The 144,179-nt window shown below is 43.2% G+C and overlaps 1 protein-coding gene across 2 annotated transcripts; it reads left to right on the forward strand.

Annotated features, from left to right (window-relative positions):
• The first annotated feature begins 11,800 nt into the window (after positions 1-11,800).
• On the forward strand, positions 11,801-107,855 carry LOC146060190 (mitogen-activated protein kinase 14). 2 transcript variants are annotated; one of them, XM_083173150.1, is made up of 12 exons: positions 11,801-12,159; positions 20,519-20,648; positions 24,908-24,966; positions 37,325-37,436; positions 39,666-39,695; positions 41,404-41,451; positions 62,543-62,657; positions 76,899-76,970; positions 83,896-83,975; positions 94,620-94,698; positions 101,069-101,242; positions 104,690-107,855. In XM_083173150.1, the coding sequence occupies exons 1-12, from the start codon at positions 12,041-12,043 to the stop codon at positions 104,755-104,757; spliced, it is 1,086 nt and encodes a 361-aa protein (XP_083029276.1). In that variant the 5' UTR covers positions 11,801-12,040; the 3' UTR covers positions 104,758-107,855. The 2 variants fall into 2 exon arrangements, with proteins under 2 accessions (XP_083029276.1, XP_083029277.1); XM_083173151.1 differs by lacking the exon at positions 83,896-83,975 and adding an exon at positions 85,374-85,453.
• Positions 107,856-144,179: the final 36,324 nt, after the last annotated feature.

A 144,179-nucleotide genomic window follows, 5' to 3' on the forward strand; every position in this document is an offset into this window, starting at 1 on the left:
CATCTGGAACAGGTTGAGGTGAATTTGCTGGATGGTATAAAGCAATAGGTCTCACCATCAAGTGTGTCCCCTTCTCCTCACCGATGCGTTTCGGGGTCAAGCTTCAGCCCTTTTTCAAGGTGTGAAGGGTCCATGGTCTGGGGCAGTTTTTATACCTGTCCCCTTAATTACTCTAAAACCTTCAGCAATAAAACCTGGGCCGGAGCAGAGAATAACTGCATCCTATGAAACCCACCTAAATACCTATCTAATACAGCATATCAGTCTAGCTATACTTCTATTTTCACAGTACACCATACGCAAACAATAAGAAAACATATATTCAAAGATAACAGTAGATTAGGGCTAGATCACCAGCAATCCCTTCTGAGGGTCATATCCATATTTTCCATTTCCTCCTCCACGCACCTGTACAGGTCGTTTCTCGTGCGTAACATCACTTCCGGTACACTGGACATGACTTCCGGTGTCCGAACGGAGCGCAATGCCCAGTAACATGGTTCCCACCCGAGTGAGGTATCCGCATCCTGCTTCCTGTGTGCGGACCGTCCACTTTCTCTATGTGAGACGCAAATGCCTGCTCCATTCACAATAGTATATTCCGGTCGCCATCTTGGGTGTTACATTCTCATAGGGATTGATGATATCACTCTATGTCCTTCTTTTATACCACCATGTTGTGGCCACAATCGTAAATTGCTCCATTGATGTTTTGGGACAGACAACATAGAAGAAACATATTAGTATAAGTTGTATCACAAAAAAACACTTCACTTCAAACGCTACATTGAGTCCATTAGGCTCTATTGTTTTGTGCGAATAGATTTTCTTCATTTCAGTGCATGCAAGTCGTTTCTCCCTGTCATTTACCCTCCAATTCTCTTTTATCACATTTATCCCACAAAATGACAACAAATGCTTTGTATCACTATTATGTGTTTTTTTAAAGTGCATGGAGACATTGTGAGTCTCTGTGCCTTTTTTTATATTTCTCACATGCTCGGCCATGCGAGTCTTAAGCATTCTTATGGTCTTCCCAATATACTGCTTATGGCATGTGCACTCAATAATGTATATACAAAATTTAGTGTTGCAGGTGATAAAATCTTCGATAGTATGCCATTCCTTTGTTTGTACCGATTTGTACTGATTTATCACTCTGCTATCACTTTTACATGTTCTGCACATTGAACAGGCGCCGCACCGATAAAAACCCTTTGATTTTATTGGGTTTGGGGGGGACGGTGTATTGATGGCACTTGTTAATATGAGATTTTTCAAATTGTTTGCCCTCCTATAAATAAAGTGGGGATTCTCATCAATAAATTGTTCTAAAATGGGGTCACTTTTTAGAAGGCCCCAGTGTTTCCTGATAATTTTCTCAATCTGTTTTGATTGACTAGTATATTGGGTGATGAAGTTTACTCCCCTATTATTATTATTTTTCTCACGTTGGGGGGCTGCTGGTGCCTCCCTAACAACACTTTGCACTGATTCTCGGCCTTTTTCTCTTGCCCTTGTGATGCTTCTCCATTTTATCCGCATGAACTTCGTATATTTCCAGTTCTGTGCAGTTCCTACCTATTCTTTGGAACGGCCCATTGGGTATGCTGCGCAACCAATTGATATGGTGGTTGCTGTTGTAATTAATAAATGAGTTGCAATCTAGTTTTTTCATAATTTCAGGTTTTAACATTGTCCCCTCCACATAAATGTAGAGGTCCAAGAAATTAACATTGGTATGACTTTTGTCAAAGGTCAATTTTATGTTAATGTCATTTCTATTAAGTTCATCACAAAAATTGCTTAAAGAAACATCATCACCATTCCAAATAAACAAAATATCATTAATGTACCGCTTCCAGGACACTAGGCTGGCACCGAGCTGCAAGTTGTTAAAAATGCACTCCTCCTCCCACTTTGCCATAAATAAATTGGCATAGCTCGGTGCCAGCCTAGTGCCCATCGCGGTACCCGTTAACTGTAAATAAAAATCCCCATCAAACCAAAAATAATTGTTGTTAAGAATCAGTGCTATGCCCTCCAGTATGAAATTTCTTTCATCTACTGGGGTACCTTCTTTGTTCAAAAAATGTTCGACAGCCCTTAGACCCACTGTGTGGTCGATTATAGTGTACAGTGAGGTCACATCCAACGTCACCAAGGTGTATCCTGTTTCCCACTGCACACTATTTAATACATCCAAAGTGGCCGGGGTATCTTTAAGATAAGATGCTTTTTTTTGAACCAATGGTTGTAACAGCGTGTCTAAATAATGTGACAAATTTGAGAGTACTGAATTTGTTCCTGCTACAATAGGACGTCCAGGTCCTACTTTTATGTATTTTCGGCAGAATATACACTACAGGTATAGATGGCGTTTCAATAATAATGTATTCTTTAGTTTTCTCTTCGAGTACTCCTTTTAGTGTATATAAATACAGAAAGACTTCCAATTTTTTGCTAATTGCCTCCGTTGGGTTACCTCTAAGCTTTTTATAAGTTTTATTATCCAGTAGCTGCCTGTATATTTCCTTATTATAGTCTTCTGTGTTTAAGATGACTATACTGCCCCCTTTATCCGCCGGCTTCACTATTATATTATCATTGTCTTTTAGGGTTTTAATTGCGTTCCTTTCTCCTTTTGTTAAATTCAAGTTTTTTGGGGGGTTTGATCTGCATTTTGTCCAGGTCATCTCTAACTAATTTTTCAAACGTCTCCACCAGTCACCCCTTTTTGTGGGCAGGATAGAATGTGGACTTTTTCCTAAAGACGGACACCGTTTCAGTGGGAATTTCTACAATCGTGCCCTCAGTTTTTCCTACTTGCTTTTTTTCATCGAAGAAATGTTTGAGCGATAACTTCCTCACGAACTTTTGGAGGTCAACGTATACCTCAAATTTGTCAATTTTATTCGACGGGGCAAACTTTAGATGCTTTTCTAACAGGGAACTCTCATCTTTTGTCAGCTGATAACTACTGAGATTGACAATTTTTGTTTTGTTATCCTCTGCTGGGATGGGATTACTTCCCCCATTGTCACAATCCCCCTCTATATTGATCTCTATTGGACTTTTCTTTTTGGGTTTTGTCCTATTGGATCCCTTTACTCCTTTTCCCCTCTTTCTGCTTGTTTTATAGCTACCTATCTGTATCTGGGGGTTGTGGGTCTCTGATCATTGTTTCTAATTTCATCAAACCGATTGGTGGTTTCCCAGGATGGCTTATTGTCCCTCCAATTATTATTTTGTCTATAATTGTTCCTCCTCCATCACTTTTCTTTGGGCCTTTCCCACCTATTTTCCTCCCATCTATCCTGGTTTCCCCCATCCCTACTTCTGGGGGGCAGATTCCCAGTCTGGCTGGGTCGGGGGGTGTTACTATAATCATTAAGAGGTTTTTTCTTTAACCTATAATTAAATGTGTTTCTCTGGATATTTCTTTGGGGTGATTTATTCTCCTCCTCACCTTTCGCTATATCATTTTTGAGCAAATGTTTTTCATTATTAGTTATACAATGTTGATTGCCGTTTTTATAATCGTCCTTATCTCTCCAGTACTTTTCTTTTTTTGGCCATTAAATTCCTCTCATTTAGAGATAGGTAGCTATAAAACAAGCAGAAAGAGGGGAAAAAGAGGAAAGGGATCCAATAAGGGATCCAATAGGACAAAATCCAAAAAGAAAAGTCCAATAGAGATCAATATAGAGGGGGAATGTGACAATGTAATCCCATCCCAGCAGAGGATCACAAAACAAAAATTGTCAATCTCAGTAGTTATCAGCTGACAAAAGATGAGAGTTCCCTGTTAGAAAATGTTCTAAACTTTTCCTCGTCGAATAAAATGTTCAAATTTGAGGTATACGTTGACCTCCAAAAGTTTGTGAGGAAATTATCGCTCAAACGTTTCTTCGATAAAAAGAAGCAAGTAGGAGAAACTGAGGGCACGATTGTAGAAATTCCCACTGAAACTGTGTCCGTCTTTAGGAAAAAGTCCACATTCTATCCTGCCCACAAAAAGGGGTGTCTGGTGGAGACGTTTGAAAAATTCGTTAGAGATGACCTGGACAAAATGCAGATCAAACCCCCCAAAAAATTGAATTTAACAAAAGGAGAAAGGAACGCAATTAAAACCCTAAAAGACAATGATAATATAATAGTGAAGCCGGCGGATAAAGGGGGCAGTATAGTCATCTTAAACACAGAAGACTATAATAAGGAAATATACAGGCAGCTGCTGGATAATAAAACTTATAAAAAGCTAAGAGGTAACCCAACGGGGGCAATTAGCAAAAAATTGGAAGTCTTTCTGAATTTATATACACTAAAAGGAGTACTCGAAGAGAAAACTAAAGAATACATTATTATTGAAACGCCATCTATACCTGTAGTGTATATTCTGCCGAAAATACATAAAAGTATGGTAGACCCCCCTGGACGTCCTATTGTAGCAGGAACAAATTCAGTACTCTCAAATTTGTCACATTATTTAGACACGCTGTTACAACCATTGGTTCAAAAAAAAGCATCTTATCTTAAAGATACCCCGGCCATTTTGGATGTATTAAATAGTGTGCAGTGGAAAACAGGATACACCTTGGTGACGTCGGATGTGACCTCACTGTACACTATAATCGACCACACAGTGGGTCTAAGGGCTGTCGAACATTTTTTGAACAAAGAAGGTACCCCAGTAGATGAAAGAAATTTCATACTGGAGGGCATAGCACTGATTCTTAACAACAATTATTTTTGGTTTGATGGGGATTTTTATTTACAGTTAACGGGTACCGCGATGGGCACTAGGCTGGCACCGAGCTATGCCAATTTATTTATGGCAAAGTGGGAGGAGGAGTGCATTTTTAACAACTTGCAGCTCGGTGCCAGCCTAGTGTCCTGGAAGCGGTACATCAATGATATTTTGTTTATTTGGAATGGTGATGATGTTTCTTTAAGCAATTTTTGTGATGAACTTAATAGAAATGACATTAACATAAAATTGACCTTTGACAAAAGTCATACCAATGTTAATTTCTTGGACCTCTACATTTATGTGGCGGGGGCAATGTTAAAACCTGAAATTATGAAAAAACTACAGATTGCAACTCATTTATTAATTACAACAGCAACCACCATATCAATTGGTTGCGCAGCATACCCAATGGGCAGTTCCAAAGAATAGGTAGGAACTGCACAGAACTGGAAATATACAAAGTTCATGCGGATAAAATGGAGAAGCAGTTATTTATAGGAGGGCAAACAATTTGAAAAATCTCATAGTAACAAGTGCCATCAATACACCGTCCCCCCAAACCCAATAAAATCAAAGGGTTTTTATCGGTGCGGCACCTGTTCAATGTGCAGAACATGTAAAAGTGATAGCAGAGTGATAAATTAGTACAAATCGGTACAAACAAATGAATGGCATACACTGGAAGATTTTATCACCTGCAACACTAAAATTTGTATATACATTATTGAGTGCACATGCCATAAGCAGTATATTGGGAAGACCATAAGAATGCTTTCCAGTGGTACTACCATTAAAGTCCAGTGGTACTACCATTAAAGTCTAGTGATAGTGCAGTTAAAGTCCAGTGATACTGCTGCAGTTTGTCACATATCGGAGGCTTACCTCCGGAGCAAGGAGCATCTGGCAGGGTGCACATGGTGGCGGGGGGCATCCCAGGACGGGGCTGACCAGATAGCTTCTCAGGAGGAGGCGCATACCTCCCAACATGACCCTCTCCAGTAGGGACACATTGCTCTGCTCCTGTACTTCCTTCTTAATATATGATTGCCATCACCTGTGGTGGAACACCTTTCTTATCAATTAACCTGTTTCACACAGAAGAGGGTAATCATACATTAAGAGGAAATTCCAGGAGCAGAGCATTGTGTCCCTCCTGGAGAGGGTCATGCTGGGAGGTATGCAGGCAACAGGCGTCTTACGTGCGCATACCTCCCAACATTACCCTTTCCAGGATGGACACAATGCTCTGTTCCTGAACTTCCTTTTTAAAGTATGATTGCCGCCACCTGTTTTAAACAGGTTCAGGTGTAAGAAAAGTGTTTCCACACAGGTGATGGTAGTCATAAATTAGGAGGAAAGTCCAGAAACAGAGCATTGTGTCCCTCCTGGAGAGGGTCATGTTGTGAGGTATGCGTGCGGCGTCATCCACCATCTTGCCGATGTTTATGGTTAGTGCTGGTGGTTTGTGCAGGATGTGGCTGGCTCTGGTTTCAGCAGGTGTCCTCTGTACAGGAGGGCACCATGTTGGAGACCAGATCAGACCAAGTCTCTTGAGTCTTTGTGCTAATGGTTCAGTCCTCTCTCTTAAAAGGAATCAGGTGCTCAGCCTTATGGCCAGTACTTACCAGTGTAAAGTGCTTCAGTTCTAAAGGTGCCCATAGACAGTCCGTTCCCAGACCGTCCGTTCTGTACTATGCGATGCGCGCATCACATAGTACGGTACAAAAAGTATGTGCTGCACATACTTTTTGTACTTGCTAAACTTTGCATCGGATCGCATTGCATGCACACCGCATGCACTAGGCATGCGATCCGATGCGAAGCGTGCTAATTAAGACCGTTTAACGGACCGTGTATGGGCCCCTTAAGCCTCAGATTTTTCTCGCTACACTAGTCCGGTCGCTGTTATTCTCGTGGTCGTCTATTTATGCTTTTGGAGGTTACCTTGATGCTGGCAGCCTTTAAAGCCACAGCTACTTAAAGTCTTTCTGTGCCCAAAGTTATAAAATCTTCAACATCCACAAAGGGATTGGAGGATAAGGATGACATCTTGCCTCTGTAGAGCCAGTTTGTACATGGAGAGATGAATTGTTTATTTTATGTGGGGGCCCAAACAAAGCAATAATTTCAGCCATAGCCGTGTGGAAGACCCTGTCGGTGAAATTATTGGGTTGTTAAAGACAGAGTGCATGTCTTATTTATGCAACATAAGGGTGGGAGGGCCCACGGACAATTCCATCTTATACCTCTATTTTTTGGGGGCATTATATGCTCTTTGGGGCCTAGTTTTTCAAACTGCCATCCTATCTGCCTCTGCAGTGCCACTCCTAGATGGGCCACGTGTTTGTGCCACCCACTTATACAACATCAGGTTTTCAGAATAGACTGAAAATGAGTGGAAATGAATGTAATTGAGGTTGATAATAGTGTAGGAGCTAACAAAAATCCAGATCCAAAACACGTAAAGGGTGTTGTTTGGGAACAGATCCAGATCCAAAACACGGCTAGAGATACAGACCCAAAACATGAAGAGTGACCGGTGTACACCCCTACTCATAAATACTGTGGGTCTGCAGAATGGGGGAGGGGCTAAAATGACGCACTTTGTGTAGTTTTAGACCTGCCCTCCTCCCGCAGATTCACAAAATTCTGGATTTTATAAAGCAGGGAAGGGGGAGCAGGGGTAATGCAGGAGACTTGCCCACCTTCCCGGGAAGCCAGGAGGGGGACCCGATTAGCCGGACCCTGCCGGGAGGGTAAGCAAGTGTTTGGGGGGGGGGTCTTGATAAATGGAAAGCCTAATCTGTTAGTATGGTGCGCTCTGCTCCTGTCCCCACAGCCCGCAGGCTTTTTGTCCCCTTGCACTCCACGTCCAGCAGTAGGCAGTTCCCCAATATATCCCTGTGCACTGTTACATTTCAGTGACAGTGCGCTCAGCCCGCCTTTACTGTGTAGATGCGTGCTGAGAAGCCCACTGTCAGAGTTGTGTTTGTCCCACGCTGCTGAGGAGAAGCCCACACTGCAGCCTTAGTATAGTGTGTGACTGAGGAGAGAGGTTGGCGTCACCGTCCGCAGCGCATCCTGACCCCAGGCAGCCATCCCTGCCAGGACCATCCTTGTCAATCATCGCCTCAGGATTAATGCAGATAGCGCCTGCAACGCTAGCCCCGCTGACAGCCTTCACAGACCAGCTATTAGTCTGCACGCTGCATACCCAGGATATAATGTAGCACCCGCCTGGGTTCCGGTGTGGGTGCTCAGGTAAGTGTGCAGGGATTTATCAATATAGGTTAACAGTCTTTTGACTCGGACAACAACAAGATTTCAACCAACAAAGGTAAGTTTTATTGGTACTTATGTAATATCTTGACTCCCGTTTTTCTTATGAGACCGCGTCCCCTTGCGGGGCTCGCTGCGCTCACCACGCTTCGGGCACGGTGGCTCGCTGCGCTCGCCACACTATATAAAATCAACTCCATGCGTAGTTAAATAGTAGGGGTATGAAAAAATGGGGTGCATTTAACACGGGAGTCCAGATAATACATAAGTACCGTTTTATTAAACTGGAACTTCTTCTTTTCTTTCTTTCAATTGAAGTAAAAGGATTTAACTATCTTAGGCAATATAATAATAATTTTCGGTACCTGTTATCAAAGGTCATGCAGTGTATACGAAACTATCACCTATTAATTACTAAGTATATTCAATGTAATAATTATTACGGGATTATTGCGCAATAATGTCTTATATATTATACTATCTCTATACTCTAAATGTACAACTTCTTCTATTACAGGTTATATTCGTACAACTTTAAAATCAAATGAACATTTAAACCATTTGATATTTTATCAAAGAAACAGGACTGACGGTAAGTTTCATAGATTAAGGTAGTTCTCACGCGAGTTCCTTAGACCTTATTAAGTCTCCTATGTAACACTTCCTTGCTTTTAAAAGACAAGTTGTAACGTTGTGTTTCTCCAGCTACACTCTCACTTTCCCTGTATCTGTCAGATAGTATATGAGCTATGGGTAGAAGTACTTAAGTGATTTTCACTGTGCACAGTCTAGATTTGAGGTTAAGCTACAACCTGCTAACAGTAGGGTAAATGTACATAGGCTGATCTCTCCCTTTCCAATCCTCTCTTTCTCGCACCAGGCTGTCTGTCCCTCTTCACAAGCTCAGGCTAGGTATTCCTTTATATGGGCGTCCCCTCACCCCCCTGGAGGTCGGGCTTAGCCCTCCTGACTTGACTCTAATTGGTTCTCGTGCTGATAGAGGTGGGCGTATCCTTAGATGCAGGAGTGTAGATTTTACAGAGTTTTGTGGGCGTCCCCTGACCCTCCTGAGGTCGGGTTTAGCCCTCTGATTTGAGGATCCCTAATAGATGCTATTTTGGGCGTTTTTATGTGGGGATGCTATGCTGGACTGGCAGAGAATAGGGAATCGCACTCACCATCTCTCTACAGCGAGCTCCGGCAGCTTTCTACTCCAGCTACGCCCCCTCCAACGACGGGCACCACACTCTTTTGACGCTCGGCAGGGTCCTGTATTAATCCTACCCGACTGAGCTCTCGTCCGAACCCCCAGGCAGCTGCCCGCTCCACCGCTGAGAACACTACCACCGGAGGGTTTCCCCAGCGTCCTGAGTGAGTTTCCTCCTTCTTTCCTGACACCGGACTCTGCCACCGGCAGCAGCGCAGGTCTGACACCTTCCTTAGCTTTCTGGGAACTGCGCCACCGCTCTCAACAGCCGCGGGTAACGTTTTTCTGCATTTCCCTGCTACCGCAAACCATCCAACTTTATTTTAGAGACATTCAGCAACACCCGCTGTGTCTCCCGGACAGCATGTTAACAACGGCAGCACATTAAATAAAATACAATTCGCAACCCTATAATGGTCCCCTATGGGGAAATATCGGTTCTCTCTAGGTTATCAGTGCATAACTTATGTAACAATATTCATTCAACAGACTATACACATACATGTGGGGTTCTACAATAATAAGTAGAGTATCTGCATCATACACTGTGTACATCTGCCAATGACATTATACATGCTATATCAGGGTTGCCGACTTTTAGAAACTCCTCTCCGGGAGAATCCCAGAGCGGAAACTTTCAGCAGCTGTTTGGGGGGCTGGGCTTGAGCGTGACATCATTAAGCCCCGCCCCCAGGATGGAAAATAGCCCAATTTACGCATCTCTGTGGAGGGGCAGGGCTAAAATGAAGCGATTGCACCATTTTAGCCCCGCCCCCTCCTCTGAGACCTGCAAATTGCGGCATTTAAATGCCGTGATCGGGGGGGTGCAGTGGGGGGCCGGGAGAGGGACCCGATTTTCGGGAGACTTCCGGCCATTCTCAGAGGGTAGGCAGCCCTGTGCTATATACTGCATACCTGTAAGTTAACCCTTTGATTACTTAACTCTATGCTCACTCAAATAAACCACACTCCTGGTTAAGCTTCCAAAACGTGTGTCATCTAACACTATAAGCACCACTATATACTCTGCCAACATAATCAAGCCATACGGGAGATAAAAAAAGGTAGGGAACCACTGTATGTTGAACAGGTAAATTGGTAAGAAAGGTGTTTCATCAAAGGTTAAAGCAATCATACATTAAGAGGGAAGTCCAGGAACAAAACATCTTGTCCATCCTGGAATGGGTCATGTTGGGAAGTATGCTTTAGTGATCCAGCTTGATGCAATTGTTTAACTATAATATGGGTCCTCAAACTGCGGCCCTCCAGATGTTGTGAAACTACAAATCCCAGCATGCCTTGCCACAGTTTTGCTATAAGGGAGTGTTAAAACTGTGGCAAGGCATGCTGGGATTTGTAGTTTCACAACATCTGGAGGGCCACAGTTTGAGGACCCATGAACTATAACATGGGGTATGGGTATGGGTAAAAACCAGACCCTGACAACACCCCGGAATGGGGGGTGTGCTGCCTGTGACAGCCATAGGCGTGCGCAGCACATTTTTTTAGGGGGTGCACCATCAAAGGAGTGTGCATAGCTCCACCTATTGGGCGCGTCTAACACCGCCAATCAGGCGTGTCTTCCATCATCTATTGGCACTCGCTACAATATAAAAAGTCTCTCAGCCGCACCATAATCTCCGGCCTATTTCAGTTTTAATGTTCTAATTACTCTGCGTAACAGTACATGCAAATACAGTCACAAACATGTATAGATGATGCAGGTATTTAGTAATACGACAATGGTCTAGTTCAATTAACAATGCAAACACACATATAATTGATTGATCGGCGCTTCTTTAGGAATGGAATACAGTTCTAAAAAGCAAAAGTCTTTGGTTAAGTGTATTGCTGGTATTGTTAGTGGCAGAGGTGTTCATAAGGGTGGGGCACAGCATTAGGGGGTGCCTGTGCACCCCTAACACTCAGTTAATGTGCGCGCACCTATGGTGACAGCTGTCACCAGGCAGAGGAGTGGGGAGAATAAAGCCTCATGGCCTGTATGGTTCAGCATGTTGCAAAAACCAGATCAGTCTGGACCACAAGGGGAGGCTGTAATCTCCCCTTCCCCATGTCCCTGGTGAAGGCTACCACAAGCATCCTCTCCAGGAGGGACACATTGCTCTGCTCCTGCACTTCCCTCTTAATTTTGATTGCCATCACCTGTCGAGAAACACCTTTCTTATTAGTTAACCTGTTCAAAAACAGGTGATGGCAATCATACATTAAGAGGAAAGTCCAGTAACAGAGTAGTTTGTCCCTCCTGGCATGGGTCATGTTGGGAGGTATGCCGGAATGCAGAGTATGATGTCCGGTCTAGCGTTCCGCAGTCTTGTCCGGGTCCGGTTTTTACTTAGTCCCTATACCTATAACATGTCCTAAAAGTGAAGCAGAACAAATAAGAAGCTGATTTAATCTTGGGTATTTTAATACACTATAATCAATGTCCACGAACATGCATAGGGCGGCTTCCTGATCAGATTTGCAGTCTCAGTCCGGTTCCCACCTGTACACACGCCTGTTGATTTTCAATCAATGAAATGTGCCATAGCATAGCCCCGGATAACGCTAAACGACCCCGCCGTGCCCTGCCTGGTCCAACTCGACTCAACAGAGCTTCAATCCCTCTCCCTGCCCCGCACCGGGCATGCGCCTTGTAACATGGAAGTTGCACAAGGCGTGGGGAAATCTCGCGGGAAGTGGTGGAGTTCTGTGTTGGTTGGGTTATCTGGGGGGGCTGTGAGTGAGGGCGCGGAGTCGGGTGGGTTTCTTGTGCGAGGTGTGGGGTACTGCTGCAAGCAATGTCCTCCAATTCCCCTTCTGGGTTTTACCGGCAGGAGCTGAACAAGACGCTGTGGGAGGTGCCTGAGCGTTACCAGAATCTGAGTCCCGTGGGCTCTGGGGCTTACGGCTCGGTGTGGTAAGTCATTGGCGAGCTGTCTGCTACCTGTGCCTGTCACTTTGCTCTGCTAAGTGCAGGGGCCCTGTGCATGATTTGCTGGTGCTCTGCCCTTCAGGCCACATCTGAGTGAGCCAGCCTCCCATGCTCTATTCCCGGCTGCACACTCAGGCCTACAGCATTGGGAGAGATTAGGACAGAGATGGGACTTTTTGTTCCGTATTCTTTCGTTTAACTGTGCAGTTCTGGTACACTTTAGGAGCTAAGCCACAGTTTGCACGAAGGGCTTCATAAATGAAGCATAGCTATGCAACTATAAAAGAGATTGAAATTGCACGCAGCAGCTAAATCTGAAGGTATATATTGTGTAGGGAGAGTTGCACTTTTGTTTACATTTCATGCGTTCACGGTGCACATTAAAGTGCCTACAACCGTCAGAGTTGTTGTATGCATTTCATTTTGTTATAGTAGTCTCGGCTTTTTTCATTATGTTAACGCAGGGCTGCAAACCTATGCAAGGGTCATAATGGGAAATTACTGCATGCGAAAAGGCTGTAAGCTATTCTGGGATCCAGGAAGCTGTTCACTGTATGTGACTGCCAAAAATGCTTTTGTGTTGCATATAGAAGATTGCATGTAGTTACAAAATGTACTGCGCATAGACCACTTGCACCAACCATGGATTTACCATATATTTTATACAGGTATCCCTTTTCCTCACCTCAACATGGAAACCTTCCTGCATTCATAATTACATGGCACATGTTGCATAAAATCCACCCTCTTAATTAATGGGCACATATTGCACGCAACTCATGGACTGCCACTATGCAGGGAAAAAAAAAGAAAAACTTCCTGGACTTAAGCTGCACACACCATTTGCTTCCAGAATTATTCTGCATAAATACAACGCAGACAGAGAGGCTGCACCCTTGAAAGTACTGCCTATACAGTAGCCACTCATCTCTACAAGATGAATGATGCTCTAATAGGCAGCAGCAAGTCATCATTTTGCTCTTTAAAATTTGCTTGTTTGACCTTGCCCTACCTTTGTACAATGTGTGTTAACATGAACAAGTGACCAGATATGCCTATAGTAGTCTACAATTGTAAAGCACAATGGAATCAGCTGCGCTAAATAAGAAACTGTAAATGTGTGGTATATTCAATTACAGTGCTTCTAAATTAATATGCCTGGGTAAAGTTTGTTTTACCAATATTCCTTCATAATCTTTCAGTAGCACAACAATACTTTAATCTGCAATCTGTACATATTTAACTTATTTAATGAGGCTGAAGTTGGCTTCTTAATCATGATCCAGCTTCTTACTTAAAAAAATGTTAGTATTAAAACAATTAAATTAAGCAGGATCATTAAATTATTATTGTAAAAACAAAAAACTATCCACGATCCACTTCTCAATTGTATTTTGTCTGTGCTAATGTGATTTTAGTCTAAAAAATAGGCTGGCAAAGGTGCCAGATTTCATCATTTTGAATAAGTAGCTGGTGTCCTGCAAGGGATAAACAGTGTTGGTCAAACAATATGACCCTTGAAACCCACACTTAAGCTGCCCATACACGGAGCCGTTCGCCGGCATCCGTTCTGTACTATGCGATGCACGGTCCCGCGCATCACATAGTACAGTACAAAAAGTATGTGCTGCACATACTTTTTGAACTAGGTACACATCGTATCGCAGTGCATGCACTAGGGATGCGATCCGATGTGTGCTGTTTAAGTACCAAACGGATCCGTAAAACGGACTGTGTATGGGCAGCTTTATACCGGTTTCAGACTGCAAATGCCGGCTCGCACCCAGGATTAGGACACAGGTCCCATCCCCAGTGTGGCACGGTATATGCGGTCTGAATTCTCTGTCACAGACCCGGCTTATTGCCGTGTCGGTGACATCACACGGGGTGGAGCTGAGTGGCGGCATGTCACCGGGGGCTTGGGAGGAGTCAGCACTTTGAGCTGACAGTGCTGCCTCCTCCATACTGTGAACGGGACCCGGATCGCTCGACCCAGGCACCTGTTCACACTGCTCTTGACACGAGTCAGAGCCGTATTCAACCCCCATCATTACCAGGGTTGAACTCCCATGTTGCTGGACCCGAGGTGGCCCTTTCAAACCGCACTTCGCCCCGTGTTGGGGCCGCAAGGACACGGCAATAACCCGGCCTAATGTAATAGGCAAAATGTGAACAAACAGATGTGAATCATGGGTGTGTAAACACATAAAGGTATCTTTAGGTATAAGTGTATCTTTAAAGATACCAAAGTAAGGAGGGTAGGTTCGTACCGTACTCACATGTACGATCACTATTCAAATCGTATCAAGGTATCTTTTTGGATCCCACAGGTTTTGCTAGAAGGTGATAGCGGAATTCCTCCAACCATTCCCAGAGTATCCAAAAAAGAAAAGAGAACGTTCTCTCTGAATTGGCAGAGTATGGCCATTCACTGCCAGTCAGGTGCTTCCAGGGTTTACAGGTATGGTTACTGCACAGCTCCTCTCCACCGACGCGTTTCGACAGATAAACTGTCTTTTTCAAGGCTGGAGAGCAGTTGTGCCTAGTGCAGGTATTCATTTGGGCCAAAACCCATCTCTGTTTGCCTTTGAATTCATACACATACATCTCTAATTTATGTATGTCTATGTTTCTATTTTTTTCTCTATGAGCAAACTACTGGAGCAAACAAGAAACCAGCGCCCATCATACATTGTTTCCTTTTCTTCTGCAATTCCGTTGTCAAGAGGTATCTGGTGAACCTCTTCTTTCCAGTGTACGGCTGCAGGATTCTGGCTTTGCGCCTTGGGACGATTTCATTTCTTCCTTGTATAAAGATGTGAATCATGTCATTTATCACATAACTGACATTAGGTATGAGATATAAACACAATTTGCTTAGTGGGCTATTCTGCGTAGTGAGATCGCATTGCATGGCACTTTTTCGTGCCGTGCCATGCGATACAATCTCACTAGTTAATTTATTCACTGCACCCTGGCCACGGATCGCATCGTACGCAAAATCGCATGCGATTTAGCACAACACCACCAGTGTACATGTCTATGCGAAGCAATGGGATTTAGCACACCCCCACTATCCACGTTACCCCGAAGCATAGCAAGTCCTCCCGACCTTTTCATACCCCCACTATCCACGTCGGAGTGGAGATGATTTTATAACGTGTGGCGAGCGCAGTGAGACACCGAGCCCGAAGCGTGGCGAGCAGACACGGAACACATGTAAAGTAATCTGCGTCCCCTCGCAGGGCTCGCCACGCTTTGTGCTCGGTGGTTCGCCACACTTTATAAAATCAACTCCATGCCGACGTCGATAGTGGGGGTATGAAAAGGTCAGGAGGACGCATAACCGCGGCGCTCGCCACGCTTCGGGGTGACGTGGAGAGTGGGGGTGTGCAAAATAGCACACGATAAAATCGCATAAGTGCTTTTAAAATGAAGTACCATCACATCTCATAGCATGGGTGCTTATACAATGAAAAATCGCATCACACCGCAAATAGCATGCCGTGCGATGCGATCCACGGGCAGGGGTGCACTAAAAATTAACTAAGGAAACTAGTTAACTAGGGAAAATTGCATTGCATATGATACGATTTTCTTACGGTGCCGTACGTATGTAAATTTTTGCCCTGCAAATACACAAGTACCATATTTTTTCCCAAGTAAAAATTCTGATACACGGGCGCCTTGATTCAAAAAAGTTTGGGAACCACTGCCTTAGAGTGTCTTAGTTTTGTGTGTACCCTCCACGTCATTTGATGGTTGGCGACCATCAAATAATGTGGGTGTTTCCCCATAGGCTGCGAATGGAGGTTAATATAAAATAGCCATTCGCGGATGAATTTTGCCTGCTAAGGGGGCTGGCGGGATTTACCTGTGGCGGGCGAAAAATGACATGCAGCTTTGCGAACTTCACAGCAATGCGTATCAACCAGAATAACCTGCTGCTGAAAGTTGCTCAAAACAGCATGTTTGAGCGGCTTTCATCTCAATGCCGCCCAGTGCGTATGCCCCGGCAGTGCGCTCTGCTGCGTGCTACCGCAAAATCGCTGGGAAAGTTGTTCATCTGCTTGTATTACCAGGGGAAAGTCACTCAGTGTGTATGCATTGAGAGGCTTTTCCCATAGCGATGAATGCGATCATCGCTGTCCATACACGCTGGGCATAGTCGCCCAGTGTGTATGGACCTTTTAACAGATCTGGTCAAAATAATGTATACCATACATTCATAATTAATCAATTTAAACTTTATATAATCCTTGGTCAAAGTCATTTGCAGGTTGGTTATATGTAAGTGACTCCTCTGGTCCCGCACCTAACAAGCTGGGACCAGAGTGAAGTGAATATATGAATGAATAATGAGAGGCTTCCGGGTGAATCATATTTTCAGTGAAAAAAATTCAGCGCAAGGAGTGAAAACAGCCTGATTCGCCGAAAAAAAAAAAAAAAAAAAAAAAGGTCAATCGGGAGCGTTGAATACTGGCCAAAGTTTGTGTACTAGCTCAGGCACTGAATTTGAATGCCAAGCAAGCCAGTTACAGTACATTTTATTTCCTCTGTAGTGCCAGTTACAGATGTACCCAGTAGGTTTTTATCAAAAAAACCGCACATATTTTGGAGACTATGGTTTTTATGAATAATTTGGATAAGGGATACTCAACCTGTATTGTTTTACCAACGCTGTTTAACCCTTGCAGGACAACATCTACTTATTCAAAAAGATTAAATCTGGGACCCATGCCCACTTTATCGCCCTATTTCTGCCCAAATCCTTGTTGGTCAAAATAAATTGCAAGGGGTCATATGTAAATGACCCCCTCTGTGTGGCTTTCAAGTTTCATACTGTTTGATCAACGCTGTTTAACCCTTGCAGGACACCAGCTACTTATTTAAATTGATGAAATCTGGGACCTATGAACCTTTGACAGACTATTTAATGACTAAAATCACATTGACACAAGCAAAATACAATTGAGATTTGTGTCATGGATATATTTTTGTATGTACAAAAATAATTGAATGGTCCTGCTTAATTTAATTGTTTTAATATTAACATTTTCTGAATAAGAACAAATAAAAAGTGAAAAAGAAGGGATATGGTCGTATTGTCGACAGCACTGAGGTTGACTGTCATTAGGTTGACAGGGTTCTAGGTCGACATGGGTTTTTTCACTGTTTTTTGAGCCGACATGCAGTATTTCATGCCCTGCCATCAGCTAGGGCATGGTGTGAGAATAAAATAGTGTGCCCGAAGCATAGCGAGCAAAGTGCATGTACCTGTGGTAGGGAATATAGATTGTAAGCTCCACTGGGGCAGGGACTGATGTGAATGTTCAAATATTCTCTGTAAAGCGCTGCGGAATATGTATGTGCTATATTAGATACTTAATTAATAAAAAAATAAACGTCAGCCTTGTACTTGTGTAACAAGTTGTTAATGACAGGCATGTTTTCCTAAAGTTGCTGCATGTTCTAAAGCTTTTTAAGGTCACCTGTTGCCAGCATTTACTGGTTTCTAGGAGAATTATTTGGTTTCCGCGCTTGATATGCTAAGCAGCTCCTATGGGTTTGCAATACTTGGGTTTCTGTTAAGAGCGCTAAAAATGGTGATTTTTGTTTACTGGAGGTATAATGAAAAAGGGAGGAGAGTAGGGCTGTACATAAAAATGTAAATATAAAAATATATATAAATGTTGGGGATGAAATTATTGATAAGTGGTACAGCCTTGTCTCTCTCTAGCAGCAGCTTACTACCTCCAACACCCAGGGAGAGAGATTTTTATGTACAGCCCTACTCTCCTCCCTTTTTCATTATACCTCCAGTAAACAAAAATCACCATTTTTAGCGCTCTTAACAGAAACCCAAGCATTTACTGGTTGCTATTATTGAAGAGCTGATACATGACAATGCACCCTTTCAACTTGTTAAGAATTGGTGACATCACTAAGGAATTTCAAGGGGTTATTCTGTAGCTGTGGTTTTTTGGAGGGGGCTTTCCCAAAATAACACCCATCGGAGCATTTAATTAGTTGCGTTAGCTTATTGCAGTTTTATACATCGCATATATACAATTACAATTTGGAAGAAATGTGTGTAGGTGCCTACCATATTAAAATAATTAAGTTGATGGTAACTTGTGAGTTATATTGACGGGTGTGGTATAATACCCCAACAGTCGGGATTCCGACAGTCAGTACTCCGACGTCGGAATCCCGACTGCACAGCGTGGGGAGCGCAATGAAGCCCCTTGCGGGCTCGCTGCGCTCGCCACGCTGCGGGCACGGTGGAGAGCTGCGCTCGCCACCTATTTTATTCTCCCTCTATGGGGGTCGTGGACCCCCACGAGGGAGCAGTCGGGATTCCGACATCGGAGTACTAACTGTCGGAATCCCGACTGTCGGGGAGCCGCCCGGCACCCATATTGACAAGTGTGTACCCAGTTTTAGAGAAATACCTTCTTTACAACATGGTAACATACTCCAAATAAATTATAATTTCAGTAAGCTTACTGCAACTACAGTAACCAGACTGGGTTTTATAAATGACAATTAGGAGTTCTTTGGCTGATGATAATATACTGTCCACTCTATCACCCCACCAGGCTTAATACACTGGTCCCTTGTAGCAACCTATTTAAAAAAAAAAAAAAAAATTACTTTAGTAACATATACCCCTTTCACACCAGCCTAAATTCCCAGGTTGAGTCCGTGAACAACCCGGTACTAGCGCTGGTGTGAAAGGTTCCCGGGACAAATTACCGGGCTAATTTTCCGGCAATCCAACCCCGCTAGGTAGCAGGGTTGTTCCCGGGGACCTGGCTGGTGTGAATGGGGTAGGGTATATTTACCTGGGTTGCCGGTCCTCTGTGTACTGTCGGGCTGGGAATTGACACAGGTGGCGGGCGCAAATGACGGAACAGGCGCCAGAGTGCAGCGTCATCTTCATCCACTGCCTGTCCCGTCATTTGCGCCACCGCCTGTGTGGATTCTCGGCCCGCACAGAGGACAAGCAACCGGGGTGAGTATTCTCACCGGCGCCATCCCACCGACTGCCCGCCTCCTGCCAGCCTCCTTCACACACCAGAAAATGCAGGGACTTTTCTGGTGTGAATCGGTCCAAACCTGGGAATGTCCCTGCTTGTCCCGGGAATTCCCGGGTTTTTCCCTGCATTTCTGGTGTGAAAGGGGTAATAGAGGCTTTATGTTCTCTCTTATTGTAAGGCAATAAATGAGGATGACAGATTAATTCAGTCACTGTTTCCTGCAATATATCCTAATTTTAATAAATTGGGCAACTGTTTTTTATATACTAGATTTGTATAAATGTTAACTGTTGAAATGGCAGTATCTAATATGCTTTTTAAAACAGTCTATTATTTTCTCATGGTGCATGATTTTCGACCGGCTGTGGGTCTCTGCCATCCAATTGGCAGCAAGAACTTCGGTCACAGTAATATTTAGACCCCCGAGCAGTTGTGAAAAATTGTTGAGGTAAAAATGTTATCACTTGACTCATGATAGGTACACACCTGTAGATATATCTGAAGTTCAGTTGACGTCACAACTTAGCGGGTGCATGTAAATGTGCCCGCTCGATTGTGACCGTCACTGATGACTGGGCAGTGTTGTATGTAAACCACTTTTACACTGAAATATTGCCTACTTGTTCGCCCATATACACAGCTCAACATATCAGTCACCAGCTATGCTACACATCTGACACAGTGGGGGAAATTTACTAAAGAAAATTTGTAAAAAAATAGGTGTATTTGTATCCAGAAATACACTTATTTTTGACATTTACTATCCCGAAAATACGTAAATTTGTATCCGTATTGATGTTCTATCAATACGAATAAGAATTGTCGTATTTTCGGGATAGTAGATGTCAAAAATAAGTGTATTTCTGCATACAAATACACCTATTTTTTACAAATTTCCTTTTGTAAATTTTCCCCCAGTATGTCTGAAAAATGTTGCTGGTACCCTCTGCCTGATGGTCCAGCAATACATCAACCATTCAGTTCAATGGCTGATCTAATTGCCTGTGTGTACCTAGCATCCAAATCCTTTGTGGAAGTTTCCAATTGTCATGCCACCAAAGGGAATGTGGTGCCATCTCATAGAAATTTACAGCACTTATCAAGTGTGTGTGTGTAATGTTTTAATAATCATGGATGTAAAACTGCTTATTAAACATCTATCATGCTCTGTTAGTAATGTGCTTCAATAAGAAATGAGTAATTCTGTACTGCCTCATTTTCTTTCAACAGACTTCACATACTGACTTTTCTTTGTGTAGTAATCTTTTTATTTATTTTATTTTTTTTCCCTGTACACACAGTTCGGCCTTTGATACGAAGACAGAACAGCGTGTGGCAGTAAAAAAGCTTTCCCGTCCCTTTCAGTCCATCATCCATGCCAAGCGTACCTATAGGGAACTTCGTCTTCTAAAGCACATGAAACATGAAAATGTGAGTTGCGTTCATTGCGTAATGTATGCCCCAGCTATTTTGCATAGAAGTAGACAGATGTCATGCTAAAAAATGGTGATCAAATTAATGGAAATTCTACACATTACAGAAAAAGATGAAGTTCTTTATATTTTCAGTTTCACTTGGTACATACTGGCTTTACATAGTTAACAGGTGCTAGGAATAATGGGGACTGGGCTCCCAGTATGGCAAGGCAACATATTTAACCTTTGGTGCAATGCAGCCCTATGGGCACAAAAAATACAAAAATGTTTCAAATCTATTGTTAAAAATATATTGTATAGTAAGTCATGTTGCGCTGCCATGTTGAGTATGTGTAAAAGCCTAGTGTTGGGCCCTAGGCACAGAATGTATTTCAAGTGTATTTTAATTGTAATTTAAAGATAAAGCTGCGCTTACTTGTTTCATGGTTGTCTAAGGAGAACCCCCCCCTCACAGACAAACTAAATGTGTTCTGTTCAAGCCTCCTCCATGAAAGTAGCATGGGAAGGCTACGCAACACTGCCAGCTAAATGTTTTCATTGCACTCCAAACAGCTCCTACTTAGTGGTCCGGGATCTTGCCTGCCCATCTTGAAGTAGACAACCTACTTATTAAGTATCTATCAGCATAGCAGCTTCCATGTATTGTAAAACCAGGTTCTTTTCCAGCATAGCTTTGTCGACATCAAAGTCCAATCTGGTGTCTTCACAGTGCCTCCAGTGCTTGGCCTTTTACTGGACACTTCTGCACAAAGTGTTCCTTCTATGGAAAAGACCCAGGTAATTCGGGATTTGGTCAAGCTGCTTCTCAACCAAAGAAGGTGTCTATTCACCTCTTACATTCCTCTCCTGGATGAGATGGTGACCATTCAATTTGACCAGTTCCATTCTACAACTTTTTTCAGTTGTACCTGCTGTCCCAGTCAAATCTTCAACCACAGACACTTGGTTGACTTTCCACTCGGACTCTCATTCCCCTGCTCTGGTGGCTCCAGACCTCCACTCTCATGCTTTGCTTCAGCATCTGGGGTTTGATTCTTCTGACAATGAATGACTGGGCGGTCGCAACAAGTAGTTGACAGGTGGTTTTTCAATAATACATGACCCAGATGCTGCTACACTGATTGAGCATTGGTAAGTAGAATGTCCAGGTATCATACAGTGGTAATCCTCAAGGACTGTAGATGGGCAACATCCCCTCCATGATCTTCCTGAATACTTGGGGTGCTGATGACAAGCTTTGGTATCTTGGATTCAATTATTCTGACCATGATCAACTCTTTAAGGGGTGGGGATGTGGTTGTGGCAGACAGCAGATTTCATGATCACCTCAGAGCAGTCTATAGTACCCTTCTGGCATCTTCTCTTCTACAACTGCTGCCAGTTTGTGGGCAAAAAACTAAAGTATGCTTAGTCAACACATTTGGGAAGAGTGACATTCTGAACTTCCTTATAATGCAATTGAATTGGCATCTAAATTTAAGTGTGTGCATGTATCAAGTAAACGTCAAGTAAAAGACCACTGTTAAATATTGCTGTTCAGGCATACTCATGTACAGAGCAGTGATAGTTAAATACATTAAATATCCAGGACAAGTGGGTCTTGAAAATAGTCAAGGGGTACAAGTTAGATTTTCTCAGCACATCAAGGATAGGCAAGGTAGTAGTGTCGAGACTTATATATCCAGACTTGGTAGTCTTGATTCTACAAAAGAGTCTTGAGTGATTTTAATCAGTTCTGCAGCAGTAGCGTTCCACAATTAGAAGAGAAGAGGGGGTTTTATTCCCACCTATTCATTGTGCTAAAAAGCTTCAGGAGGGTTCAGAACCATTCTGGATTTGAGAAGCTTAAACAAGAGAATAAGGAAGAGAATGTTTCTGATGGAAACTTCAGTCTGTCTTCATGAGTCTGAGAAGAAAAGATTTCCTGGTGTCCATAGTTTAGCAGGATGCCTATTTTCATATTCCTATAAAGAAAACTGACAGAAAATTTCTAGATTTTGTGTGAATGGAATGCATTATCAGTTCACTAGCCTGCCCTTTTGCCTGAATGCCGCCCAATGCCGTGGGCAAGCGGCGGTAGCGAGCAGGGCTTCCTGCTCGCTGTCACCACCCCCCCCCCTCATATGCCAATTCACCCTCGCTCCATTTTTTGAGCGAGGGGGAATTGGCGTATGCGGCTCCGAGACTCACGGCTAAAAACAGCGAGTTTTTTGCATTAGCCGCGGGTCTCGCTGTTTTGGGCAATTTTTGTCGTCCTGTAACGGCGAGGATTTCCCCAGAACGTTGAATAGGGCGGGCGGCTGGCAAGGGGGTTAATCAGCGAGGATCGCTGGCTTCCTGCAATCCTCGTGGTTTAACCCCCTCGCCAGTCGTATTGAATACCTGCCTTAGCGTTTACCTCTTTGCTCCTGTATTTAAAAAAGAAACTTTCTCTAATTCAATGTTTTTCTACTGCATTATGTTCATTCTATCTTTTTAAGCACTTGTAGTCCAACTGGAGAAAAAGCACTATAAAAATGTATTATTATTTTATAAAATATCACTTATTATCAGATACCGCTAAAAGGGGGGCGCTGTGGTTTGCACTGCAACTTCAGTCAAGTGTTAGAAGTTTGATTCAGGCTAGAACCTTATCTCTGGGTATATTTGAATGATGTTCTTGTGAGTTCTCTGGTTTCTTCCAATATTCCAAAAGTATACTGGTGGTTCAATTGATGGATAAATTGGGGACCCTGTCTAGTAGTCATTTAGTTTGTAAGCTCCAATTGGCCACTGACTGGAATGATTACACATTCTCTTTACACCACAGTGTAATAGGATTGGTGCTGTTTTAAACTGTAACACAGTAAAGGACATATGACACTGCAAGAGCTCTAGATAGGTATACAACTCCTTTTTATATTATATTTGTGTTCATGACCCTCACTTTTGTATATGAACTGCTGCAGAAATACTTAATAGTCCTTAAACTAATCATTTCAGTACTAGCTTTATTTATATTTTTCATCTTGGATCCAATTTCTTTGAAAACCCCCCCAAATGCTGTCATTTAAGTATGTAAATGATGCTTGAATTTGTTTTCCTAATTTGCATTTTTGAAGGCCAAACTATTAAACTTTTTCTTTTACCTTTTGTGGACAGTTTGCCAAGAAGGGTGTCAGCAGTAATCTCCACACTTGGTCTATAAAATCTTGTTAATTTTATTTGCTATTAGTGTCTAATCGCCTTTCTCTTTATAGTGTATAAATATTTTAAGTTGCTTTTTTACTCCTTTTCTTACATTAATTGAATCTTTCTATTCTGATTTTAAATAATGCTTACAGTCACACTTTCAAAAAAGGCTTAGACTTCCAGTAAGGTAAAAATATTCTGTACATCCCTGCCAATCATGAAGATCACCTGATTCAAAAAGTTGAATCGTGGGACATGAATTATTTTTCTGGAATGAGTTTTTAAACTTGCAGATTGCTTTCTCAATGGTTTTTGAAACTTTAACATCTTAAGTGATATGGCCAGAAATTTTCCAGGCTGTGCTGCCGGTGCAGGCCACCCTGAAAATTTTCATGCATGCCACTGACCCCTAGAAAAGCACCAGTGGAGCACCATCTGGCTGCTCCACCCACACAACCGCCGCCACCCCCTGTGTTGCTCGTGCGTCGGGACCCCTCCGCCACCATACGGTTGAAGGCAGGATGGTGGCTGGGCAGCCTCAAGGGACCAGTGTTCTGCCCATCAGTGGTGTGTTTTTAGGAGCAGAATAAACCTGCATTGTGAGGAAAACCCACCACGTAAGAGGTTAAAAACAAATCACATTAAAGAACTTTTTCTACTTAATTTGATGAAAAATACTTAGTATCATTTTTCAACTATTAAATTAGTATTTTACTAGTAGTCTTACTGAGAGATTTTAGGGGTTCAGGTTAATTGCCGTGCCTTTTCTTGCTCTTTCGTAGGTCATCAAAGCATGACACTAGCACAAGTGATGCAAATAGGCTTTTACGACTGAATTGCCCAACTCGCAAAGGCTCACTTGAAAATAACCCATGCTGTATTGCAAGGTGTGTCCTCTGAGGACGGTGTCAATGTCCTAATTATGTGTAAATAACCAGAAATATGGACCACCTGTCCCAGTACCAAAGTTGCTGACTTAGTTTGATTAGCGCCCATGATAATTGATGCACCTTCCGATGTTCTTGAATATTAAAGATTTGATGCTACTATTTGCATATGTGACTTAACTTTTTCTTTTAACAGGTTATTGGGCTCTTAGATGTTTTTACCCCATCAAAGTCCTTTGAGGAATTCAATGATGTGTAAGTAATTTTTTTATTATTATTAATATTTGGAGTCATGCAATTAATTGCTGAATAAGTGACATGCTGCTCATAGGGGTCAGTTCAGTTGTTTTTTTAGGGCACCCCTCAGAGCAATTTAGTTGTTACTTTGATCTCTTTCTTATGACACTCCTAAAGGCACTGGGCTTAGTAGCGAGGAAAAAGTGGGCAATTCTACCAGATTGTGGCTCTTCCAGCTACCCCCACCCCCGGCACTAAGAGCTCATTGCTGACAGCAGCTATCTGCCCCTCACCACACTGCTCAGTTGTCTGGTGAGACATGAGCTGGGAGACATGAGAGCTGGATTTACATTTCCCACGTTAGCAAAACCATCCCTCTCGCTTACATGAAATTATAAAAGGAGATGCTAGGTATTTCCTAGGTTACCTAAGTTATTTTAGTCACTAATGATGGGGATTGGTTCAACTGTCAGATTAACCTGCAATTGTTTGCTGCAAGAATATAGTTATGTCTCTTTTTGTAGTTGTTAAATGCATTCAATGGACTGCTGGTTTGAAGTGGAGATGTCACAAGATGGCGCTATCTAGCATAATTGTGCTGCTTGTAGCTAGGCAATAACCCATTTTAAAAATGGGGCATGGCCTTGTGGGAGCTAGACCACGCCTGTTTCTCTTCCTCACCCTCCATGGCAGCCTTTACATCCCATCCCCCATCTCCAGACAGGTAGATCTTTCTGTAACTCCGCCCACTTGGTTATATACAGCCCCCTCCCCTTCCCAGTCTTTTTCCTGTCTCCAGTTTAGACAGTGTATTGTAGGTTTGTTTATTTCTGCAGGAGTCTTAATTCATTTTTTTTTCCCAGCACATGTGCCTCTGTGTAGCCGCCGCTGGAAGGGGGTTGGCTCCCAGGGAAGAAGAGGAGATGCCTCCTGCTTGAATGTGGGGTGGCATGCCTCTAATCAATCTCCCCAGCCACATAGTACAACAGTCAGCATCCTGCATCGTGCTCCCACCGCACTGACTGCCTTACATTCGGAGAAAAGAGGAAGTTGCAGTGTGCATCGAGGCGGCGACAGAAGGGCAGAAGGTCGGAAGGGGTGGGCAGAGGTAACTTGGCGGCGCCATGCCAAACGATCTGCGCATGCGCCCACTCCTGTGGGTTCAAAGGGTGTTAAATATGGTGCTATACACCACTGCCCACCCTCCGGAGAGTGTGCTGTTTGTAATAGAGAGCCTTTATCTGCTGAAAATGGATCCAGATTGGAATCCTTCTTCTCCAAAGCCGTTAAGTGTCGTGGAGAGGAAAGTCCTCATAGAGGCACTTCTTTCTTTCTTTCTTTCTTTCTTTCTTTCTTTCTTTCTTTCTTTCTTTCTTTCTTTCTTTCTATAGTGTAGTGATCGGTCTTATTCATTTTTATAGCGTGTCAACTTCTGGAAAGAAAGCATTTGAAAGACTAATCACTTCTCTAAGAACTGTGAGAAGATTTTTTTCTATTGATGGATGAAAAGATCATTTGTGTCTAAGGGAGACTATACAAGGGTCTAAGAGGTCAAGATTAGCCTGGCTGTGGAGTATGATTCCGAATTCCTGATATTGTTTGTTGAATATGTAGAGGATTTTGGCTACGTGAAGCTGAACCTTACAGACTAGAGCAGTGGTTCCCAAACTGGGGTACTCTGCAGACCAGTTGGGGGTACTTGAAATTAATGTTGGTAATGGCGGAAGAAGTCTCCAGGATAAGTCTCCCATTGCCATGGAGACGAATCACGTTACATCACTTCCGGTTCTGTCTGCATCTTCATTAGCGTCTTCTCATGTTTTTTCCCGATCAGCAATCCACTGGGAGCTACCTGCGCTGCCACAGGCGGAGGAAGCAGTGGCATTAATCTTACAGGCGTTCGCAGGAACCCCAGAGACAGTACACAGCCAGCGGCCAGACACAGAGGGACTTAATTCCTGACCACACCCTACTCCTCAGCTACTCCTTAATATAAGGACACGCATAAGGACACACATACCGCTTACTTCCACTCCACTTGTAAGTACTGTGGATAGTTCAAATTGAGAGGTGGGGGTACTTATAAATGAAAAGCTTAATCAAGGGGTATGGTAAAGAAAAAAGGTTGGGAACCACTGGACTAGGCAGATTGGCTACGTGAAGCTGAACCTTACAGACTAATGATTGACACATGAATGCACCAATAAACAAGTGAAAATCAAGACCAATCACAGCGCAAAGAGTTGCATTTAAACTAGCAAGGCACCGGACATGTCAACCTCCTTGAAGAATGCTCCTTGAGCTGAAACATGTTGAGGAAGACCTACTGACATTATCTAGGAAGCGGGACCCCCTACCCGCTCCGACCGCGGTGAAATCCCGGAAGACCGCAAGGCAAACGGGAGCCGGCAACCAGAAGACACCGAACAGACAGACCAAGGAGAGGGTAAGTAGGAAAGGGGACAGAAAGAGAGGCAGGAGGGCTCCCAGTCAGATCGGTGGGACGCAGCGCACACGCCGAGGCAGTTCCCATCCCCTGATATAATGCAGTACTGCCAACAAGCCGTGACCGCAGCATGCTGTGTGAACTAAACGCATGCGGCGATCGGACGGCAACAGGCACGCTGCATAACTGGCAACCCTAAACTGCACCATCCACCCCCTCTCCCAAAATCCCGCACATTCACCATGGCAGCATAAAGGGGTACCTGAAGATATTATCTCATATATCTGATTTGCGGGACGCCGCACTCAGATACGGACATTGAACTGTACAATAGACTATACCTTTTTCTGCCAAAGGAAAAGAAGCGGACATTGTTTATCATTTCAGGATAACTAGGGGACCGCTCCCCCCATCATTTGGCAAGAAGGGGTGAGAGAGCGGTGCACAAATATTGGGGACACGGTGTCCATACCTGCATTTAGCCTAGACATTTTATTAATGCAGAATACTGCAGACTGTAACTCAATTAATTCTTCATTTTTATTAAGTAAAGTGTTGTTGCAACCTACAATTCAGACCGCGCCAAGTGCTTTGCAGCTAGTCCAAACAAAACTCACTCACTGCGCAGGTACACCACCAAGCATCTATGTAGAGGATTTGTCCGATGCAGACTCTGGTGAAAATTTGGAAAAGGATGGTGTAATGGTTTTGCATTACTGCCTCACAGCATTGAGGTTTAATTCCCACCATGGTCCTAACTGTGCCGAGTTTTATATTCTCCCTGTACTTGGATTTCCTCCCACAACCCAAAAATATACTGGTAGCTTAATTGGCTCCCAACGAAATAACCCTGGGAATATAGTTTGGATATTGTGGATATCCAATTGAAATATATCTATAAGTCTATGGATAATAAGGAGGCTGAATTGGTGGATAATCAAGATCTGTTATTTGAAGATGGACTAGGTTTTTTCCTGTTCATGAGGCCCTTAATTATCCAATGTCAACATAGTGGCGAAGTGTAGTAACTTCAAGAGGGTCAATCGTATAGTTCAATTTCCTATTAAGGATGAACTGTTTGACCGCTGGTGCGCTATACCAAGGGTTGATGCGGCTGTGTTGGAAGTGGCTTCTAAAACGACAGTGCTTTTCTGTTAGAAGATGGGGCCAGTCTTAAGGACAGAATGGATAGGAGAATTGAGAGCTCTTAAGTGGTATGGCTGAAGCATTTTTAAAGCAGAAGTGGCTATGGCGTCCACGTCTAGAGCATTAAGACCGATATAGATGAGAGAATTAAAATTTTTGCAGAACAATCTTGCCATTATGATGAAAGCAATAGAATTTATTTGTGAGGCATCATTGGATGTGGTAAAATATGCTGCTAAATCTATGGCTGCACAGGTGTATCAGCTAGACTAGCAGTATGGTTACTCATTTGGTTGGTGGATTTATGTTCGAAGATTCATCTTTTCTTGCTTTACGAAGGGTCACTGCTCTTGAGCCCCTACTTGAGAGAATGTCTTGTGACAGGTAAATTAGATTACCCCAGGACAGGAAACAAGATATAGGGGTCAGTCTCCTAAACAACAATCTAGAGAAGCTAGAAGTTATAGGCCTGGAAGACAATGTGGCAGATACTCATCTGGTACTAGGAGTCCTTTTGCCAACCTATCAGAAGAGGATACCGCAAGTTTTGACAACTACAGTCTGTCTGGGACTCTTTCAGTAGGGGGAAAATTACAGAAATTTGTGAACCAATGGCAGGGTTCAGTTCAGGAGAGATGGACTTTAGCAGTTCTGTCAGGAGGTTACCGACTAGAATTCGATAGCATCCTGGTAAGGGAAAGGTTTAGAATATCTAGAGATACATCAATGGAGAGGAAGTCAAAGCTTTACAGCAGATAGTCCAGGCTTTGGAACAGGTTCCCTTTCGGGAAAAAAGAAAGGTATTCTACTCCAGAATATTCCTGGTTCAAAAATAGTTAGGTGGATTCAGAGCAGTTCTGGATCTCCAAAGACTTGAACAAATTCATGAAGGTAAGGAAGTTTCACATGGAAACTTTGAAGACTGTTCTGTCTGGATTAAAGGAACATTTTATGGCCGCAGTAGACTTAAAAGATGCTTATTTTCATGTTTCAATATTCAAGAAAGACAGGGAATCTCTAAAGTTGTGTGTTTTGAAGCAACATCTACAGTTCACGTGCCTCCCGTTTGGGTTATCGGCATCCCCAAGAGTCTTCACAAAGGTTCTGTTAGCTCTTGATGCAATGAGTAACAATATGGCCATACCTGCACTCACACAGGTGGTTAATCAACCGAGAAAGTTGATAGGAGCCATTTCAAAAGCTACTGTTCTTTTGCATTATTGTGGACATTGTACATGATCCAATTACCCTTTCAGAAGACAGATGCAATAGAGTTCAACTTCTGGCGGTGGTGCAAAAGGTAAAACAAGAGTGCTTTGTGTCAAGTACTTTGTTTAGTTGGAATGTTGGTGTCCACAATAGAGGTTGTTCCCCGGGTAAGGTGGAGGATGAGACCTTCAGAGGGATGTTTTGCACTTTGTGAGAAAAGGCACAGCATTAGAATGCAAGATAAACCAAAGTCCGACAGCAAGAAACTCCCTAACTTAATGGCAGAACTAAAATCCAGGAAGATGTTCCTTTCTCAACCTCCGTACACAGTGCTTAAAACAGATGCAAGTGCAATATGCTGGGGTACTCATCTGAGAGGGAGAAATTGTCATGGTGCATGGTCCCAACAGGAGAAGCAAATGTCCTCGATTCAGAGAAAGAGAGATGCAGGCAGTACGGAGAGCGATTATGTACTTCCAAGATCTGATTATGAATACACATCTAAGGATATTATCAGACAACACTGCTATCGTGGCCTACGTAATTCGTCAAGGTGGAACGAAGAGTCAGATTCTGGGGGAAAAAGTTTCAAACCTATTATTGTAGGCAGAAAGGAATCTTTTCTCCCTGTCAACATTGCAGATTTTATCAGCAGGAAAGTAGGAACTAGATCAACAAGTTTTTTTACAGAAGTAGTGGAGAAATTTGGCAGGCCTCACATAGATCTAATGGCAACACCTCAAAACAAGAAATGTCATAGTTTCTATTCAAGATACATCTACCCGGGACAGAAGGGATATACTCTTTCTCCCTAAAATTTAATTTTGCTCTAGAGTACGTGTTTCCACCTTTACTGATCATTTCCCATACTCTGTAGAAAATCTGTGAGGAACAAGCTACTACAATAGCAATTCTCCCTTTCTAGGAAGGGGATGGTTCCCACATTACTGAGTGTGTCAATACAGAAGCCGTGTCAGCTATCAATATCAACCAGGCTAATGCTTTAGGGGCCGCTAAGTCACTCACATGTATGGACACTCCGTTTAATGGCCTGGAAATTGAGCAGTCAATTCTGATCAAGAAAGGGACCATCCATTCCCTCAATTTATGTCCTCCCTAAGGTCCATAAAGACGAGAAAAAAACCCTCCGGGAAGACCTATAATCTCCGGATGGAACAGCCTAACCAGTAACTTGTCTGCATTTTGTAGACTTTTATCTCCAACCCCTTGTATTAAAGACAAACGCCTATTTAAAAGACACTGGTGACTTTTTAAGAAATTTGAACCAATACTGTTGGCAAGAAGGAGACATTTTATGTAGCGCGGATGTCGGCACACTTTTTATACGATTATACAGAAAAAAGTGGGTCTCCGCGCTGTCTCCTTTTTAAAACAATCACTTTTAGAACCCGAGTTGAAGGATTTTATCTTGAAAAGAATCGATTTTATCCTGTTGAACAATTATTTTTATCATAATGGTGTTTTTTTATCTGCAGTGTGTGGGAACTGCCATGGGTACCAGATTCTCCCCCGGGTATGCTAATTTGTTTATGTCCTTTTGGGAGCATACGTAGGTTTGGCGTGATGGAAGACTGGGGGCGGGTCTGGTACTGTGGAAACGTTTTATTGATGATGGAGAGACGGTCATGATGGTCTTTTAAAATTTTGTGATAATCTTAACAAAAATGATCTTTCTATAAATCTGGTTTTTAATTCTAGTGCACAACAAATCTCGTTTTTAGATCTCACTATTTATATCCAAGACAGAAGATTAAACCCTAAAATATTCCTAAACCTACTGACTCCAATGGATATATAGATGTCAATAGCCAACATCATTGTAATTGGTTAAAAGGAATACCCTTTGGACAATTTACCAGAGCAAAAAGGAATTGTTCCAATCCAGAGATTTGTAATCAACAAATAGAAGAAATTTCGGATAGACTATCAGCAAAAGGTTATGATAAAGAAACCCTTGAGTCAGCAAAAAACAAAATTGGACAAATCAGAACTCCTAAAAGTAAAATCGCCCAAAATAGAAAATGACACCCTATATAAATGGGCTTTTATAACACAATTCAATAATTTACATTTTAAGATTGAACGTGTTTTTAAAAATAATTGGCATTTAATTAAACAAGAACCAATCTTAGGAGACCTGGTACCCAATGAGCCTGTTTTTATCTATAGAAAATCTACATCATTAAGGAATCATGTAGTTAAAAGTACCCTGGAAGAAGCACCTAGACACAGCATCCGCACAAAAGGATTTCATAGGTGCAGTGAATGCCTGATGTGCAAGACAGTGAAAGGAACTATTAAAACGATACCAGATTTTAAAGTTAATGGAAGGGTTTTTAAAATAAATTAATTTATAACATGTCAGTCAAAATATGTTGTCTATCTAATGGAATGTTCTTGCCAGTTGTTCTATGTAGGAAGAACCAGTCAACCATTAAAAACTCGCCTTGCGGAACATATTTATAATAATTGCAAAGGTTTAGTGACTAACACACCTTTTCCAATAATTTTAAGGACTGTCACAATTCAAAGGAATGTTTTATCACAAACTTTTGGGGCATCCAATTATATTCACCAAAATGGTGTACAAGGTATTTAGACAAACGCCTAGCATAGAGTGAGATGAGGTGGATACACCGTTTGAACACCATTGTTCCCAAGGGTTTAAACGGTGATTTTGAATTAAAACATTTTTTATCCTGATGTATTTTTATGACCGTCTCTCCATGTAGATGCTATATCTGTTTTTATATATGATTTATGTTATTATTATTGTATATTCTTAATATGTGTGCTTTTTTCTTGTAACTCCACTGTTTTACATAAGAGTTTCCACTTAAATCATTGCCTCTTATTTTATGCGGTGCACCAATACATGTCAGTTATGCAGAATTTTGTGCACTTGAACGCACGTTTCTGCACATTGAATACAGTCCCAACAAGCCGTTGTTATAGTCATAATCCGGCCTGTGGAACGCACAGACATTTTTCTACCCCCATACCTAAGCTGTATGATGATCTGTGGAACGCACACACTGGATATGATCTGTGGAACGCACACGCTTTGACGCGTGGAACGCACAGACTTCTTGCTTCCGGTGGAAAGCGGAAGTAAGACTAGTATGGGATTGACGCCGAATGGTATATATACCTTGCTGTGGCAAGGCAGGACACTCTACTGAGGAAGGATCCTTTGTGATCCGAAACTAGTTTGGCGTGTCTTGCCACTTTCATCTGTACCCGGTTGGACCACAGGGATTTTTTGCACCCCCTTGGACGGCACCCCCAGTTCCGGAGCTGGACTGATTCTGCCATTGGACCTGCATTATCCTGTCATTGCCCCGGGTTGATTATTCTTATGCTTTTACCTTCATCCAAAATTGTGAGTGTACATCTGAAATAAATAGTGTTTTTTTTTTTTAAACGTTATGCACTATCTGTGTACTTCTCTCTTTTACATGTTGGAGGATCCAGTCAACTTCATTAATTCCAATTAGGATTCTGATTTATGGTGACTATAAGGAGGACCTTTTCAGCGCAGTGTGACTTATTAATTCATGTACTCTCATTTGCTCTTTGAGGTGGTGTTATAATAACACCTCTTGATCAGAACCTGCTGCTTTAAAGTATTTATTTGCGCACTTTTTGCACTCAGTCACTTTATTTGCTCAAGAAAGGGGTCTGACAAAGGCGCAGTTTTATATGAAAGCAAGAGCCGTTTCGAATATTTACTATTGAATTTGGAAGGAATTCATATTCTGGTCTGTTTCTTATTCTGAAACTGAAAAACTTAAAATGCCATGTTTTTTGCAGTTCCTGCATTAAGGCTTTGAAAAGGGCTTAGCTGCCTCAACTCTTAAAGTGCAAATTTCCGCATTGATTGTTTTGGTAGACAAATATCTGTCCAAAGATGGTTCAATAAGGAGGTTTTGCCAGGCAATTTAGAGAGCGCATCCGAGAATTAAATCACTGTTTGCTTCATGTAATCTAAATCTAATTCTGAACGCACTTGTGGTTCCGCCCTTTGAATCTCTGAATGAAATACCATTGAAATTTGTTACTTAGAAAGTAGTTTTCTTGACCGCCATACCTCAGCTACGAGGGTTGGTGAATTGCAAGCGTTATGGGCTGAGAAGCCCTATATAAATATATTTCCTAATAAAGCGGTGCTTAGAACCAATCCGAGTGCCATTTGAACCAAGAAGTGGTTACCTTCCTTCCCAGAGCCAAAAGACAAGAATGAAGAGAAATTACATATTCTAGTTGTCCTTAGGGCGTTTTCTATTTATCTGGAAAGCGTATAAGAGATATGGAAAATGAAGCGGCTATTCAGTGTACATTCAGGAGCAAGGAAGTTACCATCTCACGATGGATCAAACAGTTAATTGCCTTTGAACAACGGGTCTTTTTCGGCCTCACAGCGCTCCCTATAATCGCTGCCTGGTTATTCGTTCAAGGAGCACCACTCCCCAATACACGTAGTCACAAATACAAAAGAACAATAACCGGCGCTGATTATAAACAATGACTTGTGTGTAGATTTCCTCTTTAGTCTCCACAAGTCCTACTGGAATCCCAATGGATTTCACTAGTTGGACCACACTGACCTGAGTGTGGGTCCCTATGTACACATAGCGTTTTCTTTGTCCAAAATTCCTTTAGTCACCAATTCACACGTCACAAATAATTCCAACGACTGACCTGGGAAATGGTCCCTATATTCACATAAAGGTATCTTTGGACAAAGTATGTTTCTTCAAAATAGATTCCAGAATCAAACAGCAAGGCACATCAATGGCATAAGGAACCAAACTGACCTGTATATAGGTCCCTATGTTCACGTAGCGTGTTCTTTTAATCGCTCACTCCTTTCTTTGGACCAAATATACACGATAATCGGATTTTCTCCAAAACAGGTTTTAATTTCCAAGTGGATAAAAATACAATAAAATGTAGTAAAAAATGGGAGCTATTCACAGGTATAGACCAATAACACTCTATTGTTCCTCCTCACCCGGAATGAGTCGGAGCAATCTGTGCCTGATGGTAGGGTAGATATCGGCCTCTCCTGTGTCCAGCGTCCCTGTACACCAACGCGTTTCTGACGTCACCATCCTTCCTCAGGGTGTACTGAGCACATGTCCCTTAGGGGTATATATACCCAAAAGGGTTTGTTCAAGAGGAGGGATTAGCCCTCCCCTCACCATGGTTACACATAAAACCCGGAAAACACAACATCTCTATCGCATATTCCTATTTAAAAAATACATTGCACAAGTCCCTGTCATAATACATAATATCCATCAATTACATAATGCAAAAAGAATAAACACTTTAACCATTATTACACATATTCTAAGCTCTATTATATTTCTGACATTCGTGATTTCCTTTTTATAAGATCCCGCTCCCCACTGTCCAATCCATGAGACCTTTCATGTCTGCCCGCGTCACTTCCTCCTGGTGACACGCAAGCCAGATAGTGTATCCGCATTCAGGTCGCTCGTATCAGGGACCTCTGACTTCCGATCCCGGAGTGCTGGCGTTCTGATTCTCACAGTGAGCTGTGGGGAGCGGGATCTTATAAAAAGGAAATCACGAATGTCAGAAATATAATAGAGCTTAGAATATGTGTAATAATGGTTAAAGTGTTTATTCTTTTTGCATTATGTAATTGATGGATATTATGTATTATGACAGGGACTTGTGCAATGTATTTTTTAAATAGGAATATGCGATAGAGATGTTGTGTTTTCCGGGTTTTATGTGTAACCATGGTGAGGGGAGGGCTAATCCCTCCTCTTGAACAAACCCTTTTGGGTATATATACCCCTAAGGGACATGTGCTCAGTACACCCTGAGGAAGGACGGTGACGTCAGAAACGCGTTGGTGTACAGGGACGCTGGACACAGGAGAGGCCGATATCTACCCTACCATCAGGCACAGATTGCTCCGACTCATTCCGGGTGAGGAGGAACAATAGAGTGTTATTGGTCTATACCTGTGAATAGCTCCCATTTTTTACTACATTTTATTGTATTTTTATCCACTTGGAAATTAAAACCTGTTTTGGAGAAAATCCGATTATCGTGTATATTTGGTCCAAAGAAAGGAGTGAGCGATTAAAAGAACACGCTACGTGAACATAGGGACCTATATACAGGTCAGTTTGGTTCCTTATGCCATTGATGTGCCTTGCTGTTTGATTCTGGAATCTATTTTGAAGAAACATACTTTGTCCAAAGATACCTTTATGTGAATATAGGGACCATTTCCCAGGTCAGTCGTTGGAATTATTTGTGACGTGTGAATTGGTGACTAAAGGAATTTTGGACAAAGAAAACGCTATGTGTACATAGGGACCCACACTCAGGTCAGTGTGGTCCAACTAGTGAAATCCATTGGGATTCCAGTAGGACTTGTGGAGACTAAAGAGGAAATCTACACACAAGTCATTGTTTATAATCAGCGCCGGTTATTGTTCTAAGTTAATTGCCTTTGTCTATGAGAAAAGTGGTCTGGAGGTTCCTGAGAAGCTAAAGGCACATTGCTGTTTCTACTTCCTGGGCAAGGAAGGTGCAAGTCTCTGTGAAAGACCTCTGTGCTGCAGCAACATGGTCCTCTATTCATACTTTTTCCAGTTATTATATTGATGTTTCTGTCTCCCACTTTGGGAAAGGTGTGCTTGTACAAGCAGTGTTCTAATCAAATTATTATATTCTTTAAACATGAGTTGGCTATGTGTCTTTTCTTTACCCCTCCACCCCTGAATCCTTTGGTATATCCGAGAGTAAAGGCTGCCATGGAGAGTGAGAAAGAAAAATGCAAATTATACTTACGATAATTTTGTTTCTTCAAAACCACTCCATGGCAGCCTATAGTCGTGCCCCCCTTGGTGATTTCCATTATTGATACAGGGAGACACTCAAAACACTGGGTAGGGGATGGGGAGAGTTACAGAAAGCTCTACCTGTCTGGAGCAGGGGTATAGGATGTAAACCCAGAGTAAAGGATGCCATGAAGTGGTTCTGAAGAAACAATATTATCGTAATCATCACAACACCGGGCGCACTTTACAGTGGGCTGAAGTCACTGAAATGTGCTCGCACCTCCGATAGGGGTGCAAGCAATTTTCAGCGAATTCGGCCCTGCGAAGGGTGCGAGTTAGGGTTAATTCAGGTACCGGTTCAGCATTCAAATGGCACCCGAACAGCAACTTTGTTTTACCATAACACACTTTTTTGTCTCATTTGCCTCTGATTGATTGGCCATTCCTGGGTAACATTTTGCTGTGGCTTTAACTGTGTGTGTGTGTGTGTGTGTGTGTGTGTATATATACACGTGTGGTCGAGATTTGTAAGCTCCACTGAGGCAGGGACTGGTGTAATTGGACAGTTATTCTCTGCAAAGTGTGTGATATAAATAACTGGTGTTAATAAATTTAGAGCAAGTTGCCTGACATCTAGTGTGCTGATGCCACATCTGTACAATAAATATAATGGATCGGAGATTTTATGACCTTTCACAATTTTTTTGTTTCTTTCCCTATTTAGATACCTGGTTACGCATCTCATGGGAGCTGACCTTAACAATATAGTGAAATGTCAGAAGCTGACAGATGATCATGTGCAGTTCTTGATTTATCAAATCTTGCGAGGACTTAAGGTATGCTCCTATTTCCCTCCCCTCCTTTTCTAAGATTATTACTTTTAGTTAAAGGAGAAAAAATCTCTCATTCATTTAAATCGAACCCTGAAGTATACCATGGGTGTAGACTTGTGGGGGGCTGGCACTTTAGAATTGTAGTTGGCCCCTCTTCTCTATACCCCACTAGAAACTTGTTTAGGTCTAGTGTCTGAGATAACCAGGCGCTTACTAGGGCTGTCTACAGCCTTTCTACAATTTTGTTTTTGTCCTTGTCTAGATGGTTATTGGACCCTGTGGCCCCCCTTACACCATTTGGCCTAGGTAGCGGAGGGTATAACCCATAACTGTACAGTAGATTGATTTTATTAGATGTGTATATCTAGATGTGTATGTATACATAGGTATGTTTTACAATTGACTGTGCACAAGGGAGCACTCTCTCATGCTACTGGGCTTTATAGATGGGTCTGACTCCTCATCCGGTTATTCTTTAGCCTGAATTCCATCCACTTACAATTGAATAGATCAGGATCTCTTTATTTCTGTGTGCTGTTCTATGTAAAATAGAATGTGATTAATTAGTGTAACCATGCATGTCTCCAATGACACCTTGTTTTGCAAATCAGTGGGTTCTTCCACTAAAGATGCTCCAGTCTAAAGACCAAGATGTAGAGCATAGGATTTCTGACCTACTATGGGAAGGCTTTTGGTACTTTTACCTGCCTGGTGATACATTTGTTTGAATCTTCAGCTTGGCTCAGTCCATCTACAAGGGGGCTCTCCAGGGGTCTCCTAGTTTATGGCAGGTAAGGGCTTATGCCAGATATTCTCAGCGAAGACAGTTGCCACCGGACCATTTTAGTGCCTTTTGTCAGGTACAGAACATTAGCCAGTTAGATGGACACTAGCATCTTGCCGCGTTTCCCCCTGCAATTCTTCATGTCCTGCTGTCCTCTCAAAGAAAGAGCAACTACCCTGAATGACCCCTCTGACAGAAAACTGGAGGGTATCCTTCAATCGGTTTACACAGCTGCAGGTTTTTCACTTCAACCAACCTTATGCGGTTCCTGTGTGTACAAGGCAGTTGAAACCTGGGCTGTACAATTTTATAAGCCAGTCTTCAAGGTGGTTAGGACAGAAAAGCAGCTCATTATCTCGGGAAGCATTCTGGTATGTGGGGCTGACTGCTTCTAAGATCATTGCCATGGCTGTCTCCGCTTGCTGTGCTCTTTGACTTTGCCAATGGCTGGCAGATACAGAATCTAATCTAGGAGTGGAATATCTGGCTTTTACGGGATGCTCTTTTTGGCTCTGAATTGGATCTCCACAGATCACTGGTGGCTAGACAACGTTGTGCGCTCAGCAGCTCCTCCTCCTCCTCCTCCTCATTGAGGAACTTACACAGGTCTGCCCTTTTCATTTCTTTTGGGCACAGTCCAGATTTTGTGGCCAACCCAGAGGTGCTTTCAACTCAGCAGTTAGAGGTTCCAGAGGTTGTGGATGCTCTTCTGGTCCAGCTTCCCACTCAGATGCTGCCATTGTGCCAAACCGTCCACATGACAGGTTTCCTTCTCACCTGGGGGATCCCAGGGTTGGGAACAAGACTCGCAGAGGGTCTTGATGCTTGGGTCAGGGATGTAATCCTTTACGGTTACAAGCTGAAATTAGCGTTCCAACCTCAAGAACAGTGTTTCACCAAACCGTCAATTGGTCTTACAGGTGGCAATTCAAAAGTTGAGTATTGCGGGGGTCCAGCTCCTCCCACCCAGCAAAACACAGGATTTAAATAAAATATTTGTGGTTCTGAAGCCAGATGGCTCATCTCGTCCCATTCTGAATTTAAAGTCCTTCAATATCTTCCTGGGGCTTTTTAGGTTAAAAATGGAGTCCCTCGATCATTGATTGTGGGCCTAGAGCAGAGGGAGTTCTTGGTATACTTGGATATCAAGGATGCCTACCTGCACATACCTATCTTTAAGCCACACTAGTGTAATGTGTTTCTCCAGCAGACCCTATTGACTCAGAGAAAGGGATTACCATTTAGTACCAAAATCCTGTTTTAATGATGGTTATAAGGTTATCTTAGCTTTATTATTCTGATTAAGTCATACCATTGAGTCACTGAAGTTTTAGTTCCTCAGTATATGTTATTCTACTATAAAATCATGTTTTAGCATTAACAATTTATACATTATAATTGTGTAATCTCTGCTTTGGTTGACCTTTTACATTTTGTCTTTATTGCAGTACATTCACTCAGCTGATATTATCCATCGAGTAAGTATTGGTACTGTGCTATGAATATACAGTATTTATAACTGGGGTCAATGAATACTCAAATGTTTACTAATATATTAATGTATCCGTTAAATGTATTGATACTTATTAAAGCTTCAGTTCCTACAGGAAGTTCCTGTAGAGCTAGGTTTCTCCGCAACCAGAGCAGTCACTCTTTGCCTGACACCACCACCACCACCCCCCACGCACACACCGTTCTTGTTTTCAGTGGAAAGTTCAATGTCCAGTTAAGCATCTGGATCCCTTCTAACATGGTCTGGGCTTGTTTGTATCAGATTCATTGAATAATTTAGTCTACGTTCAACACTACTCAGACCATAGTTCGGTGGAGCATGACCATTTAAAATTATATAAGGCAAATGTGGACAAACAGAAGTGAATCTTGACTATTACAATTGGAAAGTGCATCGGAATCTGCTGCGCTATATAAGAAACTGTAAATACATTACCACATAAGTGACATTCCTAACCCAAATGATGAGAAAGAAACCCAATTAACTTTTTTTTTTCTGCTTTCTCAATAAGAACATTTTTGACCTAGGGGTGCAGTGAAAAAAATTCTGATGGTGCTGTGATTCTAAAAAAGTTTGGTAACCACTGCTCTAATCTCATTACATTTTTAGGAGCTTAATGGTTGCAGACACTTTACACTACTTTATAACACAAACCTGCCCCTATTTGAAACTCCTATCTCACTGTACAATATATCACTCAACACTGGGACTTTAAGCCCCTTTAGTGGTGTTTCTTTTTTAGGGAGCACTCCCCACTGTGTGTTTTTTTTTTTTTTTGGGGGTGCGTTCCCCCCCCCCCCCCAAAAAAAACCCACAGCTGTGTCCCCGCCACTGTGTCAGCGCCACTGAACCGTCAATCAGCCGCTACCCGGCCCTCCTGCGGCAACCCAGCATTTCAGAAACCGGCGCCACAGGCTGTAATACATCAGCCGTGGGGGAGGGGGGGTAGATGCGGCAGAGGAGAGGGAGCCTGGCAGTGCTGAAACAAGCTGAGTTCAGCAGCGCTGCCCTGCGCTAAACCCTGGGAATCCTGAGAATTTTCCGGGCTTGCCAGTCTGGCCATTAAGGCATAGCCCGGAAAATTCTCGGGATTACCAGTGAAGGGGTTAAACCAGTTTTTCTTTAGACCATAAACATTACCATAGTCCTCTATATTGAAGAACCATTTTTTCTGTTAACAGTTTACACGTGCGCTATGTTTCACTCGTACCGCTTTCACATTGCACCTAATTAGAGGATTAATGCTGATTTGTTGCCAGTTTGACCTGGTAATACCGTAGGTGCAATCTGAAAGGGCTTACCAGGTCCAGGAACCTGTCCTTCCGCAACGATAAAAAAAGAAGGGCTCTTCTCCAGGTTGCTGTGGAGTGTGAAGAAGTTTACCGGGTAAAGCGCATGAGGTCAGCGAACCAGCAATATTGCTGGTTCGCTGAAGGTGGCCAGAAAGAAGCAAAATGCAGGGTTGCATTGGGACTGAACAGTTTTAAAGTCCTGATGCGGTCCAGCATTTTGCGATGTGAAAGCGGTATCATTGAGGCATCAGTTCAAGATTGTGTTGGCTTTCATTTGAAGATATAACCCATAGAGATTTTTTTCACTATAATTATCTTGAATATCAATTTACACCAGCGTAAATATTTATCTCATTGAACTTCTGTATTTTTTGTGTGCAGGACTTGAAACCCAGTAACCTTGCTGTGAATGAAGATTGTGAGCTGAAAGTAAGTGATAAGTAGTATATCTATATTATAAAAATAATATAGTAATAACAATATAATAACACTAGTGGCAAAACTGGTGTGTGTCTGTCTGTTGTGAGGACAGCACTCTCCTAATAGTGTAACATCCGCCAAAAAGTCCCAGTGTATTCAAGTACTTCCAAATTTGTGTAGGTATAAAATGGAGGCACTTACCGGACTTGCTTTCAGAGGCAACTTTTATTGGTACATACCACTGAAATCATGCTGTACGTGACAGTGGGCTTAAGGTCAGCATTTTGATCCAGTGACGTACCTTTTACAAGACCCCCTTTCCTGCCTTCTCCAGTGTGAAACTACCCCTGGCTCCATGTGGACCTTTAAATGCCAACCAGTGAACAATGCAGCCACTCCCCCTTCAGTAACAGGAAGTGCTACCTCTGTTTCTCAACTTGCTCATTTACTCTCCCTATGAAGACCAGCTTGTTAACTTTACATATTGCTCAGCATCACCGCACTGTATATTCCTGGTGGCCCGGAGTGAGTTCCACCTGCCGGAAGAGACCTCTCCATCGTCACTTCTACCTCCTGTGGCAACATAAATTGATGAGCGTCATCCCATCATGGAACGCGGAAGACTCACAGCCCACATAGCCTAGTGTTAACGCATACATGCCTGTGATCCATTTATCAAATATATTGTATAACTAGCTATGCAATTTTTTCTCCTATTGGCCATCAAAAATATACACCATCAGTGCCCTTTTGTACTATTATGTAAACTACGTCAGGTACAGAATCCTCCACAAAAACAGTGATTGTAGATTGCCCCCTATGATCAAAATAGACTAAGCAAGTTATAGCTTATCTATAGCTAGAGTAGCAAATACAATATGTTTATCTACTTCACCTGAAGCATTCAAAGTCCACATATTAGAGCCCACCCAAAATTAACTAATAACCAAACACTAAATATAAAAACAGCTAGAACATATGTATTTTTGCGAGGTGCAATGTACACACAAATGTGTATTCTATTACATCCGTAACTGTACTGTATTATCTCTTCAATACACTAGATACCATTTTACAGAAAGACACTTAAATAGTTGAATTCATTGGCAGGTATTCAATGCCGGTGCGAGAGCGTCCGGCGAGGGGGTTAAACAGCAAGGATTGCAGAAAACCAGCGATCCTCGCTGTTTAACCCCCGCGCCGGCCGCTCGCACTATGCAACGCTCTGGGGAAATACTCACCGTCACAGGACGGCGAGAATTCCCCAAAACAGCAAGACCCGCGGCTGCTGCAGAAAACTCGCAGTTTTTAGCCGCGGGTCTCACTGCTTCTGGAGCCGCATCCGCCAATTCCCCCCTCGCTCAAAAAACGGAGCGAGGGGAAATTGGCGGATGAGGGGGCTGCGTTGAATGCGGTCAGGGTGAGTGGTGACAGCGAGCAGGAAGCCCTGCTCGCTGTCACCACTCGCCCAGAGCATTGAATACCTGCCATTAAGTCCCTTCGGGGCAATAGTGTTCAATCTTAGGAACCATCTCGCCTCCTTCCTCAGGAGCAAGAGGCCTCGATCACCTCCTCTCTCCAGGGGTGGCACCTAATCAATGATCATATATGACATGGCATGACATTTTGAGAAAGTGGGCAGCTATAGACTATAAGTGACTGATGTAGCTTAAGCGGGTCTAATCGAGGAGCGATGCTGATTTCATCCTCTCCCTAAAAGTCTATAATTTTTGCCCACGTACATAAGCCCGCATGGGCACTTCAGAATGTACACAACATGATCCATGGTGCAGACTAGATGGTGCTGTATATGTATTTGAAGACCAGAATGTGGATGGCAAAATGTGCTTCCTGTAATCAGAGCCCTGCAGGTCGTGCACTTCAGACATTTAAAACAGCCTATTTTTTTCTTCAGCCACCCTCCACCTCCAGATGTGGGATGCATATTAGGACATAAAAGCATATCTTTAAGATTTTGGCCTCAATTAGTGGAGGAGCATTTGTCACTGTTTTAAAGGCGGAGTCTGTCGCCAATATAGCCCATTGCCTTCTGATCGCACTGGTGACCTTGCCATACCCACTGTTGCACTTCATGACGAGCGTCATACATTCATTGTCAATGCTGGTTTTCCTTGTGGTATCTGGATTTGCAACAATCTTCCTGGCCTTAGTCAAACTTCTATGGATGTCCACTGTTTTATAGCCCCGTACCTTTAAAACGCTCTGTACACTCTTTCAGTTGTACTTCAGCTTGATGTGTCCCCGTTTTGTTGCGCAACTGGGAAACCAGCAGATTGGCATTTAATTTATCTGGATGGTGACTTGTGGCTTGCAAAAGGGCATTTCTGTCAATAGGTTTCCTGTTCCACCACTAACGTGCTCCAAACGGGTTAAAAATCTTTGAGATTTATTAGTCCATTCTGACTAGTGGTTTTAATAATATTCCTAACCTGTCTTTAATGAAGCCTGGGTGCTACAAGTGCCCTAATTGTGTAACTTGTGGATTTTTGATAGCGGGCAACTGCTTCAAACACCCAGAATGCCTTCAAATATAAGATCAGCCATGTTTTGACGTGTGTCTCCCGTTTTTTTGTGGTGTACTCATAATATGCTCTCTATTATGTTGGTAAAACATTTAGGAAATGTAAGGAACACATGGCACTCCACAGATAGGCCATTAATTAGCAAAGAATCCAAATGACCAGCCTGTTGCGGTGCACTTAATGCAGAATAATCACCAGCTATGTACGCTGAGATACCGAATTATAGATCATGTCTGTGGTGGAGATCGTAACAAAAAATTATTGAAGTTGGAGGCTATGTGGATACACAAATTAAATACAGTGTCTCCAAAAGGTTTAAATGAGAGAATAGTGTGGAATATGTTGATGTGATGATTCTTATGTGCAACTACTTACTGCTTTTCAAGCTTCTTGATTTCATGCTCACTTGTTTAGTTTTTATATTGATTTTATAAGTGTCTGTCATTTCAGTTTCATTATGTTATATGTATTAATGTACCTGTGTGCAGACGCCGGTTTGTTTGCTAACGCACGCCCCCTGCCTGTGACACGGAGATGACGCTATGGGTTGCTTGGTAACATCAGCTGTCCCAAGACTGCTGATGTCATCTGGTGGCGCCAGCACAGCTGACGGCAGCTCCGTGATTGCAAGGCGTGGAGGGCGGCGGATGCAGACCGGGGCGTTGGTACATAAGGTGCCTACTTCAGAACTGATGCTGATTTTATTTCTACCAGCTATACCCCTATTTATGCTCTATTTTATCAACACACCCTGTACGTTACCTTGTAATTAGTTTTTTTTGTTTGCTATGTACGGCGCTGCAGACACTTTGTGGCGCATTATAAATAAACTTACTACTACTACTACTAGGTGTCATTGGTATGTATTCAATGCTGTTTGCGAGTGGTGACAGCGAGCAGGGCTTCCTGCTCGCTGTCACCACTCACCCTGACAGCATTCAACACAGCCTCCGCATCCGCAATTCCCCCTCGCTCCGTTTTTTGAGCAAGGGGGAATTGGTGGATGCGGCTCCAGAAGCAGCGAGACCCGCGGCTAAAAACTGCGAGTTTTCTGCAGCAGCCGCGGGTCTCGCTCTTTTGGGGAATTCTCGCCGTCCTGTGACGGTGAGGATTTCCCCAGAGCGTTGCATAGTGCGAGCGGCCGGCTCGGGGGTTAAACAGCGAGGATCGCTGGTTTTGAGCAATCCACGCTGTTTAACCCCCTCACGGCCGCTCGCACCGGCATTGAATACATGCCATTGTTTACCTTTCCCCCTGATGGCGGGGTGTGCTACCCCCGAAACATTGAGGCAAATAAACCTGTTTTGGTACTCTACCTAGAACGGCGGGCATCGCATGTACATTGCATGCCATTTTAATGGCATGCGATGCGACCGATGCGATGCCCGCGATTTCACATAGAAATACATGTTAAAATGTAAAAATCGCATGCGATGCGACCGACGCGATTACCGCGATTTAACATAGGGAACAATGTTCAATGACCCAATTGACCCGATTTTTCATAGGGAACAATGTTAAATGGCCCACAGAGGCCAAATAGCCACCCTCAAGTGTGAAATGGCCTCCCCAATTGTTAATGCAACCTCACGATCAACATCAACCCGAAGCGTGGCGAGCGCAGCGGTACGCGTCCTACGACCTTTTCATACCCCCACTATCCACGTCGGCGTGGAGTTGAGAATAGAAAGTGTGGCGAGCGCAGCGAGCCACCATGCCTGAAGCGTGGCGAGTGGATGTGGATACCTGTGGAGCCCAAGAGGGGACGCGGATACCTGTGAAGGTATCCGCGTCTCCTCGCGGGGCTCGCTGCGCTCGCCACACTTTCTATTCTCAACTCCACGTGGATAGTGGGGGTATGAAAAGGTCGGAGGATGCGTACCGCCGCCGCTCGCCACACTTCGGTTTGACGTTGATCGTGGGGTTGCATTAACAATTGGGGAGGCCATTTCAATTCACTCAATTCACACTTGAGGGTGTCAATTGGGCCATTTAACATTGTTCCCTATGTAAAATCGCGGTAATCGCGTCGGTCGCATCGCATGCAATTTTTTGGTCGCATGCGATGCGACCAACGCGATTTTTTACCTTGCATAGTTTTCCTCCGGGTACTCCGGTTTTATCCCAAATTCAAAAAATATACTGGTAGGCTAATTGGCTCCTATCAAACATTAACCCTAGAATGATGAGTGTGCATGTACATGTGGTAGGGAATATAGCTTGTAAGCTTCACTGGGGCAGGGACTGATGTGAATGTTCAAATATATTCTGTAAAGTGCTGCGGAATATGCGTGCGCTATATAAAAACTGTTAATTTAAGAAAAAATATATATAAAAAGTTTCTCCCATATTCCACAATTTTTACGAGTACGGAGGATCTGCAGCAATGAAGCAGACACTGACAAACATTTAGACCGCATGACAGTGAAATTCCTTGAGGGGTTATACCAGTAGGCATATGAGAGATGCTTGAGTTAAAGCATCTTTAATCCCCAGGGATAAACTGCTGGAGGAATCCAAGGTTGAAAAAACTAGACGGCAATCCCCGATATGGGTTAATACTCGCATACCAGTAAACACCTAGTTGAGGCTGGAAGGAAATATTGGCCACTTATACAAACAGATACCATGATTACTGAACTAAAAGCTAGCACACTCATGCCATGCTAGCAAAGAGGTTGCAATGTTAGGGATTATGTACAGCATGCCAACTTCCTAACAAAAAAACAGGGGTATATAAATGTCTGGGCTGCACTTACCTGGAATCAGGGAGCACTTTCCAACATCTACTTACATGTAGAACCACTCATGTAATTTACTACATATGCTGTCCATGTGGATTGATGTACGTGGGTAAAACCACTCGTCAGTTTAAGGAACACATGGCCCTACACCGTAGCGCAATTAAACAGGCAACGTCATGGAAACCAATGAACAGCCAGTTGCAAAACATTTTTGCCAGGTTAAACATAATTTGTCCTTGAGATATGAAATAATTGACCACGTACCAATGAACAAGAGTGGTGGTGACAGAGGTAAAGAGCTTCGCCGCAAAGAAGCCCAGTGGATTTATTCTTTATTTCCTGAAAACTGTATCACCACTTGGTCTCAATGAATATCTGTCTTTTACCTGCTGCCTCTAGATCGCTGTTAAAAACTAATTTAACATGAATAGCAACTAGTACAATTTCTCACTTGGGATGCAAGTTTGTAACATATTTTGTGAATACTGTTGTAAGGTATGCTGTTCTCCTATTAACCCTGATTACTAATCAAAGATGAGTGTTACTCAGGAACTCCCCTGTTAAACAATGATTGACACTTTACCAATTGTTTAGTCCAGGGGTGTCCAAACTTTTTGCGACGAGGGCCAGATTTGGTGAAGTGTAAATATGTGGGGGCCGACCATTCAGCCTGACATTCTTTGAATCATTAATCACACCAGAATGGTCCCCCACTCTGCCCCCATTCACTCTATGTCCCCCAGCCTGCCCCTTCACTGTATGTCCCCCAGCCTGCCCCATTCACTGTATGTCCCCCAGCCTGCCCCGCCTTCACTGTTTGTCCCCCATTCACTGTATGTTCCCCACTCTGCACCCATTCACTAGGTCCCCCAGCCTGCCTCCCTTCTCTTAATGTCCATCAGTGCCTCCATTCATTGTATGTCCCCAAGCCTGACCATCCTTCACTGTATGACTCCCACTCGCTGTATGACCCTCATTCACTATGTACCCCACTCTGCCTCCATTCACTGTATGTCCCCCAGCCTGACCCTCCTTCACTGTATGTCCCCCACTCTGCCCCCATTGAATGTATGTGCCCTTGCCTGCCCCCTCCCTTCTCTGTATGTTACCAAGCCCCTTGTGTGAGCCAGAGGATGGAGAGGCAAAGCAGGAACTGCAAGGACAGGAGATGGTTGGGCTCCCGCTGCCACCCTCCTCCACTCTGCATGTTACGGGAGCAAGCTTCCCCCTTGCAGCCCACCTCCCGAAAACTGCGGTCACTGTTATTGTGGAGTAGGGTGATATTCGATTGCAGCAGCAGGGGTAGGATGCTAAATACATCTGACTGGTGGCCGGCACCTCCTCACTGCAGCAGACAGCAAGGTAAAGTCGCGCTCGCCGGGGCCCCACCTTCAGTGCTTCCCACATCTGATGCTCTTCCAGCTGGAGGCTGCGGGCCACTTGAAATGACAGCACGGGCCGCATTTGACCCCCGGGCCTGACTTTGGACATGCCTGGTCTAGTCCATTTCCAGCAGAATAGTTGTAGCATGTTGGTAACTCAAAATACTGCATCTAAATCTTATGTCTCTCAAATTTATGGATATACAGTATGTCCCTGTTCCATTCAATTCCATGTTTTATCTTTACTATAGCACCTCAGGTGTTGGTACATCGGTCGGATACTAATTGTCATACAATCACCTGTGCGGGATTGTCTGTCATTTTTCTTGCACATGTCTGTATACTGGTACTTAAGCACACTCTGTAAAGACCCATACACACGAGGCGACTTTGCGCTGAAAGCTGCTCAAAACAGCCTGTTTTAGCGGCTTTCAGCTCAAAGCCGCTCAGTGTGTATGCCCCAGCGACGAGTGCTGCTGCGGGCTCCGGCATCATCGCCGGGAAAGCCGTTCATCTGCTGGTATTACCAGCAGATGAGCTGCATTGAGAACGGCTTTGCATAGCTCTGCGCTATGCAACCCCCCCCCCCCCCCCCTCCGTCGGTGCCGGGCAGGGGGAAAGCCGCTCAGTGTGTATGCACTGAGCGGCTTTCCCTGCAGCGGTGATTGACATGATTACTGTACAAACACGCTGAGTCACCCAGTGTGTATGGACCTTAATATAGGGCAAAGAAAAGAGTGTCTTTTTTGTTGGCGCACAGAGGTAAGTTGAGAAGGTAATAAAATATCAAATCTTTAATGATATTTTTTTTTAAACTGTCTCATTTGTGAAATATGAGAAAATTGTGTACAAATAAACATACAAATGTGTGTCACAATAAAAACGGCAATGTCCTTTTTGTCTTCTCTGGTGTGGTTTGTATGAAGGTTTTTGTCTTGAGATTAGACTAATATTTATTGGGAAATTCTATGTGAGGTATTTATTGTGCATTCATTTAAACTGAAAAATGTGTGCAATGTATTCTGATACATGCAATATCCCTTCAATTTGCTACAGTTTATTTAAACTGTTACTGTTTATATGTGGACTTAATTGCCACTGGGGAGCATGGCATCAGTAAATGTTTTTAAATTGAGTACAGTGTTACCACTTGTAGTGCTTTATTACTTCAATTTTGATTTCCTTGGAGAATGGTACCTGCAGACATGCGGGACGGCGATGGGGACGATATGTGCCCCTAGCCTCGCCAATATTTACATGGCTGAATGGGAAAGTAACGTTTTAAATGATGAACTAAAACGAGACATCGTCTTAATTAAATGTAACATAGATGATGTAATAATCATTTGGAGAGGTGATCAAGACTTTTATAAAATTTATACACACCTTAAATGTGAAATACATATAATCTAAAATTCACATCAAACCTTAAGAAGTCAAAAATAAAATTTTTGGATATTGTTCTTAGCTCCGAAAACTTTCCCAGTGAGTTAAGAATACAAACATCTACGTTTTTTAAACATGTAGACGCAAATAGCTACCTTGACTATACAAGCTGTCATTATGGGGCTTGGAAAAACAATATACCATTCTCTCAGTTTCTTCGGCTAAAGAGGAACCATTCTAGTAATAAAGCCTTTGAGGAACAAGCTAATGTCTACATTAATAGGTTTATGGAGAGGGGCTACCCTCAATGTATTGTCCAGGGGGCTTTAAATGGAGCTATACTCCTTGAGAGAGAACAACTTCTTATAACTAAAAACGAAACCTCTCCAATAATAGATAATGGGCCAGCTCCTACCTGTCATGTCACAGGCCAGGTTTGAAAAATAACAGGTGGTTGCTGATTGTCTGGTTGTTTATCACTTTCCACCTTATCGTTTTGTGAAGCTTGATACATCTGGCCCAATGCCACTAAATCTTCGGAAGTAATGTTCATCACTCAATATAATACCCATGAAAAGGAGATCAGTAAGATCTTTAGAATACACTGGAATGTCCTTAAATTAGACCCAGTCCTGGCCGGCCACATACCAGACTTTCCTAGGATTGTCTACAGAAATGACAATAAAATCATTAGTCTCCAAAAGTCAGCTAGAAAGTATAAAGAATAAACCCTGTAGTTATACTTTTCTTTCAATTATGGGAAGTGTCCCCTGTAATAATTGTAAAGTGTGTCCATATATGAGAGAAGGATCAACAATAGATGGCACAGACTTTAAAGTTATGAATTTTATTAATTGTAATTCCATATATGAAGTTTATCTTATAACTTGCAGGTGTGGTTTAAACTACATAGGTAAGACAAAACGGTGTCTTAAAATTAGAATACCGTAACACCTGAGAAATATTAAACATGGAGTACTTAACCTCAGTGTGTCAAGACATTTTAAGGAATGTCATAATTGTGACCCGCGTTCTCTTACTTTTAAAGGGGTGGAACTGGTATTGAAAGGAAAAAGAGGCGGAGTTCACAACAAATATATTTTAAAACGCGAGAACTTTTGGATTCTAAAAATGAATTCATTAGCACCCTCAGGGTTAAATGAGGGTTATGAAATTACGCCATTCATTAATCCTTTTTAACTTTATTTGTATGTATATGTCATACTAATTCTGGTATATCGGTGTTTTTATATATATCTATATTAGTAACGGGACCCGTTATTTGAGAAGCGCTAAGGGGGCGGTTAGTACATCTGCCCCAATGGGCTTAGTACATCTGCCCCCTTAGCGCTTCTCAAATAACGGGTCCCGCTTCTCATGCATAACGAGGAGAAGCAGGCACCCATTATTTTCTAATGTATTAACGCCCTGCAAGCCGATAAGGAGAGCTGTTATGCCCAGCGTTAACGGCTCTCCTTATCGGCTCCCCCGGCGTCCCGCGCATGCTCAGTGCGCTCCCCCCCCCTGTCCGGCTCTAATGGGCATGCGCGAGATCTCGCAAAAAACGCAAGATCTCCTGCGCAGCCCGAGCCAGAAGCAGGGCTGGCGAATTGGCCGGGGCGAATTAACGCCTGGGCGGCTGTTAATACATCGCCCCAGCCGCTAAACACTAGGGGATTGCAGGGGACAGCCCCGCCGAGCGTAACTTGGTGGGCTGTCACTAGCGCAGGTTAGGTGCGCTAGTAATAAATTAGGAAAATCGTATTCCCCCCCAGTTAACCAGCGTTAAGTGCATTTCTGCACTTAACGCTGGTTCATACATCTGCCCCAATGTCTCTAAATTTCCTCATATAAAGCTTTCTATTGACCTAAACGGCAAACACCTGGTTTCCTTGATTAAGGACATGCCGACAAATTAACCTGCTTCGACTTGGCACTGTTCCCTAAGAGTTTTTAAACATATGTTTTAATTGTTGTAATAGCAATGCAATAAATCGCTGATATGCCCCATAGTTAAAGAAGAGGGAGCGCTATTAGTGTTTTTATGTAATTTGTATTTTATATTATGTATGCAAATGTGCAGAGTTGTCTAGGATAAAAGGGGTAGCACGGCGTCACACAGGCCACCCCACTGACGAAGTCCTGTGATGAAACGCGTAGTGGCGTGGCTTGTGTGACGCTACTCTGCTGCTGGAGACGCTGCTGGTGGTCCGAGCTGTTTGCCGGGTGTGTGCGCCGAGCACTAAGTCGCAGCCAGCCGGGAGAGCATGTGGAGATCTTGAGGATCCGGTGAGTCCATCTATGCGAGCTGTCTTGCCAGTGGTTTATTGTAAAATCTTGTGGTAGCCAGCCCACACCAGAGGGAGACCTTGGTACGGGCACTACTTTCTGCAAAATAGTTTTAACATTGTTGCACACGTTTTTGATTAAAAACGATATTACACTATCAGGCGCCTCCTCTATTTTTGTAGATGTGCGTGTATGTATATGTATGTATATGTATGTTATGTATGTGTGTGTGTGTATGTATGTATATATATATATATATATATATATATATATATATATATATATATATATATATATATATATATATATATATATAACTTGTATGTTTGGCCGGGCACGACCTCCAAATAAACTGCTGGTTGGTTGCCTTCGTCCTTTTAATGTAGACTTCTGTGGGGTAATGACGCGACACTCCAAACTTGTAAATTTCCAATATCTTTATTGAGACAAACAGCAACGTTTCAATGCAGGTGCATTTTCATCAGGCTCAATATACACTTCACATCTACCCCATTAAATACCCCCTGTGTAACTTACGTGGGAGGGCGTTCACATAGACCACTCCCCCCCCATGTAGCAGTGTGATGCTGCCAGTTCACTAATCAGAACCACCTGGAGATCCAGGTGTACTGAGAGTGGACTGGGTTTAACCCTTGGCGTACACTTGTGCTATGTGCAAAAAACATGATAACAGAATACTCAAAAAACACACATAAATATGAAGAAAAAATAACAATAATCAGTATAACATAACATACATGTATGAGTGCAGGCTACCCCATGGCTATGGGTGTCTTCTCTCCTTAGTGATAATATAGTGAATATATATCAGGATAATGCAAATGGACTGATAACCAATATATTTAAAAGGTAATAGCATATATCATTAATCATAACAGAACATTTATCCCCGTATGTTCGTTGAGGCCGTTAGGTGAAACGGTGCCCAACTTGGCAATCCACCGGGCTTCACATTTCAATAACTGTAGACCCCTATTCCCCCCTCGAATGGAGGGGGGAATGTGGTCTATCATCCTATATTTTAAGGAAGCTAAATTGTGTTTAGCCGACACAAAGTGTCTAGACACCGGTTGATCACCCATGCCTTTAAGCAGGGCTTTGCGAATAGCCGACCTGTGGGCTGTCATCCTTTCTTTAAAGGGTCGCCCAGTTTTCCCAATATATGACAGCCCACAGGGGCAAATTATTTGGTAAACAGTGAAGGGGGTATTACATGTTAGTAAATACCTAATTTGTATGGGCCGTCCCATTTGGGGATGATTGAAGGTGGACCCGGGTATCAAAAAACTACATGTTGTGCAGAGACATCTTACACAACCTGTTCTGTTGGAGCTTTTTCTTGGTATATAAGGTGATGCATCAGATTTAACCAAAATATCTCTTATGCTTTTGGACCTTTTATAACATGGCATAATGGTGGTTTGCTTAAGTCCCAATTGTGGGTCTGCCTGTATCAATGGCCAGTGCTGGCGTACTATTTTGGTGGACATGGGGCTATGTTGATTGTATGTCGACACCCAAGGTAGACGGTTTTGCATTTGCTCCTTGCCTGGGTTGGCTAAAAGCAAAGTGTCACGGTCCAGGGCCATCACCTTTTGTTTGGAAGACTCCAATAAATCAGCTGGATACCCCCGCTGCTTAAACTTAGTCGTCATTTCATTCATCTGCCTTTCCGCTAAAACAGTGTCTGATACTATTCTCTTCACCCTCAATAATTGAGAATAGGGGAGGCTGCGTATAGTAGATTTAGGGTGACAACTCTGAAAATTAAGCAAGTTATTTCTATCGGTGGGCTTGGAGTACAAGCAAGTTGAAATGTTGCCCTCTGAAATTTTAATCAGTACATCCAAGTAATGGATTTCCTGATCACTATAGGTGTATGTGAGCTTAATAGGATGATCACTCTGATTTTGTACATTGATTAACTCTATAAGGTCATCAGGTGGCCCCCGCCAGAAAATAAGCACGTCATCAATAAAGCGATTGTAGTGTATTATTCTATCTGCAACTGATGGGGTGTCAAAAAATAGAGACTGTTCTAATTCGAACATAAATATGTTAGCATAGGACGGCGCTACGGCCGCCCCCATCGCCACTCCCATCAGCTGCAGATAGAATTTATCACCGTACACAAAGAAATTCCTGGTAAGAATTAAAGTCATAAACTCCAAAATTAGATCTATCGAGTCCCTGATACAGGGCATCCTGGGTCAAAAATCTCCTAAGTGCTGCCAATCCCATAGGATGGGGAATTGAAGTGTATAACGCACTTACATCAATAGTGAAAAGATACATTTTTTCTGAAGGAATGGTAAAATTTTTCAATTGTCTCAATAAATCCGTTGTATCTAAAAGATATCTGGGATGCGCCTTAATCCCAGGTTGCATCAGACTATCTAAATAGATAGACAAAGGTTGCATGAGTGATCCTCTGGCCGCCACAATTGGACGGCCCGGAGGATCCACAATTGACTTGTGGACCTTCGGTACACAGTAGAACTGTGGGACCAGAGGATATGCAGGTAATAATGCATTTTTTAACGTGTCAGAAATTGTACCATTGTTTACCGCATCAGTTAGTAATGTGCAGAGTTCCTGTTGGAAAACAACAGTGGGATCCTTGTCAAGGTTACGATATACAGTCCCGTCTTCCAGGTGTGTCATAATCTGTTTGTGATACTGGCTGAGGTCCATGATCACTAGTGCCCCGCCCTTGTCTGCCGGGCGGAACACCAGTGACCTGTCCTCAGACAGTGATTTTAATGCCATACGTTCTTTGCGGCTGATGTTGCTACGGGCAACCTCCAGTTCTTTAGCTGCCGCCCGCACCTCAAAGTCTGTGACTTTAGAAAATGTTTTTATAGAGTCATTATAAGACACCGGGTCAAAGGATGATTTACACATAATTTTACGCAATTGTGTAGGCAATACAGTCCTGTTAGGATTAGAATTACTCACAGTCTCTGTGTCTTCTTGCTGTGGTCTGTTATAATATTCTTTAAGACGTAAGGACCTGGACAGTCTATGATGTTCCACTGTCCATTGTAAATCCTGATGATAGGTGGACGGGACAAATGTAAAGCCTTTTGACAAAATGCTTTGTTCAGTGTCTGTCAGTTGATATGAGGACAAATTTAAGATGTTGCTTTCTTTCCTTTCGTTGTTCTTTTGCCTCCTCTCCCGATGCCTCTGGCCGCCCCTCCGGGTGACTCTGCGTGTTCTTCTATATGCTGTCTCGTTGTTACTCCTAAAGGGATAGCTTTTTTGTAGCCTTTCCCTGTTTTGGAGCTGTTGTCACTGCTTGAGGAGTTGAACTCCGTTGAGCTGGGTATATGCTCAGCCCTTTTGCGGTATCTGCGGAAAAATGGCTTAGCACCTTCTTTTTCCCGGTAGGGATTGGTCCACTGGTAAACAGTCTGCAGTTCGTAATCTTTGTCCACTTTGATTTTCTTCTCATTTTTGAATTTGATTAATTCACGTTTGTACTGTTGTATCTGGGTATTAAGTTTCTCATACCAGTCATTGGAAGTGTCTGCAGTTAGATTTGCTTTGTGGGTAGCTTCGAATGCTGCCAGTTTTTCTTTGCACAATTTGACTTCTTTGGACGAGTGCTCGATAAGTAACATCCAGTCCAGTGAGCACTTGTTGGCAATCGCTACCCACTTCCTGCAGAATTCTGCATCATATTTGCCGATGGTGGGGGCATTTTTGATGCGTAAGCCCCGGGGTATTTTGCTGGCCCGGTGGTAATCACTTAACGAGAGGGCATGATAATAATAATCGACCTCCCTTTTCTGTAGTCTCAACAAGTCTCTGAATATCACCTCCAGTGGAGCGGCTTCAGCTTGCTCTGCCAAAAGGCCTTGGAGACGGATGTCATCTGCTTCGTTAGCTGTATAGCTAAAAGTATGTCCAGTAACAAACGCTGTGCGTGTAAAACCGCCGGCATTGCTTGCATTAGATGGTATGTCCATAATGCTGTAATCCTGAACACCCGTGTGTGCAGGTGTGTGGACAGATGGACGGCCCAAACAAGGGGCTGTGCAGGACAAGGGAGACACTGATCGTGGATGGTGATCCGTGGGGGTGCCGCTGGCAGGAATCAACACTTCAGGGTGTCTGGTTCCAATATAGACTTGTATGTTTGGCTGGGCACGACCTCCAAATAAACTGCTGGTTGGTTGCCTTCGTCCTTTTAATGTAGACTTCTGTGGGGTAATGACGCGGCACTCCAAACTTGTAAATTTCCAATATCTTTATTGAGACAAACAGCAACGTTTCAATGCAGGTGCATTTTCATCAGGCTCAATATACACTTCACATCTACCCCATTAAATACCCCCTGTGTAACTTACGTGGGAGGGCGTTCACATAGACCACTCCCCCCATGTAGCAGTGTGATGCTGCCAGTTCACTAATCAGAACCACCTGGAGATCCAGGTGTACTGAGAGTGGACTGGGTTTAACCCTTGGCGTACACTTGTGCTATGTGCAAAAAACATGATAATGAACAGAATACTCAAAAAACACACATAAATATGAAGAAAAAATAACAATAATCAGTATAACATAACATACATGTATGAGTGCAGGCTACCCCATGGCTATGGGTGTCTGCTCTCCTTAGTGATAATATAGTGAACAGTACAAACGTGAATTAATCAAATTCAAAAATGAGAAGAAAATCAAAGTGGACAAAGATTACGAACTGCAGACTGTTTACCAGTGGACCAATCCCTACCGGGAAAAAGAAGGTGCTAAGCCATTTTTCCGCAGATACCGCAAAAGGGCTGAGCATATACCCAGCTCAACGGAGTTCAACTCCTCAAGCAGTGACAACAGCTCCAAAACAGGGAAAGGCTACAAAAAAGCTATCCCTTTTAGGAGTAACAACGAGACAGCATATAGAAGAACACGCAGAGTCACCCGGAGGGGCGGCCAGAGGCATCGGGAGAGGAGGCAAAAGAACAACGAAAGGAAAGAAAGCAACATCTTAAATTTGTCCTCATATCAACTGACAGACACTGAACAAAGCATTTTGTCAAAAGGCTTTACATTTGTCCCGTCCACCTATCATCAGGATTTACAATGGACAGTGGAACATCATAGACTGTCCAGGTCCTTACGTCTTAAAGAATATTATAACAGACCACAGCAAGAAGACACAGAGACTGTGAGTAATTCTAATCCTAACAAGACTGTATTGCCTACACAATTGCGTAAAATTATGTGTAAATCATCCTTTGACCCGGTGTCTTATAATGACTCTATAAAAACATTTTCTAAAGTCACAGACTTTGAGGTGCGGGCGGCAGCTAAAGAACTGGAGGTTGCCCGTAGCAACATCAGCCGCAAAGAACGTATGGCATTAAAATCACTGTCTGAGGACAGGTCACTGGTGTTCCGCCCGGCAGACAAGGGCGGGGCACTAGTGATCATGGACCTCAGCCAGTATCACAAACAGATTATGACACACCTGGAAGACGGGACTGTATATCGTAACCTTGACAAGGATCCCACTGTTGTTTTCCAACAGGAACTCTGCACATTACTAACTGATGCGGTAAACAATGGTACAATTTCTGACACGTTAAAAAATGCATTATTACCTGCATATCCTCTGGTCCCACAGTTCTACTGTGTACCGAAGGTCCACAAGTCAATTGTGGATCCTCCGGGCCGTCCAATTGTGGCGGCCAGAGGATCACTCATGCAACCTTTGTCTATCTATTTAGATAGTCTGATGCAACCTGGGATTAAGGCGCATCCCAGATATCTTTTAGATACAACGGATTTATTGAGACAATTGAAAAATGTTACCATTCCTTCAGAAAAAATGTATCTTTTCACTATTGATGTAAGTGCGTTATACACTTCAATTCCCCATCCTATGGGATTGGCAGCACTTAGGAGATTTTTGACCCAGGATGCCCTGTATCAGGGACCATCGATAGATCTTATTTTGGAGTTTATGACTTTAATTCTTACCAGGAATTTCTTTGTGTACGGTGATAAATTCTATCTGCAGCTGATGGGAGTGGCGATGGGGGCGGCCGTAGCGCCGTCCTATGCTAACATATTTATGTTCGAATTAGAACAGTCTCTATTTTTTGACACCCCATCAGTTGCAGATAGAATAATACACTACAATCGCTTTATTGATGACGTGCTTATTTTCTGGCGGGGGCCACCTGATGACCTTATAGAGTTAATCAATGTACAAAATCAGAGTGATCATCCTATTAAGCTCACATACACCTATAGTGATCAGGAAATCCATTACTTGGATGTACTGATTAAAATTTCAGAGGGCAACATTTCAACTTGCTTGTACTCCAAGCCCACCGATAGAAATAACTTGCTTAATTTTCAGAGTTGTCACCCTAAATCTACTATACGCAGCCTCCCCTATTCTCAATTATTGAGGGTGAAGAGAATAGTATCAGACCCTGTTTTAGCGGAAAGGCAGATGAATGAAATGATGACTAAGTTTAAGCAGCGGGGGTATCCAGCTGATTTATTGGAGTCTTCCAAACAAAAGGTGATGGCCCTGGACCGTGACACTTTGCTTTTAGCCAACCCAGGCAAGGAGCAAATGCAAAACCGTCTACCTTGGGTGTCGACATACAATCAACATAGCCCCATGTCCACCAAAATAGTACGCCAGCACTGGCCATTGATACAGGCAGACCCACAATTGGGACTTAAGCAAACCACCATTATGCCATGTTATAAAAGGTCCAAAAGCATAAGAGATATTTTGGTTAAATCTGATGCATCACCTTATATACCAAGAAAAAGCTCCAACAGAACAGGTTGTGTAAGATGTCTCTGCACAACATGTAGTTTTTTGATACCCGGGTCCACCTTCAATCATCCCCAAACGGGACGGCCCATACAAATTAGGTATTTACTAACATGTAATACCCCCTTCACTGTTTACCAAATAATTTGCCCCTGTGGGCTGTCATATATTGGGAAAACTGAGCGACCCTTTAAAGAAAGGATGACAGCCCACAGGTCGGCTATTCGCAAAGCCCTGCTTAAAGGCATGGGTGATCAACCGGTGTCTAGACACTTTGTGTCGGCTAAACACAATTTAGCTTCCTTAAAATATAGGATGATAGACCACATTCCCCCCTCCATTCGAGGGGGGAATAGGGGTCTACAGTTATTGAAATGTGAAGCCCGGTGGATTGCCAAGTTGGGCACCGTTTCACCTAACGGCCTCAACGAACATACGGGGATAAATGTTCTGTTATGATTAATGATATATGCTATTACCTTTTAAATATATTGGTTATCAGTCCATTTGCATTATCCTGATATATATTCACTATATTATCACTAAGGAGAGAAGACACCCATAGCCATGGGGTAGCCTGCACTCATACATGTATGTTATGTTATACTGATTATTGTTATTATTTTTTCTTCATATTTATGTGTGTTTTTTGAGTATTCTGTTCATTATCATGTTTTTTGCACATAGCACAAGTGTACGCCAAGGGTTAAACCCAGTCCACTCTCAGTACACCTGGATCTCCAGGTGGTTCTGATTAGTGAACTGGCAGCATCACACTGCTACATGGGGGGAGTGGTCTATGTGAACGCCCTCCCACGTAAGTTACACAGGGGGTATTTAATGGGGTAGATATGAAGTGTATATTGAGCCTGATGAAAATGCACCTGCATTGAAACGTTGCTGTTTGTCTCAATAAAGATATTGGAAATTTACAAGTTTGGAGTGCCGCGTCATTACCCCACAGAAGTGTGTATATATATATATATATATATATATATATATATATATATATATATATATATATATATATATATATATATATATATATATATATATATATTCATGTAATCCGCACTCCAATCCAAAAGAAACAGGCAGCAACGAGGTGCTCGCTTTAACGTAACACACTAGGTGTACCATACACAGCAAAGAGGCACAGGCACATTTGTGTCTTTATAAGAGAGCACACCCCAAAACATCCAAGTGAAGTCCACATAAATTTAAAACGTCCCCAAGGGTATTTCATCACCACAGGTAAGTCACTGGTAAGTCGACGTTTCGGACCACAAATCAGGTCCTTTGTTAAGACAGTAGAGGAGACATCCTAACAGCAGAGTAGTAGGCAGCATGACGAAAGTCCAGCGTGACGAAACGTGTGGGGGCGTGGCCTAGCGTCACGGAGATTGTGGAAGTCTGGAGGGAGTGAGTGTAATCTCTCCAACTTGTGCGAGTGCCTTGCATTGTTTTATGCTGTTCAACTTGCGGCAATTGTAAGCCTCCTGTTACGGTACGTGACCCCATCCTTTGTTCTACGTTTTAATAAAGAAACTTGCTTTAAAAAAAAAAAGTGGTAATTGTACTATTGGAGCGCCCGCACATATATTTGCAGATTCATTTGCCTGTGGATTCAGGAGAGCCCGTTTAGGGCTAATGTGTGGAGCAGCCGGCTTTTAAATCAAGCTGTGTGCAAGAGAGACCAACTAATTGGAGACACCGGTCATCCCGAACAAGGACTATATGTGAATCACCAGAGACTGGTATCTTGTTCTATAAGAGACATTTAATGCGCTTCCTTCTGTTTACATTTTCAGATGCACTTTAATCCTGTTTGGATACCAGGGTTCCTCTTTTCAGTTGGAAGCTGCGGTCTGATCTTGAATTGAGATCTGGTGCCAGGAAAGTGTTTACTACTGGTGCCTACGTCGTTTTGGGCTGGGGGCCCGTATTCAGGACATGGACAGTGACAGAATACAAATAATATACATTTATACGTTACCAGTGTCAGGCCTCCTCACCTTCCATCCGCCCACTGATCTGGAACGGAGTGAACTTCCGGGTTTACCGGCCGGAATTGATGCGAAACCAGCCTGTGGACTGCAATGTTGGTTGGACATCTCTGCAATAACAGAACAATAACAATAGTGCACACATTCATAATATATAGCAAGTGACGTGCATTATATTATGTCATGATCTTATTTAAAAATAACAATTATCACGATAATGTTTTATACAATACTCTGGACATACTTATTGTGTTGGGTGCATGCTCAGTGTTACTACCACTAGATGTGCCATTCTATTAAACTGCGCAAAACTTTGTACATAATGCTTAAAGTGTTTTTTTCTTATTGTGCTAGTGAAATATTATCACCCAGTAAGATATTATCTGTTGCTTTTTTAAGTGATTATTTATACAATCTATGTATATAATATGTTGTGCTAAATAAAATCCAGACATTGCTTATCAAGCATCATCTGGAATGTCGCTTTAAAAAAACATGAAAAACTCAAAAAAAATGTGAAAAACATACAAAACCTTATAAGCATTATAGAATTAACTATTGTGTATATATATATTTTTTAAAGAAATAACCCTATATAGGTGTACGGCGCTCAGGTATCCAAAAATGACAATACACGTGTTTACTCACAACGTTTCAGTTGTGTATGTAATGAACATTTTTCAAGTGTACAAAAAAACAAATCAGACAGGACATACCTTTTTATAGTAGAACCATTCCCCAGTGCAGGCTGCCTGCTGCGGCAGGACTGCCCACTCGGGCGGCTGCAGTGCCTAAAAGGGACTCCATCACATCTGGGCGTGATCTCTGTCTGTGAATGCTATCCATCACCATAGTTACCACCTACAACAATGCACATGGAGCTATACATACACAGTAATAATGCATTCAGTTTAGCATGATTTTTCCTGGCAGTTGTGCTGAAATTTTTGTTGGTCTACCTGAACGTGATTTAGTTTCCATAGAGGCCCTTATTTTCCACTTCTTAATTAGAGTTTGAACACTGCTGATTGGCATTCTCAATTGCCAGTTATTTTGCTTTCCCCAACACTCAGAATCCAGACACATCAGTGCAGCAGTGGATGATGCAAGGGTTTTTCAGGAGACCAGAAACTCACTGACCTCTTCCCCCCCCCCTCCACACACACACACACACACACACACACACACACACTGATTACAAGCAAACAGATCACAGGTGAAATGGCTTCACCCAATCACTAACCAGAAGTTAAAGAAAAGTTTGAGTTGTTATTAATATTCTCTGACAAATTACCAGAAAATCACGCATTCTGCTAGGGTATGAAATCTTATGAGCACAACTGTACTTATACTGTTTATGTAATGTATATGTATGTGTCTACATATACACAGCAGCAAAAAAATCAAAATATGACTGAATAGAAGTGGTCTTGCATATAAACCTGCTACAGCATGTTCTACAATGCCGCTGCTTCCTCAGTTAATGAGTTTTAGTTCTAAGTGAGAATGACAATTCAGCTAGGTATTGAAATCTTAATTGGAGATTGCAGAATGGCTAGCGAAGAGTGGAAAATGGATGGACTTAGTGATGGACTGTTGTGATCAGTGAAGTGTGAGAACTGAGAATAATGAAAAAACTATATACATGTATTTGATTGTGATATTGGAAAATAGTGTTGGAAAAAGTCGTACTAAGTGTACAATATATTTACATTATGAATCTTTTTGAAGCTTGTGCTGAGTTTACTGACCATCTTGGATGACACAGCCACACTTACATGACCTGTCAGAAGTGAGGCTGCCTCTGTCTTGCTTCTATTTGACAGGACCCAACTACCCAAGGGCACCGCCTGTTGCATATGTTGTTTTTGTTTCAGTTTAAGATTTCTTAGAATTAATTTGTATTTTTTTTTATTTCTGTTAGATTCTTGACTTTGGGCTGGCACGGCATACAGATGAAGAAATGACTGGATATGTGGCTACAAGGTGGTATCGGGCTCCGGAAATCATGCTAAACTGGATGCATTATAACCAGACAGGTACAGCATTTTTCAAAACACAAAGATTTTCAATTTAACATGTTATCATCTTGTAATTCATTATTAATCTAGAGTTTTAGTGCATGGTTTTTATGTAAATCAATTTTTGGGGTCCATTCAGTTTGTTATAATACTACTGTGCAGTGTGAACTCTGACCTTGTTGAGCTGGACAGCCAGGACGGAAGCAGCCTAATCCCGCAGGGTATGCACAGACTAATCCAGACATCCTGGCATTGGAAACTCCAATCCCAGGATTCAAATCCCGTTAATTTTGGTGCCAAATCCCGGGATCCTGCAATTGACAATCCTAATAGGAATGGCGTCCAGTCATATGGTTAACAGGAACTATGTTGTTGATCAGAACTACCAGGCTAATGTCCACGTAGTTGGCATTGTCAAAATGTCGACACCTGAAATGTTGCAGGTTATTAACGGGGGAGGTTAGGGTTAGCAACAAGTCATAGTTGTCCACAAGTCATACCACATTATGTTTGCCTTTTTAATTTAGTAATTGGTATATTATATTGGTGGCTGCTGTGTCCCATGGGGATGGCCACAGTCCTTAACCCCTTCCTGACACAGCCAGTTTTTGCCTTCCTGACAGAGCCCTTTTTTTCAAATCTGACATGTATCACTTAAGTGGGGATAACTTTTTTTTGCTTTTACTTATCCCAGTGATTTTGAGATTGTTTTCTCGTGACACATTGTACTTCAAATTAGTGGTAAATTTGGGTCGATACAGTCTGTTTTTTTGTGAAAAATACCAAAATGTCGTAAAAAAATGGAAAATTTAGCAATTTGCAAAATGTTAAATTTTCTGCTTGTGAGACAAATAATCATACCACTCAAAATAGTTAATAACTAACATAGACCATATGTCTACTTTATGTTTCCATCATTATTTCAACTTCCTTTTAATTTTTTTGGACACTAGGAGGCTTACAATATGAATAGCAAATTCTCAAATTTTCAAGAAAATTTCAAACACTGATTTTTTTTAGGGACCAGTTAAGTTCTGATGTGACTTTGAGGGACTTGTATGTGAGACACCCCCATAAATGATGCCATTTCAAAAACTGCACCCCTCACAGTATTCAAAACAGCATTTTGGAAGTTTGTTAACCCTTTAGGTGTTTCACAGGAATTAAAACAAAGTGTAGGTGAAATTTCAAAATTTCATTTTTTTTGCAGATTTGCAATTTTAATACATTTTTCTAAGGAACACAGTAGATTTTACTAGAGAAATGTGACTAAAAATTGATTCCCCCAATAATTTTGTTTTCATAAATATCCTATATGTGGCCCTAGTGTGCACGTTGACCAAACCACAGGCTTCATAATAGGAGCACCTACTTGATTTTGGAGCCTCCTTTTTATGAGATTATTTTTTAGGCACCATGTAGGTTTCTAGGCACCATAAGATGCTAAAATTTAGGAACCCCCCCACAAGTGACCCCATTTTGCAAACTACACCCCTCAGGGAATTCATCTAGGGGTATAGTGTACATTTCAAACCCCCAGGGGTTTCACCAATTTTGATACAACTGGGCAGTGAAAATGAAAAATTAAATTTTTTTACACAAAAATGCAGTTCTGACTCAAAATTTTTCATTTTCAGAAGGTATGAAGGAGAAAAAGCACCCCAAAATCTGTGCCCCAATTTCTCCCGAGTACGGCAATGCCTCACATGTGACCAAAAAATACCATTTGGGTGCATGGCAGGACTCAGAAGGGAAGGAGTGATTTTGGGATTTTGCAGCTCAGATTCTGGTGGAATGTTGTGGGTGCTATGTCGCATTAGCAAGACCCCCCAAGCACCAATACAGTGGAACCCCCCCACAAATGACCCCATTTTGCAAACTACACCCCTCAGGGAATTCATCTAGGGGTATAGTGTACATTTCAAACCCCCAGGGGTTTCACCAATTTTGATACAACTGGGCAGTAAGAATGAAAAATTTAATTTTTTTACACAAAAATGCAGTTCTGGCTCAAAATTTTTCATTTTCAGAAGGTATGAAGGAGAAAAAGCACCCCAAAATCTGTGCCCCAATTTCTCCCGAGTACGGCAATGCCTCACATGTGACCAAAAAATACCATTTGGGTGCATGGCAGGACTCAGAAGGGAAGGAGTGATTTTTGGATTTTGCCGCTCAGATTCTGGTGGAATGTTGGTGGGTGCTATGTCGCATTAGCAAGACCCCCCAAGCACCAATACAGTGGAACCCCCCCACAAGTGACCCCATTTTGCAAACTACACCCCTCAGGGAATTCATCTAGGGCAGTGATTTTCAACCTTTTTCAGGTCGCGGCACACCAGACAAGACTTCAAAATTGCCAAGGCACACCAACATTTTTTAATCAGATATTCCAGATATTTTGCATACCATAATGCCAGTTACATGTTATATCACACACATTAATGGCCATTACAAGTTATGCCACACATCGTGATGCCAATTACAAGCTATGCCATATACCGCAATGGCCATTACACATTATGCCAGGACTCAACAAATTTCTTGCAAACGAGGGATAATATGGACAGTGCACGCCGAAGGCGCGCGCCAAATTTTTAACATAATGCCAACACACCGCACACCCGTATACCACATGCCATAATGGCCATTACATGTTATGCCACACACCGTAATGCCCATTGCACATTTTAGTGAACTTTGTAATTCCGATTACACATAAGCCCACACATGATGCCCATGACATACTATGTAACACTCCGCAATGCCCATGACATACTATATAACACTCCGCAATGCCCATGACATACTATATAACACACCGCAATGCCCATGACATACTATATAACACACCATACACATTTGACACATAAGTGCCACTTACCTACATGCTCAATGCCAGGGGCTTCATGCTCGATGCCAAGGTGGACTGAATTTGCTCGTTGCCAAGGGGGACAGAACTGTGCAGTGGCCCACTCCTGGCTCCCGTCCGCTATTTGCAATTCAATGCACCGCCAGTAGTGTGCAGCAGGGAGGGAGGGTGGGAGCAGTAGGGTGAGAGGGTATCTGCAGTGGGGTGGGAGGGTGGCTGGGAGGGTATCTGCAGTGGGGTGGGAGGGTGGCTGGGAGGGTATCTGCAGTGGGGTGGGAGGGTGGCTGGGAGGGTATCTGCAGTAGGGTGGGAGGGTGGCTGGGAGGGTATCTGCAGTGGGGTGGGAGGGTGGCTGGGAGGGTATCTGCAGTGGGGTGGGAGGGTGGCTGGGAGGGTATCTGCAGTGGGGTGGGAGGGTGGCTGGGAGGGTATCTGCAGTGGGGTGGAAGGGTGGCTGGGAGGGTATCTGCAGTGGAGTGGGAGGGTGGCTGGGTGAGTGCAGGAGGGTGGGAGAGTGGGTGGGAGTACACCATACTAAGTTAGCCAGCCGATGGTTAGCCGGCCCGCTCACCTCACTCCCCCCCACCTCCTCCTCCCAGTGTGCGTCTGTGTGCAAACCCCCCTCCTGCCTGTGCTTACACGCCGACGACCCCTCCCTCCTGTCAGTGTGCGTCCAGTGTGCCGCTCACGGCTCCTCCGCTATGTACGGGAGAGAGACGTGCTGTGCTGATATGTAATATTCATATCTCCCGCTGCTGGACCACTAGCCAATGGGCGCTCGCGGTCCAGCAGCCACCAGTTGATTGGCTGCTGGACCGCAAGCGCCCATTGGCTAGTGGTCCAGCGGGATATATGATTATTGCATAGCAGCACAGCATGTCTCTCGAGTCTCGAGTCCCGGACAGTGCACAGCGGGGGAGCCGTAAGCGGGCGGGCAGTGCGCACATGGACGCACACTGACAGGGGGGGCGGATGATGCCGAGCCGCCTGCCCGTCCCCCCTGTCAAAGTGAAACTCCGCTGGTGTGTCGCCGTGACCTGAGGCATGGCGGCACACCTGTCAGCTGGCCGCGGCACACTAGTGTGCCGCGGCACACCGGTTGAAAATCACTGATCTAGGGGTATAGTGTACATTTCAAACCCCCAGGGGTTTCACCAATTTTGATACAACTGGGCTGTGCAAATGAAAAATTACATTTTTTTACACAAAAATGCAGTTCTGGCTCAAAATTTTTCATTTTCAGAAGGTATGAAGGAGAAAAAGCACCCCAAAATCTGTGCCCCAATTTCTCCCGAGTACGGCAATGCCTCATGTGTGACCAAAAAGTGGCAGGACTCAGAAGGGAAGGAGTGATATTTGGATTTTGCAGCACAGATTCTGGTGGAATGTTGGTGGGTGCTATGTCGCATTAGCAAGACCCCCAAAGCACCAATACAGTGGAACCCCCCCACAAATGACCCCATTTTGCAAACTACACCCCTCAGGGAATTCATCTAGGGGTATAGTGTACATTTTAAACCCCCAGGGGTTTCACCAATTTTGATACAACTGGGCAGTGAAAATGAAAAATTACATTTTTTTACACAAAAATGCAGTTCTGGCTCAAAATTTTTCATTTTCAGAAGGTATGAAGGAGAAAAAGCACCCCAAAATCTGTGCCCCAATTTCTCCTGAGTACGGCAATGCCTCACATGTGACCAAAAAATACCAGTTGGGGGCATGGCAGGACTCAGAAGGGAAGGAGTGATTTTTGGATTTTGCGGCTCAGATTCTGGTGGAATGTTGGTGGGTGCTATGTGGCATTAGCAAGACCCCCGAAGCACGGTGAAATTATGAACCTAATAATCCATAGATGTGTGGTATATTTTAAAACACTCCTTTATACATAGGCCGGGTTTATCGGGGCAAGTGTCACACTGGAAAATATTTTGTTTTCTTATTCCCTTTTTATAGCAAACTTTGCACCTTTTTTGTGTCCTGCCCTTTTTTCCAGTGGAGGGGATTTCATCAGGAAAATGCTGCCCTGGTACAATACGGGGGCCAGTACTAGAAGTACTGGGGCCCTCTGCCTGCTGGTTCCCAAATATTAGGCCCTTTATGACTTCCTCTTGAAAGTGCATAAATGTCCCCCTCTGGCTGGTAGAACGGAATAGCACGTATGCGTTATACAGTGCCATCTGGATGATATACATGGCCAGCTTCTTGTACCAGATTTTTGTTTTCCGCAGGGCACTGTACGGCTTCAGTACCTGATCTGAAAGATCCACTCCGCCCATGTACCTATTGTAATCCAGGATACAATTAGGTTTTGAGGTGTGGGTACTGGTACCTCGTACAGGGACGGAGGTGGTACTGTCTCCGTGAATTGTTGTCAGTATAAGGACATCCCTCTTGTCCTTATATTTGACCAACAACATATTTTCGGTGCATATTCCCCTGCTTTCACCCCTTCTCATTACTTGGGCAATGTGCGTTTTTGGGAGGCCTCTTTGGTTCTTGCGCACAGTACCGCAAGCTGCTGTACCTCTTGAACCAAGGGCCTTAAACAGGGGGATGCTGGTGTAAAAGTTATCCACATAGAGGTGATAACCTTTATCCAGGAAGGGGTGCACTAAATCCCAGACAATTTTTCCACTAACACCTACGAGGGAGGGGGGGCATTCTGGCGGTTCAATTCTTGAATCCTTCCCTTCATATACCCTAAACCTGTGAGTGTACCGTGAGGTGCTTTCACACAGCTTATACATTTTTATGCCATACCTTGCCCTCTTACTGGGAAGGTACTGGCGGAATTTAACCCTTCCTTTAAAATGTATAAGGGACTCGTCTATGCAAATGAATTTATCTTGGATGTACATCTCTTCAAATTTGGCACTGAAGTGATCAATGACCGGCCTGACTTTGAATAGCCGGTCAAAGGTGGGATCATCTCTGGGTGGGCACTGTGCATTATCGTTGTAATGCAAAAATGTAAGGATTAACTCAAAACGAGTCCGGGTCATGGCCATACGGTAAAGTGGGGTGCTGTACAGAACATCTGTACTCCAATATTGCCTAATTTCTGGCTTTTTTACTATGCCCATATGAAACACCAGACCCCAAAACGTCATCATCTCTACTGCATCTACAGGGGTCCACCTAGCAAATGATGACGTGGGGTTTTGAGCAATAAACTACCATTAAATTTATAAAATCATCAGAGAAAAATAATTTGAAAGTCAATTTCTCTGAGACCTGTGGAATCAAATTGGATTCCTGGGATGGCCAAAAACTCAGGAACCTGGGGCTCAAAATTGTCTGGTGGTGGGGTCCATACGAGATCAATTATTGGGGGGGGGGTCTCAGCTGCTCTACGGGGGCGTCTTTGAGGGGGTCCCTCATCACTAGAGGAGGAAGAGGAGCTTAAGATGAATCCTTCAAATTCCCCGCTTGCCTCACTGGCTGTGTCAGAGTCAGAGGCAAGCATGGCATATGCCTCCTCCGCTGAATACATTCTTCTGGATGACTGGGATGACATTTGGGATGACATTTGGGATGCCATTTTTATTTTTGTGTTTCTGGTAGTGAAATGTTTCAACACGTGTATAGTGTAGGGGGGGTACAAACTTTATTTCTATGTAGTGTGTAGTGTATATGTAGTGCAGAAAAAAAAAAAAAAAAAAAAGGTCCTGCGCCAAAAATTGAGCACAGATGTTGGTCAGTAACGTCCGTCACTGAACAGCGCTCAAAGGCAACAGGAATTTGATAAAAAAAAAAAAAAAAAGACCCCACAGCACCCTCAAAAAAAAAAAAAAAAAAAGGTGATGCGACACTGATTACCAGTGAGGGGCAGCAGGTGCACAACCTTTGGTGCAACTGCCAGGTATATATAAAAAAAAAAACCTCTGCACCCCCAAAAAGTTGCTGATCACCTCAGATAGTGATCAGCACAAAAGGGGGGGCAGCAGACACAAAATATAGCACTCTGTCACTATCTCTCTCTATCTCTCACTATCTATCACTCTATGACACTGCAGCAGCAGCACTGACAGTTATATATATAAAAAATAACCCCTGCACCCCCAAAAAGTTGCTGGGGGTGCACAAAAGGGGGGCAGCAGACACAAAATATAGCACTCTCTGTCACTCTCTGTCACTATCTCTCTCTATCTCTCTCTATCTCTCACTATCTATCACTCTATGACACTGCAGCAGCAGCACTGACAGTTATATATATAAAAAATAACCCCTGCACCCCCAAAAAGTTGCTGGGGGTGCACAAAAGGGGGGCAGCAGACACAAAATATAGCACTTTCTATCACTATCTCTCTCTATCACTATCTATCACTCTATGACACTGCAGCAGCAGCACTGACAGGTATATATATAAAAAAAAAACCTGCGCCCCCAAAAAGTTGCTGATCAGTTAATTTATACTGATCAGCACAAAAGGGGGGGGGGGGGCAGCAGTCAGTTGCACACGCAGTACAGCTGTGTATATATATAAAAAATATATAGCACAATCTGTCACTATCTCTCTATCTCTCTCTATCTCTCTATCTATAACTCTATCACACTGCAGCAGCACAAAATATAGCACTCTCTGTCACTAGCCCTCTCTATCTCTCTCTCTCTATCTCTCTATCTATAATTTGAACACACTGCAGTAGCACAACACAGCACAGCACAACACAGGAAGTCACAAGAAGTAACAAGATCCAGGAACGCTACAAGCAGTGATCAGGTAAGTGTTTGCAAGGATCAGGTCAGTATATCGCGGCAGATAGGCACGGTGACCGCACTGCACGCAATTCCAGACCGGAATGGCGTCTGCAGTGCAGTCACCGTTAGTTTAAATCACCCTCCATGGCTGTGATTGGTTCGTCGGTCCGACGAACCAATCACGGCCTTTGGGGGCGCGTGGGGTGACACCAGTGTCACCCTTACACCCCGTGGTGATTGGTGCTGTACTTTACAGCACCAATCACCACCGATCCCTGTGTCGCCGGTGACACAGAAAACGCTGTAATTGGCTGTTCACACTGAACAGCCAATCACAGCGATCGCCGACGGGGGGGCGGCATCGCAGCCCCCCCTGGGCATGCAGGACATGTCTGCTGTCAGGGACAGCAGACATGTTTAAACTGTCACCGCGTCTATAGACGCGGTGACAGTTTAAAGCCATGACGTACATTTACGCCATGTGTCGGGAAGTACATCCCGGCCATGACGTAAATGTACGTCAAATGTCGGGAAGGGGTTAAAGCAGTGAGCCAGTTCTTTGAATGTACTTCCCACTAATAATACAAGGCTGGCCATTAAAGGTGGTAGAGGCAGTGACCTCCAGACCACCTTATCTGCTGACTTTCCATTGCTGCAGGAGCCGGTTACATGGCATGACATTAGCAAACTGCTCCTGATCCTCTGAGCAGCAGAGGCATCTCAGGAGCCAGGGACCAGAGAATAGCAAAGCTTGGTGTCCAAAAGAGCTACTGCAGCCACTGAACCACTTAAGGAAAATGAAACTGAGACCCAATGGAACCCTGTTGGTCAGAAAGTGCCACTGTAGGATTTAAGGCGGGACCGATGGGATGATAGATCTCTGGTACATGCCTGTAAAAGTGCTACCAGAGTGTTTAGAAAAATTTATTTATTTAATATTGTGTAACCCTTTACAGGAAAATAAATAGTTGTTTGTTCCCAGAAAACTCAATCAGTTGGTATTGGAAGCTGCACACTTGCATCTGTGTGGTAGCCATTTAGGGGAGGAGAAAACTCTTCAATGCTTCAATGCAAACAATTCTGGTTCTTTTGGCCAGGTATCCATGCATTAGTCAAGAGGTATTGAGAAATGCCCAGTGTGTCCGAAGTCAGTACCTGGGCAAGAGTTTTGGCGTCACCTTGTACCCCTATCATGCATGTGCCTTTTGAGAGAAATAGTATGGATCTGATAGATCAGTAGAAAAATCAGCTTGAAGGCATCAATACATACTTGTGGTAGTATATTATGCCACTAGATACACGGAGGCAATACGGCATAATATGAAATCCAGCACTATTACTAACCCTGTATACCCACTTGGGAATATGGAAAGAGGTCTTAACAGACCAAGGTGCCCTTTTTGTTTAAACGTATGAAAGATCTGTGCAGATTGTTAAAGGTAGACAGGATTACTAACTCCGTTTACCACCCACAAAGAGAGGGCCTGGTAGAAAAATGTAATCCGACTCTTTAACAGATAATAAAGAGATTGGTGTCTCAAGAAAATTGATATTGGGATTTACTAATACCTTATTTTATGCTCGTAGTTAGAGAGGTGCCTCAATCCTCTACAGCAGTGGTTCCCAACCTGGGGTACTCTACAGACCAGCTGGGGGTACTTGAAAATAATATTGGTAATGGCGGAAGATGAAAAAGTATTTTGATGGCAGAAGAAGACCCATTGCTATGGAGAAAAACCATGTTATGTCATTTATGGTTCTGTCTTCAGCATCATCAGCGTCTCATTGTGCTTTTGCCTGACCAGCAATCCAATGGGAGCTACCCATGCTGCCCTCAGACATCAGCGATCATTTGCCCTGCACTGACACGGGTGGAAGAAGCAGCGGCATTAATCCTACAGGTGTTTGTGGGAACCCTGGAGACAATACACAACCAGCGGCCAGACACGGAAGGGCACGATTCCTGTCCGCTACTCCTTAATATAAGGACATTCATAAGGATATGCATACCACTCACTTCCACTCCACTCATAAGTACTGTCTATATTGTATATTTCGAGGAGGGGGTACTGATCAATGAAAAGCCTAATCAAGGGGTGCGGGAGAGAAAAAAGGTTGGGAACCACTGCTCTACAGGGTTCCATCTCTTTAAACTCCTGTATGGGACACCACTATTCTTGATCATAATTGCACTCCTCCTGCAATTATTTTTCTTCTACTGTCTCATGGCAGCCATGACCTTGGGATGTCATCCCTCTGCTCTAATGATGGTTACACACGTAAAGATTTATCTGTCCAATCTGTCTGGTAGGAACAAAAATCTGGCAATATGTGGGAGCAAATGACTGACAAGCATTTGCTCCTAATCCTTGGAGAACAGATAAAATCAATTGTTTGGAGAAATTTGTGTAATCAACTGGCTTTAGCCAATTTGACTGAATGACTATTGTCTGCTTTCCAGCATTTGGGAGTAAATGATTGGCTGATCTTTGCTCCCATAGATTTCCAGTTTTTTGTTCCCACAAGACCGTTTGGACAGATACATATCTGTGTGTGGTTCCAGCTTAAGTTAGACAGGGTATTTTTTCTAGGGACCTCCCACTTCTGTTATATATAACCCTGCTCCGCCCCCTCCTCCTTGTCTTTTCTCCTGTCTCTTAACTTGGTTATATAGGATAGGCAGTGTTTGTTTTTCCTAGGGCTTACCTATGGATGCAACATTTTACTGTGGGGTGGCACCCCTTGGGGGGGAGCAGACATTGGGAGTGTAGCCTGTATGAAATCCTGTCCATTTGTCTAAACACACAGATAGAATATATACATTATATTTGTATGTTCATACCTGAGAGTATGGATTCCATGATTCTTGCTCAGTTGGCCTGAACACAGTGGTGTGGAGCATGATGGAAGTCTCCCATTTTTTCTCCTGTATGCCGACCTGTGGAGGGGCTGGATACTGGCAGTCCCCACAAGTCGCTGCGAATAAGCCATTACTGGGCAGCACAGTATGCAGGGGTATGTGTGCTGCTCTGCCACTACAGAGACTACAGTTCCAACAAGGACTTGGTGTTGGATGATGCCGCAGCCTCTATTTCCTGTCACGTGCCGCGAGGTCTATACTCTGCATAGGGAACTACAGTTCTCAGAGGGCATTGTTTTCGGATATCAAATGTACCATGCATATATGAATATGCATCGCCTAATTGAAGGAATCTTATAGCGGGATATAGTAGAAGGTACTGCGGATTGAAAACATGGATCTGCCTTCTCCCCACAAGTCTGCCAGTGCCCCTATGAGGTAAGCCCTGTTTTTAAGGGCATATACTGTAGATATATTTTAAATTTAGATTATGATAGTGAAAGGCTTGATTATTCCTTCTTAGTGTGCCTGCTAATCCTTCTGCTCCTAAGAAATCTACAAAAAATCATTATAATATGAATTGATTGGCCTTTAATAAGCTTTTCTCTGAAGACAATATTTTCTGTAAAGCATATGAGGAACAACCTGCTGTTGTATCAGATCAGCCTTAAATCCTTCTTCATTTAATGTAATTAATGAAAAAATCAAAAGAGGAGTTTATGGAGTTACAGGGTCATAAGAAATCTAGAGCTCAGGCCGGCTTTAGTTATGAGGACACCACATCCTCAGAGGAGCTATTTGATGATGTGAAAGAGCTTTCTAGTGATAAATCAGGAGATATCTAAAAAATGTGTAGCTTTGATATGGTTGAAAGTATGTTAAACAGCACGGATGGTGTAATGGTTAGCATTACTGCCTCACAGCACTGAGTTCATGGGTTCGATCCCCACCATGGCTCTAACTGTGCGGAGTTTGTATATTCTCCCCGTGCTTGCGTGGGTTTACTCCGGGTACTCCGGTTTCCTCCCACAATCCAAAAATATACAAATAGGCTTCCCAAAAAAAAAAAAAATTAACCCTAGAATGGCTGTGTGTGCTTGTACATGTGGTAGGGAATATAGATTGTAAGCTCCACTGGGGCAGGGACTGATGTGAATGTTCAAATATTCTCTGTAAAGCGCTGCGTAATATGTATGCGCTATATAAGAAACTGTTAATAAATAAATAAGACTATGAATTACAAGGATACAGTAACTCAAGGTCAAGACATCTTATTTGAAGATCCAGAAAAGGGAGATGTTTTCCCATACATGATGTTATTAAAGAACTAATCTCGAAAAAATGGTCTAAACTGAATAAGACCGGGAAAGCTATCCCAAATTAAACGCATGTATCCAATTAAGGATGATCTTTTTCTAAATTGGTGTAGTCTGCCCAGAGTGGATACACTTCACGTATTACTATACCATGGAGTATGGTGCCTCCTTTAAAGATTCAATGGATAGAAGAATGGAAAATTATTTAAAAAATAGCATTGGTCTTCAGCTCTGTGCTTTAAAAGCAGATGTCTCTATAGCTTCTGTATCCAAAGCTCTTAGACTTTGAGGTGCAAATATGCATACTGCTCTTTATGAGAATATTTCTAAACAATATCTATTAAGGAATTTTAGAAATTATTCAAAGAGCGATATATTTCACCTGAGACTTCTATGTGATTTTCTTTTACAGCCAGATCCATGGCAGCTGGGATCACGGCTAGAAGAGCATTGTGGCTAAGAACCTGGCGTGCAAATTCACACTCCAAGAATAGACTAGCCACACTTCCATTTGAGGGATCACTCCTGTTTGGCTCTATGTTCGTTCGGTGCCCTAATAATGTACATAGACTTACAGGAGGTAAATCCATCAGACTTCTTTAATACACAATAAATAAATTCCCTCTGCCTATGTCCTCAAGGCAGCAATTAATATAAGCAAAGAGTTATAGGCCTGGAATACCATATAACCAGAGATGCTATTTTTTATATCTCGACAATCCTTTTTAACAACACAGAATTTATTCAAGTTCAGAAGTCAAACATTTTTATGGGGTCAAAGATCCAAGGCCATCTACAGAAAAAAGAGCGCTTTTGAATATAGTGAATTACTTTTCATCAAAGCTATAGAACCAGTACCAACTTTACAGATGAAGAAAGGCTTTTATTCCAGCCTCTTTCTTGTGAGAAATAACACTGGTGTCAGAACCATTCTAGATCGGAGACCTCTAAACTCCTTTATCAAGATGAGAAAATTTTGTATGGATACATTAAAGACCGTTGTGGCAAGAATCAGAAGAGAAGATTTCATGGCATCAATAGCTCTAAGGCAGTGGTAGCCAACTACGGTCCTCGAGAGCTACCAGCAGTTCACATTTTCCAGACAACCTAGCTGCTGCAAAGGTGTACTCATTACTAGCTGAAACATTTTCAAAGATCCACAGGTGGAGCTAATTACTTCACTTGTGATTCTGTGAGGAGATCTGGAAAACATTAACTGTTGGTAGCTCTCGAGGACTGGAGTTGGCTACCCCAGCTCTAAGGGATACATATTATCACATATCAGTCAGCAATGGAGATCAGTTTCCTGAAGTTTTGTATCTTGGGCAGACCCTTCCAGTTCACCGATCTGCTTAGCCACATCTCCAAGGGTCTTTACAAAAGGTCTTGATTACTCGGATTGCAGTTCTAAGAAGAAGACCTAGAACCTAGAAGAAGAACATCCGGTTCTTAGGAGTAATAATAGACTCCAAAAATGTCAAAGCCCTGCTTTCAAGAGAGATGTGTAAAATTCCAAACACATGTTCTTGTGATGATCCCGTTAAGATTATGCCTTTAAACTTCAAGGCATGATGACTCCTTCTATAGGTATTCTACCTTGGGCACAGTGGAGGATGACTGCTTTCCAGTGTGCTATTCTCCCATATATATAAGAAGGGATTTTATGGGCCATATTCTAGTTCGCTCTTTCTGACAAAATCCTTCTTAGATGGACAAAACCATGTACACTGCAGGGGGCAGATGTAACATGTGCAGAGAGAATTAGATTTGGGTGAGTTATTTTGTTTCTGTGCAGGAAAATACTGGCTGCTTTATTTTTACACTGCAATATAGATCCCCACACTGCAATATAGATAAAACCCCACCCAAATCGAACTCTCTTTGCACAAGTAACATCTGCCCCACCTGCAGTGCACATGGTTTTGTCCAGCTAAGAAGGATTTTGTCAGAAAAAGTGAACTAGAATATGGCCCCATGTGTCCAGTGGGTATCTTTTGCAAGTAGATCCTGATAGACCCTCATATAACAGTGACCAACATAGATCACCATGCAATAAGAGTTCCCAGAAAGGGAAAGGTAGTATCTCAGCTTGTAGCAAAATGGGGTATGTTGCTGCACAACCACATACCAACAGCATTGGTGGTAAAACCAGCAATGCCACACAAAGTAGTGACTGAAGCAAAAAAGTAGTCCCTTTGTGTTCTAATCCAAGCACCAGGTGAACTCTGCCACGTGGTATTGCAGAGTTACTTCTGCCTGTTCAGATCCACAGTTATATAAAGGTACCTGTGAGTATTGTTGATAGCCACTGCCAGCAATGTTGTATCTGTGAGCTTCAAATAAACATGCTGTTGTACTGCTTTGGGGACCCGCTGTTCACTTCTCTCTGCAACTGTTATTTGTTTTGTGCAATGTCCATTTTTTACACTTTACCAGTATCTTTTTATGGCATGACTATTGTATCAGTATAACTTATTACATATGTTCTGAGACCTATTTATTTTTATTTTAAGTGGATATCTGGTCGGTGGGCTGTATAATGGCTGAACTTCTGACGGGTCGAACACTTTTTCCAGGTACAGACCGTATCCTTTCAAGTCTAGAATAAAAATCTATTTTGTCTATGCCTTCCTCAATCTTACTATGATTCTAGCTCAACAGATAGCAGTGCAAGCATCGGATTGCACAAGGTCAACACATGAAAAGGCTGACATGAGTTTCTGGGGGGGGGGCACTAGAGCACATGGATCCCAAGTGTAACGCTTCTTTCCCAATCTTAAGTCCATGTTGATGTGTTGACAAAGTACAAAGATGATACAAATATTGAAAAGCTCATATCGACCGTTTAGACATTTTGCTTGTTGCCCGTTTTCAGTCTCGACCTTGTGCAAATCGCCCATATGGTGTTGACCTATTCACTGTCAACCTACAGTATCATCTGGATTCTGCAATGACAGTATTATGTAATATGAAACTTATGTTACTGAAAACTATCCTTAACAAATAAGTCATGAACATTTTCTCAGACCGGTTAAGGCATTTTTGCCCAGTTTATAGTTCTAATAGATCCTTATAGTACAATGCTGTCTGACAAATACAGCTCTAAAAGTGTAGTTTTTGTTTTCTTAAATGCATAGTCCACAATGCACTTTTCCACTTCTAGACTATCTGCAATCCACTATACAAGCCTTTCGCTACGTTAAATTATATTAAATCTTAATATTCTTATTCTGTCCAGAACATGTGACTTATCTAAGCTGTTCTGTAGGGCCACCATGTTATCTGTTAACCCTTTGAGTTCCAATTGAATTTGAAAATATATGCGAATTATACTCACCGATAATTCCTTTTCTTCCTAGAGATCCCATGGCAGCCATGACAGTGGGAGACGGGACTTTTTTTCAGGGACCGCCCACCTTGGGTGCTCCTCCCTTCTCCCTGTGTCTTTCAAGTGTCTCCGTAATAAGGTCCCTGAAAAACACTGATGCATAACACAAAGGGAGGGAAACAAATGGCTGCCATGGAATCTCTAGGAAGAAAAGGAATTATTGGTGAGTATAATTCGTATATTTCTTCTATGGTCCCCATGGCAGCCATAACAGTGGGACACATACCCAAACTGGACAACAAAAATGTGAGGGAGCCAAAATGAATGCAAAATATATAAATTTATTATTTAGAGGAGATTATTTTATGGATAATGCCTCTTGTAATACATGACTCCCAAAGTAGGCTGTAGACACATTTAAGGCATAATGATTGGTAAAGGTATGGACCGAGGACCACATTGCTGCTTGACAAATTCCGTCACAGATGCTTTAGCCCTTCTAGCCCAAGATGTGGACACTGCCCGGGTTGAATGTGCCTTAATGACTGGAGGTGGAACTTTACCATTGTGCTTATAGGTAAATTCATTCACCTCTCCAATCCATCGTGAAATGGTTTGTTTTGCTGGGGCCAACCCTCTCCTTGGCCCTTCAGGAATAATAAATAGATGATCTGACTTTTTCCATTCCTTTGTTCTACCAATGTATATTGAAACTGCTCGTACCATGTCTAACATGTGGCAAGCTCTTTGTTCCTCATCTATTGGATTAGGGAAGAAGCTTGGTAACGAGATCTCCGGATTTAAGGTGAAACGCAAATATGACTTTTAGGCATAAAGTCTCGATGAGTTCTTAAGATGACTCTATCATGAAAGATTATCAGATAAGGTTCCTTTATCCAGAGCGCTTGTATTTTACTCACCCTCCTGGCTGATGTAATTGCCACTAGAAATAAGACTTTCCATGTGAGAAACTTAAAAGCAATGTCCTCCATTGGCTCAAAGGGTTGTTGCATCAAAACTTTGAGTACTAAATTCAAGTCCCACGGAGCAACCAGAGATTTTATGGATAGATTTTTTGATAGCTCTGCAGAATTTCTTCCCAAGTTTCTCTTCTGCCAGTTGTCTATCTAACAAAACACTAAGGGCCTTATTCTAGTTTACTGTTTCTGCTAAAATCCTTCTTAGATGGACAAAACCATGTGCACTGCAGGGGGGCAGATATAAAATGTGCAGAGAGAATTACATTTGGGTTAGCGAGGTCTAGGAGCACTTCCGCCTATCGCGTCTCAGTCCCCGGCAGCTCCCTGCACCACTCTGACCAGGGACACATGAGAATGCCCCACCGGAGACATGTCACATGCCGCTGACCGCCGGATCCACAGAGAATTCACTGGCACATAGAAAAATGGAGGTAAATTGCGGAAAATACACTCTACAGGATTAATGTTGTTACACATGCTGCTGGGTTACTAACAGGTGATTTACTGGCACTGAGCCCAGCATGCACCATAACATATGTATACATACATACTGCCATTAGTGTAGGAGGCAGGATTCTGCAAGGCCACAGTCCTCCACACTCTTCTTCTTCCCGGGGTGCCACCCCCATCAGCTTCTGCTGAATACTGAGGTAACTCTGCTTTAAAATAAACATAAAGCCCTGCCTGTCCTATCTAGACGGAGACAGGAGAAAGACACAGGTAGAAGGGAGGAGTAAGCCATTATCCCCAAGGTGGGATTAAAGTCCTGTCTAATCTGGTAAAAGGAGGGGAATATCCCACTGTCATGGCTGCCATGACGATCGTAGAAGAAAGCATAGTAACCTAGTAATTAAGGTTGAAAGATGGAGCCCCTCATTCAGGTGTGGATCGTATTGTCAACACTTTTGGGTCGACATGGGTGAAGGTCGACAAATGCGTTAGGTCGACATGGGTTTTTTCACGCTAGCAATTTTAGCGTATATTTTGTGCATCTCTCACATGTTAGCAGTGAAACAGTTAACACATTCATCCTCTTATATAGGTTTCAAGTATGCCTCCAGGGATTAAGTTGCATTTAATTTATTTGAGGCATAATAACATACATAGGGGGGTATGCAATCTGCGCTCACGGGTGTCGATATCCGCCGATAGCCGTTGTCCTGGCCCTTTTGCGGTCATATCGACAGCATAATGACAGACGGAATTCAATATCCCGCCTGCCGATGGGCGCAAAGGGGTCGTGGCCGCGAAAACAGCCTAGGATTGTCGATCTGCGGCCCGGATAACAACAATTCATGGCATTTATCGGCAGAACGAGCCTGACAGCTTCTAAAGTCTGGCCCATTCTGCCGTGATCCCGCATCAATGCTGTCGCTAATGACCGCATTGAATAGGGGGTCGCCGCTATTTCCCACGTCGGAAATAGCGGCGGCACATTGCATACCCCCCATAGCAGTTTAGGTTGAAAGAAGAGTTAGGTCCATCAAGATCAACCTTTTACAGAACTCCTTAGGGCAGCGGTTCTGAACCTCAGTCCTCAGGACCCCCAACAGTGCACATTTTCCAGGTCTACACAGAGAATCACAGGTGAATTCATTAGCTCCACCTGTGGATCTTTTAAAATGTGTCAGCTGTGCACCTGCTGGGTGACCTGGAAAATGTTTAGTGTTGGGGGTCCTGAGGACTGAGGTTGAGAACCACTGCCTTAGAGAGTGTTGTCTAGATGTTAAATCCCCTTTTGATTTTTTTCTTTTTGATACCACTTTGGTCTAATATTTATCGGTTCTACCCCTGGATGTTTTTATCCAATAAATACTTGTCCAACCTTAGTTAAAATGTATTTATTGTGTCTGTCGACACCATTTCTGCAAGAGCGTTCCATACTTTTAATGCCCTGACCTATAAAAAACAGCCTTTCCTTTGGAGGGTACAAAATCTTCTCTCCTACAGCCTGAGTCCATGTCCATGTGTCCTAGTCTCTGACTTTAAAGTTAATAGGGAGTCCATTGGGGGATGCTGGGTACCCTTTAAGGCAGGCATGTCCAAACTGCGGCCCTCCAGCTGTTGTGAAACTACACATCCCAGCATAACTTGTCATAGTTTTAGCATTCCCTAATGGAAAAACTGTGGCAATACATGATGGGACTTGTCGTTTCACAACATCTGGAGGGCCATAGTTTGGACATGCTTTAAGGTCTTCTTAGTTGTTTTCCTAGTTCACCAGGATCAGCAGTACACCACAGTTTTCCCAGTGTCCCACACAGTGCAAAGCATTCAAACAGTATAGACTTCCTTTTTATCTCACTACATCTAATTAATAGAAATAACACCTTTCACATCGCAAATGCCAGGTCGAATCTGGTATTTGCACATCGATCCATCCCGGAGCGACCTGGCATTTGCAAGATATATCTCCCACAGCGATCCGGCAATAAGCAGGGCCGCTGACATCACCGGGGGGGTGAGGGAAGAGGAGGCAGCAGCACTTGGAGTTGACGCTGCCTTTTCCCTATAGTGGGAAGGGGCATCCGTTCAAACTGCCCAACAACCCGGGTCCGACCTGGTAAAACCCTTATTTTAACTCTGGTCGGATTGCCACGTTGCTGGGCGCTGGATTTTTCATAAGGCTCTTTCACACCGCAGAGTGACCTGGGTCAGACTTGAGTTATTTGTGTGGTGTGAAAGGGGTGTTCTCTGTCCTGACACTCACTTGCTTCTGTCTTTCTTTCTCTCCCTCCCTGACATTCCCCTAAACTGGCCATACATCTACAGATGGATTGTCAGATTGGGCTGGTTGAAACAAAAACCTGGTAGTATCTGAATGGCGGTTTGGCCATTTTTCGGCATTGCAAAGCAAATAGTCAACTGTCATTTTCTCTCATCCATTACCAGGATTTTGTTCCATCCAGCCCAATCTGATCCGTAGATGTATGGCTGGCTTTACTCCTGCGTGCCACTCCTTCCTCTTTCGCAATCTGACACCCTCTCTCTCTTGCACCTTTCTCTCATTCCCTCTTTTTCCATGAAGCCAGCCCCCTCCCTGACTACCCCTCTCTTTTTTTTTTTTTTTTTTTGCTGTCTCTTTCCGTGACACCCTCTTTGTCTCACTCCACTCACTTTTGCTTCTGCCCTCCTAAGAGGTATTGCAGTGACAATAGTGGGTGGGCTCAGAAGCATAATATGGGATAGGACCCCTTTTATAAAGTTAGGTGTCACCAGCACCAATAATTAATTTTTCATTAAGCGTGATCACTGGGATTATAGCAAATTGTTATTTCCTATGTTATCATACTCCTCACAGTGACTGAACATTAATTAAAGAAATGCAAATACACTTCAGGTTTTTCTCATATTATGCATTATGCCAAAAACAATATACTCTATGTGGCTATTTCTGGTAAATCAGCATTGATACAAATGCTGCAGGACTTGTATAGCAAATAATTTGCATCAGTAACTGTTTTTATTTAGTGCAAACAAAGGGTTGTCTATGGATTGTAAAATTAATAGGTTAATTAAAAAATGTAATATTGAAAATAAAAAAACTAAATGTACTACCTTTGTCTCAACTGAATAACATTTTTACCCTGTAGTAAATAATTCTGTTCTAAATCAGTTTAATTGGTATGTAACTTGTTAAATCAGCCTGATTTCTGCTTGGTCCATGCATTTTGCCATGTGGCTGATTTTCACCTTTGCAAACCCTTGTTGCACTACAAGTTGTACAGATTTAAATTGTGCAGAGAGATTCAAATTTGAGCATGACAAAACTAAAATGTCAATTGCAATGCAAAAAGCTGTTGAGCATTTTTACGCTACATGCAAAAGTAGTTAGGATTTACCCAACAAGGAAAAAATGACCCAACTGCATTGGGGCATGGTTTGTCTAATTGCTTATGTTCCTTTGGTACAAATCACCCCCATATGTGTGTGAACAACCTAAATTCAGATCCTGGCACTATACCCCTTTCACAACAGAAATGCAGGGACCAACCCGGGAATTACATTTCTGGGACATGAAGGGATATTCCCAGGTTGGCTCCTGTTTACACATGCTTTTAAAGCAGGGACATTCCGGGTTGGCACCTTTCATACTGTTACCTGTCATGACCCTGCATTTCTATGAGAATGTCATTAGAAATTTTCTTTTTTAGGCCCCCAAAGATGGTCATTAGAGAGTGGCAGAGATGGAGGGCAGGCCTTTGCAGACTTTCAGGGGTTAAATAGCACTGCTGGGGTCTGTTGTGCTACAGAGCTTGCACAGTGTCTTCCTGCACGCTGTGTGATACCTCTAAGCATCTCCGGAAATCCACAACATGAAGTTGCCCTCTATAGCCCATCAGCAGAGGCAACACTGGAAGAAGGAGGGACATGTCCCTGCACCTTTCATACCAACCCTGGTAGCAACCATGGTTGAAATCCCCGGGCATCAGTCCCTGGATTTTGGCCCTGGACCCTTTCACACCAGCACTAGTCCAGGGTTGTTCCAGGGACCAACCCAGGAATTTGGGCTGGTGTGAAAGGGGTATTTTTAGGCAATAGTGATCTGCTGTTCATCCCAAATTTTTTCATTGGTGAAGATTTTATGGCTGGTCATTTTCTCAGACCAGCTTAAATATGTGTTTGTAATAAAGGGATGTGTAACCTTAAAGTAGGAAACGCCTCCTGATGCAGTTTATCTGGGAGATGCCTCCAGAAATGAACAGTTTGAGACTGGTGAGTTTTGTAGTACTTTATTTATAAGTCATAGAAAACAACAAACATGATGTCTTAACCAGGTAAGGGCCAGATTTTATGTTGATGTTTTATCCCTTGCCTCATGTGGAACAGAAAGGTCAGTACAATATGTTGTCTATGTGTTTATGGAGACTTGAATCCTTGCCTTACAAACTTTTGCTGCTTATAACCGCAAAAGAATTGTCTGCCACATGCACTGCCTTTACTTTTGGTCTATGAATGAATGATGTGTCCTGGTGTTCCTCTATATTATTTTGTGTGGTGTTATCATTCTTTCTTGTGGTCTTTGGTGTAATCCATCTTTGCTCCATTTTCAACCATCTACTTTTTTTTATTTGACGATAACTGTTCCCATCTTTTGTGTCTACTCTCAATCTGATACAGAGGGCAGCTCATCACTATTCCTGTCTGATTTGTGGCAACTGCCTCAATTGTCACACATTTTCCTTCATAGTCTACATGTAGATATTGATCAATTGAAGCTCATTTTGAGGTTGGTCGGAACCCCTGAGCCTGAGCTCCTGCAGAAAATTTCCTCGGAGGCTGTGAGTCTGTGTTTGGTGTGTCACAAATATTAAAATGTGTCACAATTTTTTTGTAAGCATTCAGTGCACCATTGGCTTCCATGTTGAGTATTTATGAAACATTTGGTGAATTATAATCTTTTGTAGAAATTAAAGGGTTCACTATTATACACTGTATACATTTCACACAAATGAAGGGAAATAAAGGTAGCACTTCAACATTTTAGAATATCAATTAACTCTGTCTGACACACAAAAAATAACCTCACACATTTGCGCTGCCAGTCATTGCTTCTCAAAGGTTCTTGAGAACTTTTCTGTGTATAGTATACATTTGTAACTCTTTCTTAAAAACATTGCAGTGTTAGTTACTGCAAAATGTTTTTTTTCTAGAAGTATGTTGAGAATATGAGCATCCCTCCTAATAAGATTGCATATAACATATCTGCATGCACATCATTCCTCCCTTAATTCATGCCATTATCAAAGTGGGGACAATCATAAACCTTAAATATGTTGTGAACAGTGATACATACAGTATGCATAATTCATGTTTGGTCCAGAAGGCCTGATTCTGAGTTGAGAATATAATCTTTGACTGTAGTCTGTTCACAGGCCTACACAAATAGCACTTGCAATTTTTACACTTGATTATCATACCTCCCAACTGTCCCGCTTTTTGCGGTAACGTCACGTTTTTGGGGATGTTCCCTCGGCGGGGGCAGGGGATCAGTTGGGAGTCCCATCTATTACTATTGTAGCCGCGTCTATTACTGCAACCACAGGGGCTGTGGGCAAGGGTAGCAGCTCACAGAGCCGCTATCCATGCCCCCACAGCAGCGAAAAGGGGACCTGGTCTCATTAGATCATTAGAGTGCCACATGTATAGGCCACACCTCCTTGCTAGACTACGCCCCCAAAATTTTGGGCGTGCACAGTGTCCATCTTTCTGCCTCTCCCAATGTTAGGAGGTATGGAAAATATAATTATTTTTTTTAGAGTAGAGAATTATGCTGATAAAACTGTTAATGGTGACCATAAAGACCATAGAATAAAAAAAACACTTTTCACAACATCTTCAAGTTTCATGATCACACCCCTTTATAATTTTGCTGCATTTGGGAACTGCTTGTGTGTATGACTGTGCTAATTAATGTGTTTTTTTCAGCAGAAAAGCCAGTTTGTGCAGCTGTAGCTATGTTTATGCATGGGGTATTTAGATTAAAGTGCTTTAGCATGCTTCATTAAAATATTGGGTATTTTCATGCAGTACAGTTTTTATTACTTTTAACCTATGCATGTAACCTTTAACACATACTTTGCAAGTTACAATGAGCTATGGAAATTATTAAAATTGGGTTGCACTTTTGCATCAGTGCACAGTATTTTGCATATAAAGCCCTTGACAAGGCTCATTAGATATTAATCAGCTGCAGCAGATTATGCGCCTGACTGGAACGCCTCCATTTTATCTGATTAACAGGATGCCTAGCCATGAGGTGAGAGGCTTCGGGTTATCCTAGTAATTTTAGAGTGTGACCGTTACTAATGATGTGGAATGTTTTTGATGTGATCTCCTTTATAATGAACAGCGTCTATTGCAGCATTTACTTTTGCTATGAATATATATGTTAATAATATGTACAGAATATGAAGTTTGAAGAAATTGAGCTGCAACATGTTCTGGAGTATGTTTAAGATCATCCCAAAATTATTTTAAAGAATTAAACATTAAAGAATTAATTTTTTTGTGGTATCAATAAGTTAAACACGTTTGTAGTGATGTAGTGTAGCATGACCCGAGTTATGTTTCACACTGGAGGCTCCCTGGGTCGAAACTAGGAATAACCCTGGTAGTGTCAAGTGTCCAGGCCTCAGCAATCTGTGAAAGCGGTGTAAGCTTCCAAGAATTATTTTTAATTGTGAGGGAGGACTTGTTCTCTGCTTCCTCTTTGGACCACCAGAGACAATGGGGCAGATGTATTATAGCGGCGCTTAATGGGCCGATATAATACTTCCTGCTTCGCCTCATTAGCGAGGCGAAGCAGGAAGGGACATCGACAAGATGTATTAACATCTTGTCTGCCAAAGCAGGGAAGCGCTAACTCCCCCTCCGGCGATGTCCCCTCCTGGAGATAGCGCATCAGTTTACACTGTCCCGGCTCGACTGGGCATGCACGGGATCTCGCTGCTCACGCGAGATCCCCAGTGCAGCCCACAGCTAACAGCAGGGACAGTGCTGTCCCTGCTGTTTAGATGCTACCCCTTCACCCCCATAAAGACCCTTCATACATCTGCCCCATTGTTTGCAATGGGGATGCTGCTAAACAGGTGGCATGTGGAGGATGGAGCCTTTCCCTGTTTTTTTTCCCCCAATATTTTGAGCCACATTCTTAGGTTGCCCGCCCTCTTCCTATCAAATGCTGGGCAGATATTTAACAGCTTTGTCAAATGGCCTTCCAGAGAGAGACACATTACTCCTGCTTTCCCCTATACCTTACAGCTGGGTTTTGGGATATAGTTGAGACAAATCTTTTTGTGATGGAGTTGGAAGTTACAGATGTAGCCACGCTCATCATTGTCGCGATTCAGCCGCTCATGAGTTTTTTGTTTTTTTTGTGAGTTGCATGCATTTTCCAAACCTAACAGAATTCAAGAGGTAGGGAGCACAGTGTGCAGAATCTTGGAGGCAGTAATGGGAGGAAGTAATCAGTTGGCAAAAGAGGCATTATTTATTTGTGTGGCGAAGAGGGCCGATGAGAGTGTAGAGATAAGATCATAAATGTAAATGGGAGAGGAATCGATATGAGTGTGTGTGAGAAGCTTAAATTGGATTCAAAATGGAAAGGGCAGTTACTGTAGGACTTGTCATGCAGTATGTTTGGAGAGGAAGATGAGCTGGGTAACAGTACTGACGATAGCTTGGAGTGTTTATCAAGAAGGTCAGATAGCTTACAGTAGTCCAGTCTAGAGATGACAAATGTATGACATTTTAGTAGCGTTCAGGGTGATAAATATAAATAATGAAATTGGCAGGTGTGTGGGATACTGAATGTGTGGTTTGGAGGAGGGGCCAGAATCAAGGATAGCTCCAAAATATCATAGGGCTAGAAGAGAAAGTAGTGCACTCAATAGATAGTGAGATTCTGGGAGGGGAGGATATACAGGAGGGTGGGAACGATGATCATATAGGCTTAAGAAAGCTCTAGAACCTTCAAGAAGAGATAGCAATACACAGCTGGAGATAAAAATTAGGAAGAGGGGAAGAAATCAGGGGAGGAGAGGTAGATTTCAGTATCACAAGCATAGAAATGATATTGAAATCCGAAAGAGTGAATTAGCTCATAAAACGTATAGAGAGAATAAAGGGTTTGTCAAAGAACAGAAAGAAATGGGGGAGGGGGGGTATTATTAGAGGAAGTGCAAGGCAGTTGGGGGCATAAAAGGAGACAGAGTGAGCCGTCTAGATGTAGAAGGACAGCCAGGAGGGGGTCAGTGTTACGCAGACCATGTGGAGCAAAGGATTTGCAGGTGGAGAGGGTAGTCCACTGTGTCAAGATCAAAGAGGTCAAGTAGAAAAGACAGTAGTGGCCTTTCAATATAACAGCATGGACATCATAGACTTTTGTGAGGGGTGTTTCAATGGAGTAGAGGGGATGGAAGCCAGACTGAAAATTGGTCATGGAGAGTGTGGGATGAAAGAGTCAGTAAGGCATTTGTTAGTTTCAGACCTGATCGCAAAGCTGCTTTTTTTTTTTTAGCAAATTGTCAAAACCATGTTGCACTGCAGGTGAGGCAAAAGTATCGTGCAGAGAAAGATCAGGTGAGTTATACAGGTTAAAAAACCAGTGGAAACAGCGTATTTTAGCATCTGTGTGATTTTATTATTTTTTTATATAAATTTTATTAATGAGAATTCATGAATACAGAGAAAAAGGGTACTTATGTATTATCTGGGCTCCCATGTTAAATGCACCCCATTTTTTCATACCCCTACTATCCAACTACGCATGGAGTTGATTTTATATAGTGTGGCGAGCGCAGCAAGCCCCGCGAGGGGACGCGGTCTCATAAGAAAAACGGGAGCCCAGATATTACAGAAGTACCAGAAAAAGCATTACAAGAAAACCTGCGAACAGGTTTCATAATAAATAGAAAACTATCTATATATGTGTAAAATCAACAGTGAGATGTCATGAATACAGAGAAAATACAGAGAAAAAGTTCACAAAAAAAGTTGATTCAAAATAAAAAGAAAATTTTCTATATATGTGTACAGTCACCATTTAATATAGACAACTCTTTTATAGAGTAATATTATTTATAGAAGAATTGAGTAGTAGTAAATGAAAAGAAAAATTATAGAAGAAAGGAAGATAAAGGAAAGAGAAAGAATATAAAGAGGGTAAAAGGGAACTAGGTAGGATGGGAATAGGAAAAGGGAACCAACCCGGCTGGAAATGGAAACCATCAGAAGGTAAGCGATATAAATATTGAAAGGAAATCTGTGTGATTATTCAAGCTCGGCAATACATGATTGCAGAAGGCTAAATCCCAAAACACTACTGTGACTTGTCCCCTGGATATAGCACATGTGGTCCTTTTGCATGCGATGCATCACATTATTTATAATGAAAAAGCTGTAGACTAGGAGAAACAGACAGCAAGAATAGAGCAAGCAACGCTGATGTTTAGATTGACATTGGGTTGATTTAATATAAAAAAAAATATATATTTATTTAATGAAAACCTATATTATACACATTGATCTAAAGTGCCAAGTATACAATGAAAATTAAATTGAATACAAAGGTATATGGTAAATAATTGAATATGATCCTTGACAGGGCAATGGTTATTGCAGTGTCTGTTATACAGGTGACACCCAGTCTATTCTTAGCAGCAGCTTAGAGGAACTCTCATATTCAGGTGCCAACCTCACTTGGCCTTTTTTTGGCCATCCTCCCTACAGTAGGAGAAAATAGTCCTATTCATGTTCTTTGAACAGTTTATCATTGCACCAGTCATCTTGGTAAAGATTGATGTCCGGTTCTGTGAGTAATGTAGTCTTTTTTTTTTTTTTTTTTCGGTGAAGAAGTGAAGTTTCTTTGAGTAGTGTTTCGGTAAGTGAGGGGTAGATGTATTTTCCGGTGATATGGAGGAGAACGGCTATCCGCGCACGTTATGTGCACTGATGCCGCTTCTCCCCCATGTAAGAAGCAGCCACTGTTCGGTAAATGACAGGGGCGCTGCTATCTATTGATAGCAGATCAATATGCAGGACAAATGTATGAACGGTCAGCAGCACTGACTGTTCTGCCCCCTGCTGCTATCGACTTCGACAGCTGCAGGTGGGGATGCCCTATCCCCACAGCAGGGAAAGCGCACTACCTGCTGCTGGCTACGGGCTGTGCAGGAGATCTCGTGAGTAGCAAGATCTCATGCATGTCCAGTGAGCCGCCTGGGCAGGCAGAGACGGCACATCAGTCTGAAGTGATGCGCTGTCAGGGGGACATCGCCAGGGAAGGGAGTTTGTGTTCCCCCGCTTCGGCGGGCAAGAAGTTTATACATCTTCTTGGTGTCCCGTCTTGCTTTGTCTCTCTAATGAAGTGTTATAGCGGCATGATAAGCGCTGCTATAATAAATCTACCCCGGTTGGCAGTATTTACAGTTGTGGAGGGAAACAGCTGTGGCTCTGTGATGGGTTTTGGAGACAGTTGGAAGTAGATCAGGTTTGTGATTTGACAGCAAAAAAAATATGGTCTTGTGATCTGGTGTGTCTGGTCATGTCAGTAGTTTGCTACTATTATGTGTAATGAAGTACAGATTATTTTAAGCATGTGCCTATAATTAAGAAAATGAGCACAGAAATCAGACAAAATTGTCACCTGGTGGTTGTCAAAAACTGAATAAATTCGGAAATTTTGCTATTAATCAATCATTATATAATAGAAGTTTGATTCTTAAACAAACTGTTTCATGATTTATTATACAATATAATACAATATTACATTACCTTTTTTCATAATGTTGACATTCCAATATTATACAGATCAGTTTTGTACACTATATGATATGACAGGCCTTAATAAAAAAAACACTAACACTTTAAGGCCGAACCTGTTGTTTAGTTTGGTGGGAAAATGGTCTTGCTTCTTAAAATTTTAATCTGTCTGACAAAAAATGATTTGCTCGCAGAAACATTGGTTAAACCCGTAATATTAAAAAATTTAGACAATCGTTTTTTGACTATTTTCCAGGGTTTGGGAACAAATGGATGATTGTCATGTGCTCCCAAACATTGGGCGATTTTTCCTTTATTCTCACCGGACAGATTGGCCAGATAAATCATATGTGTACCCAGCATAAGTGTACTCTGAGTCCACTAAATGTATACATGTAGGTTGGTGGGTTTGGTCCGATTTTGTGAAAAGTGAAATTTTTCTGCTATGTTAAAGCATTTGCATTCTTAGAAACTCTGATGTTTTATACTCAAAACATGAGCGCCTGGTAAAAAGTAGGATCCAACACTTGTTAGTAATACATAAATAATTGATTATTATGACTGTATACAGTTACTATAAGGAAAATTCTGTATAATCTAATGCAACATTAATTTAAAAAAAAGTAGGATCCAGATGTTTTCCCCATATTAAATATACAACTCGGCCAATAATGGAGACCAAGTTAGAATGTCTCAAAACAAAACCACTTTATACCTATCTTCTGTGTGTAATTGCACCTCTATCTGCATATGCAATGTTATGCTAGTGTTTACCTGCCCAAACACTGTAACATACAGTAATTAGTTTTGCAGATACAGGTTGAGTTTCCCTTATCTGAAATGCTCTGGACCACGAGCATTTTGGATAAGGGATTTTTCCAGATTTTGAAATATTTTTTTTTTATCCATACTTACCTGGTCCCCTGGTGATGCCCTGATGGTCTCCCAACATCCACGGTGTTCCACGGCGCCCTTCAGGATCCTCTTCAGCAGCATCTCGGGTCCCAGCGGTGCATTGCACAGGCCTGCGCTATGCTCCCCTGGGACTGGAAATGCTGCTGTAGAGGATCCTGAAAGGCCGCAGTGGACTTCGAATGATGAAGTAAGTAATAATTTATTTATTTTTTAAAAACTAAATATTCTGAAAAACCAGTTTTTTTGAATATTTCAGTTTTTGAAATACACGAATAAGGGAGACCTGACCTGCACTGCATAATGAAGTGAGGTGGAATAAGGGACACTCGCCAATGAACAATATTCCATTTTAGCACCTGACTTAGAACTGATTGCACAGCTGCAAATTCACACAGTGGTCAATTTATTGATACACTGCATATAGCCTGTAGTACACATGCACAATGCCATCCTGCAATGAAAGCCTGCTTCTTTTTCTGCTTGCTGGCCATATGCAAAGTGATTGGCAGGAAGTAGGCCTCTGGGGATGGTAACCGGCCATTCAGTCTCCTCGACTATTTCGACACCTACTTCTGGACTGATGCTGATTTTAGTTCTACCAGTTATACCCCTATTTATGCTGTATTTTATCAACACACCCTGTACGTTACCTTGTAATTAGTTTTTTGTTTGCTATGTACGGCGCTGCGGACACTTTGTGGCGCCTTATAAATAAACTACTACAGTTACTGGGAGTGCTAAGAAAAACACTGGGAGTGTCTGGGAAACGCTACACGTGCCTGAGCGTTTTAGGGGAGGGTGTATGATGTCGGCTCCAGGCCGGATATGCCTTTTAAGCCTGCGATGACTTGTTCCCAGTGTAAAAACCATTTGATGGTAAGCCTGTTACGATGCGTTTTGGACATTTTTACACGGCTGAGAATGGATTTGTAGCCGTACACATCCATTCGCACAGCGAGCACATTATTTCTCAAGGTGGGATTTTGCTTTAGCGGGGCGGCGTCTTAACTGAGCACTGATCTGCATATTCACAGCCGTGCAATCAGGTCTGAATCTGGCCCTTAATCCGTGGCCCATTCTATGTGTACCTTAACAGCCAAGAGGCAACATGTGGACCTCGTTCAGAGTTGACCTCGACTCAAAGGCACGTTTCTAAAATCTTACAGCAACCCTTATTAACCCACCCGCACTTTTGTGTATCAAACCACGGATGTGGATGATTCAAAATTAATGCAATCTGTAGGAGCCAATATATATATTTTTTTCCAAGATTACATTTTTATTGACGTTTTCAAACAGAAAAAGAAAGGGTGGGGAGGGGAAGGGGTTAACAAGTATACAAGTTATCTCACATAAATTGTACAGGTTGATACATCAGAGTCACAGCTCAATGGGGTAGTTGCTTATACTTATAAACATAAACAAGTGAATTGGAGAACCTCTCAAAGAGATATTGGGGTGACCGAGTATGCATGAAAGTTCAGTTTAATAGGGCACTGGTGCAAGGAGTAGTGCCTAGGACAAGTTTTAATGACATTGTGATTGGGAAGGGTCTGTTAAGACACATTTTGGCCATTCTCCCTACAGTAGGAGAAAATAGTCCTATTCATGTTCTTTGAACAGATCATCATTGCACCAGTCATCTTGGTAAAGTTTGATGTCCGGTTCTGTGAGTAATGTAGTCTTTTTGTTTTCTGTCGGTGAAGTGGGTTTGAACATCCTCCTCTAGTGCTAAAATTGTGGGGATCAATAGCGTGCAGCAATATTTGCTAGGAAGCGTTTGGTGGATACCAGAATATGGCCCAGTTCATACTGAGCATCCAGATGCACGTTATCAAGGAATATATGAAACAAAGCTATTTTAAGGTGCAGTGGTATTGTAGTCCCTGAGATTTCAGAAAGTAGAGAGAATACACGGGACCATAGTCCAGCAACTTTAGGGCATGACCAAAAAATGTGGCATATCGTTCCCACATTATCACATTGTCGCCAACATGTATTAAGTGAAGTTGGCCATATTGTATGTAAAAGAGCCGGGGTGAGATATTGTCGGTGAATGTTCTTATAAAATTGTTCGATGTGGGATTGGCATTTCGAAACATGGAAGCATGTCAATCACACTTTTTTTTAAACTACATCAAACTAAGTATAAAGTAGTGTACACACAGCACAGTGAATACATTCGATATAGACTATATAGTACATATCTGTACCATATAGTCTTGTTTACACAGTCTATTTTTCTATTCAATTTCGATGTTTCGGGTCGGCGCATCAGTATCGAATGTTGCTGAAAATCTTTTGATTCAATTTTGTGATACTTATGTATTATCTGGACTCCCATGTTAAATGCACCCCATTTTTTCATACCCCCTACTATCCAACTATGCATGGAGTTGATTTTATATAGTGTGGCGAGCGCAGCGAGCCACCGTGCCCAAAGCGTGGCAAGTGCAGCGAGCCCTGCGAGGGGACGCGGTCTCATAAGAAAAACGGAAGCCCAGATATTACATAAGTACCAATTTTGCTTCTTTAAACAAAATCGAATAGAAAAATAGTTCAAATTGCACCATGTGTACACCACATAACTGTGAACATGTCTAAATCTTTAGCAATCACATAGAGAAAACCAGTGCAGAGCAGTATTCATCCAGTACAAACCACCAAGGACCCTCAGGTTACACACCAGAGACATGTCATAACAACCAATACAAATACTTTAGTACTCTTGTCATAATGGAATTCTTCTAGATACATTTGTACACTGGTTAGTTCTCCAAGATGTTTATAACAACCTCACTGCCGACTTCCTTCAAAAACACAGATGATATGTGAATATGTCTGTTCAATTATTAAAGCCCCGACACTGCATGATGCAGCGGGGATCGCCCAGTTTGTACTGGCTTTGACATTTCTATTTTTGAAAGCATTCTTAATATGTTGAATTTTTTCCACACCTGCCTAAAATTTTACTCATTACTGTATATACCAAAGTAATAAACCCCTTAAGTGGTATGCCCTGAAATGTTCTGAGCTGCAGGCGTTGGCTATCCCGAAAGATTTCCGTGCTACCACACTTTCTGATCCACTGCATTGATCGCGGCGGCCCAGAAATCTGCATAATGCTTTATACATTTAAGCACACCCCTTGGACTTCTTTTGACCATGGTGGCGGGCATAACTGTGAAATGTATAATGTTGCTTTCTGGGCGCAGTGAGATGACTGGGAATCAGCACTAATGCTGGTATCCCTGCTTGCAAAAGGCTCTTGCAACGAACACCCAGTCAAATTTTAACACACCAATGAATGGTGGGTTTCTATCCACTATTAGAAAAAAGGGGGTTGCTACCCATGGTTAAATATATAATCCTATAAATATCAAATTTGGGGCAACAAGAACAATGCTAGATGACAATGTATCAAAAATATATATACAGTATAATTACTAATTATTATTAATTAAATAATTAATTAATATAAGCACCTATTGGTGAATTTGTAGCAAAATGAACATTATATTATGAGTGTGTGTGTGTGTACATAAAAACATAAATGTTTCAGTTTTTTTAAGTCTAACTTGTCAGTGACATTAGATAAAATGTAGCACCTACTGAATAGGATGTTGATGTTCAGAATTCCACACACCACTGTTTTATTTTTTTCTGATGGACTATTTACTGTCATATGCTGTTACTGTAGTTTGTCAACTGTTTTCTGGTCTCTTTAATTTCTCTGCCCATGTCAGGCTAGGAGTTACATCCAGTCACTGCCATATATGCCCAAGATGAATTTTGAAGATGTTTTCCTGGGCGCCAATCCTCAAGGTTAGTTAACATTATTTTTCCATTAAGTCAAGTCTACTGGTGTAGAATTTTTTTCTGCTGTAGGATGGTGGGAATCCGAAAATGTTTTAAATAGTGAGTTATAAAGGTGCTCTCCAGTTAATGTAGTTCACTACCAAAATATGCCTAGTATTCTTCATGTTGTTCATTTGCTACAGGAGGGGACAGTATTGCAATCTGTTTTACAATTCTTATACAGTATGTAGTGTGACAAGGAATCACATAGACTTGATTGAAACAGTCTGGTTCTTTCATTTGTAGTTGGTAGACAGCATACCAGGATAACAGCTTGGCAGTTTTGAAGCTGGCCATACATCAGAACGATTTCTTTCCCAAACATACAATTTTGACGGGTCATGCAATGCATTTTGTGTATTTTAAGTGCAAATTGTGAGGTTCTTCGGTATGCGAATTGTGGGGTTGATTCTCCAATTGTATGTGCTGCATGATAGCTCTGAAAATGCTGGGAGTTGCAGATCTTACGATAGATCTAATGTGAAATTACATAGCTCACGAGGAAAGTGAGACGACTCTGATCTGATGCTGGTCGTTCTGATGTATGGCCAGCTATGGGGTACAGAAATGCAATTCTCAGGTTACAGCAATGGCAGGTTTGAACAAACACAGGCTTCACAATAAGGGTACTCCAGAGAATTCATAACGTAATCCCCACATTCTCCCAGCCTATGGCCCAGCCACTAAAAGGCATTGGGAATACTGACCCTCTGGACAAACCTAACCAGTAGTAACAGGTGTTGTTAATCAGCAGACAGTGATTTACAATACATCTTAGGAAAACCCAGACTGGATTTCAGTAGCTCTGCTGCTGCTGCTCTACATCCTGAACTGGATCTTTCAGAGTCACATCATTTGGAAGTATGCTGTCTCAGCCACAGTCCTCCCCCCTTAGCTTCGATCACCCTGTTGAAGCTAAGAAATCCTCAAGTGAGCTCTCTGCTTTGCCCACCTCTAATCGTGTTATCTGATACAAAGCCCTCCACCACTTTCCAGAGGTCTGTAGGGATGGGGTCAGTGAAAGAAACACTGGCTCCTGTTATAGGAGGCGCAGCTATGCCCAGTAAACACAATTTTATATAATCATAGTGTTTTTATTAAAACACCCATAATCAATATAAGATCATAAGAACAATCAATTTTTCGAAGTGCACTTCTGACATAATATTATAGACATACAACAGATAACATAAAATCAAAATTGCATTTTTTCATTATGAGGCTAATAGAGGCTTGTGGTTTATAATTTTACGGATTTTTTAAATGTTTGAGGCAATGGATTTCCACAGTTACCGGTCCCGCATCAAAAGGTAGCATCTCCTGCGGCCATGATTATAACATGTATCCACTCCTTTCTTGGTGTATTCGGGCAGTCTCTGTATGGGGTATGGTGTGCCCCCTTTGCGTTTTTAAATGTACTCCAAACACCAATAGGATGATAATAAAAGCCAGTTCCCAATGGGGATAGTGATTTGGTGAATCAATAATACCAGCAGTGTGTCAGTGGCTAATGGCGGCGACTGGACTTTTTGTGAGGCTCACATATATGCGTTTCTCCGCCTGTAATCCAAATCAGCGGCTTCCTCAGATATGTACAGCACTGTACAGGAACACTCAGTTGTTGGGTGGTCAGAGGGCCAGCGACTCACCTCTCTACATTGGGCGAAGCATCCTGGCTGCTGAGGGCGGCAGCTTACTCCAGTCTGGGTGACCCAACTGTGTAGGGATATCTGGGGGCGACCCGGCAGGAGTTGGGATTGCCATGTGTTGCTCTCTCGGGCACCAAACCAAATTTGCCATTTCTCTGTTTTGGGTGGGGGTTGAGAACCAATCAGGAAAGTGCGACTCATCCAATTCAACCAATCAGAGTGAGATAACAAGAAGGCGGGGCGAGGCGGGGTAATGACCTGTGTGCAGTACGAGCGAGAGCAGGAAGGAGTCCCTGGTGCCCAAAAGAGAGTGAAATACTCGGTATAGCATGTATTTGCGAACACTGGTAACTACAGTATGTTTTTAAGACTGCCAAGCCCTTTCCATATGTTCAGGTGTGCCGCAATCTGACTTAGTCTCCTATACAACTGAGACACAAACTGAACAATGGTTGTTGCTCCCACCCTTCCTTGGTTCCAAAATCTCTGTTCTGTCTTTCATAGAGGAGTTCAAAGGGACTAAACCCCTGTACAAGATTGAGGTACCTCTCTAACTGCCAGCATTTAAATACTGAAGGAGTAAGTCCCAATCTTGTTTTTCTCGAGACCCTTCCCTCTTTATCCTCTGTTTAAGGGTCTGATTTAAACTTTCTACTATGCCATCTGTTTAATGGTGGTAGTAATCCTATCTACATTTAATAATTTTGAAACTAATGAAGTACCTTGGTCAGTACCTCCTTCAGTTATCCTTGATGGGTAATATAGTGTTAGCAACTCTTTAGTAATATTGCTAGACTTTATATTATGCAGTGGCACAGCCTACGGATATCAGGTGGCATATTCCTCTACCACAAGGGTCCTCAAAGTATTTTTCTCTGGGACCCCATCTTACACTAAAAATAATTACAGGACCCCAGCAAGCTACTGCAGTAGTCAGCAGACAGCACATGCATGGCAGCATTGTGGAGGCACAAAATGATGGGAGGAGTCTAAAATAACAGACAATTCAACAGATTTTTCAGACTCTTTGAGTCACTGACTTAGATTAGAAATGTCATGAGCCTGATCGTCAGCAATGTGGAGTTGTGACCCCATACTGAGGTCTGCACCCACAGTTTGAGAACCGCTGCACTACCACAAGTTCTATATATATATCAATGTAATTTTTCCTCTGGCTCTATTAAATCCATGTCATTTCTTTCAAAAATGATAGGGAGGGGACCATGGGAGCCCAAATTCTGTCTGGGGTGCTGTCTTGTGGCATACTGGGCATGTGTCTTGACTGCTGTATAGATGCCTGGCCAAAAGAACCTTAATTGTATGCATTGGAGAGTTGTCTCCTCCCTTAAATGGCTCCCCCACAGATGGGAATGTGCAGCTTCCAATACCAATTTAACAAGTTTTTGGGGAACTAATAACTTTTTCAACCCAAAACATGGCACCTTACCATTAACCACTTTCACAGCTTAAAAGGAATGTATCAGATTGCTATCATCCCATTTGTCTTACCCAAAGTCCTGCAGTGATACTTTTTCACCAGTAGGGTTCCCCTTGGCATCCGTCTCTGTTTTCAGGGATGGTTCAGTGGCCACAGTAGCTCTCCCGGATACCATGCTTCGGTATTCTCTGGTCTACTTCTCCCGAGTTGCCTCAGCTGTTCGGAAGTTTAACATCATGCAGGTTTGTTAACCTGCAGCAATAGGAAGTCACAGCCCAGGATTCATGGATACGGTGATCTGGAGGTCACTGCAGCTACAACCTTTAAGAGCCGTCCTTGGACTTTCAGGGGTAAGTACACCCAGGGGCATTCCTCAACATTGCCATGGATACACAACACCCTGACAGGACAGGAGGCAGGACCTGGTAAACTCCTGGAGAAGCCACATTGACGAGACAATGGGGAGCTCACTATTTGTGTCAACTAGGACCTAAATATCCTGGCGTTCCAGCTTTGGGTTGGGATTGTTTAGTCTACAGTATGTTGGTCGACATGGGTCTAGGTCCTAGGTTTAGGTTGACAGGACATTAGGTCGACACAATCATTAGGTCGTAAGTCAAAAGGTCGACATGGGTTTTTTCCACAGTTTTTTTACATGAATGTCGACAAAGTAGACATGGACACAGTTTGAAGTGCATCGCTTCGCTCGCAATGCTTTGGGCATGGTGCCTCGCTGCGCTCGGCACACTATTTTATTCTCCCACCATGCCCTAGTGGATGGTAAGGCATGAAGTGCCGCCTGTCGGTAACAGTGAAAAACCCCATGTTGGATATGTTTCCAGCAGCCATGCTGACCATCTGTCTTGACCACTGGAATATGGGTTCTGGGCTTTGGTATTGCTTAAAAATCCAGGCCTGGCCTTGTTTGATTTCCAGAAGATCAGGTGTCCCTGAAACACCACTGCCAACTCCTCAAAAGTTTTGGGGTCAGCCTGAAGGGCCCATTGTTGCACTGAGCTGTCTATCATCCACATAGCGTGGTCTAGGGCGACTATTTCCACAATTTGTACTGCAGAGATTTTATCGGGGGCCAGGCTCGTTTGGCCATCTTAATCCTCGGAGGCTCAGAGGCATCCAGCTGCCAGTCATGAAATTGTTGGGCTTTGCTGGGGCCCTTCACTCCAACCCTGCTGAGTATAGCCTTTTTAAGGCCAAGGGAGGGAGCATGCTTCAGCCACAGTCATATCCACATAGATTAGCTCCCTGTTTAAACATGGGAGGCGCAGAGAGCCTATCATACCATTGCTCTGCAAGCCATTTTAAACACGTGGCAGTGCCCTCAAATGTGCAAAGCAGTGCCTCAATGTAGTCAGCTGGAATGAACTTCGGTAATCTTTCCCGCTCTTGCCCACATTTTCTCTTCTCCTTCTAAATCTGAGCTTGCTTTCTTTCAGCCTGAGCTTGCTGCCCCTCATGCAGCATCTGAATCTGAGTTTGCTGCCCCTGAATCTGGGCTTACTGTTTAGCAGACAGTTCAGCAAACATTTTCATTAATGGATCCAAAGTAACCTAGGATTCCCCAAACTCTCAAAAAAGACTTTCTTCACTGGACACGTAACACAAAACAGCAACAATCTTTTATAACATGGCCCTTTAAGGCTGGCTGCCATTCATACAACCTCCATCAGTTACAAGTTGTCCTGTTATTTCATTACAGGCGCATGAGGTTTAACAGGCTGACCAGACCACTAGACACACCACAATTAGAACCTTTTCTGCACCACTGGATTGAAATGAAGTCTGTTTCTTTTTATTATTTGTAGCATGTAGACCACATACTGTACCAGGAAAACAGCTTGGCAATTCTTAGGTTCACACAGACTTCAAAATAAGGGTACTCTCATACCTCCCAACATGACCCTCTCCAGGAGGGACGCAATGTTCTATCCCTGGATTTCCCTCTTAATTTAGGATTGCCATCACCTGTGGTGAAACACCTTTCTTATCAATTAACCTGTTCAAAACAGGTGATGGCAATCATATATATATCATATAAGAGGGCAGTCCAGGAACAGAGCATTTTGTCCCTCCTGGAGAGGGTCATGTTGGGAGGTATGTACTCCAGAGAATCCTAAAAGGCATTGTCCAGAGCAGACATCATAATTCTCAATCACATGACCAGAAGTAACAGGTGTTAATCAGCAGACAGCGATTCACAATACACCTTGGGGAAACCTGGACTCACTAGCCCTACTGCTCTAAATCTTGGACTCGATCTTCCACATTCACCTCATGTGGAAGGATCACTGCCACAGTAGCTCTACTTGACAAGTTTATATGGAGAAGCATAGTTAACTGGTTAAGGTGGGTGTGGATCGTATTGTCGACCCGACCTAGGTCAACAGCAGCAAGGTCGACAGGGTTCTAGGTAGACATGGGTGAAGGTAGACCGGTGCCTAGGTCAACATGGGACAAAGTCTACATGGGTTTAGGTCGACAAATGGGTTAGGTCGACAGGTCATGAGGTCAACATGGGGTTTTCACTGGTTTTTTTTAGACATGGACACAGTTGGAAGCTGGAAGTCAACCGCATCGCTCGCTATGCTTCGGACACTATTTTATTCTCCCACAATGCCCTAGTGGATGGTAGGGGAATACCGCATTTCAGCTAAAAAAAACTGTGAAAAAACCCATGTTGACTTAATGCATTTTGGACCTAAAAGCCTGTCGACCTTGTTGCCTGTCGACCCAACTGTGTCTACCTAATGACTGTTGACCTAAGTCGGGTCGACAATACTACCGTATCCCACTAAGGTAACAGGGAGAAGTGGAGTTTGTAGGTCTAGTTGAAGGTTGTCCAAATGTGGATAGTCCCTTATATAAAACATAAGCAATATAGAGGAGATTAAGTTTAGTTAGTCCCTATAGGCTGCAGTTTTGGGGATAATCTTTCACCTGCCAAAGGTAGTAGAAGAGAAACCCACATTAACTGAAGTGTTTTTCATGTAAAAAAAAATGTTTTGGCACACCCTAAAAAAAGGTAATACATTTTTTTTTCCGATTACTGCATGTATTACCGTATTCAGTTGAATTCCCCCCTAACACTTTCTTTTCTCGCACTGTTTCTATTTACTATTTCCTCACTAATTGTATTTGTCAATTTTTGTGTGTACAGCTTTTCAATAATACACAATATTCATCAGCATGATGAAAGTCCAACGCCTTTTTTCATCCCATCATTTTTCCTCAGCTGTAGACCTACTAGAAAAAATGCTTGTTCTGGATACAGATAAGAGGATTACTGCAACAGAGGCTTTGGCTCATCCCTATTTTGCTCAGTATCATGATCCAGATGATGAACCTGTAGCTGAGCCTTATGACCAAAGTTTTGAGAGCCGTGAGCTGGACATTGAAGAGTGGAAAAGTACGTATGTACAAAATAATATATCTTGTGATATATCTTTCTTCTAAGACTGCAATTACTGCTATACTAATTCATAGATATTGGTTACATATATTTGCGCAAATGTATGAATAAGCACCCAAGCTGCAATCAAGGCTTCTCTGTGTATTTGGAGTCCCTAGCACTATATCTAGGTGCAGAGTGCTGGCACCACAAAAAAAAAAAACACAGCATAAGCCAAAAAGCCCAGGATGGCACACCAGTGAAAAAACGAATAGTGTTTTTAAATATTAGTGTTAGGAAGTTTCTTTAATATTTTCTTTTATATATATATATATATATATATATATATATATATATATATATATATATATATATATATAATTATTTTAACATGCACAATCGTACATGTATGTAGACACAGAAAAATGCAAGGTAATGCAAGGAGAATGGTCAAGACATTGCATCTAATAGACAACATTCTTGAAACTGAACTTGGTCAAACCATACGATTCCTTAATTATGGCTTTGTGAGAGTCCATCAGTAATCCAAGAGGATTCATGTATGCATGAGACACACCAAGGTCTCATAAGGTTTAGAAAACAATAAATCTGCTGCACATCTTAGTTGAAATCTGCAAATGACCAGCAATAAACAACAAGTCTACAATACAGAGAAGGCGATAGAATAATGAGCGGAGAGAAGAGGTGGAGGGGAGGGGGAATAAGTCAAAGAAGGAAGTATAAACACGTCATGTAAGCAAACGGTTGTCAAGTAAGGTGAAAAATAAAGCCAAATAAGGTGTACTCAAAACAAATTAAGGGGTCACCGTCATATGAGCTGTAAACTAGTGGTGAATCCAGTAGAATGCTTCAGTAGGGACCAAGAGTGGAATTCCAAAAAGTGATATATTTTGGATTGCATGTCTATAGCCTATGTCCGAATGTATGAAAAGGAAGATATGTTGTGCCAGCGCTGGCTGAAATAAATTTGCAAGACGGTATTATAAAATACAAGTTTAACTACACATAAAAAACATTAATCTAAAAGAGTGCTACAGTGTACATATAATATGCTGACAGATCTTGGTCAGACCTAAAGGAAAGGAATGCATTCAAGTTCCCACTGGGTATAATATATTTCCAATCCATGCTTTGTTGCAGTAGGTGCTGGGTATGTAGAGCCTTGGAGGATTATAGGAGAATGATGTGTAATCTTGCATTCTTTAGAAGCAATATCTCCCTTATATCCCTTATATCCACATAGATGTCTTTTTAGACGAATGCCAGGAAATTCTGGGTATTTATACCAATGGAACTCTGCATCTATTCCTAAACCAGCCTGCAATGTCCCAAAAGAGAATGTCCAGTCGGAGTTCACAGCTCTGGGTCATTCCAAGTGGTAGCTCACAACTGTAGGTGACAATCAAGCAGTGGGTGATAGTGCCGGTTGGGGGTAATTCCAAGTTGTAGCTCACCGCGTTTCCCCGGATGTATTAGATATTTGCTTCTAAAGAAAGCAAGATTGCACATCATTCTCCTATAATCCTCCAAGGCTCTACATACCCAGCACCTACTGCAACAAAGCGTGGATTGGTAATAATTGTCATGGAAAACCAATTCTATGCCAAGCAGTGAGGGAAGGGTGTTGCAGACAAAGTGAGCAAGTGCTCCACCCTTAATGGATTCTGGTAGCCCGACTAAGTGCATGTTATTTTTTAGAGATCTATTTTCCAGGTCCTTCACGTTGTTCCATAATTGGTAATTATCATCAGACAGCCTTTTAACCCCTTACCGCCGCAGCCTGTTTTTGCCTTTTTGACAGAGCCCTTTTTTTCAAATCTGACATGTATCACTTAAGTGGGGATAACTTTTTTTTGCTTTTACTTATCCCAGTGATTTTGAGATTTTGTTTTCTCGTGACACATTGTACTTTAAGTTAGTGGTAAATTTTGGTCGATACAGTTTTTTTTTTTTGTGAAAAATACCAAAATGTCGTAAAAAAATTGAACATTTTGCAATTTGCAAAATGTTAAATTTTCTGCTTGTGAGACAAATAATCATACCACTCAAAATAGTTAATAACTAACATAGACCATATGTATACTTTATTATTACATCATTATTTCAACCTCTTTTAATTTTTTTGGACACTAGGGGGCAGCAGAGTCAACATTTTACACATAACACAGTAAACGCTGCTTTTGGCTGTTCACGTTTGAACAGCCAATCGCAGCGATCGCCGATGGCGGGGGGCATCGCTGCCCCCCCTGGGCAATGAGGGAAGATGTCTGCTGTCAGGGACAGCAGACATCGTCCCTCTGTCACCGCGTCTATAGACGCGGTGACAGTTTAAAAACATGACGTACATTTATGCCATGTGTCGGGAAGTACATCCCGACCATGACGTAAATGTACGTCAAATGTCGGGAAGGGGTTAACAGAATGATGCATCTCAGCAATATCATGGGATCAACTCCAAAGTGCTGTTCTGTAATAGTGTGTCAACTGCTGCAGCTGTGAGGTTATATTTACCAGAACTCTATTAAGTAATGGGCCCTAGTGGCAGTAATCGCCTCCAGTACTACTTTATATGTAACCGAGACATCAAGATCCCTGCCTCATGTTCCCAGAGGGAGATACATCTTCAACAGCAGCTTTTTGGGATGCATGGAGAGAGCTGTCACCCGACACCAAATTGCCAGCTCCCCATCGGGGGGGGGGGGGGGGTGGGAGGTTGAGGGGAGTGTCTCTAGGCGTCTGGAGCAGGTTGGAGGCTTTAGGAGTAGTGTAAAAGTAGCGTGGTGGGAGACGGTCTGGTGTGTTATCTTTATCACTTCACCAGGCTTAATAAATCTGACCTAAGTATTGTATTTTGATATTATTTCTGCATTTATTTATAGTATAGCATTTATCAGGCCAGTATAATACAGATGCTGATAACAATAATTAATTGTGCCCCCTAGGGGCTTGTTTTGTCCAATAAATGTTCTAATAAAGAAAAGGCTTCTGCAAGGTTTTTTGTTTGGAAATTTGTGCTACAGGCCAATAAAAAATAAGCAAACAAAACAAATGAAATTTCATTATGCAAGAAAATTGTGCAAAATACAGGACGTGAATATATTTTTATGTATGGCTAAAAACTATCGTAACGGAGATCCTAAACTTTAATGACTTTAGTCGGGATTCTGACTGTCAAAATGCCAACAGCCGGGTGCCCGACTGCCCCCGCTATTTTCCCTCGTGGGGGTCCACGACCCCCATAGAGGGAGAATAGAATAGGTGGCTCGCGTAGCAAGCCACCGTGCCCGCAGCGTGGCGAGTGCAGCGTGCCCGCAAGGGGCTTTTTTTGCGCTCGTCATGCTGTCTGACTCCGGGCAGTCGGATTTTTGCATGTATTAAACCACTAATATGAAGGGATTTATGATCATGCATGCACTTAGTCTCTTTTTGTTCTTCCATACACAGATCTAACATATGAAGAAGTACTTTGCTTTGAGCCTCCTCCACTAGACTTGGATGAAATGGAATCTTGAGGAAACTAGTCCAAAAGTGTTTTGCCGCTGTGAAGATGATTGTGGAGGTGTCAATTCTCAGCTCCCGTCTATCATACAAGTGCCTATCAGACTGTGCATCTGAGTGACTTGCATATATACATATACATCTCTCTCTTTCTTTTCCTCTCTCATATATATATATATATATATATATATATATATATATATATATATATATATATAAAAATATATATTTCCTTTTACTGAGGAGTTATTTAAATGGACCTGAACAGTGGCTGCATGTGTCCCTCAGTTGCCTCTCACACAAGTACAGTTCTCCATCCTCTCCCTACACAATGGTCTGTGCCACACATTTTGGAAGTAACAGCCAAATAGGTTTTCTTGATGTTCCTTAATGTCTTATATTTGTGGTTATTCAAGGAAAGAAGTAAATACTAAGGCAGATAAGGGAGTATATATTCGGTTGTGAGGGATATGTTAATGCTGGAAACTTTTTTCCCACATTCATGTGGGGGTAGGAGAAGGTGTGTTTTAATTACCAAGTGTCCTATATACAGTAGACAACATTTGACACTAATGACATTTGTGCTACTAGAAGCTCTGTCTGATATGTCTATGAATCAGTGCTCTCCATGAATGTGCAGTGCCCAATAATAGCTGTGTAGCTCAAATGAGCGCTTAAACTTTTAAGATGTACAGTATTTCAGCAATCATGTTAGAACACCTAAATATTTAAAATGCAATATGCTCCAACAGCAAATATGATTTAGACTTTGCAGAACTAAAGAGATTATAAAACAACTTATAGATATATGTATGGTTACTATATACACTTAATTGTTCTGTTTCATATAGATGGTAGTTTTCCTACAATTTTTGCTTTGTTTTTATTTTTAGAATAAATCTTTTTATATAATAGATTTTCACTGTTCTATCACCAGTTCTTTTGAATGTTAATTCAAAGTTGTGAAGTGAGTTGACTAATTGATCGTAATAGGTAAAATGTTTTAGGCAGTTTGAAATTTCCTGCACTCTGCAGTCTACAGTCTGTTTTGTTTGGTCACTTACAGTATGTGGTAGGCATGCTGTCTAGCATGGCTGCTTCCATTGAAACATACATTTAAATGTGCTAAATGGCCAAATTTAAATATTGGGTAGTATTGCCCCTTACAACATTCCTCAGACCTAAATTAAAATGAGTCATGTTGTGTTGCCATTAATACAGTACTTCAAAAACCTTATCTAATCTAATGTTGTATGGATTGTGTGATTGGATGACTATTCCCTTTACTGCAGCATCTGTCTTACTTACAAATAAGTATTGTAGCTCTGTATCAGGCACCTCAACTTGAATCAAAGAGTAAACATTGAGAATACCCTAGCTTTTGTTAAATGAAATGAGTTAAACCGACAGTTAACTCACTATCGTTATGCTGATCTGGCACATCAACAGTCCAGAACATATCAGGAGATCCTCCCTCCTGCTCATGTGATTTTTATTAGGTTTGCCAAGCCCCTCCCCTATTGTTTCATAGTGCATAGTGGAGGAGCGTTGACAACTTTAGTGAAGAGACTCCTGCTCCCACCCTAAAACACAAAGCATCAGTAAGTAAAGCTATGTATTTTTATTTATGATACTTAATTTTACCCAATTTAGTACTTGCCAAATATTTTCACTCTGCATATAATGAGTTAACTTGTCAATACAGGAAAACAACTTGCGTATTTCATTCATATAACAGTATTCTATCAAGGCATCAAAAGTTGTACAGAATCATGAATATAAATAGCTATTAAATACAAATGTACTGTAATATAAAAAAAAAAAATCACTCTTTCTGGAGTGCCTTGCTAGTCGCAGCCCCTGAGAACTGTGTGGCACTGGAGGGAATATTATACCTCTTTCACACTGACCAATATTTCCTGGGTTATTGCACATGAACGTGGAACAACCTGGGAAATTGGTCAGTGTGATTAGGTCCTGAAAGATTTTCTTGTGTCAACCCTGGACACTCGCGGGTCCAGGGGCAGTGTAATCTGGTAACCTGGGTTGACGCGAATACAGTCCTGTTCACTGCACCGTAAAGGCACCGCTGGGAGATGCTGTCATGTTCCAGCACCGCCCTGGCCCCACCTCCTGATGACGTCACATGCCCAGCTTTATGCCGGCAGCTAGTGTGAAAGCGCTTTTAAGCCGGGTCACAAGGTGGGTCCAAAACCCCAGGTGCAACCTGGCTTGCTAGTGTGAAAGGGGAGTTAGGGAAAGGTACAATGAAAAGCCAGAAATTCAAGCTGATAAAATGCAATTTGCTGTGTCTGATTTTGTTTTCTCTCCTGTTCCTCTTTACAGCCACTTATTGATGAACACAAATCCCATAGCTGTCTGGAACTACAGCTTTACATTTCTGTATATATGTAATGTGTATAGAAAACTTTACAAGTATTTGTCAGTGTATTCGTAACCATATTTTACAAGGGGACATCTTGCATTTTAGCTTAAATAAATGAATCTGTAACTTACTGATCCTTTGCCTTTTGAAATCACATTCTATATATTAATAGCAGAAGGACAACTGATTTTGACATATTACAAATTTAGGTCTTGGACCATTGAGTTACAGATAAAGATTGATGTAATTGTTTTTTTATTTTGTTCCGGAGTTATGTGGCAAAATGTCTGCCTGCATCACCATTGTGCTCTGGAAAATGTGACAGTTCATGGACTCTACCTGTCGTCAACCTGCTGGGTGACCTAGAACATGGAAACTGTGACCATTATTTGCATCCACCCACTAAGCATGGATTTTCTAAATTTGAAGTGGTTGAAAAGGGGTAAAATGTTCTGCCCAGTTGAAACTGGGAACATCAGCTATTTGTGTTTATTTGGCATTTTGAACTGAACTATTTTCTTGAGACAACAACATATTATGTCCTCCTTGCCCTAAAATGGTATTGAGATGTTTACATTGAACAGGACTGCTGCACTTAAACATAAGAAAAATTACTTGTATGGAGCTATAAAGAATTTTCATTTACATTTTGCTATTTTCTTGGTCTCCTCTGTGATGGATTTGCCATAAATAAGCACTGGTCAAATAAATCTTATTTTTAAAATGTGTAATTTTCTTTTACATTATTTACGATTTGCTATATTTTAACTGTTGTAGGACAACTGGGAGATTAAAAAAAAGGAAGTATGGCTAGGGCACTATGTAAAGACAAAAATGTAAGGTACTCGACAGATATGTCCATATACATCTTTGCTGCAATTGCACCAAACCATCTTGGCATGCCAGGTCGTGTGAGATCCTTCAAGCATGACAATGCGTCTTAGCTTTTTTCCATTACAAGTACTATTCTGCACTATATAAAGACCTAGCCACACACAATATACAGTTGACATCTATAAAATCAGTACAGTATCCTTGTGCATACTTGTCACATTGTGTTGTGACTAATGGGGCGATTTTTAGCCCATTTTCTAAGCGATCTGACCAGATTGCCTAGAAAATTACCCTATATCGCTCCGTGTGTAGGGGCCATAGTGATGCACTGCCCTGTGCGTCACTATCGCTGGGCAATTCCGATATACGGCATGCAGGATAAATCTAGTCGGATCGCCAGTCGGGGCCTGTTTTCTCACCGAAGAAAATTGACCCCAACAGATCGCTCAGCAGCACATCGCAGTGCATCACTGTGTGCTAAGCGATCTTGCTCAGCGATCTAGCATTGTTCATATCGCTCAGCACAGTACAGTTCTATAATCTCAATTTAAATATTATCAACACCTGTGGATCTTTTAAAATGTCAGCCAGTATTGTGCACCAACTAGGAGACATGCAAAACATGCATTGTTAGAGGTCTGTCTGGAATGCGTTTGGGAAATACTGGAGTAATGTATGCCCAGCTTTACACTTTTTCCATGAGACCAAAGGGTCTCTCTAGCCTCAGGGCCCTAAATAGTTCATGGTTTCCAGGGTCAAAGTCCTGGGAATTGTTACCTGTGTTGATCTTTTCACACAGAAACAGGACCCAGGATGACCCATAAAATTACTTGACCCAGCAATCATCTGTCTAAAATGGGGTACTGGACTGGAAACGGAAATCGACCGGTGATCCAAAAGTTGGAAAGCAGGCACTTGTAGTAGGACTACAAGTACCGGCGGACCCATTAATGCCCCGTATGCTGGGACTTGTGGTTCTCCTAGGGGAGGGTTACTGGGCTAGTTCTACTACAGAACCCAATATCTATTTTTATCAATTTAATTTTTAAACTTTTTTGAACATCAACCTGCCACCCACAGCCCAGTCTCCTATTTTTTTCTTGGACTGAGGAGCTGCCTCCTCTTTTCACACCGACTGTGCTCACAGCTGGTTCATACTAGGGGGAGCTACAGCATACAGATGATCCCAGGCACTTCTGTTTGAGCCTTCTTGGCCGGTCATAGCACTTTCCTGCTCCATCCAGGAGATAGCCACAGGTAGGCACTGGCAACACCTGCATCACGCTGTGCTTTGTGTATGTGGCACATGTTGCGGGTGGCTAATTATTAGTAGCAACGATTTTTTTCGTGTGTACATGTTTTTAAGTGAAAGAAGCATGCGTCTGTGTAAAGGTGGCCATACACAACTGTGATCTATACCATCAGTGGGATGGCCAGCTGATGCCCGGGTGGCAGGATCGTATGTGGTCCTTTCACATACATTGTATCGCATGCAACCCTGTCCCTCGCTGCCAGGAGGGAGACCGAGTCAGAGGTCAGACGGGACCGCACATCAGACCTGAGCGGTGTCAAACTCTGCCGATTTCTTGGCATGATCTGTTGGGATTGGGTCAAATCGGAGTAGTGCCTCAGCACCTTAAGTGAGAGGCGTATGTGCATGCATCCAGGTTGAAAGAGGCGTGTGTGTGTTTATGTAATGTGTGTGTGGGGTGGTCATTTATCATTCCTCTGGGTGACTGGGGCAAACTGTATCAAAGTCTATCCGAACTTTAATTACAAGCACTTTTACGAGAGGTGATGCAGTTCCTAGCAATCCCTCAGTAGGTAATGGCAGATGCAGGAAAAAAAAACATATATATTCCTGAATGTTTGATGAGGAGGTTGCTATTTTGAGAGTGTCCTGACTAACCTAGGTAATTTATCTCAGAAGATTACCCATAACAACCAGAATTATCCCAAACTGGTTGACCAAATCCACAATTTCTTATTGATGTTTATTTAAAATGTGGAACAAAAAATCTTTTCTTCTGCGGCAGACGTCAGGGGCCCCAGGGATAACAGTGGGTAGAGAGTGAGGTCACGACCAATTCAAGCACCAGGAAGGATAAGCTTCTGGCTGCCTAGAGACAGCCCTGGCTCCTCCCCTCCTCTACCCCGCCTCCTAGGCCAGTTACTTTCAGTTTTAGTTGTGCTGGCAGGAGCCAACACGCATTTTAGAAAGGGGCTGCTTTTAAGCAGCCTAAACTTCGTTTTGAATTTTTTTTATTATTCTTATTTTTACACTGACTGGAGTCAGTGACAGAGCAGCAGCACTGGGGTCTATTAGACCTCCAGGCACTGAGGAGACGCAGCCGCAAAGGGACCGGGGCTTCAGCGGTGACAACCGCTTCAGGTAACGTGCTCCCCGCTGGGAGCGCATGTAATAGCGGCTGAGCAACCGGCGAGGGGGATTGCCGGGCTGCACTAGCAAGCGGTCAGACACGTCGCCTTTCAATAGGTTGTGCACTCTGCCCCGCTGGACCACTAGGGAGACTTGAGTGTGGGCAGCGGCATCGGTATGCGGGGCCGCCCGGCAAGCGCCGGATCCCCACCATTTTACCGGCACTGCATGAGTCATTAGTCCCGGCGGCTATTTGCTAGTAGGGGGAGGCTCTCCTCACACAGCCCCTCCCCCGGAGTCAGGAGCATGGATATACCCACGTGCGTTTCCTGCCCTGGTCTCTTCCTGCCTGCTGCATGTGTACGAAGGACACAGAGCTCTCTGCCAGTCTGGAGTTCCATGTCTTCACGGCTGGGCCATCAAGGATACCAGGTTTACAGTAATCAGTTGCCTCTTGTACAATATCAGAGGACAGCGGTGAAGACACATGGGCCCCTATATTGGTGTCCTGCATGCGTTGCAAGGCGGGTGTACCCCAGCTTGTAGAGGGGTTATGCTTACAATGTATAAAGATGACTGCGCAGCCCCCTGTGGCAGCTTCCTCTCAGGAACCTGCCTGGGCCCAGCTTACCCAGGTCATGTCGCAGTTAATAGACAAGCTCTCTACTGCACCGTCCCTGCAGCCGGGACCATCTGGGTCTCGGGTATGTGATTTGTCAGCCCTGTCCAGTCAGTCTCCTCTCCTGGTTTTTCATCCTGATAGGGTGGTTCTTCGAACCATCCCTTCACATCTTCCCAAGGTGGTGTCCAAGTTCTATGTTAACCAGGAGATAGTGGTCCCGGCCTTCCGTAGGCCGGATGCTTCTCCTGAGCAGCGTTTTCTGGATGTTGTACGTGTGTTACGCATCTATGTGTGTTGCACAAAATCCCTTAGGAAATAAACTTTGTCCTCTATGGATTTCAAAAGAGAGGTTGGCCTGCTACAAAGCAGACTATTGCCCGCTGGCTGAGGTCTGTTATCAAGCAGGCTTACTTGGGCGCCTCCCTCCTGGTTCCAATGGGGGTCCGGGCTCATTCCACGAGATCTGTGGGTGCGTCTTGGGCTGTTAGGGGTGGTGCAACAGCAGAGCAACTTTGCAAGGCGGCGACGTGGTGGTCTCCTCATACTTTCTTACGCTTCTACGCGTTTGATATGTTTGCCTCACAGGACTCTACATTTGGCTGGAGTGTACTAGCTGCGGCCCAGGCACGTCCCCACCCGTAGGTGGCTGCTTTAGGATGTCCCACTGTTTTCCCTGGGGCCCCTGATGTCTGCCGCAGAAGAAACCGAGTTTTATGTCTTACCTGTTAAATCTCTCTCTTCGAGGACATCAGGGGCCACAGGGATCCCTCCCTGCCATGCCTGCTTCATTGGTATTGAAGTTCATAGTTCCTCCGTTGAGTGAACTTAGTCAAAACTCCTCTGTTGAGGGTATTTACACATGTTAGTTATGGTTTCTCTGTTGAGCAACCACACACACATATATTTGTTGAATGTGTTTCTGTATGAGTTTCTCTTCCTTCTATCTTGTCTCCTGCCTGGCTTGGGGAAAAAACTGGCCTAGGAGGCGGGGCAGAGGAGGGGAGGATCCAGGGCTGTCTCTAGGCAGCCAGAAGTTTATCCTTTCTGGTGCTGGAATTGGTCGTGACCTCACTCTCTACCCACTGTTATCACTGTGGCCCCTGACGTCATCGAAGAAAGAGATTCAACAGGTAAGACCTAAATCTATTGATCAGCTTGGATACTTGTTAGGATCACTGTTCATATCGGTGATACCACTGATGAACTCGTAGTGACGAAATGCTTTGGGTATTTCGTGCAATAAAAAGTTTATTCATCTTAAAACGGACTGTGCATAATCATTGCGAATACACCCAACATTGGACACATGGAAGTGATCTCCAGAATGTATTTCTGATTTTAATCTAACTGGGAGGTACATTTTATGTATTAGGTTGCGCACCCCAATCACCCTTTCTGTTGTAGTTGTCTGTTGTTCCTCACTAACAGGAGGAATTTTGGTGGTGCTGCATATAACATTTAGCGCAATTCAAGTCAAACCCCCAATTCTATATATATGAGAGAGATCAGGTGCAACTAAAAAATTGAAGAAAATACAGCTAAAAATTAAATAAATATGTTTAGTTTTATTTTTATGCTCAAAGGATTATTAGTGTTAGGCTGCTCCCAAAAATAGATAGCAGCCTACAATTTAGCAAAAACAATGATATAATCATAAATGTATTTACTTTGATTTAAAACCATCTATAAAAAAATAATGGTAATGTTAATAATAATCGCAACACTAATAGTCGCACTTTTGTGACTATTAATTAAAATGAACCTTGGTAGTTTTCTCACATTCTATAGAAACTCTAATAATTGGGGTTAAAATAAACGAAAAATTGTTTAATCATGTATTTTGCGGTATTCAACCTCCCTGGGAAAGTCTGTAATGAAAAAAATATATTCTACTGAAAGTTCGTCAAACAGTAAGCTGAATTAATTGATTGGAAAACATGATGCATAAGAGCATCACTTATTGCTCTTACCCCATGTACATCCACATACGTGTAGCAGAGTTGATAATAATAGGTAGAAAGGGGGAGCCTCTTTATGTGGGTGCTTGAAATAAGTACAGATGGCTGCTCAAAATTGAGGTAGAGCAATTGTAGGTGGTATAACAGAAGCACAGTGTGCATCCGCCGCCGTTATTCGGGACCAGCTGTCACAACGGCTATCGACAATCGGGCATTTGGATGCAGGGAGACCTCCGATTCCAATAAGTGGTACACAACTTGCAGCTGCCAGCCAAAGTTAGCTTTCACACAGGCAGTATTGGGTAGAACGTCTTGTGTAAGTACACAGTGTGTGAGGAAACAGTCAGCCCTGATGATGGAGAAACGTGTCAAGAGCCTGAAACGCTGTAAAGTGAGTGAGTCTGAAGTATTACATAATCCCGAGCCATAACTAGCAATGTAAACATACAGTACTGTACTGTACATGCTGTAAGTCTGCCTTTCACATGGATGCAGGTTGCTTTATTCTGTAAATTCATTAGGAGCCTAATCATGCTTTCGTTTATACTGTTACAATATGCTATATCCCCAAGCTGCAATTTATATTAAATTGCCTGATCGGAAAGTGGTAAATCTTTTTTTTTTTTTCAGAAAATACGTTCGCAAAGGTAGTGCACTCAGTTCAGCTGCAGTCATGTTCAGCTACACTGCTGGACTCTTTCCATACTGTTACTATATGCTTCTGTATGTCCTTGATGCATTGGACGCTAAACTGCCTGATCGGAAAGTGGAAAAGAATTCTCTTTTTCTCCTTCATTCCCAGGGGACACTGAATGCTGCTTACGCTGGGGATAGAGTGGGTGTTAGAAGAGTCGGCACTTTAGATTCTTTTGGAGTGTGACAGGCTCCTCCCCTCTATCCCCCCTCCCAGGCTCCAGTCTTAGAAAAGTGCCGGAGGAGTCGGTTCCCCGGAAAGAGGTCTCCTTAGGAGGCTGGATTCTTTTTAGTTTTTTGACTTTTTACATTCAGGCAGGCAGATGGCCACTGCCTGCCTGCAACGTGGGATCCCCTGAGCGGTCCAGTCGCCACCGCTTGCGGTGTTCCTCTGAGACCACAGTCACCGGTGACACGCACCGGAGGGTCCCCGTCGCAGCTGCACGCAGCTTGCCTCGGGTCCCGCGACTGACAGCCACAACTCTCAGGGAGAGCCAGGCTGAACAGCGCTACAGTGCGCGGTGGCACCGGTCAGTTCAGCGCGCTGACCGGAGGAAAACTACTGCTGTACTCAAAAGTCGCGCGCTGACAGGCGCGCGGGAAGCCAGCCCGGAGTTCTAACCCGGAAGCGGCTACAGCGTCTGACCCGGCGCCATCTTAACCCCACGAGGCAGTACGGAGGCTGGACGGCTCTCAGAGATTCCAGGTCCTGCGCTTATCTCCACACCGCAAAACCGTGAGTGCTGCTGTTTCTGCGGGTGGAGGTGTGTCGGAAGACGGTGGGGTCAGGGCTCATTGTGGGATCGGTGGCTCCTCTCCCCTATCTGTCCTGTTTTCCCTATTCTCACTATTCTATAACTGATAGTGTGTGCAGAATGTCTACCAAGAGTTCCTCCTCTAAGGGCTCACACAAGCTTTTTGTGTGTAAGCGTTGTGAGACCCAGTTCACACAGCATAAGAAAGGGGTTAACTTGTGTGAACCCTGCTATGCTAGGTCACCCAGGGCTGAGCGTTCAGACTCAGTCCCACCACAGCTCTTACAGCTGAGATTGCGGAGGCTCGCAGAGACAGAGAGGTGTTCTATAATCACCTGGCTTCGGTCTCTGCAGCTGAACCCTCATGGGCCAGGGCTCTGGTCCACTCAGTTGACTCCCTAGTTAAGACGATACAGGTACCAAGGGAGCAGATACCCACTTTGCCAAGGGTCTCAAACAAACGCCCAATGCCGGCACTGTTACAGGAACTGCCGGGCTCACTGGACGATGATGACGCAGACCCTGCAGGGGATGAGTTTGTACAGGATCCTGACCCTGACTTACAGTTTGTGGATGATCAGGCTATTGATGATCCAGATGAGTTACAGGGCATTGAAGCCCTCATTTTAGCAGTTAGGATTACCCTTAATGTGGAGGAGGAGGAGCCTCCCTCACAGGTTTCCTTGTTTAGTAGGAAGAAAAAATCTTCCATTACCTTCCCCTTTTCAGAGGAATTGGAGGCCCCTTTATTGAAGGCCTGGAAGACACCTGATAGAAAATTTCAGATGTCAAAACGTTTTAACATCTATTACCCATTTCCTCAGGAATCAAGAATGCGGTGGGAAACCCCCCCACCAGCGGATACGTCTGTATCACGCCTGTCCAAGAAAGCAACTTTACCGGTACCAACAGCTGTGGCGCTGAAGGAACCGTCTGACCGTAGGTTGGAAACAACACTGAAATCAATCTACACCAATGCAGGGGTACTTATTCGCCCGGCCCTGGTAAGTGCTTGGGTTAACAGGGCAGTGGAGGTATGGGCTCAGGAGTTGGCTCAGGGCCTTTTATCTAACCGCCCAAGAGAGGAGTTACTCCCTTTGGCGGAACATATCAAGGAATCTGCGATTTACCTCGGAGAAGCAGCTAGGGACTCGGCAGAGTTGGCTGCAAAAGTCTCCGCCTCCTCCATTTCGGCCAGACGTACCCTGTGGCTCAGGTCTTGGCAGGCTGAGGCCGAAATCAAAAAGGCAGTGGAGGCCTTGCCATTTACAGGTGATTTTTTTGTTCGGCCAGGAGTTGGACAAACTAATTGCCCAGGCTACCGGGGGGAAGTCAACCTTTTTGCCCTCAGCACCTCCTCCACAGAAGAGAGCTTTCGCAGGGCCATCCTTTCGGTCCTTTCGAGGCTCCTCTAGGTTTAGGGGAAAGACCAGAGGCGCCTCGGCGTCTGCCAGAGGCAGAGCCATGTCCTCTTTTACCTTGTCCTCCACCGCAGCCTCGCGGCGTCCCGAGGCTAAGCCAGCTGACAAGCCCTTGGCATGACGGGCTTCCAGCCCACCTGGGGGACCCCAGGGTGGGCGGCCGCTTACAAGCTTTTCAGGTTCAATGGCTTCAGACTTGCAAGGACAATTGGGTAAGGAGCATCGTAATGCGGGGGTACGCTTTGGAGTTTGCCTTTCCACCACCCAGGCGGTTCTTCACTACAGGACTACCGGTGGATCCCTTAAAAAGAGAAGGGATTCAGAAGGCAATCCATACCCTCCTTCAATCCAGAGTAATAATCCCAGTTCCCCGGGAACAACGAGGCCTGGGTTTTTATTCAAACGTGTTCGCGGTCCCAAAACCAGACGGATCCCTACGCCCAATCCTAAATCTAAAACTCCTCAACAATTACATTCTGTATCAAAAATTCAAAATGGAGTCAATTCGGTCTGTAATTGCAAGTCTGGAGCCATTGGAATTCCTGATTTCTCTCGACATAAAGGACGCATACCTCCACGTCCCTATTTGGGAGCAGGATCAGCAATACCTGAGGTTCGCAGTCCAGAACCTGCATTTTCAGTTTCAGGGCCTTCCTTTTGGCCTGTCTTCGGCACCCCGGGTGTTCACGAAGATAATGGCCTGCATGGTGGAGGCTCTCAGACAACAAGGCGTCACAGTGATCCCTTATCTGGACGACCTGTTACTAAAGGCCTCTTCAGTAACACAGCTCCAGAGGGATGCGTCCCACACCTGTCAGTTCCTAGTCCAGCACGGCTGGATTTTAAATTTCGAGAAGTCGCAGTTGATCCCTTCTCAGAGGTCTTCTTGGGTCTCATCCTAGACACAGTCCAAAACAGGGTTTTTCTCCCTTTGGACAAAATACTCTCGTTACAGGATCTGGTCAAGAAGGTGCTTCAAGATCACCAGGTCTCGGTCCACCTGTGTATTCGGCTCCTTGGAAAGAGGGTGGCATCTTTCGAAGCCATACCTTTCGGTCGTTTTCACTCACGATGGTTCCAACTAGATCTGCTCAGCCAATGGTCGGGATCCCATTTACATCTGCGCCAGTTGGTGAGGCTTTCTCCTCATACCCGTCTGTCTCTGCAATGGTGGCTCAACAAGGAAAATTTGTTGGAGGGTCGCAGTTTTGTGGAACAAGATTGGACCATTCTCACCACAGATGCCAGCCTCAGGGGCTGGGGGGCGGTGGTGCTGGGACATCAGTTCCAAGGCAGATGGTCAGCACAGGAATCCAAACTCAGTATCAATGTACTAGAGTTGAGGGCTATTCGGTTAGCATTGGTGCAGGCCACCCCTCTGCTGAAGGGGCGAGCCATACGAATCCAATCGGACAACGCCACGGCGGTGGCTTATATCAGGAACCAAGGGGGCACACGGAGCAGGAGAGCAATGCAGGAGGTGAAGCCGATTCTACAGTGGGCGGAGCGCCACTCCATAGCCTTTTCGGCAATTTTCATCCCCGGAGTGGAGAACTGGGAGGCGGACTACCTCAGTCGCCAGGATCTCCACCCGGGGGAATGGGCTCTAAACCCGTCGGTTTTTCTCCAGTTGGTACAGAGATGGGGTCTTCCCCAGATCGACCTCATGGTCTCCAGACTGAATTGCAAGCTGCAGACTTACTGCTCTCGCACCAGGGATCCAGCGGCGGCGGCAGTAGACGCCCTGTCAGCTCCGTGGCCTTACAGGCTTGCTTACCTCTTCCCGCCTTTTCCTCTCATACCACGGCTACTCAAACGGATCCGGAGGGAATCGACCACGGTCATTCTAGTAGCTCCAGACTGGCCCCGTCGAGCCTGGTACTCGGACCTCCAGCGCCTGTTGGCAGACGAACCCTGGCGGCTTCCTCTACAGGAAGATCTACTGACGCAAGGACCATTCACTTACCCTGATTTACAGCGGCTGCGTTTAACGGCGTGGCTGCTGAAACCATCCTTTTGAAGAAGAGGGGCATTCCGCAGGAGGTAATACCAACTATGTTGAGAGCAAGAAAGGAGGTGACGTCCGTGCACTACCATAGAATTTGGAAGGCTTACGTCCGTTGGTGCGAAAGAAGAAATTTGCCCACTACTGCTTTTGGCCTAGCAAGACTGCTGGTTTTCTTCAATCAGGTTTGACTGCTGGTTTGCGGCTCGGCTCCCTGAAGGTCCAGATCTCGGCTCTGTCCGTCTTTTTTCATAGAAGATTGGCTTTACTCCCGGAGGTTTAGACCTTTCTAAAAGGGGTCCTCCGTATTCAACCTCCGAGGGTAGCCCCGACAGAGCCTTGGGATCTTCCTTTGGTTCTGGCTTTCTTACAATCATCTACTTTTGAACCTTTGGAGTCGGTTAGTTTGCGACTACTAACCTGGAAAACAGTCTTGTTTCTGGCATTAGCGTCAGCCAGGCGGGTATCAGAGCTCAGTGCGCTCTCCTGTAGATCTCCTTATTTGGTCTTTCACGAAGATAGGGCGGAACTCCGGACGCGGTTGGATTTCTTGCCCAAGGTAGTCTCGGCGTACCACATGAATCAACCCATAGTGGTCCCCGCATTGTCAGGGGATTCCAGCTCGTTGGATGTGGTCCGAGCATTACGCATTTATGTGAACAGGACTGCAGAAATTCGTAAATCAGATGCTCTGTTCGTCTTATATGACGCCAAGAAAAAAGGATGGCCGGCTTCAAAGCAGACGCTAGCACGCTGGATTTGCCTCACCATCAAGCAAGCATATCTGTCTTCGGACAGTAGGCCTCCTTCATCAATTTCTGCCCATTCTACACGTTCTGTTGGCCCATCCTGGGCAGCAGCTAGAGGGGTCTCTATGACTCAGTTGTGTAGAGCGGCCACCTGGTCCAGCTCTCAAACCTTCATTCAGTTTTACAGGTTTGATACATTCGCATCCGCAGCGTCCAATTTTGGCAGAGCGGTTTTGCAATGTTCTCAGCGCTCTCCCTCCCATGGGGGTAGCTTTGGGACGTCCCCAGCGTAAGCAGCATTCAGTGTCCCCTGGGAATGAAGGAGAAAACAAGAATTTGGTACCTACCGATAATTCCTTTTCTCCGAGTTCCCAGGGGACACTGAGCGCCCACCCAGCGCAGACACATTGGGTAAGTTACAGTGTGATTGGCAGTTGTGTGGATACTTTCTGTTCTACCTGTTATTACCTCCTCTCTCTGGGAGGCTTTCTGGTCTCTCTCTCTCCTCTCCGGCACAGTTTCTAAGACTGGAGTCTGGGAGGGGGGATAGAGGGGAGGAGCCTGTCACACTCCAAAAGAATCTAAAGTGACGACTCTTCTAACACCCACTCTATCCCCAGCGTAAGCAGCATTCAGTGTCCCCTGGGAACTCGGAGAAAAGGAATTATCGGTAGGTACCAAATTCTTGTTTTTTATGCAAGGGCCGTGTTTTTTGATACAACAGCACACAACCAGAGTAATAATTATTTTTTTCCCCGCTGTAAATATTTTATTTAAAAGGAACACACAAGTAGAGGAATGAGTCATGGTGGGGGGCATGAGTATACATCGCAGCACACAGTGACTATAATTTTTTTTTTTTTTACTTTTTAGAATTTTTTTATTTTACCCTTTTTTCAAGTGTTTATTTTAAGCTTTTTTTCACAATTTTCGTTGTTAATTTTTATTGAAATATATATATATACATATATATATACAGTGTGTGTGTGTGTGTGTGTGTGTGTGTGTATATATATATATATATATATATATATATATATATATATATATATATATATATATATATATATATATATATATATATATATATATATGCAGATGAGGTGGCGGCGGCACTCAAAGACACAGCAGGCAAGTATACCAACGTTTCGAGACCTCTAGGTCTCTTTATCAAGGTGCATGTAAAACAAATATTACATAAAACAACTCGCCTAAATACCTGTGTACCATCCATGTCCGTTGGCGTCCGGCCCGGCAGCGTGATGACATCATAAACCTGAGTCCAGCGCAGAGAGCAACGGAGGGAGTCACATGATCTGCAACAGCAAATAAACATCAATGTGTATGCGTTGCCATAGAGACAGACGCAGCATATACAAATACAAGTGAAAAAGAGCAGCCTAACAGCATCGTGTTAAATACAAAGATACATCAACATGGCACTAAGGCAAATAGTATACTATTGGAACATGTTGAAAATTAGAAATACGTCAAGTTTCTGATCAAAAAAAATTTTGATAGCAAAATTTCACAGCATTTATCACACTAGCTGTACAAAAATATCAGAACATCAAAACAACATTAGAATACACATTAAATGCAACATTTTTTTAAAAGATTGTTGTATTTAGAGAAAGTGGGATAATCCCAGATTCTCATTAAGACCGCGTGGGGACAGGGTATCTAAATAATAGATCCACCTGCTCTCCGCACGCAACAAGGCTGAGGACCTGTCACCCCTCTAGATAGTGGGGGAACATGGTCAATGACTCTATAGCGCAATGATGTAAGTGGATGCCTAGCTTCTATGAAGTGGCGTGCCACAGGGAATTCACTGTGGCCTGCAGCCAGCCCTATCTTGATATTAGAACGATGGGCAGCAGCTCTTTCTTTAAACGCTCGGTCAGTTTTTCAAATGTAATGGCGGCCACAGGGACAGCTGATCATATATACTATGAACTGTGTACTTCAGCTGACCCTGTGCCTGATCTTAAATTTCTTGCCAGAAAAAGGATGGAAAAAAGAGTCTCCTTGTACCATGTTATGCAGCCACTGCAGCGAAAGCAGCCCACCTTTAGGAGTACCTAAAAAAGTGGGAGGTCTTGTTGAAGGATATCTTACATCGTTCTTTACCAAATGGTCTTTTAGATTTTTCCCTCTGGTATAGGCATGCATAACTTTTTTGTTGTGTAAAGAGGGTAGTTGAGGGTCTGTGGTGAGGATAGGCCAGTATTCTTTGGTAATGTTACTGAGATGGGCACTCTTATTGTGAAAATAATTCACCCAGATCAGTCTGTCACTGGTACGATTCACAGAGGTAGGGTTAAGAGCTTCTTCACGGCTCATAGCGAGCACTCTATTTTTAGAATGTAAGAGCTCCTGATGGTTGTAACCTCTAGCCACAAATTTCATGATCATAAGGTCGAGTGATGTCTCCAGATCAGAGGGAGCGCTCGATATACGGGGAACCCTCAGTATCTGGGAAATTGGGAGGCCCTTTTTCAAGGGGACAGGGTGGTGACTGCTGGCATGTAGGATATTATTCCTGTCTGTGGGCTTTACATAGAGCGATGTTGTTATAATCCCATTGCATACTGCAATATCCACATCCAAATACTGTACATTGGAATTGCTGAGATTATATGTGAATTTAACGGGAGAGTTGGTCATGTTGTGCGTGTTAATATGTTCTTCCAACTCATCCTTAGTGCCTGCCCAAATAACCAGGAGGTCATCTATGTACCTAAGGTACAGGAAAACTGACTGGTTGATGGCTTGGTTTGCTGTGAACAGTAATTTGTCAAAAGAATACATAAAAGCGTTTGCAAACGATGGGGCCACAGAGGACCCCATCGCACATCCTTTGCGCTGGAGGTAGAATTTACCATTGAAGGTAAAATAGTTGCGTTTTAATGTGAGGGACAGGAGCTCCATGAAGAATGGAATAGCAGGATCTGTATAAAGAGAATTTTCCGTAATCAATGGGAGGGAGACACCCCACTGCAGCATCCTGCGGAGAGTGCCGTTCCAGGATTGTGTGTATGTATATATATATATATATATATATATATATATATATATAACAGGGTTGGATATTCCAATAAGGGCACTCACCAGTAAATCATGAAAAGTTTATTCAGGGTACATTACCAATCAGGCATAGTAGTCAGTCTACGTTTCGGCCACCAGGTGGCCTTTCTCAAGACAGGTCAGCTTAGACATCCACACAGTACAAGAGTCAGGATACACTGACACACACTCAGCAAGCTCCTTATAAAGCACTCCACTCTAATGACATATAGTACAGCTGTGTATGGCTGTACGGGTGCCCTGTGTGTTCATAGCTCGGCACCCCACATGACCACAGGGAAGCTTCTAATAGGCTGGTCAGCGCTGCTAAAGCAAAATTTAAAATGGCCGTGCGTTTCACACGGCGATGCGGTGCGTTCCACCGTTAAAACTGCACTTAGAACATATGTGGCATCTTTATAATACGGCGATTTATTGACAGAGGTGCTAGTCAGACCCCTTAGGTGGTCTGGCTCACCTTGTGCGCGTCCGCTAAGTGTTTTAAAGTACAAAGTTTTATATGCACACTTTTTCCAAGATGGCCGTGCGTGTCACCTCAAACGAGGTGCGTTCCAGCAGATATTAGCACTGCTTGGTAGGTGGTTTTAAATATAAAGAGCTGCAGCAGTGTGTGTTAGCTTACAGTTAGGTTAGTCCCAGCAATCATAACCCAATAATCCAAGTCATAATTTATATTATATATATAAAAAAAGGAAAAAGCAAGAAGGAAAGAAAAAAGCATATTATCATAATAATAATATGGACATGGATATGTCTATGTAAGGTCTTTGACACTCTAATGTATCAAAAAATGTCTAAACGCAAGATATTATATTTATAGTTATGAACACATGTCATCCATATTTATATCATTAATAATACTTATACTTGTAATCATCTAGCAAAGTTATGACATTTAGTATCAATAAAGAAAAAAATATAATAAGAAAAGAACATCATGAGAACAGCATGTTTCGTTCTCTAATGCACAAATCTAGTGTGCATTGAACCGCGAGATGTACTTAAGGTCAGTGCCATCCTTTTCATCACATCGCCACCGATCATCAAAAACTCAAAAATATTAAAGAAAGCAATTTAATGGATTGTTCTCGTTAAGGCCCCGAGGGGCAACCGTGTCCAGGTCAAAAATCCATTGGGCTTCACGTTGTCTCAGGGTCTTCACTCGATCACCTCCCCTCAGGGGTATGGGAACATGATCTATTACAGTGTTTCCCAAACTGTGTGCCGTGGCACCCTGGTGTGCCTTGGGGTACTTGAAGGGGTGCCTTGGATTGGTGGTCCAGGGCCAATTCAAAATATTTATGTCTAATATAATAGTTAAATTGGGGACAGACAGTAGTGAATCCTGTCCATTCCCACATAACTGATCGGGATGCAGTTAAAATCCCGGCAGTCGGGATCCCGGCGTTCAGAATCCCGACGCCGGAATCCCAACCGCCGAAATACCGACACATTCTCCCTCCTGGGGTGTCGACGACACCCCTGGAGGGAGAATAAATTAGCGTGCCGAGCGTAGCGAGGCACCGGGCCTGCTGCGTGGCGATCCACGTCCCCCCCTTGTCGGCATTTCGGCTGTCGGGATTCCGGCGTCGGGATTCTGAACGCCGGGATCCCGACCGCCGGGATTCAATACTGAATCCAACTGATCCTAAGGATAAGATATAAACACAATTTAAGTAACTTTAATATTTGTTTGTGACTTTCTTAATGATAAACCTTTAGCCTAGGGTTGCCACGGAAAAATTTCTGGTGTTTCGGGGTGCCGTGATTTAAAAAGTTTGGGAACCTCTGATCTATTAGCATAGATTTGATGGAAGCCACTTGGTGTCCAAATTCCATGCAATGCTTGGCTACTGGCTTGTCTGTTTCTCCCGTATCGAGGGCCAATCGGAGGGCCAATCGGATGGTGTAGCGGTGGTTCGCCATCCGCTCTCGAAAGGAGCGTGTCGTCATGCCTACATAATAGGCTCCACATGGGCATATCAAAATATAAATTACAAACGCCGATGTGCAGGTTAAGCGATGCTTGATTTTATACCGCTTCCCACTGTGCGGATGTGCCACTGTATTACCTACAAGCATGGCGTTGCATGTAGTGCGTCCCTTGCAGCGTACACAACCTGGTTTACCAGATCGTAGCCACTGGGTCCCTTTAGGGGTAGGTCTGAGTGTGGGGCGCATCAGTATTTGTTGTATATTCGCATTTTTGCGATAAGCCATCATGGGTGGTGGAATTTTGCGCAACCTTAGTGTGGTATCGCTTTCCAGAATCGGCCAGTGTTTCTTGTATATTGCCTTAGCCCCATGGGCTGTGTGATCAAATGTATTGATGTGCACCAAGCGATTATCCTTATCCTGCAAAGGTTTAGGATTGAGATGGCGAGCTCTTGCTTTCGTGAGACACCTGTCGACTACCTGTGGCAAGTACCCTCTTTGTAGAAAACGCATTCTCATCTCGTCGAGTTGGCTTGTTGCCAATGCCTCTGTGGAATTGGTACGTAGTACCCTGAGGAACTGAGATATCGGTAGGCTTTCTTTGAGGTGGACTGGGTGTTGGCTTCTTGCTTGTAGCAAAGTGTTTCTATCCGTTGTTTTACGGTATAATGTCGAACCAAGTGAATCACCATCCCTAAAGATGGTCACATCTAAAAATGTTATGGTTTGGTGGTCGATGGTGTGCGTGAATCGGATAGGCTCAGGCACTATGTTTAGACCATGTAGCATCTCAAAAAATGTCTCTCTTGTTCCGGACCAAATCAAAAAAATATCGTCTATGAAACGAAAATAACATAACAATTTATCACCAAACGGTGATACAATATATTTCTGTTCGTAGTTAGCCATATACAAATTGGCATACGCCGGTGCCAGGTTTGACCCCATGGCGGTGCCGTTTACCTGCAGGTAATAATCAGCACCGTACATGAAGAAATTTTTTGTTAAAACCAGCTCTGTCAGAGACATGATAAATTCAATGGGTGGTTGTATATGTTTACTCATAATCAGATGTTGTCTCATTGCCTGCATGCCATCACTGGGTGGTATTACCGTGTACAATGATTGTACATCAAGTGTAATCAACCATGTCTCAGATTCGGGAAGTTGTACACTACGAATCTTGTCCAGAAAATCGAACGTGTCTCTGATATAGCTGGGAGTACTTAATACAAGTGGTTGCAGAAACCTATCGACAAATATTGCCAGCGGCTGCAGCAGTGACCCCCGGGCCGATATAATCGGGCGGCCAGGGGGGCTGTCCAGCCGCTTGTGCACCTTGGGTAAGGTATATATGATGGGCGTTATTGGGTGGTCAACCATCAACTGTTTTGCAGTTTTCGCATCGATCCATCCAGCCGATACACCTACGGCGATGGATGTATCAATCTGAACCTTGAGTGCAATTGTCGGGTTCCCCGTCAGTTTACAATAGGTGTCAATATCGCTCAGCTGGCGTTTAATTTCCATGTCGTAATCGGACCAATTTTGGATAACGACCGCCCCGCCCTTATCTGCGGGGCGAATCACTATCTCGGAGTTGGCTTTCAGGGCGGCTAAGGCTTGTCGTTGTTTATAGGTAAGATTTTGGTATTTGGGTTTGGTGGCTGATATTTCTTTCATTTTGTGTTCAGTCATTCTCACGAATGTACTGATACTAGGGTTATTAGAGGGTGGGTCGAATGTGCTAGTTTTTAATGATTTGGATTGTATTCCTTTGCACATAGTTGGTTGTGGATCTGGGAAGAATTCCCGTAGCCTCAATATATATATATATATATATATATATATATATATATATATATACAGTATGTGCTGTGTCCCATCCTTGCTGGCGGGTCGCCAGCACGTCCCCTCTGGCGACCCGCCAGCAGCCTCGCCGGCGAATATACTGAGACGCGCGTGCGTCTCACGCGCACGCGCGTCTCAGTCTCCGTCACCAGCGTGACGGAAACCCTGTCCGTCTCCGCCTCAGGGAGACGGGGGGGGGGTTAGGGGGGGTGCGGGTAGGCGGCGGGGACCCCGGGTTACCGCCGGCAAGCCGGCGGGGACCCGGGGGAACCGATGGAAGCGCAGTCGGAAGGTGACGCGCGCCTCGCGTGCGCGTCCCCTTCTCGCAATCGCCATGGCGCTGGCGGGGGATGGCGGCTGGCGATGCCAGCGCCATCCCCTGCAAAGATGGGACCTGCCATATATATATATATATATATATAGATAGATAGATAGATAGATAGTGATACGAAACAAGTAGAGGCACTCCAGCGGGCTTAGTGATCAAACAAAGTTTACTGGGAAACAGACGTTTCGGGGATACAAACACCCCTTCTTCAAGTGTACAATAACAAATGTAAAAAGATAAATGGCATACCTTTATACCGTGCGCATGAGGAGGTTCGTTCTCCTGTCTGGCCGTCCCTGCGGCGTCTGACTCGGCTTCCGGTTGCGTCACTGGGAGGCTGGACGTCCTGCTGGTTCCTGGCGTCTATTACCTAGCAACCAAGAGACGCATCCGGGCTGTCATGGCTACCGGGGGGCTGGGCAGACTGCGGAGAAAGGAAACCATTAATACATCACACAAACAGTGCACACAAAAATGTATTTTCAATAAAAACAGTTACAGTCTGGAAAAGTGACATATAACACCGTCCCCTAAGTCGTGGCTCTGAGAGCAGGGAGAGGCGGTGCAGTGAGCTGCTCTGAGTCCCGGATGGGTACAGGCTTGTGGATACAGTCTAGTAGAAAATCAGTTCAGCCGCTAGTGGGGGAGTGGGGGGTGTCCCTGCGGGTCCCAGCTCCTTATGTTGTGGGCGCGGGGTGACAGGGTTTAAATAAGTGTGGGAAATACTGATGTACATAATGAAAAGTAGAAGAAAAGAGTGATGACGTCTTGCAGGTGTCGCCATCGTAAGGGTGGTCGACATCCTGCGTCGTCATGTGAGATACGTTGGCTAAAAATGCAGCCTTGGAGTTAATCCCAGTTCATGCTAAGGGGAGTTATTATAAACTGGAGCTTGATCCGCAGTGTACTTGCTGTGTCCATGTCTCATTATACGGGGAAGACAATACGTCCCGTGTTTCTGCAATGTGCAGGGTAGCAGTGGGTGGGGGGGTATCAGATGAAGATATTGAATGACATTCTTTCGTTGAGACCGTTAGGGCTGCTAGTGTTGAGCAGGTAGATCCATTTCGCTTCTTTGCGTAACAGAGCCCCTGCCCTGTCGCCTCCTCTCAGACTCATGGGTACCTGGTCGATGACTATATGTTTCAGCTCGTGAAGCTTGTGGCCCTTCTCTGAGAAATGTCTCGCCACTGGTTGGTCGGATTGTTTGCCCTCAAGGGCTGCTTTTATGGCGGATCTGTGGAGGGCCAATATATATATATATTTATATATTTCTCTATATATATATTTATATATTTCTATATATATATATATATATATATTTCTATATATATATATATATATATATATATATATATATATATATATATTTCTATATTTCTATATTTCTATATATATATATATATATATTTCTATATTTCTATATATATATATATATATATATTTCTATATTTATATATATATATATATATATATATATATATATATATATATATATATATATATTTCTGAGGCAGATGTATACAAGACGTGACCCAAGATGTATGTACAGGGCCACAGCACAGTCCTTCTACAGACACAGACCGCAGTATAAAGATTAAAGTTTTGGGGCAGTAACCTAGCTATAGAGACAGTTGAGCAGAGCCCCTAAACCAGGCATGTCCAACGTTGGCCCTCCAGATGTTGTGAAACTACACATCCCAGCATGCTTTGCCACAGTTTTGCTATTAGAGAATGCTAAAACTATTGCAAAGCATGCTGGGATGTGTAGTTTCAAAACATCTGGAGGGCCAACGTTGGACATGCCTGCCCTAAACCTTAGTCAACACACATAGGGGCCGATTCAGAGCTATTCATCCAGGTCTGAATTCGGACACTGGCTGATGGTCTGGCCATGGTGTATTTTCTGTAATGCGCATGTTCAGGACCTGGCTGCAAGAGCCTTCGAAAATTCTTGTCCTTGCCAAGGCACGTGCTGGAGTGGATGCCTGAAATTTTCAAAGGCTTGCTCACAAAATGGCGGCACGCCCATAGAAACCCGGGAGTGGCTGGGTGCACACACGCAATGCATTGCCTGCTAGGGGCAGGGGCATGACATGGGATCCACCCCGATTTTGCTTAAAACCTAGCTTCGCTTAAAGCTTAGCAGACTCCTTTGTCACGCAGCAGTGCCAGAGACTAGAGGAGAGAGAATTTGCGGGTAAGCAACCATCGAATGATTTCTGTGTGGCCACTTCCGAATGGATGTGTACTCATACAGACACATTTGCAGCCTTGCACAGACGGCGTGGGGCGTGCGGTTAGTGGGGTAGCATAATCTGCTAGCTGGTTTTTGGACACACGCAGCCCAGGTCTGAATCAGCCCCATATAACACACTCTGAGTAAGGCTTTCCGAGCGTTTTCTTTTTTTTTTTGCACAAAAAAATTGCAGAAAAAAATATATACACATTTTATGGCATTAGCAACACAGTAAAATAAGAACTGGATTGTTCATGAGCAGTAACCAAACCCCAATTGCAGCACGTAGTACACCACAGCCTTAGCTGCTACACAATTGTCAACCTATCATAATATCTCTGCCACTCCTAGAAAAAGAAAAGAGGTTTCTTTACCATGCTCCAGTATGTAAAGTGTTGAATTAATCTTTACTGTGTTGGAGCCTTTAATTAACAGTATAAAGTGATTCTGGAACCCAGAATTCTTTTGTAAAGCAAGCAGTAAATGGCTCTCAGGGTTTGTCAAATTTTGCAATGTACACAATATTATTCTGTTAAAAAAACATTTACTCAACACCTACTTTCCTTTTTACACTGCCACAAACAAGAACTAATGGACACCACTACACAAAACCCTCTACTGATGACAGCATGGACTGTATGGCACCAAACACGACACAAATTAAATCTTAACAGCCACCACTCACTATTCCTTCCACTTCTGAACAATCCTGATTTCCAGGATGGTTTGGCAACACAGCCGTTTATTTCGTGGAAGAATAAGGGAATCCTACACGTCCGGGCCCTCGTTGATAACACGGCCACAGCCCCACTGACGGCACAGGCTATGGTAGATAAATATGATGTTCCAGCCACACAAGCCTTGGCGGTATACCAGGCCCAACACTACGCTAGCTCAATCCTCCGACATTTATCACCTACAGACCGCACAAACGAATTTGACACGCTGCTCTCCAAACCCACTTCTGGCAGAAAAGCAATTTCCACTTATTACCAGACCCTTCATACACCCATTGATCACTCTACAAAACACTCTGGCCTTTCCACATGGCTGCGAACATTCCCCCAACTCACACTAAAACATCTACTGCGCTCCTTCTTGTACTCTTGGAAAACATTACCAGCCTCAATGTACAGAGAGATGTTTTACAATATCTACCACAATGGCTACCTCTCCCCACATCGACGACATTTAATGGGCATCTCAGACACAGACAGTTGCCCAAAATGTGATAACCCTGGCGCAACATTCCAACACCTCATGTGGGACTGCCCTATTATTAAACGTTTCTGGAAACAAGTCCAGGGATTTTCCACCACATTCTTACTGAATCGTCTTCCCCTGTCGGCAGAGTGGGCAGTCCTAGGCGTTTTCCCAATGGGAACACCAATCCTACAGGAGAGCAAAAAGATGATGCTTATTATATCTGCGGTAGCCCGCAAATGTATCCTGCATCAATGGATACATAAGGACCCCCCTTCTATACCCCTGTTTCGAGCAAAATTATTCCATATATTCCATATGGATTGGGTGGAATCATCCCTCCAAAAAGAGGAACGTACGGAAACATTTTTCCAGATATGGGAGGGTTTCATCGACTCATTGTCTAATGATCTGAAATTACAAATCCACAAATGTTTCCATTCCACCCAATGGTACGAGACCCGTGTCCTCACCGGGCCCAACCCAATAGACTTTCCAGTAAATACAATCACTGAGTGACGGTATGGTTCAGGTCATGTCCGCCCTCAGATGACATTGTTCTGTTTCTTTACTGTAAAATGTTCTCCCATATGTATGCACAGAGGAAAGAATGCCTGTATACACAGAAGAAAGAAAGTGTCAATGTGATGTAAACATGCTCAATCCTTAATAAAAAGTTTTAATAAAAAAAAAAACATTTACTGTAATGTGCGCTGGCCTGCTTGTAAGTAGTACATTACCTGTACAGTACTATATGTATATACATTGTATTCTGTAGTGCCGTATATATCCAATAGGACAAAGAAAAAAGTTTGTCTTTTTGTGGTGCAGAACACGAGAATAAAATATACCTTTTATTAATTCATACAAAACTGCGTACATCTAAAGACACAAAAAGTGAAAAAAGGACAAACAAATCCAACTTTAGCCCTATATGAACCCTTTGAGTGCCAACAACTCTGAGAGGTATGCATAATATCAGCTACAATTCCCAGTGTTGTTCACAGTTGTTATATAAATTCAAATAAAAAATTATGTCTAAAAAAAAATAGTTTCCATATATGGTCATTTTGATGAATAAAAATGTTTGCTTGGCAATTTTCACACCAATTTTGACAAATTCACTTGGTACTCAAAGAGTTAAAGATTCAGAGGGTTATTCTGGTTGGTTTGCAAGAGCAAATTCCTTCTTTAATGGACAAAACCATGTGCACTGCAGGTGGGGCAGATGTAACATGTGCAGAGAGTTACATTTGGGTGAGCTATTTTGTTTCTGTGCAGAGTGAATACTGGCTGCTTTATTTTTACACTGCAATTTAGATTTCAGTTTGAACACACCCAAAGCAAACATAACGCTCTCTGCACATGTTACATTTACTGCACATGTTTGTCCATTAAAGAAGGAATTTGTTTTTGCAAGCAAACCAGAATATCCCCCTCAATCTCATGACTCTGATTGTATCAAATTTCAGACTAGATCAGTGGTTCCCAAACTGTTTGCTGTGGCTCCCTGGGGTGCCACAGGACACTTGCAGGGGTGCCTCGGGTTGCTGGTCCAAAACCAACTCAAATTATTTATGGTCAATTTTTTATGGACAAAACCAGTACTGGAACCTAAGGTATTTTTGTCTACCTTTTTTTAGTCTTGGGGTGCCATGAAAAAACTCTTGTACTCTAGGGTGCTATTATTTAATAAAGATTGGGAACCCCTGGACTAGATATTTACAAACTGGTTTATGACGCTTCTCTCCTTTATTTGATTAGGCTAATGAGCCATATAAATTATATATGGAGGCAGTCCCTTTTGATGTCAGAATAAATAACCCAATTTGTACATATTAAAAACACCTTATTGAGTAAGACGCTGAATAATATATATATACTGTATAGAGAGAGAGAGAGGAGACAGACTTTAGCATAATGGAATCCCGGCACAGGCTTTTTTAATCTTCACATATACTGTATATCACTGTGTTTGTCATTTTTTTTTCACTTTTTGTATTACTGCAGTATTATGAGAATTATTAAAAGTTATATTTTCTTCTCGTGTTCTATTTTGGTGCACAACAAAAATGCAAACTTTATTCTATTGAATACACCAATATTTGTCTAGTGGTAGCACACCATGGATGATAATTAAGGGCCTTATTCTGGTTCACTCTTATAGGGAAATTCCTTCTCAAGTGGACAAAACCATGTGCACTGCAGGTGGGGCAAATGTAATTTGTGCAGATAGAATAAGATTTGGCTGGGGTTTTATGTCAAATTGAGATCTATATTGCAGTGTAAAAATAAAGCAGTCAGTATTTTCCCTGCACAGAAACAAAATAAGTCACCCAAATCTAATTTTCTCTGCGCATGTTACATCTGCCCCACCTGCAATGCACATGGTTTTGCCCATCTGAGAAAGAATTTGCCTCTGAGAGTGAACCAAAATAAGGCCCTAAAAATCCTAGTGGGTAATTATTCTGACTAGTGGGGGCCTAGATGCAAATGTATCCTTAGATTCATAATAACTAGCTTTGTGTGATTGATTCCTGATTTATGTGCCAAATACTGTTTACTCAGACATTTCCTTAATTCCCTTAAGTATTGTTTATGAAAAGTTTTTCTATACTTCAATGTTCCTGTATTGTATTAAATTCATTCTATTTGTTAAGCAACTTGAGTCCTATTAGATAAAGAGCGCTATATAAATAAAATTATTCTTATTCTATCTGCAGCTATTCAGCACTATACTGTAGTTTTCATTAGTGGAGCAATCGCCACCAAGCAGTAAAGCTGTGTAATTACATGCTTTGGATCCTCATGCCATAGTATAATATTAATGCCATTCTTATGGTGACTACAGCAATGACGAGGAGTCTTATAAAAAGGAGGTATCGGTGCTTGTAGTTTTATTTATTTCCATGAATGATTTTTTTTCCTTGACTGCAATTTATGTTGGAATAAATACTTTTAAGTGCTGCCGGGTGCCATCTTGGCTCCTTCACCTCCGACTGTGCACTTGTCTGGCAGCCGCACAGGTGGGACCCGGGGCTGGACGCGCTGCTTCCGGGGAACTAGCCGCGGCTCTGTGACAGCGACGGAGAGAGTCGGCAGTGGGGGAGTAGCACTGAAACAAGTATTTTGCATCGCTGGTTCCATCTTTGCCACGTGGCTGACCACCTGGGTTTTTTGCACTGGGAGGGTGTATTTAGACCTCTTGGACACTTGAAACATACTGCCAGGTCTCTTAGAGAGTGGAGTGAGGCTACTGGCTGTGAACCTGGTGACCGCGCGGAATCAGACAGTGGCCACATCCCACGGCTGTCCCTCCTGCGCCAGGGACGCAAAGTCTTTGTGGCGATCCTGCAGTGTGGCCTTTGGCAGTGCTGCTCCTCCTACCGTGCCTCCTCACATTGTGGTGGACCTTGTCAGCGTGCTAGCCGCTGATATATTGCTGTTTATTGAACTGTGAGTGGTGGCTTTCGACCTCCTCTTTTTCCTACACTGCGGGTCATTTCTTTTGGGCCATGGAGTGGCAACAAATCCTTTGTTCCATTGCTGCTTCAACTAGGAGACTACTTCATTTATTTGATAATACAACAGCGAATATTATTTCTCCATGTAGTACACATGGTCAGTGCTGTGCAGAAATTTAATACATCATCTGACTCTCCAGATGTTACAACACTTGTGTCTGATTGTGATGTGATTGTGACTTGTTGTCTTACTAGTGGATATCCTGCTCTGGTTACAATTCCTCCAAATATTCTAAAATTACCGCTGCTGGTTCCACTACTCTTTCACAAATTGTCCACTGTATGTGTGGGATGCTCTTCTGTTCGATTTTATGCATGTTGGGACAATGTGGCTCCTGAGACTTTATACTTTAATTACGTGGAATACTGGCTGGACTAATCTATGATCATTCATTATACTACTTCATTAAGAATACCATTTTCACGATTCTTTACCTCATACTGGGCTGTGTTTTTAATTTACTTCCTGCTTTAACATTTCTATGATATATATGGTATTATACAATGTTCATGACAAACCATATGGTTATTATTTACTTTGCTGTAGTGGAGGGGGCGAGGTTTTTGGCTTTGGGCCTCTCAGTTAAGTAGGAACTGCATATACTTTATATTGTACTGGATTATTTACAAATCAGACTGGAGCTCAGTCATTATGTCTAAAATTGCTTTATTTCTTTCTATAACGGGAGAGTTGGGTTTCCCTTAGCCAAGGGTGTTGAGCCATTTGATATGTTCAAATTATCCTCTTAACGCACTGCGTCTGTTATATTATATTGTTCTTTGCTTATTGCCCCTGTAACTCCATTTAGCAATTATCCTTCAGTTGAGTGGGTGGGTGGGTTGGGTGGAGGGGGTAGATTAGTTGTTGGTATAGGTCAGCTAAAGTAGTTGTAGTCATATCCTGTTAGGGTGGTGTTTATTTGACTTTGGCTAAATACCCTAGTCTACTCCTTCCCATAGTCCATTGTTTTTTATCCGGCATAATAGTCTTAGATAGTAGGTATAGATGGTTGGGAGGGAACAAGTTGTTTGTTATGCCTAGGTTGGGGTTAGGTTATACAGGGTGGGGGGTTATAGGGCGGTTTGCTCTGGGTCTTTGTGGGTGGTTTTGCTTTCTTAGTGCTTAGGTTATAAGTAGGTTTTATAGGTTGGGGGGTTATTTTATTTTGGATGGTAGTGCAACTGATTATTGGCAGTTATGGTTTTTAATCCTCATTCCTTTTCCTTATATGGAATAATCCGTTAATATTTAAATGCATATCCGTGTACTATGACTTTATATCTGTGCCCTTTTCTACTCTAATGTCCTCAAGAGCCCGGATGGCGCCTCCGGGTGATTGTGCATCTATTTCTTGCCATGATCGGTCAATATTTGCTTCAATATCCTTATGTCTATTGGCGTAACTGTATATGTAAATTCCCATTTACAGTATTTTATGTATATGGATGTGCTGTATCTAATATATGATGTGCAGCACATACTTTTTGAACTGTGCGATGGGATGTGTGGGGGAGCACGCATCGCACTTTGTATGGGCACCTTTACCCATATTATGCAGCTGTTACATTTTTATAAAATAAAGATATACTGTATACCTTCACATGGAATCATAAATGGCTACTTTTATGGAATTAGCATGTAAAACACAATACATTTCACCAACAATTAGATCATAAGCTGTGTACACACAGTGCGATTTGGCCGCTGAGTGATTTTGGCTTAAAATCACTCAGCAATATATTGCTCAGTGTACTGTTTTCATCAGCGACTATCGATTTTGACTGAAAATTGCAAGCTATTCTGTCACTGGTGCACAGTGCATTGTGCACCAGCCACCAGCAATTTTTAGCCATATTTGGAGGAGTATGCTCCTGCGACCAGCGACCACGAAGGGTTGGCAGCGGGAGCTCACTTCCAGCGATTTATCTCCCACAGCACATGAAATCACTGGCAATATACCAGCGATATGTGCTCAGTGACCATATTGCCAGCGATATGTGCTGAAATCGCCCCCGTGTGTACACAGCTTTACTAACAGCTTTGGATCTTATGGAGGTAATTCATTTTGTGATGTGCCTCTCAGAGGTTTTTTTTTCAAAAAGTAGGCATGTAGGCTCTTGTTCACTGGTTCCCAACCCTCGTCCTCAAGTACCCTCAACAGTTCACATTTTCCAGGGCACCCAGCAGGTGCACCAGTGCACTCATTATACACTGATACATTTTAAAAGATCCACAGGTGGAGCTAATTATTTCACTTGTGATTCTGTGTGGAGACCTGTAAAACATGCGCTGTTGGGGGATATTTGAGGGGTTGAGTACCACTTCTCTAGTTAACCCTTTGAGTGCCAACGTTGTTGTGGGTGATCATCAAAATATCTGCTTAAAATGCCAGCATCGCTCACAGGGGATACGGTCAATAGGTCTACACCAACTAGGTCAACAAGCATTGGGTTGACACCACTAGGTCGACAGACAGCAATGTCGACATGAGTTTAGGTCGACATAAGTTTAGGTCGACATGGGTCTAGGTCGACAGGTCATTAGGTCGACACAAGCGCTAGGTCGACATGGGATTTTTCACTGTTTTTTTTTACCCGAGTGTCGACACAGTCGACATGGGCAGAGTTTGAAGTGCACCGCATCCGCTCGCTATGCTTTGACGCTATGCGTCGACCTAGTTGATGTAGACCTAACAACCCACAGCCGCTCACAGCTAGTGTTCTTTTAGTACAAATAAACACAAATACAGCAAAGTCAATTCATTGAAGTTTAATCAAATATTGCACCCAAAAAAAATAAAAAACAGTTGCTGTGAGCAGTGCTGGCAATTTTTAACGGATATTTTGAGGATCTCACACAGCAATGTTGGCACTCAAAGGATTAAACAGACAACAAAAAAAAACAATACAATCCAGTATTTACTAAGATGTGATCATAGAAGTGGGAATTTACCCAATGTTAAATTCAGGCAAGGCACTATCATAGGTGGGGCTGCCGTGAAAGTCAAAATTAAAATAGGGCAGGCACAGAAACTGCCATTCCAAACTGACTCACTGTAGGATGTTGTTGCTTCCCTTATTTGAATTTTAAACTGTGCTACAGATCCTTCTCTGGAGCTGCCACTGGTTAAATTGCATTTGGAGTTTATTGTATAGGCACCATATTTATTATCACATATATTATGTTGAGTGAGAAGAAAATGAAATATTGCAGCAAATAGTTGCAAATAAATCCAGTATTGCAGGCAGCAATGTTGTCAACACTTGCTAAGTTTCCCAAAGTATAAAGTTAATAATGTTATATTATGAAGCTAGACACGCCATTTCGGTGGAGGATGACACGCTCCCTCAATGCTGTACCGTGCAAAATTCTACCACCAACTATAATCTCATGGAAACTAATTTTCAAAAGTAGGCAACTATGCTGTTAACACAACTGTGTTAGAAGCTACTGATACTAGTAATGTGTTAAATGTATCTTCATGTCAGGGGAGATGCTTTACCTGTATATTGTAAGTAGCAAGGTTTTTCTAAAGTGTTTAAATGGAATTACTGTACTGTACATTCATTTTTTAATCTGCTTTACGTAAGTGAAAAAAACTTATACGTACAGTATAACATTGGTTAGATCTGGTGTGTTTGTTGTTTCTGTGGTCAGGCTACCTTCACCTCTCTGTCAAGTAAAAAAGAGAAGGCACCAGTGTTGCAGTGTAAACAATTATCCAAACATAGGGGGGGTATTTTGGTTTACTCTTTCTGGCCAATTCCTTCTTAGATGGACCAAACCATGTGCACTGCAGAGGGCAGATGTAAAATGTGCAGAGAGAATTAGATTTGGGTGAGTTATTTTGTTTCTGTGCAGGGAAAATACTGACTTTATTTTTACACTGCAATATAGATCTCACTTTGTAGTAAAACCCCACCAAATCTAACTCTCTCTGCACAAGTTACATCTGACTCACCTGCAGTGCACATGGTTTTGTCCATCTCAGAAGTAATTGGTCAGAAAGCGTGAACCAAAATAACACCCATACTCCATTGGTGAATGTTGCATTTTAGCATGGGATTATTGCAAGTGTATGTTTTAAAAGAAAGCTACAGTAAGTGAGTCTATACCAGGGGTGGGGAACCTCAGGCCCGGGGGGGCTAATGCGGCCCCCATAGCCGGTCTGAGTGGCCCGCCCACCCGCCTGGTGGCTTTCCTGGGAGTCGAGCACAGTGGAATTCTCGTGAGAGGTTGGTAGTTCTCGTGAGATTCCTCTTAATCAACAGCAGCCGGAGACTGTAAGTCCTATTCAGCGGCAGCCACCGGAGTGTGGGACAGCTGCAGCAGGACAATTTGTACAAGAATTTTTTACATATGGCCCCCGATGGATTTTTTCCACATACAAACGGCCCTTGGCACAAAAAAGGTTCCCCACCCCTGGTCTATACTATCAGTGCATTGTTTATATATAGAATTATACCCCTTTCAGACATACTCCAAAATCCCAGGATTTTGCACATGAACGCGCATCAACCTGGGATTTTGGTATGTCTGAAAGGGTCAACCCGGGTTTAAAACCCGGGTCTCCGACCCTTCTTTTTACCTGGGTTGAGGACCCGGGATTTTCGACCTGGGTTGACCCTTTCAGACATAAGAAAAACCCAGGTTTTCAGCAGATTACCAGTTAGAACTGCTTCACCCAGTAATTTACTGCTGAAAGTGTGAAAGGATGTAGGCTGCAACCGGGAAAATGACCCGGCAGTCAAAATGCCGGGTAATTCCTTGGTAGTATGTCTAAAAGGGGTATAAGTGGAAAAATGTCTGATTGTGAGCATACTTAGCACATTTATTTCTTGTTTTTAATATGTAGTGTTAATTCATTTGTGGACAGAAGATGGCGCTAGATGCTTTTTGCTTAAATTCTTTTCAAATCTATGTGCAATAAGATAAATAACACATTTTGATGACACTTTCCCCATACCATTTGGTAATAGAACTATATTTCTGGGTAACCTTTTTTCTTGGACTTTGCTTTAGTATATTGTACAACAGACATTATCAATAATAAGGGGGGGTTGTCTTTCTTAATATGAACTGCTTTGCTCAATATGCTTTGATATTTGGTAAATACAGATTTAGATGTACAGTAAGTCTGATTCACATCTCAGTAGGTATGGCCATCATTGCCATTGCTATCGATGGTTGCCATTGATGGCAATTCTGCAACTGGCCATCGATCGTGCTAAATTATGCAATGGATGACCATCGATATTTTTACATATCGATGGTCATCCATTGTGTTTGATTGATTGGCTCGTGGGCCGATCTAAACACGGGGGGGGGGGGGGGGGGGGCTTTGCGTGTATCAGGGGCGGAGCTATGCTCCATGTTTCCGCACTTTGAAAAAAAAAAAGCAAAACATTGTTTTGCTGTTCCATCGATGGAGGGAAACCATCTGGTTCTCCCCCATCGATGGCAAAAGTATATGGCATCTGCCATGAACCATCTGATTTCATCCATCCCTACATCTCAGATGTAGTAGTGCATGCAGGGCCGGCACAACCACTAGGCAGCTCTAGGCAATCACTAATGGGTGGCACAGCACACTGCTGATGACTGCATGGTTGAGCTCCATAGCGAGCAAGGACAGGGGGCAGGCTCCCAAGAACCGGCGGCGCTGAGCACTCAAAAGAGCCTACAGGCACTCTCCCTACTCTGCTGACCATGCTGCCATGCCTCAGCCTGTCGTACTGTATGACAGCACATCACAGACAGCAGCGTGCAGAGCGGCTCCCTGTCTGTCACGGCCTGCGCCATCACCGCCCTTTCTTTCTCTCTGCCCACCATCCAGTGACCATCCTCTTTCTCTCTGCCCACCGTCTCTAAGTCCTCCTTTCTTCCTACACACAGTGTCCTGGGCCCGGCTCCTCTGCCCTGTCCTCTCCTAGAGCTGGCATGTTCGCAGTGCTGAAACCTCCTGAATGTATGTGGTGCTCTCAGGTCCCTCACCTCCTGTTGCTGCTTGCCCTCAGCCCAGACACATAGGTATGCACCTTTTTACTTTTTCATGTACACACACACACGATACTACTGCCAGGTCTCTTAGAGAGTGGAGTGAGGCTACTGGCTGTGAACCTGTTGACCGCGCGGAATCAGACAGTGGCCACATCCCACGGCTGTCCCTCCTGCGCCAGGGACGCAAAGTCTTTGTGGCGATCCTGCAGTGTGGCCTTTGGCAGTGCTGCTCCTCCTACCGTGCCTCCTCACATTGTGGTGGACCTTGTCAGCGTGCTAGCCGCTGATATATTGCTGTTTATTGAACTGTGAGTGGTGGCTTTCGACCTCCTCTTTTTCCTACACTGCGGGTCATTTCTTTTGGGCCATGGAGTGGCAACAAATCCTTTGTTCCATTGCTGCTTCAACTAGGAGACTACTTCATTTATTTGATAATACAACAGCGAATATTATTTCTCCATGTAGTACACATGGTCAGTGCTGTGCAGAAATTTAATACATCATCTGACTCTCCAGATGTTACAACACTTGTGTCTGATTGTGATGTGATTGTGACTTGTTGTCTTACTAGTGGATATCCTGCTCTGGTTACAATTCCTCCAAATATTCTAAAATTACTGCTGCTGGTTCCACTACTCTTTCACAAATTGTCCACTGTATGTGTGGGATGCTCTTCTGTTCGATTTTATGCATGTTGGGACAATGTGGCTCCTGAGACTTTATACTTTAATTACGTGGAATACTGGCCGGACTTATCTATGATAATTCATTATACTACTTCATTAAGAATACCATTTTCACGATTCTTTACCTCATATTGGGCTGTGTTTTTAATTTACTTCCTGCTTTAACATTTCTATGATATATATGGTATTATACAATGTTCATGACAAACCATATGGTTATTATTTACTTTGCTGTAGTGGAGGGGGCGAGGTTGTTGGCTTTCGGCCTCTCAGTTAAGTAGGAACTGCATATACTTTATATTGTACTGGATTATTTACAAATCAGACTGGAGCTCAGTCATTATGTCTAAAATTGCTTTATTTCTTTCTATAACGGGAGAGTTGGGTTTCCCTTAGCCAAGGGTGTTGAGCCATTTGATATGTTCAAATTATCCTCTTAACGCACTGCGTCTGCTATATTATATTGTTCTTTGCTTATTGCCCCTGTAACTCCATTTAGCAATTATCCTTCAGTTGAGAGGGTGGGTGGGTTGGGTGGAGGGGGTAGATTAGTTGTTGGTATAGGTCAGCTAAAGTAGTTGTAGTCATATCCTGTTAGGGTGGTGTTTATTTGACTTTGGCTAAATACCCTAGTCTACTCCTTCCCATAGTCCATTGTTTTTTATCCGGCACAATAGTCTTAGATAGTAGGTATAGATGGTTGGGAGGGAACAAGTTGTTTGGTATGCCTAGGTTGGGGTTAGGTCATACAGGGTGGGGGGTTATAGGGCTGTTTGCTTTGGGTCTTTGTGGGTGGTTTTGCTTTCTTAGTGCTTAGGTTATAAGTAGGTTTTATAGGTTGGGGGGTTATTTTATTTTGGATGGTAGTACAACTGATTATTGGCAGTTGTGGTTTTTAATTCCTCATTCCTTTACCTTATATGGAATAAACAGTTAATATTTAAATGCATATCCGTGTACTATGACTTTATATCTGTGCCCTTTTCTACTCTAATGTCCTCAAGAGCCCGGATGGCGCCTCCGGGTGATTGTGCATCTATTTCTTGCCATGATCGGTCAATATTTGCTTCAATATCCTTATGTCTATTGGCGTAACTGTATATGTAAATTCCCATTTACAGTATTTTATGTATATGGATGTGCTGTATCTAATATATGATGTGCAGCACATACTTTTTGAACTGTGCAATGGGATGTGTGGGGGAGCACGCATCGCACTTTGTATGGGCACCTTTACCCATATTATGCAGCTGTTACATTTTTATGAAATAAAGATATACTGTATACCTTCACATGGAATCATAAATGGCTACTTTTATGGAATTAGCATGTAAAACACAATACATTTCACCAACAATTAGATCATAAGCTGTGTACACATTGTTTTGCTGTTCCATCGATGGAGGGAAACCATCTGGTTCTCCCCCATCGATGGCAAAAGTATATGGCATCTGCCATGAACCATCTGATTTCATCCATCCCTACATCTCAGATGTAGTAGTGCATGCAGGGCCGGCACAACCACTAGGCAGCTCTAGGCAATCACTAATGGGTGGCACAGCACACTGCTGATGACTGCATGGTTGAGCTCCATAGCGAGCAAGGACAGGGGGCAGGCTCCCAAGAACCGGCGGCGCTGAGCACTCAAAAGAGCCTACAGGCACTCTCCCTACTCTGCTGACCATGCTGCCATGCCTCAGCCTGTCGTACTGTATGACAGCACATCACAGACAGCAGCGTGCAGAGCGGCTCCCTGTCTGTCACGGCCTGCGCCATCACCGCCCTTTCTTTCTCTCTGCCCACCATCCAGTGACCATCCTCTTTCTCTCTGCCCACCGTCTCTCAGTCCTCCTTTCTTCCTACACACAGTGTCCTGGGCCCGGCTCCTCTGCCCTGTCCTCTCCTAGAGCTGGCATGTTCGCAGTGCTGAAACCTCCTGAATGTATGTGGTGCTCTCAGGTCCCTCACCTCCTGTTGCTGCTTGCCCTCAGCCCAGACACATAGGTATGCACCTTTTTACTTTTTCATGTACACACACACACGATATATATTTTATATATTTAAAAATCCGCCACATTTTTTTTTTTTTTGGTAATCCTGATGTCGGAGTGCTGCATCTTTGGTCTTTATATTGAATTATTTATGCAGTCACCCATTCATATTTATATATATATCTAGTGTTATCCTGTCATCTGCTTGTTAATAAACCAGTAATCCTGGCTAAGTTTGATGCCATGTGTACTGAGCAGTGGCGTAACTATAGTCTGGCAGCCCCCGCGGTGGCGGGGAGGCGCTAAGAAGGTGTGGACACCAGGGGGGTCTGCGGGGCTATAGTTACCTGCTGCCGTCTGCCCGCCGGCGCTTCTGTCAGGTCCCGGATCCTGCCCCCCCCCCCCCCCCGAAAAAGTCTACACCCTCCCCCTACCTACCCCTTTGCCGCCGCCTCTAACCCGGACACGCAGATCTGTCAGGTCCCTGGCTCTTCGGGCTCCAGCTGCTAATAAAAAGTGACACTCAGAAAATGGCTGCCCCCATAGAGCAGACCGTTTTTAAGGTTGCTAGAGGAGGCTGCCGCCGCCTCCTCTAGCATCCTCAAAAACTGTCTGCATTGTGTCACCGGGGACCCGACAGATCTGCATGTCCCGGTTAGAGGCAACGGCAATGGGGTAAGGAGGGTGTTAACTTTTCTGGGGGGGGGTTGTGTGTATTAACTTATGGGGGGGGGGTGCCCAAAGTTCCTGGTGGCGGGGCGCTGCATATATAGTTACGCCACTGGTACTGACATTTATTACAGACTGCAAACATAGAGTTGAAGGTTGACATACATAAGATCCTTCCCATTATCAACATAATGCTTGTATTGACCTTCCGAACCTGTCAACCTATTTCAGGTGTCGACCTAAGCCCTGTTGACCTTTAGTGTCAACCTAGCAACCCACTCTTTTTTTTATATGAGCATGCATCAGCTATCATGCAAGAGCTGTCCCTGTGTGTTGCAATAAGGGGACGGGGTCACAGGTGACAGACAGCCCTGGGCACCAATCGACCAACTAGGAATCCTTAAGGGGCAGTGATGACAACTCTAGCCCTGATTATTGTGTCACCACAAGCCTACTGTGACTACTTCTAGTGTGTCACGTTCCCCACAGCTGCTACTATCAGACTGAGCCGGCCCTAGGAGGCTTAGGATGGAGGATCCTAGGCATGCCAGATGCCCTAGGCTTTTGCCTATGCCTAGGGCCGGCTCGGCTCTGCATTGTGCTGTATGCAGCCTGAGCAGTTTCAATTACCAGGTCAGATTAGCCTGTAGCCTTACTCTGACTTTGCCAGTTCCACATTTGGTGCCCCTGCCAGTGCTAGGTGATATTCACCTCATCCCCCGGTGTCCACAGCGGCCATCGGACTCCTCTTTGGCAAAATATGTGGTCCCAAGGATGCATTATGCGCGTGCACACCTGTGCACCCAAGCAATGCATCTTGGGACTGGAAATGCTGCTGATGAGGAATTCAGTGGACGTCGGAGACCATTGGGGGATCGCCAGGGGAACAGGTGAGTATGTTAAAAAAAAATGATGTATTCCGAAATACGGAATAATCCTTTATCCAAAATGCTCATGGTCCCGAGCATTTCGGATAAGGGATACTCAGCCTGTATTGATATTAATTGTTACTTATGTGCAATTATATACTTTGAATGTGTATTAATCCTAGTTGCCTAATCTACTGGATTGTCTGGCAGTCCCTTGATTTTTTTAGGCAGTCCCTTACAACCTCAGAAGAGTGGGTGGACCTCCTGCATCCTGTAGGATAGGAAAAGTAATACCAGGAATCTGTGGAAAAGAGGGTGAACAATACATTGCAATTCTATATCAAGCCCTGCCCCCTGAGTACCCAGCTGCAACTCATACCAATTACTCGTTCTTACACCATTGCAGTATTTTTAGTCTAATAAAATTTTGTAATTTGAGTAATTTGTTAAAAATGCAGATCACTCTATTCATGATATCCATTGGCAAAGCTGCAATGTTAACAACCATATTACATTGTACAATCATCCATTGATTATACAGTGACCGTATACAGATGCAATCCCAATACCGATGCAGCAGCAATCTTTTTTTAGTGATGGAACTGCCAGGCATTGCAAGAGTAGCAGCCTCTCACAAGAATCAGAGAGGCCCACCAAAGCCTCATCACATCATGCTCAGCCTCGCTGCTTGCTGTCCCCCTGCTATCCCCCTATTCAACGTCGCAGGGGCTCGCTGCCCCTGATGGCGAGTTAACCCCTGCGCCGCAGGGAGCCCAAGGACGGTGGCAGGCAGGGGGATGGAAGTCCCCCTGCCTGCCCCTGAACGTATGTGGGGGGGGAGGTGGGCTCCCCGGGAGCCAGGCAGCACAGGCTGCCCCCCGGGAGAGCCAGCAGGGGACCGGGTATTCACTGCACCCGATCGTGCATATGTAATGATCGGTTGCAGTGAATATATGAATATCGGTACTTGTTTCCTAGCACGACCACAACGATCTTGATCTGGGGCATCGCAGGTAAAAAAATCACGTCGATCGCATGCGGGCTAAAAAAATCGCATGCAATGCGACCGACGCGATGCCCGCGATTTCCCATAGGGAACAATGTAAAATGCCTCAATTTAACCAAATCAACATAGGGAACAATGTTAAATGGGCCAGAGACCCCAAAAAACCCCCCTGAACAGTGAAATGGCCCCCCAAAAATAGTTAACGCCACCCCACGATCAACGTGAACCCGAAGCGTGGCGA

Source organism: Crinia signifera, chromosome 2 (genome assembly GCF_055691185.1).
Source record: "Crinia signifera chromosome 2, ASM5569118v1, whole genome shotgun sequence".
Taxonomy (NCBI): Eukaryota; Metazoa; Chordata; class Amphibia; order Anura; family Myobatrachidae; genus Crinia; species Crinia signifera.

Bases quoted from the DNA above. Each gene is read 5' to 3' on its own strand.
- LOC146060190 (XM_083173150.1), top strand. From the start codon at position 12,041: ATGTCCTCCAATTCCCCTTCTGGGTTTTACCGGCAGGAGCTGAACAAG. The intron at 37,437-39,665 runs GTATGCTCCTAT...TCTTTATTGCAG, and splicing joins AAATCTTGCGAGGACTTAAG to TACATTCACTCAGCTGATAT. The intron at 41,452-62,542 runs GTAAGTGATAAG...TATTTCTGTTAG, and splicing joins ATGAAGATTGTGAGCTGAAA to ATTCTTGACTTTGGGCTGGC.